We start from the raw sequence: 116,586 nt of genomic DNA, 5'->3' as shown, positions 1-116,586 counted from the left end.
TGTATCTATAAATAACTTTGTATTTTCAATAGGCAAACGAACATGCAGACACTACATTCTTAATAATTAATACATTTATAGGTAAAAAAGCATGCTATAATAAGATAAATTCGTGAACTTATTATATTGTTACCGATCCTTGATAAATGTACAAAGTTTGAATTAAATCTGTCCAATCAAATAAGGTTAATCGAGTCTAAAATGGTCTGTTACATACAAACATACAGGTGAAGCTAATAACAGGGGGTTAAATTATAATTAAATTATTGTCTGTGGTAAATTATTATTTTTCTGTATTTTGACGATACAAAAGCGCTGCTAAACAAAGTCTAGCTGAATAAACAAATGTTTGAGTTTGAGTTTAAATCATTAGTTTCTTTTATTTGTTTTTGTTTCCTCATATTTTAAGCTACTTATTATTTTTATAGCTTTAGCAATAAACTAGCGGTCCGCCCCGGCTTCGCCCGTGGTACATATGAAAAATAGATGTTTCTCAGACTTACCCGATATGCACAAAAAATTTTATCAAAATCGGTTAAGCCGTTTCGGAGGAGTATGGCAACGAAAACTGTGACACGAGAATTTTATATATTAGATGTATTCTTTCTTTCTTTCCTAGTTTCGCAGATCACACTTGGCCGTGTGCCTGCGCGAGCCAGCCGCCGGCGTGGGCGGAAGGCTGCAATCGATACCAATGCAGTTACCTCATCTTATTGTTTATGCGTCTCCATCTATACCGTCTGCCTACGTTTGGATAGCTTCAAGGTCGATCTTTGGATCTCTAAATGTATTGTGTGCAGTAAAATTGCTAATGTATGCTGTAGAATCATTGATTTGTCATTTGATGAATGTATATGAGATTATTGTACATGAGATAAGTTCTCAGTTCAATTTGTTGGGAGATTATTGGTTTATAGGTATACAGAGTGATATTTTTTTGAGTTTTTAATAAAGCACATGGAGATGCTGAAATGATAGAAAGTGGGATATTATTGTTTTTATAATAATTATCCTTTTTATATTTTACCTTTCGATCTTCATAAAATACTGAAAAACGACAAATAACATTACCTTTATAAATTTATAAAGAATAGAAAAAATTCGATCACGAGGCGGGACTCGAACCCGCATCCTTCGCGCCATTCCGGGGCGGATGCCTAACCAACTCAGCCACTCGTGACCCGCCCGAGTAATCGAATTTATTCTATCCTTTCAGTTTTATGTGTCTTAAGGGACACACCGCGCGCCATCTATTGAGATGATTTAACAACCATCTCAACCAATATGAAGCACTTTTCAGTGAATACAATATTGTAACGATGGAACACGACCTTTTCTTGAATTTATATTTTTTGGTTTTTATGGCATTCAAAATGCTTTTTAAATATAAATTTATAAAGAATATAAAAAATTCGATCATGAGGCGGGACTCGAACCCGCATCTGCGCGGTGGTTAGGCATCCGCCCCGGAATGGCGCGAAGGATGCGGGTTCGAGTCCCGCCTCGTGATCGAATTTTTTCTATTCTTTATAAATTTATATTTATAAAGCATTTTGAATGCCATAAAAACCAAAAAATATAAATTCAAGAAAAGGTCGTGTTCCATCGTTACAATATTGTATTCACTGAAAAGTGCTTCATATTGGTTGAGATGGTTGTTAAATCATCTCAATAGATGGCGCGCGGTGTGTCCCTTAAGACACATAAAACTGAAAGGATAGAATAAATTCGATTACTCGGGCGGGTCACGAGTGGCTGAGTTGGTTAGGCATCCGCCCCGGAATGGCGCGAAGGATGCGGGTTCGAGTCCCGCCTCGTGATCGAATTTTTTCTATTCTTTATAAATTTATATTTATAAAGCATTTTGAATGCCATAAAAACCAAAAAATATAAACATTACCTTTGTCCTAAGAATTTGTTCAAACATTCTAAAAAACAACATTTGTTATTAAAATAGTTGAATCATTTAAACACTACACAAAGCAATTGTACGCAAAACTAGGACAAAGTGCAACTTTAGCAAAGCGCTGCTTGCTTGCAAGGGTTGAAATTTTACAATAAACTGAGATGAAAAATTCAAAGGCTTGCCGAGATACAGTTTCCGTACCCCACTTAGCGAGATGTCATCGTAAACAATACCTTTGTTTGGACGATTTTTGTGAAAAGGACGCGTATAATTCTTGTGTTCTTTTATGTTTTAACTGGGATTATGAGTTACGAGTTCATCCCATTTTCTGGGTGTCTTTCTGACGAGTATCCTGAGTTCTTATTACACACATCGACATATTATTAATAACTAGAGAAGTAATTGACAGTATATTGCGATTATTATAAGAATGTTATTAGAACAGGATAGTTTTTTTTTTAAAGAAGGAATAACTTGAAACTTGTAAATAACTAAGTAAAGAACACGGGTCGTGTGTCCAGTAGGTAGACGAATACGAAAAAAGTTCAATAAGAGCACCATCGAATACCATACATCGATTTTATCGCTATATCCCTCTCGAATCTTTAATTACTCATGCTCCCCACTGCTAGTTTTCGAAAAACTGCATCAAATTAGTCTAGACTCTAGACAGAAACCGCACGAATGTATGAAATATTACTTATGACTCATGGGCTCGTCTATATTCCTGGCACGTAATTTAAAAGGAAACCACGTTTATTGAATACCAATAGTTAATTAAAGAGAGCGGAAGAACGGCGCTGGAGATTTTCGCATACATTATCATTGTATTCATAAGTTTTGCATGGATTCGCAATATAAATCCGCGTAGAAATTACACGTTTTTACTATGTGTGTTTGTTTGTTTGGCTTTCTCTCGAGTTTTACCTAATGCTATACCTAAGTTATGTATCAAAACTTATAAAAAACATAATTTGAAGTGTTGTTTGAAGCCTTCGAGTTGCTCCGCAAAATATTGTATTGTATTTATCGTATTTCTTCATTACTTTTTAAAGCTTTGAACAGTAGATAATATTTTAATTGTTATTTATAAAATTGCGCAAAGTGTGAATTTGGAAAATTACTAGATAGGTACCTTATTTCAGATTAAGAATAGATAATGCAAAAATAAAGAGAACAAATAGTATGTCCATCCATTCATAAATTAAAACGATAGTGGGTCAGCTCTGTCAATTTGTTCGCACATCACGTAAAAACTAAAAACGGATTAACGGTTCACGATGAAACTCACCAGTTAAGGAATACTTACAGTAACTTAATAAATAAACATAATATAAAGTTTATTAGAATTTTGCCTACTATTTAGTTTGCCTTTATGTGAACGCGCGAAAATTCCCTTTTAATTTTTATCAATAATTATTATAAATCCTCTTTTCTTTCGTAGGTATCATAGCTTGGATAACTTAAATCACAAATGATATGAAGCTGAAAACTTTGTTTGTTTCAATGCGCTAATCTCTGAATCTACTGGACCAATTTGAAAATTATTTTTATCTCGAATGTTCTACCTAAATCAGATAGTACAAAAGCGAGAAAAAGCAGAATAAAAACGGAGAAACATCAATGAATTATTGTGTAACAAGTTATATCATACAACAATCCATAAAGAAGCCGAAGGTTACAGTAATTTGTCATCCGAAAGAAGAGGGAGTAAGTCGCCATTTTTCATCTTTCACGATGTATTTATAAGCTAACTTGGTAAAATATTATTAAATTATTGGGTAAATCTAATTATGATATTCTTAATTAGCTTGTATTCTCGAAAGTAATTTATATGTTAGCTGTCCTATTAACAAATGCAACAAATTATTGAAAGTAGGAAGATCGTCTTGCAAATTATGGTGTAAATTGTATATTGAAGTTCTGAGTTGTATAATGGTTTATCTTTTTAAAATACAATACTGAATAGAATATTAAGTGCGTCAAATTAAGAAAGCATTCCCGAACTCACATAAATTGTTGAGTGATCAGAATTTCACCAAAAATTACCTACTTAGCAAGTAAGTAGGATTAACTGTAATCCAAAAGTGTCCAATTATATAAAAAAACACTATATATTTATTTGGACACAATCGTTATTTGCAATCAATCGGCTCAATATAATATTAATCGATATAGTTAGGACAATATGTACTCAAACCACGTACTGCTTTTAACTTTAAAAATGTTTCTTAGCTATTACTGCTTCATCTGTTGTTATTTAGGTATTCCTTCTTCGTAAAACAAACAAAATGCATAAACATTGTGAAAGACCCGTTAACAAATTATTCACTTCATATTAATTGGAAGTATATGAAGCCTTGTGCACGTGAGTCCACGTGACATATCGATTGACTCGACCCTTACAGGGGTTGGGATCAGTTAGTTTTGGCCAAGTTTTATTTACTTTTATGTAATTAACTGATGGAAAGAGCTTTGAAGAAATTCAAGATGAGAGGTTTTTTTTTTGTTTTTGTTTTGTTTTGGGCAAGTCTTGGTTACTTTCAATTGATTAAACAAACGAGCTTTGTGTACTGACCTTCAAGATAAGGAGCATTTTCAAGCTTTTCAGGTGATTTTTGCTTAGGGCATTTTATGTTAACTTTATTTTGGTTCCAGAAGTTTTCTTGATAATATACAGGATGATAACCGAAATGCAAAGTTGCTATGAAATTAGGAGGCGGTTTTTAAACGTCAAATACTTATTCTCTCAATTTCCAGTACATAATAGGTGCTCAAAAGAAAAATTATCAAATCTGCTTCATCACTGACACGTCTTGAACATTTTCTTTAGTTAACAAATTGCATAGTGCAAACGTACCCCAGTATTCCTGCATTTAATCTAGGGATCCCTCGGGATTACATCTTATTGCATGTAGATTAGATTTGTTCTCCCCTCGCGCTTCCGAGTCGAACCGGAGACACGATTATTGCAACGATGTGAAGGTATGAAATATTTTTCCATTTATAAGACGAGAAGGTAATGTTTACTGATTTGTGCGCTGTTTAGGGTGATAAGCGGCGCAACTGGAAGCTTTATAATGAGTTCATAAATCCAAATATAAAAAAAAATCACATAACATTTGAATAACTTACGAGACTTCGTGTAAAGCCTTACGTACTGATTAATCCGTTCTCTATAGTAAATTAATACCATCGCATCGGTCCATAGTCCATACTAAACGGCAAACGCTACACAACGATAAAAGGAATTGTATAGTGAAAAAAGGCAATAGTATCTGGCTCAACGTACACAATATTTATACGAAAAGTTCTTCGACCGATCTTCCATTAAATTATCGGAATATGTATGTTTGATATTCTAAGAATCCTCACATTCCATTCTTATGAGCACCGGAATGACAAACTTTTGCTATCGACATGTAATACTTATATAACTCATAATGAGAGTAAGATAAAGAAACTATTTATTGGCATATGTATTTACTTCATCTACTTATATAAAATAGCTTACGTTGCATGATTAGTTTTTATTACTAAAACACCAGTAAGACACTCAGACAATCTCCGATCTCTAAATAACGTTGCGTAACTTTTATGCATAATATAGGTAGTATAATTATATGGAATTACATACTCTAATTTTTACACTTGTATTTTAATTAAATATACGATATCATGTTGATAATTTTGTTTTGAATTTTTATGCTTTTTGTAAAAATTAACAATCATACCTACTCCAAACAGGAAAAGAATAAAAATTATACAATATACGTTTTTACGAACAATCACATCATAGTATAATTAGTTATATTATAATTAAAATAAAATACACTTGCAATAGGCTATCACTAACGAAGGCACCACCTTACCACCATGTTACCTAATTATTTAACCCAACCCAACACCACAATAAAAAACCCAGGATGACTAAAATAGCCCCTAACATAGACCTAAATAGTAGTCTATTGCTAAAACGTGACACCCTACGCATCCGATACCGTCATTAGTGACCCCCTGTTGAGGTCCACGTGCCAGGCTCGGGGCATAGGGTGTATTCAGAAAGAAAGCTTGAAACTTATAAGCGCTTATCGGTGCTTGTCAATGCTGGTTTTGACAAGCTTGTCAATGCTGGTTTTGACAAGCTGGTTTGAGCATTGACAAGCGCCGATAAGCGCTTATAAGTTTCAAGCTTTCTTTCTGAATACGCCCATAGAATAATAGATACGTCATCAATAGACTGACTGTATTGACAACTTGAGGTATTACTACATAATATAATTAACAAACACATGCTTGCAGAGCTTGACCGACCGTCAGTGCGTACCGTCGGTCCTGACGATACGCATCAACAATTGTATGACTATGACACTAATGCGCATGACAATACGCGTGCGTATGGTCGGTCTAGCTATGAACGGTTTTATGAATTTCCATACATATGACTAGCGCGACTGACGTACGCACTGATGGTCGGTCAAGCTCTGCAACCAGCCTAACTCATAAAATTATTGTATTGTCACCGATCCTTGATAAATGTACTTTGAATCAAATCCGTCGGTTTAAACTTTAAAGTGTCTCAAAAATCGAGTCGAAAGGAACATGCAATCAAGTTACATGCAATCTTACAAACATACATGTGAAGATATAATAAAAGCGTGCTGATAAAACAAAGTTCTCCACTGCGTTTGTTCGCGATAAACTCAAAAACGACTGCACCGATTTTAATTGTGTTTCACCAATTGATAGCTTGTTTGTCGAGGAAGGTTTTAGTATGTCATTCGTCGAGATTTTTGTAGAGAAAATACGGGCTGAAAGCTAGTTTATGTTTAATAATTTCCGAGGTTTCGATAGCCTAATACGGGAGATTTGATATCCCTAATAGGTACTACATTATTGTTATGAAGCTAAAATATCAACCACGAAACGAAATATGTTTTCAACCGACAAATTAAGGTTAGCTACTGTAAGGTTTTAGGTTTGGTGTATGTTTCATATTGGAAATGTACATATCAATTATGTTACGATTATTGCAACTGTAGTTTTTGTACGACTGCGCTGTTTTAATGTCATAAATCTTTTGTTTTATTATTATTCAATGTACCTGTTTTTAATTTTTAATTTTTGCATATTTAAAACAAATCACTACTTTGTTACTCACTTTGGTCATTATAAAATTGACTATAGGTGTATATAGAGAGGTTTATTGTAAAAAGGAATACACAAATAAACCGACTTGGTACTAATCATTCAATATATTATTACTTAATCTCTAAAAATACGTAATGCACACAAGGGTGTTATACGTATTTTTAGAGATTAAGTAATAATATATTGAACACAAACGATATAAGAGTCGAAATGTATTGATCCGTTCACAGTAATTGGCCAGCAATCGTAACTACATCAAGGGGAATAAAAAATGCAATAACGATCTCTCAATATTTAGTTAGAATTAAATTCGTTCGTAAAAGCAAGGTTTGAGGTTATGTGTTAAATGTGAACTTGAATACCGTTCTAAAATTTAGATTTCTAGATTACATATTAATAAGATCATCTTATAAGATTTGATTTGCAGTCAAGCTTTCAAGTATTCCTTTCATTATTATAATTAATATGTTTCTCATTTCCATAATACTCGGGTACCACCAGAAGGACGGTACCCGGATCTTTGGAAGGCTTACGTGGGGACACGGATCCAACACGCAGAGGCCCTTTGAGACTTTTAATGTGTACGGGGACACCAGCCGCAGCCTGCCCATGACTGCACTATAGAGATACAGCCCTAGGCAGTCCGCGGCCGATGTAGGACTATTGCAGGGTATGGAAATTTAATAATTGGGCTATGGATTGGGATGCTAAATGGACTGGTACTGGGGACTATGGGAAACTATGGCACCTGCCTTTCTACTAAAAGAAAGTAAAAATATGTTGGCAGGTGGTGACTCGCCCTCTCACTGTATGGGCCCCCGAAATAAGTCGCTGCAATAGTGCGACAAGGGGGCAACATATTGTGAGCAGCTAAGGGTGGAGAGGCGTCCCTGGACTTTAAACTACGATCACGCGCTCCCTGAGGGTCCAGCATCACGTGCCCACTCGCCACTTACGATTCGCATCCACCCTTCGAGCTAAAAGCTCTCGCGACTCCACTCTGGCCGGCCGGTTAAGGCAAGCCAGAGGTGGGGGTCCTGTCCTCGTCAGGCTTCACTCCGACCGGCCGGTGAAGGCAAGCCGGAGATGAAGACAGGGGCCTCCCCCGGGAGCGCTCGGTTCCCGCGGGGTCGCTACTCCCCGACACCCCGCCACAAGGTGTCCTGCGGGTTGACTGACTGCACGGGTGGAATATCTATTGTCACATAGACAATAGATATTCCAACCGTGGGCGATGGGGTCGTCACATCCCTACGCCCTAATTAATATTATTTTTAAACATACACAAACATTTATCTCTGAAAATTTATATAAAGTAGTCTCTAGACTGGTATGCAAGCATGACATGCAATTACATGAATTCATGTTGCATGAACATTTAGTAATATCAAATCATGAATTTAAATTTTTTTATACAGTTCGCATCCAGCCTGAGAATAATGCATGAACACACATGACACTAAGCATAACAGCAACCAATTTAAACTATCATGTCAGGTCTTCATTCTTCAAAATGGATAAATTAACACAATGCTTCTAATAAAAAAGAAAACAACTCACAATTTAATCCATTGTCGATCCATTAGAGATCCTTGTTGGCAGCAGTCCGGAACACAACCTAATAGGACAAAGTAAAAAATGAAATTATAATAAACATGTAATTGGATGAACTGCTATCTAGCTTGTTCATATTTTGAACAATATATTCTACTAGCTAACCGCCCGCGGCATCGCCCGCTTTGTCTAAAACCTAATAAATGATATACTAAAACCTTCCTCTTGAATCACTTTATCTATTAAAAAAAACCGCATCAAAATCCGTTGCATAGTTTTAAAGATTTAAGCTTACAAAGGGACATAGGGACAGAGAAAGCGACTTTGTTTTATACTATGTAGTGATTCATAGTTCTTATGGGACCCACACTATATAAATAACAGATTCTATAACTTTTGAATACATAGAAATACATAAAATTTGCATAATACTACTGCAAAATAAAATTTTCATTATGTGCCACACAAAAAATCTTACTATTGATAAGGAAGAGAGTTGGCTTATCAGATTTTAATAAATATTATGCACAGTACATACATTGAATACTTTTGATTTAAGTTCAAAAGATGCAGACTGAAACTAGCCACTGATAAAAAACATAACAAAAAAAAACAGATTAATTGTTTTAATTTATTATCTCACCTCAATATACGTGGGAGGGGGCCCGCAGCACGGCAGACTCAGTGAGCCCCACCAGCGCCATCTGCCCCCGCCTGAAGAAATGACATAATTAATAATATTTTAGACCGCCTCCTTGGTGCAGTGGTTAACGCGTGAGCGTAGAACCGAGGGGTCCTGGGTTCGATTCCCGGTGGAGACGAAGAAAAAAAAAATGTCTCGGTCTGGCAGGACACAGAAGGCTGATCACCTACCTGTCCTTAAAGAAAATCAATCAGTGAAACAGATGTATAATGCATCTGCCCCTTACCCCACTAGGGGACATGGGACTTTACTTTTTAATAATATTTTAAAAAAATCAAGAAAAGAAAAGGTTTCATCTTGATGCAGGAATTAAGCTGCATTTCTTCGAGGCGATCTTCATGTTTTGATTCAAGATATATTGTTTATGATAACAATGCCTTAAAGCGCTAGAATACCTACGGTTTATACATATTATGTATTTGGATGACTTAAATTGCAAAGCATTAAAATCATTTTATAATATTTTGATTAATATTTTACATTTTTTTGAAATTCCTAAAGCTAAATGAACAAAGTTCTAAAATCTACTATGCAACATAAATAAATCAAGATTCAACGGAGTTTCATACATACGCAAGTATATCTTAGAAACATCAGTTAATGTGACTTGTGAGGGATGGCTAATTTCTATTAATATAATTTAAACAATAACAACATGTGTGAGTAACAACTTAAGATAAGTTATTAGAAAGTTCTAGTTATAACCGGATTGTACATACATTGTTATTAAAATTAAGCCTCTTTCTTATTAAAAACACATACAGAAGAGCAGTAATTGTTTAATAGTTATATCAGAATTAGAGGGTAGAGGGTACAATATATAGTTTACACTTTTTCAACAATTACTAGGTATGAGTACTTTTTATTTTCCACAGAATATATGTAACGTATTTTAGAGTAGTATAAAGCACGGTTAATAAACAGATACTGTGGATTCATACTTGACGAAAAACGATAAGATTTTAATCGCAACTTATTAATTATTTATGTAAGTCAGGTACATGTAAAAATATTTACTTTGAGCGTAGATTCATAATTTTGAAGCAGTTCTGTAATGATTAACAAGGATTTCCATGGTTTTGTATATTTTTTATTCCTGTTTATAAAAATTTAAATTACAGGCTTTCATAATATTTCGGCAAGATTCTCATGGACGATGCGATCAAATAGGAATGACCGTCGGCATATTTTTATAGTAGGAAAAAATAATGTTTACCATTTCACAGTTGTATTGTATTAGCTTCACCTTTTCTGTAGAAAAACATAAGTTAATTGAAATTAATCACAACAAATCTTCTTCCCACTACCGTTTGCAATTGCAATTCCAACGACAATCTAGAAAATAAAAATGAATTTGCAACCACAGATTATAACAAAATATACAAGACGTATACAAGTTATGATTCACGTACACAGTTCACAAATATTATATTTATTTAATAGATAATAGACTTTGATTCGCTTTAGAAAATGTGAAAATTCCATTTGAATTCCGAGTAACATTTTCAGAATCACAGCACAATATTCTTTAATAAATTCATATTTTATTAGTTTAGTGTAGTGTTTCTTTGCGTGTATATATTTTGTTTGTAGGGGCTAAGCTTTATTAAATAGTTCGCTTTTGTTTGAAGTATTACAAAAATGTATTTTTAGAAATTAAAAAAACTTTAAACGCTCGGTTGTGTAGTATTTTAAAAGTGAAACTTTTATTACATCGTCTCAAACTTTTTGGTCTGTGTAGCGCATGTCGCGTGACGCACGATACGTACGATAATTATCGTACAAATACGATAATTTTTAGTTAATGTCTATAGTGTGAAAAAATGTTTCACTTTTACCGTGGTTTCATAAAACCACACAACATTTTTTCATGAAAAGAACATAAACGTTAGTGAAAATGCCTACATGAGTTCCTCATCTCATCAACATAATTTTAAAATTAATTGAATAACGTCGGCTCAGCCCTTATGTTAGTTTTATACAGAAGCGTAGCGTGCCTTGGCGGGGCCCCGTATAGAAATTTGTTTGGGGGCCCCTAGGAAGGGTAATTATAGCCCCTAGGATTTCTCACAAAAGAAAAAAAAATTTGCATTAAATGAAAAGAAATATTTATTCATCATAATTATCTATCTGTCACTTATTCCAAATTTTTTACAAACAATTCAAATTAAAAATATACACACAGGAGGCCAGAAAATTGCTTTTTTTGACTTTTGTCATTTCTGAAAAAAAAAATTTGGGAAGTTTTTAGTAATTTTTGCTTACGCACGTTAGGGGGCCCCCTTGGCGCGGGGGCCCCGTATAATTGATACGGCTGATACGGCGGTAGCTACGCCCCTGGTTTTATACTAGATTTCCGCCGACGGCTTCGCCCGCGTCAAAGAAAAATCCGCATAGTTCCCGACCCTGAGGGATTTCCGGGATAAAAAGTAGGTAGCCTATTCTGGGTCTTCAACTAAATACCAAATGTCATTGTAATTGGTTCAGTAGTATTTGCGTAAAAGTAAAAGCTTTTTCTGAGTAATTCAGTTAAGTTATAAATGATTATTTCTCCGAGATTGAAAAAGGTTATTAGAAAAAAGACGTGTGGCACTCGGTGACTGCCGCGGTAAAGCTATTGCATAGCATGCCTTCAAGCCACACCTCTCCGACAGAGTGGGGAGCGTGAGGTTTTTTCGTACGGAATTTCTGGATTCGGTCCCCGCGCTCAAGGCCCGCGATAGAATCTATGCAATAGCTTAAAAATAGTATAATGATATGCGGGTAGAAAAGACTAAGATGAAAACCACAGATGAAAACTATTAGCAAGAAAAGAAATATTTAGATTGTCTCTACTATAGATGTATAGTCTATGGTTTTTGCGTCAAACTGACACCTTGACAGATGACAAGGATTGATTAAAATTTTTGTAGTATTTTTCTAAATGCTATAAAATAGTTTATTTTTATATAAATATAAAGTTGAAATACTGTAAGGTATTTAGTATTTGACCGCTTTTTAGTTACATATACTTGATTTTTTCTTATATGTACCAGAGATCAATTTTGAGCGTGATGTAAGAACCACTGTGTTTTGTGTCTCTCAGCGAAATTATACTGTTTAACCCTCTAATAGGCGAGAGTTTAGTCTCATTTTCACTTTTATATTCGAGTAAAGTACCGTAATTTGCAGTATTATTTACAGATGTTGAAATTCGGAGGGTTAGTAGCTTTGAGGTTAGGATCTCGATCGTCTATAAGGAACTATGCTGGTCCTGGCGCTACTGTATTTAAATCGGATAAAACGGACCCTCCCAAAGATATATCAGGCAAGGACGATGTCTATGAAACACCTGAAAAGACTAAAGGTAAACATTTATCATAACATACACAAACTTCAGTGATATAGGTAGCTGGTAGTTGATTCCTACTTTGTTATTTATATTCTCAGTAGTTGCTCAATTTATAAGTATTAATAGTGCAAAAATATACATTTTTGCTATTCATTTCTTATTTTATTAAAAGATAGACATCCAAATTTTTATCCTCATTGACATAAATACAATAAGTATTTATTATGTAATGCTTAAAAAATAACAATTTATATATTTTTTCAAATTACCTTCAAAAAATAATTTTAACTTGTAAAAAACTGATAAATACCATATATAAAATAATTTTATTATTAATCTCAGGTCTTGTAGCGGCAGCTTTTGCTACTTTAAATACACCTGAAGGTGAATTAAAGAAGCCAAGTGCGAAGTCGGTAAAAATCACCCGAATACAGCAGTTGGACGCTCAAATACTTAAAGCAACTGATATAGATACATTACTTCTAGTTGCAGAGAACCCTGTTATTTCTCGACGTCATGCGTTGAAGGTAAATCATTCTATTCTTTGTCTATGGTGTGATTTTTTAAACTGTATTCTGATCAAGTGTAAGTTCAAAGAAATACAATTATAAAATGCCTGTTCATTTTTTACACAGAATTTTTGGATAATTTTTTTTTTAAGTAAATTAATAGTTAGTTAACTAAGTTTCACTGTATTTTATCGTGTTTTCTAAGTAGGTATTAAGATTCTAATAAGAATTAAAAATTATAAATATAATTTCTAGATATTTTTTTGTATAAAAAATACTGTAGTATTAATTCTTCATAACATTATCTGATTTCAGATGGTCTCCGTCCTCTCTGAATGGTCTAGTTCCAATAAAGTAAAGTTATCCGACTTTGAGAGGGACCCGCGGTTTCTAAAGCTCTGCCGCATATTGGCCAGGACACCAGCCACTCAGGCCATGGCTTCGTTGACCATGGCGGAGGATTTGAGCACAGTCCTGGGGATCACAGGAGATGATGAGGCCGCTAGACTGATTGCTAATCTATCCTTGCCGCAGATGATTAAGGTTTGTGCTATTCATTGCTATTTTAATGCTGCCTATTTATTGTTTTCTTTCTGTTAACATTGTATGCCTGAAGACTTTTTTGAGTACAGATTTGTGTAGAATTGTAGGTAATTATTTGTTTAGTTTAAATTATTTTTCAAGTGAATGATACAAGGCTATTTTAATTTTTAAGTTACATACATACTACAATGCGTAGTAGAAAATATTGTAATAATCAGAAAAAGTGTCCCTCCTTGACCATAGCAGTACTATATTATGCCACAGTAAAATAAAAAAAAACCTTAATTTTAAAATTTATTTTTTAGGTAATGAAAGCCCTACAGCAAAAAGGCAGACGCAGCACGCCTCTTCTCCGTGCCCTCTCCTACAATATCACAAAGCAATCAGAAAATATTGACTTGAAGAAATCAGCTGATTTATTGTTCTCAATGGCTGCATTGAACTTCCCTGATCCTGTGCTTTTGGATAGAATTTGCAGGTAACTTTTATGTCAATAAAAGTTTGATATGATTTAATTTTTTCTATTTTTCTGTTCTGGTTATAAATAAGAATATATTTATGTATTTATATTTTGTACATATAATATGTTATTGGTCGAGAATCACGCTATCTATTAAAAAAAAAGCGTATCAAAAGTCGTTGCGCAGTTTTCAAGTTTTAAGCATGCAGACACATGGATAGCGGAAAGCGACGCTTTATATTATGTAATAATTTTTTACTGTAACTTAAAGTGATGTGATTTTCGTATATTTCAGCGATGTAATAACCAATCTCCCTTCGAACAATGACAAGCCAGCGGTAGTGAACTCGATCATAGTGTCGCTAGGGCTCCTCAAATACCGGCACGAGGAAGCCCTAGCGGCCATAACTGAGTGGATGCAAGCCAATAAAGATGTCTGCAGGCCAGGGGATATTGCGTCTGCCATGATTACGCTGGCCACGTTGGATTATCTGCCACCGAATTCGGATAGCTTTTTTGAGGTGTGTTGTGTTTTATTATTAACTAGCGGTCCGCCCCGGCTTCGACCGTGGTACATGTTTACGTTTTCTCTCCATAAGAACCATCCTCATACTTCAAGGAATATTATAAAAACAAGTGATAACTGCGTTAAAAACAACCGACTTCAAACTTGCACTTGCAAAATTTACAAATACCTACAGACAAAAATGCTCATAAAATAAAAACTACTGGGCCTATCCGAATAAAATTTTTATGGGACCAATTCGACACCATACCGCATCGAACAAAAAAAGAATCACGTAAATCGGTTCAGAAACCTCGGAGTAATCGGTGTACATACATAAAAAAAAAAAAAAAAAAAAATATACCGGCCGAATTGATAACCTCCTCCTTTTTTTTGAAGTCGGTTAAAAAGAATTAACGAAATCGGTTCAGCCGTTCTCGAGTTATATGCTTGCCAACACATTTTGTGATTCATTTTTATATTAAAGATTCATTCATTAATGCATTACTTTATTAAGCTCCAATTTTGAATACAATACTATGTTGCACCATACTTCTGATATTTAATATTGTACTCATATTCTTTGTAGTGAAAATTAACACAAGAGCTATTTAAAAATAATGCAATTAGTTCAGCTAATTATAAAACACCATAATATTATCGACTCTAAAGTGTTTTGTGGGAATTAAGTTAGTATCAAAAATTGAACCATAAATACACAGACAAATAAAAACAACATACTAATATTCCAGATAGCGCTCCAACTCAAGGAGGAAGAAATGACCAAAGCACTCTCTTGGCTGGATCTAGTATTCTCTCTACTAATACTGAACAAGGCAGAGTTACATCATCTCGTGTCAACACTCAAGCCGGAGTTCATTGATCAGCTGCTTTCTGTTGGAGGTATGTTTCATGACCAGTCACTTGCCATGGTTTTGCTTGGGTTAGTTTATTTTGAAATGAGACTTCTTTAGGCGCGTTGAGAGTAAAATTTTATGGTTGTGTCATGACAATATCGTCACGTCACGAGTACCAAAGAAGTGTTACTTCTGACGCGAGTGCTCGGCACACTTCTTCTTTTTTTATGTAATATAATAATACACAATAAATAGTATAGACCCACAGAATATATACCTTACAGAAGTCTGTAAGGTATATATTCTGTGGGTCTATTTAAGTCTATGTAAGGTATATATTTAAATGGACATAATAAACTTATAATTATAATATGCATAACATATTATAATTATAAGTTTATTATGTCCATTTAAATTATAAACTATGTAAAAATTACAATCGAGTTTACTGTGTACACACTAAGGCTGGTGGCAGAGCTTGACCGACCATCAGTGTGTACCGTCGGTCCTGACGATACGCATCAACAATTGTATGACTATGACACTAATGCGCATGACAATACGCGTGCGTATGGTCGGTCTAGCTATGAACGGTTTTATGAATTTCCATACATATGACAAGCGCGACTGACGTACGCACTGATGGTCGGTCAAGCTCTGCAACCAGCCTAAAGCTGTTACATACTGTATATTTCAGACAAATTAATAATTCATATAAAACTCTAAAGGAAACTTGTAGTTATCTGAAATGTATTTTTATTCATATACAAAATGCATGTACATTATTGTTCACGAAAACCACTGAGGTCTTTAAAAATATTTCTAAATCATACAAAATTATGAATTTTAATTTTACACATCCCATTAGTCTATTTTAAATCAATCTCTTTACATTACAGAAATCCCAATCCCATCACGTCGCAAGTTAATGGCGATAGACGCGTACGTATCTCTATCCCACCCCAAATGCCCACAACGTCTTGCAGAGGACATAGCGGTGGGAGTCCCACTATCCCATACAAAGGAAAAAGCGCTCTATGTACATAGCATTATGGATACTTTTAAAAGTCTGGTCTCGGCGGACACGTTTTTGAAGAAGGACTGTAACTCGGGAATGGGATTCTTGTATGGTGAGTGTTAAATTAAAATTTGTAATTAATGGAAAATGTAATTTTTCATTTAGTTTCTAAAAAATCTGGTTGAAAGGATCCAAACTCAAAATAAAACTCAAACAGTTATTTATTCAATTAGACTTCTTCTAAAAGAACTTTTGAACCGTCATTACATATTTTAACATTTACCACCGATTCGGAAAGCAGTATCTATGGAGAAGAACCGGCAAGAAAGTCCATAGTTACTCCGTAGTTCCGGGATTAAAAGTAGTCTATCTATCGTTGTAATAAATAATCTATTTAATAAATTAACTAATACAAATATTATTTACAAGTACCCTACATAATATGTATGTAAATTTTCAGATGCGGAATTCGCCGTCGATTCGAAATGTCATCCGATGCCGTTACAAAAAGCAGAAAACAACAAAAAGTAAATATGGCTGCATTGATTTACAATCGCGCTCAAAATTGTCTGAAGAAAAATTCTGTCTACGCGTGTATTAGGCACAACTTTCTAAGGAGCAATATAATAGAATTTGAACGATGAATTTCAATGAAGGCCGGCTCAGACATTTTTCTCTATACTTTAAATAAGCGATTGTCTAATTTTTTATAGTACGTCAATTAATCAAAAAAACGACGTGTGGCACTCGGGGACTGCCGCGGTAGAGCTATTGCATGCTATGCCTTCAAGCCACACCTCCGCCCGTCGGAGTGGGGAGCGTGAGGTTTTTTTGTTACGGGATTTCTCGATTCGGTCCCCGCGCTCAAGGCCCGCGATAGAAGCTATGCAATAGCTTAAAAAAATATTTGTGATAAATTCGAATGTAGCGTGATTTCGTGAAAAACATTTATGTGTTTTGTTTTTTTTTTTGTGAGTTATTTTTAGTATTTTTTTATGATATAACTATTTTATATAATTTCAGTGCTCACAGAATAGCAGTGCTAGCGCTGGACTACCACGACATGACTCGCAAAGTGTGTGCACCGCTCGGTGTGTTCAAACTTTATACTAAACTTCTGGAGATGAAAGTGAGTTCGTTATTTATTTTTTTATTAAATAGGCTCATAAACAGTTGTACATCTATAAATTTACATTACATTACATTTTAAAGACAATAATGTACAACTAATACATAATAATTACATATAATACTATTAATTCTTTAAATTCTAACTGATCGTCACTGAAAGTGTGCTCGACACGAAAATTAATCGCGTTTTAAATGGGTTAATATGCCTATGCTATCTTGTTTAGCTTTTTTGTTGCTATTTAAAAGTAGGTATCTTTTAAACAGTGATAGTAGAATCAATGGACTTTTTAATTGTTACTCTTTATTATCAACTAGCTTTCCGCCCGGGCCTTGCCCGCTTTGTCTAAAACATAATAAGTTATATACTCAACCTTCCTCTTGAATCACTATATCTATTATAAAAATTACAAGTGCAATGTATGATACATAAAGACATTTTAAGTTTGAAAAATCAGATGTTTTGCGCGAAGTGACAGTAGTACCCACCTCAACGCTTCGCTATGAGGCGTGCAAAACCGCATAATCCGTTGCGTAGTTTTAAAGATTTAAGCATTCATAGGGACATAGGGACAGAGAAAGCGACTTTGGTTTATACTATGTAGTGAAGTAGACTAGATTTATCTCAAATGTCAGTTTAAATGATTTTTCTTCTTTCCAGGGTTTCAAAGTACTCCACATACCGTACACGGAATACAGTCCAAAGGACAAGCTTTTAACACGAGTACAATACATCGAGAAACGGCTAAAGGAGATCGTCGCGTTATAGAATTTGTAAATACATACATATGTATAGATATATTGTGACAATGTGTGCGAATGTGACGTCATAGGGGTTATTTGAGATTCGTTTTGTATGGAGTTTGTGTTTATTGAAGTTGAGGGTAGTTGTGGTATACAGCGTGTTCTTTTTTCTATGTGTATGTTTTTTTTTTATTTAAGGTAGGAACGATTAAACTATCTTTTTCTTGGAGATTTAATTATGAAACACATAACTAACAAAAAAGAACACGCTGTATATGAATCATTGAACTAGTGAAGAAATAAGTAATACGCTGAATAACACCCGTATTTACTGAAAATTTGGGCTGATATGGACATGTTAGCTTTTTCCCTATATTAAATTTCATAAATGAGAAAAAAATGATTTCTCTGTAGGTTGTGTAATGTTCAGATGGAAGTATTTCCTATCTCGTATATAATATGTATTTTCTCGTATGTTTGTTTCATTTTAAGCAAGTAATCTAGAAATTAAAAACGACGTGTTGCGATTTTTTCATTTTATTATTTTGTGACATTACGATTATTTACAAGCAAGTCTAGTCTTCACATTCACAACTACAAATCGCATTTCAAATCTATTGTATTTATCTTACAGCAGTGAACCGATTTCGAATTATTTTTTTTATAATATTCCTTGAAGTACGAGGATGGTTCTTATGGAAAGAAAACATAAACATGTACCACGGGGAAGCCGGGGCGGACCGCTAGTAATGTATGAAAATATTTCCAAAAGTGTTAAAGCGGCTACTCACCTACCTGCAGCAGGGGCAATATTGGAATTGGACCCTTAACTGGCTCCTTAATTGAGATGCGTATAGGCAAGCCGGGGCAATTTAGAGAACAGCTGAAATTGCTCCGACTGCCGACCAACCGATATTGTGCCAATATTGCCCCTGCGGCAGGTACGTGTGTAGCCGGCATTAGATGCCTTGCCGACGCTACTGATAACGTCAGCTAGTCGCGAAACTTCTACGTTTCTACGTTCTATCTACGTATCTACATTCTATCTACGTATCTACGTTCTATCTACGTATCTACGTTCTATCTACGTATCTACGTTCTATCTACGTATCTACGTTCTATCTACGTATCTACGTTCTATCTACGTATCTACGTTCTATCTACGTATCTACGTTCTATCTACGTATCTTCATTCTATCTACGTATCTACGTTCTATCTACGTATCTACGTTCTATCTACGTATCTACATTCTATCTACGTATCTACGTTCTATCTACGTATCTACGTTCTATCTACGTATCTACGTTCTATCTACGTATCTACGTTCTATCTACGTATCTACGTTCTATCTACGTATCTACGTTCTATCTACGTATCTACGTTTGTTCGGGATGTGTACTTGTATCTAATTTAAAAATTTTCACATAATGCCATATTTATCACATAATATACAGGATATTAGGTAGAAAGAAAATATTCATGCTCAAAATCTGTCACTATTTATTTTATTCTTTTAACTTGTATGAAATCCATAATAAATATTAGTATTTTTAAATGCCTTAAATATAAATATAAATTTATAAAGAACAGAAAAAAAAAAATAAAGCATTTGAATGCCATAAAAACCAAAAAATATAAATGCCTTAAATATTTCAATACTTTGTTATTGCTATAATCTATTATGTGTGACCGCCTCCTTGGTACAGTGGTTGACGCGTGAGCGTAGAACCGAGGGGTCCTGGGTTCGATTCCCGGTGGAGACGAAGAAAAAAAATGTCTCGGTCTGGCAGGACACAGAAGGCTGATCACCTACTTGCCCCTAAAGAAAATCGATCAGTGAAACAGATGTATGCATAATGCATCTGCCCCTTACCCCACTTGGGGACATGGGACTTAACTTTAAATACATATTTCAATACTTTGTTATTGCTATAATTTATTATGTGTAATTATTTCATATGATTTTGTTACAGTTGATTTGTCTTTTAGGTTTAAATTTGTTAGTGCAAAAAATGTGCAGCGCTTATTTTCAGTTAGTACTTAAAAATGTCTTGTCTTTATTAAAATCACTTGAAAATACACATTGAAGTCATAAAGTGTAGATTATAAAACAATTTACTGTTTTTTTTTTAATAATTAAAATCAGACCACTATAGGATATCAAGGCCTGTCTTATATTTTATATCTTCGAAAAATATTATAGATTCTGTTAAAACCTTGTTCAATATGTAATATCATATAAAGAACCTAATTTTTAATCATAATATTATTTGTTACCTATGTGTTGTAGATTTCTAGCAAGTATTGTACAAAGTATGGATGATGAAAATCGTACGATGTTAATTTGTATTTATTTTTGATTGTACGTTGTACGGTTTTTACGTAATGTTAATAATAAATAAATAGACAATTTAACATAAATCGTTTTATTTTAAACTTAACAATAAAAGCACTGCTTCTTATTATCTTGTTTTCAATCCTTTTGAGACGAAACTGAAACAAAAGAAATTTATCATTAAAAAAGAAAGTTATTTCCTGGCAATTTTATTATATACAGAGCAGAGCAGTTTTTACCAGCGTGGCTTCGCTCCTGTTGGTCTGTGATGATATATAGCCTTCCTCGATGAATGGGCTATCTAACACCGAAATAATTTTCAAATCGGACCAGTAGTTCCTGAGATTAGCGCGTTCAAACAAAGAAACTCGTCAGCTATACAATATTAAGTATAGATATCTAAATTTCAATAAAAAAATACCTCGTAACATTATGAAAGAAGTCGCGTATCACTCGCACCGCGTTGTTCAGCACCTTCACAGCTTTGGGGGTGGTGATCATCTCTGGGGGCGGCTGGAAGACCAGGTGGTGGGACACCTTCTGCAGGCTGCGGAAGTTGTGCCGGCCGACACCCACTTTGCCGAATATGCGGTACTGGGAATATAGTGTTAATTCAAATAATTTGACAGGTACATAGAATACGCCGAGAAACTATTACATCAGAGCCCCTTTTTTAACCGACTTCAAAAAAAAAGGAGGAGGTTATCAATTCGGCCGGTGTATTTTTTTTAGGATTAGCTTTAACTTACATTTGATTATAATTATCTTACGATGTTATAAGGAGGAATTTGTTTTATGCCTGAAAAACTCTACTGTAACAATTTTGACGAATTTTCTTCCATCTTATATCAGTAGAAGCTTAGGTATTCGTTGTGTGCGCGATGACAGCGCCCCTAGTGGCCGCAACTATTCTAAATATAACTATTATATTCAGGACTTGTCATCTGTCAAATCATTTCAACTGATGTCAACTAAATGATAAGATATTTTTATGATATTGATTTTCGTCTAGTTTTTTAACGAAATTGAAAAAAATAGTGTAAAAAGTGAGTGTGTATATTATACCTAGCGATTTTCTTCCTGGTGAAAAATATTTTTTTCTCTTCACAGCAGCTATCCATTTTTGTCTTTGCTGTAATGTCCACTTTGATGTTGGAAACGAATTAAACTTGCAGGAACTGTTTTTCCCATTGTTTTTACAATTTACGACATAGCATGTACTATGACCCATATCGCTAATTTTTATGTTTTTACTTAAAATTATAAAGGAAGTTATGAAAATAAAGCAATTTGACACATGACAGCCCAGAATTAATTCACATTTCTGCCACGTCGTGCGCTACGATCGATTTGCTGTTCCCTACCACCCACTTCGCACATAGCCAATACCACTCCAATTTTAGTGATAGGATGTTTTATATATGTAGAACTTACAATAAAATAAAAGAACATTACCAATGCATCTGTAATTTGAATAGGCTTCATGAATATAATCCACACCACCACCTCGTTACATTCAGGGGATGTCAGTGAGCCCAAATACGTGTAGTATGAGCGTTTGTCTGGAGTTAACAGCTTTCTGGAATCACATTCACTATAGTTTAATACGAGATACACCAAAATCTTTAATTTATATACTAGGTTTTGCTACTGGTTTCATTCGAAGTTGGATCAAGGGCACATTTAGTGTATCATAAAATCATCAACTCCATTCATCTAATGTCTAACTTAGAATAACAAGCAATCATAAAGTGGTTCAATATGATCCACCACTTTATATACTCCATAGCCTAGCCAATTACTTCAATCAATGTTTAATTCTGTGCTTTCTTTCAAAGAAAAGCTTGCAATAAAACATTTTAATGTTTCGCCTACATGTAAAAAATAAATGAAGATTCAACTTTGTTTAGAGAGTTTATTTAATTACGAGCAGGAACGAAGTTCAGATCAGCTGGACATCGTAAATAACCTTAACAAATTAACGCGTCAAAGTTTTCGTAAAAATGTAATTACCTACCTACTTAACTAGAGGAAACTTATTTTGCATACTTAGTTAATGATTTATTTTCTCAGTTGGATAAAGTATAAAAGTTTTTAAAAATTGTTTCTTCAATGTATCTACATACCTAATATAGTAGCCAGTAGGTAGGTAGGTACCTACAGCATTGAATATGCTTTCTATAAAATGTGTTTATAATTTTCGCCTATCTCTATGTCTAGAATAATAATTATAATGATTAATTATCAACGAACCAAAGATTCATGTGAAAGAAAATATTATTCAATCTTCTAGTTTAAGTGGTTTTATTAAAAACTTCCTCATTTACGTTTTATAAGGAAACCTGATGCCAATATAGAGTCCTTTTACAATTCCGACGCTAAACCACTTTACTTTGTACTTTAAGCCTACACCATAAATATTTGAAATAGAATATATAATATTTTCTGTATTTTGATTAACATTACATCCATACTAATATTATAAATGCGAAAGTAACTCTGTCTGTCTGTCTGTCTGTTACTCAATCACGCCTAAACTACTGAACCAATTTGCATGAAATTTGGTATAGAGATATTTTGATACCCGAGAAAGGACATAGGATAGGTTTTATCCCGGAAATCCTACGGGAACGGGTTTGCTTTGAAAACGCGGGCGAAGCCGCGGGCGGAAACCTAGTAGAATAATAAGTAGGTAGTTACGGTACTTGCTAAATACGGGCTAGTTAATAACGTCACCTGATATCAATGAGAACGCCACTGATCCTATCAGCTGTTCTCATCAACTGGGGAATGTATTGAATCAATTCTTCCGAAGGCTCTTCTTCTTCTACTGTTATATCTGCTTTTACCTAAAATTAGATAATACATATTGTTGTTATTTTGCAATAATTTTCCGCTGTATCAGTCACAGTATCTACTGGTATCTAATGTAATGTAATTTTATTATAAAAATATGCAATAAATATAGCTTTTAGTCTAATATATATTATAAAGGAGAAAGTTTGTATGGATGTATGGATGTATGGATGTATGGATGTATGGATGTATGGATGTGTGGATGTATGGATGTTTGTTACTCTTTCACGTAAAAACTACTGAACCGATTACAATGAAATTTAGCACACATATAGAGGGTAACTTGGATTAACACATAGGATAGTTTTTATCCCGGAAATCCCACGGGAACGGGAACTATGCGGGTTTTCCTTTGCAAACGCGGGCGAAGCCGCGGGCGGAAATCTAGTTACCTATAATGATGGAATATTTTTACACGATAGGTAATCTACATAGTGAGTCTATAAATTTTGTAAACTGTTAATTAAAATATGTTTTTGCTTACGTTACAAAATACAGAGATGATAGCCAACCCATCCCTCTTTTTGAGTGCTTCTGACACCTTTAGGTCTGAACGGACGTGGACGAAGTGGATCTCCATTGGAAATCTGTCATGTCGAAATTAATACCGTGAATTTTACGTAAGTATGTATAATTATTTCCATATGTAGATATTTGGGTTAAAAAATATAAAAAGGGGTGAAGTTTATTTCAATTATATGGAGTTAAAACGATCTCAATTATTTCTTTTTAATAATAAAACTGTTTAATTGATGATTATGAAATTATTGAATGAATTACAGCTTTTTTTAAAATATTACTACATTTTAAGAAAAGTATAATAATTATCAATTAGATTAGCAAAGAATCCTCCAAAATGTTTATAATATATAGTCTGGGATACATCGCCCATTTTTGCGAGTGATTACTATCAAGCTAATTTTCTGTGAGTAGCTTTATTTTGATGAGACGCCCAATAATTTCCTGTACGGAACTCTCGATTGTGGTAGGTAGCTAACAGAGGTAACAAGGATAAAATATGTCGATTCTATGGTTCTCAAATATTTATTACTAACTGATTTTTTTTTGTTCAATCTCAAGATAATTATCTAAATTATTCGAAAAAATATTTGTCCTACAAAATCTATGGTTTGATCAAAGAGTCCCCTCTTTCCAATGTGTATCGATAACGAGGTCATCATAAATGATTACTAACCAGCTGATTTTTTTTTTGTTCACTTAGTTAATATTTATATAATTCAACAGACATATTGTCCTACAAATTGCGTGGTACGTTATCCCGGTCCTACGCTAAAAAGTTGTAGTACAGATCCTTGATATAAAAATAATTACTATCAAGCTGAATCTTCGTGAATAGCTTCGTTTCGATGAGTCGCCCAACTATTTCCTATGCGAAAATTCTCAATTGTGGTAGCTAACAGAGGTAGCAATGATACAATATCTCGATTTGATTATTTTCAAAAATTTAAAAGAAGTTATAAAAATTAATAATCGTCAATTTAAATTCAACAAAAAATTGAAAAAAAAAAAATCGTGTTGCTTGGGTTTCTGTATTTTGCTACTACAGCAGCTGAGTGACAACATACATTAGCATTGTAACATTCTATTGTAGCATTGTATCATTGTTACATTCTTTAAACAATAATTTTTGATAGTATATTATATTACATTTTTATTAAATTTTTTGTAAATATAAATATTAATTTAATATGGGATAATTTTTTCAATATCGATGATGCTATGTGATATTCATGTAGATACTGTATTTATTTGCATGTTTCTCAAATAAACAATTAATAATGTTTCTTCATCTGCAATGTATGGTGGTGTATGTGCACACTTGCGGTGCTCCACGGAAAAATTGCCAGAAAATTTTGGATGGACAATAATTGATGGTAAATATCAATATTATTGGTTTGATGGTCCCCAAAGTCCATCATTTGAAGAATTATCCTCTGACTTACAAGGTACCCTAATAATACTATTATTATTTAATGATTGATTAATTATTCATCCATACTAATATTATAAATGCGAAAGTAACTCTGTCTGTCTGTCTGTTACTCAATCACGCCTAAACTACTGAACCAATTTGCATGAAATTTGGTATGAAGATATTTTGATACCCGAGAAAGGACATAGGCTACTTTTTATTGCGAAATATGTACCACGGGCGATGCCGGGGCGGACCGCTAGTTATATTATTTACTTAATTTTTTCATGTTATTACAGAGTCAGATATCACGAGTGAGGAAAGTGAAACAGATGAAAATGACAGCGATGTTAGTAGCGAAGATTTATCAGAGGAATCTGATGAAGATTAACTTTTATGTTCACAAATTTTTGTACCTGATTTACTAAAAAATAAAGTTGTTTAAATTTTAAACAGCTTTTTTCACTGTATCTTATTTTACAAATAGGAAAACGAAAAAATTACAATTCTTTTCGGACTAGTGATACATACCTGTTTTCTTGTAGGACGTTGTTTAATTTGGGCTGAGAACACACTAACCTATTATGTAATATTTTTGTCCTACAGTTCGTAATGAAAAAAATGGTCTTGTGGTATCAACAATTTCTAAGCGTAGGACCAGGATAACGTTCCACGCAATTTGTAGGACAATATGTCTGTTGAATTATATAAATATTAACTAAGTGGACAAAAAAAAATCAGCTGGTTAGTAATCATTTATGATGACCTCGTTATCGATACACATTGGAAAGAGGGGACTCTTTGATCAAACCATAGATTTTGTAGGACAAATATTTTTTCGAATAATTTAGATAATTATCTTGACATTGAACAAAAAAAAATCAGTTAGTAATAAATATTTGAGAACCATAGAATCGACATATTTTATCCTTGTTACCTCTGTTAGCTACCACAATCGAGAGTTCCGTACAGGAAATTATTGGGCGTCTCATTAAAATAAAGCTACTCACAGAAAATTAGCTTGATAGTAATCACTCGCAAAAATGGGCGATGTACCCCAGACTAATAAATATAACACATGAACCAAAAGAAGTAACTCACTTCTCTCCATTGATCGCGTGTTCGGAAAGCCAGTGAAAGTGGAACTGCTCCAACCTGTACCGATGCTTGAGAGGACCGCCCGTGAGCGTCGGGTGCATGGAGTTGTCGCCGTCTGTGCTGAATTGGACTGGAAATATATTTGATGTTAGATTTTCTTGTTTGAATTTTACTTGTCTTATCCTTCCTATCCTACTAATATTGTAAATGCGAAAGTTTGTGAGGATGTGACTGAATCAATTACAATGCAATTTGGCATACATATAGAGGGTAACTTAGATTAACAATAACACATAGGATAGGTTTTATCCCGGAAATACCACGGTAACGGGAACTATGCGGGTTTTTCTTTGAAAACGCGTTCGAAGCCGAGGGCGGAAAGCTAGTAATCTATTTATTTGGGGACTGTTAATATCTATATAATGACAAATTAGTTAAGTTATCTACTACGTTCTGTACAAATGGTACAGGCTATGTTATAAATCAATACTTGTGACTACTCCGTGCTTGTGACTATAAAGCTGACGAGTGTGTTTGTTAGAACGCGCTAATCTGAGGAACTATGCGTTCTCGTATTGAAAAATACTTTTTGCGTTGAATAATCTAGTTGTTTATCGAGGAAAGCTAGGCAAGGCTATCATCATTTAGGTCAACCAAGGGATTCTCGGTTTTAGGGCATTATGCTATTATAATAATATGATACTTTTCAATTTTTATTTATATTTTCTATACTTATTCATAAATTACATGGAAATACTATCAAGTTATTTATTTCAATGACAAGTTTATTTAAACTTAAAAGCTTCATTGTGAAAGCTTCGTAAACGTTAAATAATAGGATTAATGTTTGTAAAGAGTAAAGACGTTGAAACAAAGTTTGGTGGACGGCGAGGAGTGTTTCGATTCATATTTTAACTTGAACGAGAACTTAATTAAAAGTAAATTGCATCTTTACGAGCAATATCTTCATCCAAGGGGATAATAGAAAATGAAAGTTTGTACCATGAAAATTATTTTTGTAACCAAGCGGGGGAAACTGCGGACAACAGTTAGTTACAATCCATACTAATATTATCTATAAATGCGAAAGTAACTCTGTCTGTCTGTTACTCAATCACGCCTAAACTACTGAACCAATTTGCATGAAATTTGGTATGAAGATATTTTGATACCCGAGAAAGGACATAGGCCACTTTTTATCCCGGGAAAATGACGTAATCCCGGAAATCCCACGGGAACGGGAACTATGCGGGTTTTTCTTTGACTGCGCGGGCGAAGCCGCGAGCGGAAACCTAGTATATTATATTTTATAATTATTTTCATTTATTACTTACTAGTATGACCATTATTGATCCCGGTCATCAAAACAGACTCATATCCTGTGAAATTCAGCTCTCCATACTTAATGAACTGCTTCTCGAAGTCACGGATCACTTCGTTTGTCCGTATGTCTATAGGAGACTGTCTTTTCACACCCTTTTTGCAAAACGCACCGGGCCATGAACTTTCATCTGTAATTTTTAACTAGAAAGGTATAGTGACGTGGAAGACATTTTTCCTAGTGTCTATAAAAAATTAGCTTCTAAATGAATGAACAGTTTTTAGTGATGATAAGTATGTCACGCTGACTTTGTAGGTATCCGAAATTGTTTAAGCATAATATACTAATGCTAATCCAGATTATCGATTATCTCCAATACTATCAAAAAATATAAAATAAACTTAAATTATGAGAAATAATACATAACAATATAAAGCTGAAGAGTTTGTTTCATTGTTCAGAAGCGTACTTGCGCCTCTACTGAACTGATTTAATAATAATTAATTATTTCATGCTTTGTTGTTTTTTTTTTAAAGTTCAATAGGGGAGCGCTTGGCCACGATCTCGCCTGATGGTAAACTGAGATGTGGCCTAAGATGGAGCGCGCTGCCCTAGAATTTGTTTGTTTTTAACGCGCTAACCTCAGAAACTGCTGGACCGATTTGAAAAATTCTTTTTGTTATTATAAACTTAATGTCGCATAAGAAAACTCACCATCATAAGTCCACACTGGCCCATAAATAGAGACAGATCCAGCCAAATCTATGATCGAACAAAACAGAAATCTTAGCATTATTTTAAAAATTACTTTACGTACCTTAGTATATATTTGTTAAGGAATTTCTAGGAAATCAACTTAATGCAGTTGATGTTAATCATAATCATGATAGATTGAAAGATTAACACGTGGGCTTTTAATTAAAATCGATAAAAGGGTATTACGTGTTAAAATTAAAATTAAATAAACAAAATATTTCAAAAAACAACAACAGAAACAATTCGTAAAAATATTATGATGTCATTCCCGTTACGGTATTATCATTTTATTAGGTAGTCAAGAAGTTGCTGAAATTAATAACACAATTAACAATCTAAATAATCTTATGCAGGTCATGATAATTAAGCCTCAAAAGGAAGTCATGAACTGAAATAAGGTTTATAATTTGTATCTAAGTTCTTTACTGTTAACAAATGACTACAGCGAGCGTTTTATTGATTTAAATGATTTAAACTCTATCGATAAATATTTCCTAATCTATAAATGCGAAAGTTTGTGAGGATGTGTGTGTGTTTGTTACTCTTTCAAGAAAATACTACTGAACCGATTACAATGAAATTTAGCACACATATTAGGTAACTAGGACATAGAATAGGTTTTATCCCGGAAATCCCACGGGAACGGGAACTATGCGGGTTTTTCTTTGAAAACGCGAGCGAAATCGCGGTCGGAAGCTAGTATAAAATATATATCAAATTTTATTACAATCATGTACCTAGCTGTATTGTGCAGATTTTTCAGGATTTGGCTCAAGTAAAAAGCTGATACCCAGTCCAAACTTAAAAACAAGACTTCCCAATCTTCATAGATTATGTTAATTACATTTAACGTTCAAGACAACTTCTTGGCTAATCTTGCTCTACACTTGTAAAATAAAAAATAAAAATCATTTATTGAACAATTTGTTGGTTAGGTACAAACATGTCACATTTGGACCCCAAACTAGGACAGCCTGTATTTTGGGGTCCACCTTCCATAATGAAACAATAGTTACAGAACTGTAGCATAATATTGACTTAAATAATGAAACACAAGGTAACTTGTAAAGTTATTATAATGTAAGTAACTACTAACCTGAGCAGAAGATAGCAACAATTAATAACTTAGCCATTGTCCACCACTGAGACACAATTACCGAATGAGTTCCTCTCACATGTTAACAATATTGTAACATCTCGTATGTTTATTAAATAATAAATCGGATATGAATATCGTGGAATGTATTTTCGATTCTTAAATTACATATACAAACAATAGAGTAATTCGTTCGTATTTACGTTTGCGAATTTGGTATACTTAAAATTAATTCGAATGTAATTAACATACTTACAAACGTCCTACGTCGTTACGTCCTGATTTTTCCAAGTAAGATCTTATTAACTCGGAAAAGACTAAAGCCAAGATATTATCTCATTAAGAAATTGGACAATAATAAATGGCGATTTACCTAAGCCTGTAAGAACTACGTTCTAGCAATCGTATCATCATTTTCCAGTTATGATTTCCTTTGGAAATTGACTAATGCGATTTTAAACTGCTTAACCACTGCAGTGGTTATCGCGTAAGATTGACAGGAGCCGGTTAGATCCGATGGGAACTGAATTAACTGGACCTTTACACCTGATCTCATGTTGGTTGAATGCTATGATGAGACTTCTAAAAGAGAAGTAATGAAGCAAATTTGTAGTTAGTTTTATCGCGATATTTGTATGGTCTGATTTTAACCAATCTTACAAATATTATAAATGCGAAAGTTTGTGAGGATGTGTGTGTGTTTGTTACTCTTTCACGAAAATACTACTGAACCGATTACAATGAAATTTAGCACACGTATAGAGGGTAACCTGGATTAACACATAGGATAGGTTTTATCCCGGAAATCCCACGGGAACTAGAACTATGCGGGTTATTCTTTTGAAATGCGGGCGAAGCCGCGGGTGAAAAGCTAGTAGTTAGTATAATTGCATACCTTTTCTGTATTCTTTGTACCATTACAATCTTAAAGTTTAATTGTTCCTTCAACTACGATACAAGAAAAACTATTTCTGGAATTTTCGATACACATACATGTAAGTATAGTAATTTAAATTGCTCCGGTTCCTCATATATCCGGTTATTTGTAGGAGATAAGATAATACGGCAATCTGAACCCACAGGAAACTCGAATTGAACCGGTTGTCTCACCTAGGCTTTAGATTGCATTCATTTTTGCACTGATTGTAGTTTGTCAGTTAGATACCAACTAGAATTATTTTTATTACGAAACTTTATGAAAACAAAAAACCCAACTTCGCGGGGTTTATGAAACAGTTGCACGAACTTATGTAGCCTATGTCATTACCATTCTGATGATTACAACGACACCTTATAAGTCAAAATCCCTACAGCAGATTGGGCTGTCGTCCGTAGGGCGTGCCAAAGAAATATAGGTACATATTATATGTACACTCTAAGAACATACCCATTTTCTTTCGGAGTCGGGTAAAATAGTAATTATGAAGTAAATATGAATATGTATTTGGAAATATAAAGTAATTATAATTTACATTTCCTCTAAGAAGTAGGAAGTCTACTGTTCCTTTTTGTAGAGGGCATAGAAGGGCCTTCCTCTGCAAGCTGATCTAGTTTATAAATATGTAATTAATTAATACAATACTACATTATAACGTGTATTACATAATTTTATACATACTTATGATAGAGCTGTTCATTTGTTCAAGCTTTGTTTATTCATGACTTCTTGATAATTCATGAATTTAGTGTTGAAGAAAATGAATGTGCTTCCCGTGCAGCCTCTAACATCTTTTTCTCGTACTAACAAGCAGCATTTTTAGTTTCTCAGGCTCTAGACTATCTATCTGACAAATTTCATTTAAATCGGTTCAGTAATTTATGTGTGGTTGCGTTACAAACAGAGAGATAGAGTTATCTATTTCACCTACCTATTATACCTAGGTAGGTAGTAAGAATTATTTATCCTCCAAATTATTTCTATAACATTACATTTCACCAGTACCTTGATATAACAGTTAAATGCGCAATAAAGCCATTAATAGCTTCCCCAAGTCAAAATTCTCAAGTTATAACTGCTCATAAATTAAGGAGCCATAAAATTATTCGAAGTACTTTCCTTATCAGATAGATTCTTTACGTGAGCAGTTAATATTTACGAGAGTATTTAGGTTATAGATACGCGATGATTTACTGTCTAGTAAAAAAAAAAAAACTGTCTAGTTTTAGATATTATTGTGTCCGATATGAAGATATTATTGCACTTTATAAATATCTTGAGTTGTGAGACAGATAACACAAATTGGTATTTTTATAATAAGTTTTTATATAATTTGCAATGAGCCATATGGTGGACGTTCCATGTACCCGGACAAAGCGGTTAGGATCGTCATTCTTCATTCGAACCGCGTGGGACTGGGACATACTTCCTGAGTATGTGTTCCCGACGAGTGCAATGTTGGGGTCTTCAAGCGAAGAGTGAACGGGTACCTTCTAGGGAACCGCGCTCCATCTTAGGCCACATCTCAGCTTACCATCAGGCGAGATCGTGGTCAATGACTTCCCTATCATATAATAAAAAAAAGAAAAAATAAATAATGGGTTTACGACTCTGAAGCTTATCTATATTCAAAAATTTATTTTTAAGTACTTATACGGTATACCAAATTATATTTTATTAAAGCAATTTTAAATGAAAAATGTTATCTATGTATCTTAAGATTTCAAATTAATATTATGTGTAAATTATGTATAAAACAATATTATGTTTATCCGGAACATTATTAGAAATAATAAATTTTATTACGATGGTAGGTATTTTAGTGGTCTTATAGCTTTTGTTTTCTGTGTATACACATACAGGTCAAAATCGGTTCAGAAGCCAATAATAGTATTTAATGTGCAATATGTTTATTAAATTGATATATTTCCTTAATAATCGTTTTATTATGCATCGAGGGTGCATAAATATAAGAAAAATTTAATAAAACTTTAATCTAAAATTAAATAAACTTTATCCATTATTCTGTCACGTAAATGATTAAATGTTTTTTCTTTAATTCTAAATTTTCATTTCATTTAATAATGATAATACAAGGAAGGGAAAAGGGTAATAAAAGTCAATATATCTTTATGAGTATATCTTTATTATCCAACAAAATCATATAAAAATAAAAGAACACAAAACACAACCACTAAAAACTCAACATAAATGAGTAAAATTAACCTTTCCGTACTTTACCAGCAATGTATAAAATATCTTGATTATTTACTCAAATACCTATAAAGTACTAACTTAACATTAGAATCAGAGCTTTGTCTTTATAGCATTGCTTTTGTCACGGACGAATTCTACTTATACCCGTGGCCCCGTCGTTGATGCGGCTTGACGGAACACAGTGGGGTTTTGGTCGGTAGGAATCCGACATAACCCACGGCCCTTTCCCCGGAAGCCGTGGGTATCTATGCAAGATTTCCCCACTTAAAAAAAAAAGGGTCAACTCACACCGAAAGAGCGGCGAAGGGCAGCTAAGCGGAGTGCAGTTTTAGTGTCATATGAATTTTAACTTTATTTTCATTGCTATAATACTTATAGCGACTTCTCACGCAGTCGCACGGCGCCGCAGGAATTCCCCGGAATTCCAGCAGCGCCGCGGGCATCCACGCGACTCGTTCGAGTTTCTCATGCGATAATAAGTATTATAGCAATGAAAATAAAGTTAAAATTCATATGACACTGAAACTGCGCTCCGCTTCGCTGCCCTTCGCCGCTCTTTCGGTGTGAGTTGACCCTTAAGGTGCTAAAACAACCCATAAATGTATGCCAAGAAATATTTTCATACAATCTATGCTAGATAATATTATGCATGTATAATATTCCTACAATCATAAATTTTTCATGAAATAAAAAAATACATATGTAAAATTCATATTGTAAACTAGAGTCTTTGGACAATAATAGTGACTTTAAATATTTTCCATACATTGCAGATAAAATACACATTCAGAAATACACGTAACATAGTGAATTCACAGCCCATATTTGTAAACATAATAATTAAATAATTTACTTAAATCTATGTCTTAAAGAAATAAATAAACATAATACATAAGTTAAAACATATATTTACAATATTATAGTATGTCATATCAGATACAATAATTTATTAAAGTTATCAGTATACTATTAGAGAAAAATGTTCATAGTTAACAAAATATTTATGTTATAGAATTAAGCCTTAATCATTGGCATACGATATGCATTGAAAGGCTTTGATTTAAGAAAGCAATAATTAATTTAGTAATTAATTTTATTGAGCATATTTCTTTTAAATTACCTATTATTTAATAAATAAATACATATAATTCGACATATCTAGAAACCTGTTCACCGTTTCGATATCCAAGATACAGGCAACAGCCTAGTTTGGATCTCCTGTAATGATGTAATGTTTAAATTTTTTAGTAAATAAAGATTTTTATTATTTATTTAAATAAATACATCCAGCTTTGAGCTAAAAATGAAAAGCGTCTAATAGTTAGTCTCTGCTAAATCTCGGGTATGTTTGAAAAACAATAAATATATTCCAACCACTTCTTTGTCTAGAACATATTTTCTATATTTTGAATATCATTCACGGGTGGAAATCACAATATTCAAATAATGTTACACCCGAAAGTTATTTTAAATTATCCCAATGCGTGATTATATTTTTAATAAATAGATAGTTAAAAAATATTGCATTAATACACTATCCCACATATAGTTCTGTGCATTATCCTATTATCTTATCGAAATTTAAAAATAGATTTTATTGATATGGCATTATTATTTAAAAGTTTTATGTCATCAAGCGATTAGTGAATCGATAAAACGAGTCATGGATATTTTAAGAGTGCAATTTAATTATAATTGATGTGAGAATGTAAACAAATGATTTCATAGATAAAATAATAATAAATAACAACTAATTTTCACTAGAAACTAATCAATCTATAATTCTTTTCTAGTATCTGATAAGAAAATTCAATGAAATTCCTATTTTATCAGACTAATTTTGTCTCTTTGTCGCAAGAAATCTATGAATTTAAAGATAAATTGTAGATCTACAATCTAGCTGATAAAATGCTAGAATATATAAATTATGAATGGATATAATATATTTTGAACATACAGCAATTAGGGGTATCAATAATTTAAAGTTACTGAGCAACTGATATATCGTACTATAAGCTATTCTTAACGTAATAATTTATTAAGGGCTGATTTTTCAATCCTTGGTTAAATCTTATCCGTCCAATAAAGTATACAATAATATACAGTACACAATAATATACAGTTGTCACCTAAAAACTGTCAAAAAGTGGACAAGTAACACATTTTTTAAAATGGTTGTTTAATACGATATTCGATGAATAAGTTTTAACTAAGGATTGAAAAATCGGCCCTAAAATAAATACATACATATACCTACTATTATTATCACATTAATGAAATATTAGAAAATATAAATTCTCTAACAATTAATAAATATTTTAAACATGAAAATTCAATCATGAATCTACAGCATGTTTTAAATATTAATGATTTATAAATATATCATAAGATATATTGTACTAATCTATACGACATAACTGCCTTCATATAAATGTTATATAGTATATCTATCTTTATTTATAATGCTCATTTGCATTGATAAAAATTATCGTTCAACTTCAGTTTAATCTTAAGGTAATAAAATGCTTTTGTTAAGGAAAACGGATCATAGATTTTAAGAGAAAAACGTTATAATTTGTAGAATAGTGTATTCTATATTGACTTTGACCTATTAAACTTCTAAAGATATAGCCCTGTGATAGACAGCCTCTTCAAAGGCTAAGTAATATCTTGAGAACTCTACGATTGATGCCTTGCCAACTCTATGATCTCGGTGGTCTAATGAATTTCTTTTATATTAGTAAATGATTATTATTAATATTCATACATTATTAAAAGAGGATAATAATATTATTGATGTCCCACAACACATTAAAGTTCTCTAAAGGGCATCTGCGTGTTTGACTTGTGTCCCCACGTAAGCCTTCCAAAGGGCCGGGTACCTTCCTTACGATTGTACCCGTGTATTATTAAAATTGATGATAAAATTTGTAATTGATGTGAGTTTAGAGAAAGAGAAAAATATTTTTAGTTATCAATAAATTAATTATAGATATATTAGCAATGTATGTAAGCATGTATATCGATTTGCAACATTTTAAACTGAATATAATAGCTTTTAATACCTTTTTCCTATATTGTTACAATATCATAATTACTACAGTATGCGTTGTTTAGACAAGTAAAACATACAACAGACATGACAGTTGTATAGATAAATATATTTGCTTAGAGATTTTATAGAACTTGACCCATTTTGTAGTAATTTAACCAAAATGATAAAAATATTAAATGTGAAGATTTTTATAATAAATTCTTAACAATACAAATAATATGAAATGCATTTTTTTACTACACATTATATTTCTGTATCAACTTTCCAAGTTAGTTTGCACCTTTATTCAAATACACCTTCCGATGGAAAAATAACATCAGGAAAAAACAATAAAAAAGACAATACCTATATCTAATAGCAGTATCACATTATTTAACCCCTTCGAGGTACAATAGAAATCTTTAAACCATCCAACATCAAACCTTACATATTGTATGATGATAAGCATGAAAAGACACGTCCATCGGAAAGTCATTTGTGAATAAAGTTGCAAGAACACCCATGTCAAAAAACATTCAATTTTAAGCTATTGCATAGCTTTTATCGCGAGCCTTGAGCGCGGGGACCGAATCGAGAAATTCCGTAACGAAAAAACCTCACGCTCCCCACTCCGACGGGCGGTGGTGTGGCTTGAAGGCATAGCATGCAATAGTCCTAGACCGCAGCAGTCCCTGAGTGCCACGTCTTTTTTCCTAATTTTGCAAATCAAATCATTTCTTTAAAAATACAATCCCCCAAATAACTTTTCTAAAAAACGAAATTCCACCTTAAAATTACATCACCTTCTTGCAATCCCTAAGTTTATCGCCCAAGAATTTCTTCTTAATATTAACCATAACGCAGACTCCCTTGCTCATGATACTAGTTAAACTAGAGGAGAGGTTGAGAAGAGAAGCAAGAATGGCGAATAATCCGGGAATAGCGACATTGGCACAAGAGGCCACGCTTCTATAGACCTCGCGGTCGGATACTTGCAAGCTGCGGTAGTTATCTATGCGACCGACGTCTACGCGGCTTATTTGTTTGTACTGGAATTAAATTGGTGTCTTAGTGTTGCTATTGGTGGTATAAAGGATGTAGACTGTATGGGTATCGAAAATGTTGTGAATTTTGAATGTGTTCAAAAATTTAGAGGTATGTGGATGTTTTATTACTTTTTAATATGCAGTCTGTATTCCTTTCTTATAACTGGAGATGTTATTGAGGAGGGATCATCATTCGAGAAAAAACACACTATGTCATTTTATTTTCGATATCTATACAGTGATATTAATAGGATTACAAAAACTATAGAATCTAAGTATAATAAATCATTTTCAATTTTTCGATTCTCTATCTTTATTTAATTATTAATATATGCTTTTATATATTATGAACAAATCAAAGACAATAAATTTACAAAAGTGTATTAAAAAATGTGAACAAATTATTTCAAGAATTGACTATTAAAATGTTGAATTCTAATCATACGATTTATTAATTAGTGTCTCATTTAGATTGTAAAAATGTATTTCTTACCTGTGTATCAGAAATGATGAGTGGTTTGTCCATCACAATCCATGTAACAACTTCTTGACACATGGGCGTGGTCAGCGAGCCGTGGTAAGTGTAAAACGATTGTGGCTCTGGGCTGAACAAGCGGCTACAGGAAATTTATAGTTTAGGAAATTTCACTTTTTTACTTCTTACAGGGGGCTTCTAACATTCAAGTTTTAGAAATAAAAAAAATATGAATGATGAAAATGATAACGGGTATATCAGTTGTAAACTAAGGTTGTATATAATGACGAGTTTATTTGTTATGATGATGAAAAATCAGATGAGAAGGATGATGATGATGACGACGACGAAAACGACGATGACGGTGATGATGATGCTGTTGAATTTAAGAACTATGATAAATGATATTAAATAAGTCACAAATCAACACTTACGTAAGATCAATAACAGCGGTGTTGGGATACTGAGCATGCCTTTCAACCAACTTTGTGAAGAATCGGTCGATTTCTCCCAAAGCATATTCACTCGCGCCACCGCTGCTCACCTGTGAGATAGTTTAGTTTGTCGGTTATTTTTTAGATGCTGTAATTAAACTTCAATTATTATACCTGTGAGATATAGGGCCGAAAAATAATGTCACTGAGGCTGGACAGAAACAAATATAAATGAAAACGATGAGTCCTTATTCTTCAAATATTAGACATAGTGGTACTTTACCTGACAAAGAATAGCAAGAACCGCTAATCCATCCGGTCTTTGGAGAGCCTCATCAACAGTCAGTCCGGTCTTGACGTGGACCATGTGGATTTCCAATGGATATCTAGATTCAAAATCAAAGAAACATTAGAAGATACGCTGTACTGTACTAGGATCTATAAATTTCAAAGAATAACAACAGATTTTGTTCATCTACACTGTCCAATGCGTATTTTATAAAATATTGAAGATTGCGTTTTTGTATTTTATAAAAAAAGTAAAAGTGCAAAAAAAAAAATCGAACTGACTTTTTAATCTATTAAATCCAATTGTTAAAAACATAAACCTTAATGAGATTCTGTCAATTATTCCATGTATCATACTCACTTCATGCCATCTATAGCGTGTTCTGAGAGCCAATGCAAGTGGAATTGCAGGAAGCTGTAGTTGCCTCTTAGAGGGCCACCCGATACCAATGGTGCTGGTTCATCTTCTACCAGCATCCATTTCACTGAAAAAGTGCTGTATTTAAGAACTCCATTTTTGTCCAATATGACAAAAACAATAGCTTTTAACAGAAGTTCTATTTTATTTTGTAAAGTAAATTTGAAATGTGATTGGACAGAAATGTCTTAAAAATATTTAGTTAAGCCCAGACCAATGGGCTGTTTCTAAGGCTGTCTCTTAAGAGATATTTGTTTCATATAACAGATACAATATTTTTCTACATTTTTCTTCATTCATATTTCTGTTTTTTGTTGATATTTATATAAGGGCACCAACAAAAATGTATTAAAGCAAACAACCATCATGTTCAGGTAACTTACAAGTATGGCCATTATTCAGAGCAGACACATTAGCACTGCCATACCCTCTGAAGGCTAGAGGACCTCGGATGTGCAGACCCATGTGATCCACCAGCGCACTGCGTGTCATGATGTTGATGGGGGATTGTCGCTTGCCTTCGTTGCATTGGCCTGGCCAGCGTGTTTCGTCTGGTGGGATTGAGTTGTTGGGGTAAATTAAGTAACGAGAAAGACTTATAACAGATCTAGAAGAAAGAAGTTTCTCAATAGGCGGATAACCCAGCCAAACTTCTTGAACTTTTTCGATTGTATTTATTTATTATATAAATAAACTCAAATTTATTGTGTTATAGCCAAATCATTTGTTTCGGTGTCGTCGGGGTAAAAAATTAGGCTAAAAGTAAAGTAGGCCTAGTAAGAATAAGAAGTTAAACACTTTCGGATTTTTTGTATTTTTTATCGAAATTAGAAATGTCAATATTTGGCCAGATTTTTGGCCATATTTTGCTTATTTGAGCATACAGTAAAATCAGTTTGCAATAGGCAATTCTTTTATCGGAGTATCATAAAGATGTAGTAATTCATATTTACTAAAATTCCCATTTTTTATATAATGCTATCGGTTAATTATATTTGCAATATTTATATTAAAGTACATTGAATCTTGGTAATGTTAATATTTTGATAAGGAAGGTTCTTAAGATTATGTTTATTGGCTCATATTTATGTATGATTTAGATTTTTGTTTGATAAAATAAGAGGAAAACACGTTTTGAAGGAATTTATTATGAATTTTATATGTTAATTGTGTGCCACCATTTTGAACATGACAATCCGCCTGTAATACATTACCAATTTACTATTATATAAGTATCTATAATGAGCAAATGATAACAAGTGATAACTTCAAACTTGACTTGCAACATTTACAAATACATACAAAAATGCTCATAAAATAAAAACTACTCGGCCTATCCGACTAAAATTTAAGCATCGAACAAAAAAAGAATCACGTAAATCGGTTCAGAAACCTCGGAGTAATCGGTGTACATACATAAAAAAAAACATACCGGTCGAATTGATAACCTCCTCCTTTTTTTTGAAGTCGGGTAATAAAATACTATTACATTCGAAAAGCTACCCTCTTTCTCGCACAAGCGAATAAAACCTTAATTTACATTATCGTAAGCGGCTTATAGTCTTTAAGAGTATCTTACATCTATAAATGAACCAATTTCTTTATTAGCAGAAAAATACATCTAATACATGACCAACAATTGATAATAATTATTTTTAGACCTATAAGTAACCTGTCTTCAAGTTGTCAGAACTGGACTAAAAAATGGTACCAACCGATAGGCAAAAGCTATCAAATAAAAAAAGAATCATCATAATCGATTCACCCAGTCGAAAGTTCTGAGGTAACAGACCATCAAAATGATGAAATACAGTCGACTTGAGAACTTCCTTTTTGAAGCCGATGAATAGAATATGTGATTGATACGGATACGGATATATTAGTTAGTTACTAGTTCTTTAGTAACTCCTAGTTCAAGTAGGTAGACCCTTTAAGTCTTGTTTAAGTATGTAACTACTAGCGGTCCGCCCCGGCTTCGCCCGTGGTACATGTTTACGTTTTCTCTTCATAAGAACCATCCTCGTACTTCAAGAAATGTAATAAAAAAAGAATTAACGAAATCGGTTCAGTTGTTCTCGAGTTATGCGCTTACCAACACATTTTGCGATTCATTTTTATATTATAGACTAGCGGTCCGCCCCGGCTTCGCCCGTGGTACATATTTACGTTTTATCTACATAAGAACCATCCTCGTAATAAAAAAAGAATTATCGAAATCGGTCCGTTCACGCGTGATGCCATGACCAAGGAAAACGGGTTTCATTTTATATATATATATATATATATATATATATAGATTAATCGATAATACCTAGTTCAACTAGTATAATAAAGAAGCGATTATAGCCTAGTATTTGTATAAGACGTATACAGGAAGGAGTGGGAAGGCAATTCAAATCTAAATTGTATGTTGACATCGTGACCTATATTTGAATCCGCAGCTTTAATTGGATTTACCTCTCATTTCAACCTCTCTAACTTCAAACGGAGTGTTAACTCTTATATATAAGGTTACCTCTTATACTCTTTATATGTTTTAATATACATCTATAATATCTAGAAAATATAATCCCTACTAGGTCCCCTACTTTAGTAATGTTATAAATGCTAAAGTAACTCTGTCTGTCTGTCTGTTACGCTTTCCCGCTTAAAGCTCTCAACCGATTTTGATGAAATTTGGCACAGACAATCTTTAGACCCTGAGAAAGAATATAAGCTACCTACCTTTTATTGCGAAATATGTACCACGGGCGAAGCCGGGGACCGCTAGTGTACAAATAAAATAACTCCGTGTATTGAAAGCAGATGTTGCTCGACGTATAAACGGTTAACATTATGATTTTGAAGTATAAGATGTTCGACGAATATCCTACTTTGAATAACACCTCACTTGGGAGCTTTTAAGTTTTAACTTATTTGCGTTCTTACGCGTAAGATAAAGTATCTACATAGTTCGACACGCTGATCCTCTTACATAATATTATATTGATATCAAATCCAAGAAAGCTTTAAACAACTTATTTATTCCAAGAAAGTGTTATTTATAAAAGATGATCGAACATTATAAAGAAAACTAAGAGAGTTATTATATATCTTCTAAGATATTCAATATTTTTGGTTTTCTATCTAGATTCTATTTTATAGGTTAAAAAAGACATTTCTAAAAGTTGTAAGTAATAAAGACCGACGTTAACTTTAAAGAAATAACTTATTTATGTTACGATACCAAGTTTCTACGTTCATTTGAATCTTTTTACGCTCCTTGTTAAGTATTCAACAAAAAAGGTAAAATATAAAATAAGAATACATAACAAATAAATTGCAGTTATTCATCATTTTCAACACCACATTGGCATTTTGTGTGTGTGAATACTTGATTTAAAAATGTCTAGATAAAAATATATATAAAAATATATACTTACAGTCGTAGGACCACTCTTCGCCATATGTCGCACCTGAAGGAGAAACAAATATTAATAATGTTTTTCAAGAGGAGATGTTATGAAAATGTTTTACGATATGATAAAAATACTTGTTTATAACTAGGTATGTTTAAAATCAAGGAAATAACATTTAATTCAAATATTTTAAAACTTTATTGGCCTATTACTTATCGAAGATAATGTATCTTGTATTTTTGGCATCATGTAATTTAAAAATAGGTTTTCTTTAAAAATTTCCCTTTCCTTCTCTCCAGTGCTCTACAATACAATACAATGGGAAATGGCTAGTTGGCTGATTAGTTATGACGGATTCTTATTAATAAAAGTCTCACTAATATCGGTCAAATCGTTCATGGGCGATCAATATTATAAACAAATTCACTGCAAAACTGTAGCAGCTTTCATTATGAACTTTCGTAGTGGTAAAAATATGCTATTTGTCACAATAAATGAACTATGCAGAACTATTTAACAGCTGTTAAACTTCTTCTTAATTACCTAAATAATCTAATTTTTATTGGGTAACTTTGCCAAAGTTATCTCCCGTATAAAGAAAATCTTCTCCCCGTATGTTTTGTTATAATATATCGATCTCAACACCTCTCCTGCATCACAACAGAATTGTGAAGCCGACCTTATTTAGCCTTTGTTCTCAGCTCGAACAAAAGCTGTCCAAAGAAAGCCCACATAATTTATTCATAAGCCTGGCTTCCTTCAAGAAATGAAAACGAAACCTTGTGAAGCCGTATCTATGTACATATTAATTTTTAATACATAACTGAATATCTGGATGAGTAAAGGATTTATACAAATTTTTTGTTCTTTGGTATTATGCAGCATTAAGTTAGAATTACTTCGCGTGTATGTTTATGTGTTGTTTTAATCTAATTAAATCAAAATAAATATTATCGCTTACTTTTCCTTTTAAAAATATTTTTTTAACAATAAAAACCTTTTATTATTGATGATTTTTTGTGTCGTCCTGAGGATGTCTTTTTTTAAGGATAAGATAATATTTTAAATGCATTTAGAAAGCTTTTAGATTAAAGGTAAAAAAATGGGTAGGTATAAGATACATTGCGTTATATTATTTTCCAGCTTGTTTATTTGATTTAACGAGCATAAATTATAAAAAAAAAATAAAAAATGTGTACGTGAACTAGTTGTACACATGTAAGAAGTGTAACTTCTTTATTACCTTATTTTTCAAAAAATAATTTACTTATGCAACTTTACAGAAATACGTCGAATCACGCGTGGTAGGGATAAGAAAAAGATGGCGCGTAATGAAAAAATGTTACACTAAATTTTTTCCAACCCCGATAAAGAAGTTTCACTTGAATAAAAGTATTTATTAGATTTACAATATTTTATTATTGGTTTTATTCGTATTTTATATTACCGTTTTGGTAATAATACAAAATATTATATTATCTGGATGTTCTAATAAAAGATATGAATGGAATTTTTCAGTAGTTCCGACATTTTGTTACGTGCCTTTATTTAAAGATTAAATATTTGAGCTCATGACAAGTTTTAAACAATAATATTTATGTTTATTGGATAATAAATAAATGTTTTACATTATTTCATCATTTTTTTATGGTTACCTTACAACCAATCCCATAGATTTATAAATATTGTTTAGTAGTAGCAGAATGTAGACACTTCCAATTTTGATAAAGTTATAACAGACGAACAATAATATAAAATTAAGGGCTGATTTTCAATCGTTGGTTTACCCCATTGAGCCCCAAGCGGCCCGATCGGTCCCAGACACAATAGATTTTCTATTGTGTCTGTGGTTCCGGGGCCTGAGTTACTACAACTTATTCATCGAATAACGTATTAAACTACCATTTCAAAAATGTATTCTAATTGTCTGTATTTGACAGTTTACAGGTGACATTTTAAAATGTCCGTGTAATTTACTGTACTATATTGGACGGATAAATTTTAACCAAAGATTGAAAAATCGGCCCTAATTCAAATAAAGGTTTTACTGACAAAATATGAAAAAAATCAACATGATATAATATTTAAAATATCAGGAATTTTAATTACTTTTATCTGTCCATCTTCAATAACAATCTATCTAGATGTTAATCTTTCACGAAAAAAAGTTCGCGTCTAAAAGAGAGATAGTATGAAGTTATGATTAGCCATTTTTAGCTTATGCGAGTGCAGCCGCGGGCTTTAGCTAGTATTAAATAAGAAGTAAAATTTATTTAGTATTCAATAGATTTGTTATGGTATTAAACTTTTCTTATTAACATTTTAATTTTGCACGGTTTTCAACTAGTATTGCCTACAACTAATTCCTCTAGTGATAAAGATAAATTTAATTGGATATCCTACTTTATGAAAGTTTTTTTATTTTTTGATAAAAAATAAAGAAGGTACCTAAATACTAATTTTATAATCGAATTGAGGTATTATTGTGTTTAATATTTGTTTCATGCTCGCATTGGATACTTTATAAATAATTAATGTACAATATAAAAGAAAAGGAACTTTTTTCTTTGTAACTTAAACTTTGAACTTAATTATCTATTTCGCCAGTATTAAGTTGCATTAGTCCTCACCTATATATTTTTTAGCAGGTTAAGGATGAGTGTCTAGTTTAGAAAGATTTATTTAATCGTCCATAATCGCCGCATAATGAATGCAAGTCTTTGAACGTGACCGTTATCAATGCCGTAGCTTTCGTATGATTATCAAAATGAACCCATGACCTTGTCGAGCCTATTCTACAAGGTCATGGGTTCGGTACCAATTGAGCTAATTTCTTGTTGCCGTTATTTACAATGCAGATTTGCTTAGATACTCTTGCGATATTTTCTTTTAGCTATATGTACGGCTGAAACAAGCAAATATGTACTTAATCTAGTACCTAGCTACTTCAAAATTATATACCTATATATAGAGAAAATTATTAAAATGGTATTGGCATATTTATGATGGTTACTTTGCTGAACACTTTCTTTTGTTTTTTTAACGAAACGAACTGAAACATTGTAATAGGTAATATTAATGTATTTAGTTTAAATAAGGTTATTGTTCTTATTTATGAGTTATGAAACAGATTTAATTCGAGGGAAACATTGAGTTTAAAGGTACATTAAAACTTTAAAAAATATTTCCCTTTCATTAGAAAAAACCTAATATTTTGGAAAAATAGCATAAGTAACTGATATATTATTTTCAATTTATTGGTTTCGATTTATTTATTGTAAACCGATTCAGTATTAAAAATGTCTCAAAATTATTTGGGCGGCTTTGGGCTTTTCGGAATTCTAAAAGCTAAGCTTTATGTTTAAATATTAATAAAAAAATTAAAATAATTTTACGATACAATTAAAATAAAAACACCATAACAGTCCGATGTATTCCACAAACTTAAAATTTAATTAAAATAATCACTCAATTAATTCGTTCACCATTTTAATAAATCCACCACGAAAAAACTTACCGACGAAACAGATAAACAAAATCACAAACGCCGACCACATTTTGAATCCCTAGTCCTTATAATTCCTAAACGAAAAGCACCTTTCCCGCCAAAATTCGCGCAACAACTACCGTTAAACGCGTGTCCTATATGTTTATATATACATATATTTTTATATATATCTCAGAGATCACACGTCAGTCCGTACTGCACTGGCGAATACTCTACAATACCGTGACACACGGACGCACAGTTCGATAAGCAAGATTCAGAGATATATTTTTTTGGTGTTACTTTCTTTATGATGTCATTGATGTTATTTACGTATTTATGATTGTAATAAATAATTATGTAGATATGATCAGAGACAATCAATTTATTTATGTGGCTTTGTTCCACTCATCACTAATTTGTTTGTAAGTACTTATTTTTGGTAATCTTACAAAATATTCCATCATTTTTGTATTAAAAATACCTAACTGCTTTATTAGGTATATATTATTTTAGTTATTATTTATTTTAAATTTTTAAAATCGTAATGGCACTGTACCTTTCTCAAGCTGTTAACGAATCGTCTAGTAATAATAACATGCTAAATAATAATTGACATTGCAATTATTGTAATATATTTTCTTGTTCTAATACTTATCCATCATAGAGCTTGAGCTCTATGATGGATAAGTATATGAACTGTATTGATACGGTATATTTCTTTAATTTTATTGCACTTTTAAAAGAGAGAAAAAATGCAAACATTTACTTAGAGATTGCTTCAACTAAGAATAATATTATAATCTATTTAAAAACTTTAATTATAAGAAGGAAGTAATCAGGATACCTACTGGATTGAGTCAGAGAAATTATTAACGGAAATGAAAAATACTTTATTTTCATGTTGATAGATATCTATTGATGAAATGACGAATGTATATAAATACTCATTTAAAGATCTTTGATTTCGCAAACATTTTCAGATGTTTATCTCAATGTTTAAGATAATATTACTTTATAATTAAATACATGATAAGATAATAATAATTAAAAGAAATAAATATTATGAAAGTTAATTAAACTTAATCGAAAGACAGAAAGATTTCGTGTTAAAGACTTCGTGCACGTATGAAATATTAACTTAATTCAGCATTTTCGACAGTCTTTTTAATATTATATGTATAGATATGAAAAAAACTGTCAAAATGTAATGTATTTTAGATTATTTTATTATGTAGCTAAGAATTCAACAAATTTTCATAATAATTCACTAATTCTTAAAAGATAGAGCGAAAGAAGAACAATAATAATATACTTTTTATTTTAATTAAAAGCATATTTTTGAACTCTCACTCACTCGATTAAATTGTGCGTGTATGTATGAGATACAAATAGTACATAGGTACTTTTTATTATTTATTAGAAAATATTATTTATAGTATTACAATTAATATTACTCAACTCATTAAAAAATCTTACTCAGATAACAATAAATAACCCAGGAATTGATTAAATACATAGAAAAAGCTACCCGTCCACATTATATTATTTACATAATATAGGTTCTGTAGTTATATATTTATTTCTATTTGTTATGATTAAACTTATCAGTATCGTCTTATAAAGCATAACCGTCAAGAAAAAATACGTCATATGGACTTAATAACGGCTAGACACAATCACTACATTGTATAAAACAAACTCGCTTTCTCTGTCCTTATGTCCCTATGTCCCTTTGTATGCTTAAATCTTTAAAACTACGCAACGGATTTTGATGCGGTTTTTTTTAATAGATAGAGTGATTCAAGAGGAAGGTTTTAGTATATAATTTATTAGGTTTTAGACAAAGCGGGCGAAGCCGCGGGCGGTAAGCTAGTATATTATAATTAATAGTTTATACTTATATTCAATAATCCTTATTGTACGCAATATAATGTACATATTTCTGTCATGTATCGTAAAATTATTATCGGTCAGCGTGCTCATATACGACCTTTTATAACTGTATTGAATATTCATAATTAATAACACATAGATAAAAAAAAACTCACAGGAATTCGGTTCTAATTCACTTTTCCGACACTAATTTTCAACATAACACTATGTATAATTTATACACAACGCCTTCTACCAATTTAAATTCAATTATAAAGTTTTTTAATTTTCCGTCCGGCACACTTTGTGGTAATCATTGTTATTACCGGCCACTAAAATTAAATTATAATTATTAACTTATTAGTAATGTTTAGGTTAAAAAATTCCGTATAATATTTTTAATTTTAGAATTCTGTCTTTAATTTTTTTTAATTAAACCTACAACAAATTAAATACGCAAAGAAAAAAAATCATAGAAACATATTGGTTAATCTATGGCCATTTTTTCTAAGCTGTTTTAAATATGGAATGTATAAATGAAATAAAAAAAAACTACCAAAAAGTACGCCATTCTTGCCGTGTATGTGTCAAAAACTCATTGAGTGCGCCGCGCAGGTCATCTAATTTTCTAATAAAAATTCCTCAGAGGAAGCTGGCAACACCGACACGAGGTAATTTATTAAAATTAGCTAATTTGTTAAAGTATATTTTAAAATACTGTTTTTTTATGTATTTAGCGTACTTTCTGATAAATTAAATATCTAATAATTGATTTGTATAAAATGTAGGTATGTTACATCTGTTCACATTGTGATTTACCGTTTAAGACCAAATAATTTTGTTTATTAGAATACAATAATTAAAAACATTGGTGATTATTTTTTATTTTAATTACACATTTTTTTATTAATACAAAACACTTGATAAATGTAATACCTATAATAAATTATTTTAATCATAAATTATTCACAATATGTACAATGAATTATTTTGAGCTGGTTGGTTAGAAAAAAAATATTAAAAAGTTAAGCACGGGTTATGGCGGGAAGGGAGAACGATTAATTATTGTTTCAATTTTTTTTATCAGTGAACAATATTATTATGTGAAAACTAGTTACGAAACAATAGAACTTACTTTTTGTATTTTTAATTAGTGTAAATTACTTCGAAAACGTCGAATTTATAGTGTTATTTTGTTTCATGATATCTACTGAATGTGAGTACGAGGTAATCATTAGTATATTTCCAAATCAATCAATCTAAAAATCATTTTGGGACAATATTTTAATTCTTTTAAGTTTAAGTTTTTGTTATCTTTAAATCACAGGAAAGTTCATTAGATAATCTAGACTTTACGTATCATCACTACATAGTATAAAACAAAGTCGCTTTTTCTGTCCCTATATCCCTATGTTCTTATGTCCCTTTGTATGCTTAAATCTTTAAAACTACGCAACGGATTTTGATGCGGTTTTTTTTTAATACATAGAGTGATTCAAGAGGAAGGTTTTAATATATAATTTATTAGGTTTTAGACAAAGCGGGCGAAGCCGCGGGCGTTAAACTAGTAGTTATATATTATATCAGCTATTCTGACTCATACTGACTGGTTCCTTCACATAAATCGTTGCACCACGTATCATGTCATATTAATTATTAAATCAATCATGATTATAATCACAGGTAATTATCCCATATTTTATCACAAATTAAATATAAATTATTTGCAAAATGTTTTCCGTGATATCTATTTAACACGTCAAAGGATATGGCATGCATCAATTAATACAAAATATATTGATATGTGATGTTAAATGTTTAAAGAACAGATAAAAACTTTAATCCCCTATTTTAAGCTACTAGGGGATTGATTAAAAAAAAATATAATATATGTACATATTTGTTGGAGCCAGAATATACGAGGATTTTCAATACAAATTTCATATTTTTTACCTGTCCCTCATGCTTTCACCGTGAAAGCATGAGGGACAGGTAAAAAATACTTATCTTTGTCATTTCTTCATTATATTATATATTTTTTCATCTTGTAAGTTGTAACATTAAATGCAATTTAAGATAATATATTTGAAAGTTTTTAAATTAGGATTGGTTTAATGAGAAGCCTGATTTGTAAATGGAAAATAGTTCTGACCTGTTGAAAATTAAAAATTAAATAAATGCACGTGTCCAAAACATGATAGCCGACATATTTTATGCCTGCATTTAATATTGATAAATTTTGATTTATAACGTTTAGGTATAATTCTTTTAAAGATATTAAATGCTCGATAGATATATAAACGAAATTTTTGTATGGAAGCGGATTCGACCGGTGTGCTAACATTATCACTTTTTATTATACCTATTATCCTTATCGGATAAAAATAATATCGATTGCAATAAACTAATTATTTTAATTATTTATATACCTAAAGCTGAATTAACATATACTCTGGCTTCTTTTCTTTTAATAATATGTATATAATTAAATATATCTATGATCGTCTGCTATAGATATCTACGGTATAATATTTTCAAGTTATGTTATTGACCGATTTTGCAATAACTAAATACCTACAATTTGTATAGAGGTTAGGTATTTCTTTTGTTTATGCTAATTGTTGACTCCTAAGCTTAAAATTATTTTCGTGCGTCAAGCAAATCACCTGTAACCCTGTAACACAACTGCTACACGTGTTTAGGGGCGATGGTGACCATAACTTAACATTAGGAGGCCCACCTGTCCCTCCCCTCGATTGCTCTGTCTTCGCATATTATCAGAAGGTAACAAAACTGTAAAAACTGATATGATTATAAAAGCATCTTGCTGGCTCTTCTGTATAGAAACTGCTTTCCGAACTAGTGGTAAATAGTAAAATCGTCAGATTCAAAAGTGCTTCTAGACCAAGTTAAATTCAGTAAATAAATGTTAGATCGCCAGCTGTAAATAGATAAGGGATAAATAAAGGAGGTTTGTTATTCCTGACCCTTGAGAATTTTCGGCAATTATCCCCCCTAATTCCCTTCTGTCAGGATAAGCAAAGTTTGGTTATAAGACATACAATTTTCTTATAAAAATACGTATCTAATTTTGACTTTAATATTTGAGTAGATAGCTTTTTAGCTTTTTTATCAGCGATTTAGAATAAAATAGTTTTTTTTTTGTTTTTCATCATGAGTATTTCAATACCTAAATGACTTGCAATAAAAGCAAATCGCCCATTTCAGATACACCAGTTTTTTCAATAAATATATGTAGATATATAAAAAAAAATACTGAAGATTTTTCGAGTATACAACCACACACTAGGTGCGTTTTCATAGGCCCTTTGTCGTGTTGATTTATACTTTATATACTATGTACTATGTATATATTTATAAGGATATTAATAACGAATGATTCGATAAAAATTTCCATTTTTGGGTATGTTTCTAGGATTCGTTCTCTGAAATTTATAAAAAATAGTAAATACATATTTGGCAAAATTTTTCACTAGTAGAAAATATTGATTGTAGATAATAAACAATATTTTGCTGTCAGATAGTCCACCTAGCGAAGAAGACTGAAATATGTATAACATAAACTAAAGACCAATAGTTGTAGATAGCATTGAAAAATGTTGCAAGGAAACTCTTTTGAAAGTAGACGAAGTCGTCTGTATCGGCTAGTTACGTAAAGACGTTGATAAAAGCCCGCTAAGTCAATTAATCCAACACCGGTCAAGTGTATATGATCTCATTATGACGATTACCTGCACGCAATCTACGGGGATTAGCGAATAATCATATATTAGCCATATCAATAATTTCACGTGTGCTCGGTTTACGTGAAAATGATTCATTATATTTGATAGTTACGAAAATTATAACTTTGTTTTGATCAATTTAACTATGTCGCAGTCAGTTCCGGTTCCTAATAAATAGCAGAAGCTTTTAAAATAAACAAACGTACGTATCTGTATTTTTTATGAACACGTCTTTGTGTTCATCATACAGAAAAAATAATAATCTCTTCAGTATTTATCGATTACTTGTAATTAATTAAACTAAGTACCGATTAGATTTTGAACGTCTATTATGTTTTGATATTTCGTTTCTTAGAATTGCCCTTTTGGCTGTTTAGTCTGGTGATAAGGATATTGACGTCATAATTAATAAAGCTGGGCCTAGATTTTGTTAGACTCAAAATAGGGCAGGGTCTTATAACGCGCCGAAAACTTATCTTCGGTTTGAGGATCTTATATACCTACTAAAAGGGCCAGGTTTTATTCCCACTACTAGAAAAGTTTTCAAACTTGCATATTATTAAGTATTGAAAAAAAAAATGTATGTATTTTTGATTATTTATTACTTTCTAAGGTCATCCCTTAATAATAAAATAATATAAACAACTGCATTCAACACGAAAATATTGATGTAACGTTAATAGATAATTTATCCTGTCATGGTAACAACTTAATTCTTCTTCCAAGACAATTTTCCGTCATTTTAAACATAAAAGTTGATAGATCGACAATTTCTATTTATAACTTTATTAATTCATCGAATAAATCGGATGTAATATAAATAATTGTTTAGCCAGTTGCATTGACCGTGATATCCAATATATGACTTGTATTGAAGTAGGAAGAGAATAGCCATTGATTTCTACTACACGAGCCATAGATTAACTCTGCAGATACGGTACGGTAAGGAAAAAATTGTTTTCTAGAAAAGTCGCTGCCTTTGGAAACTCTGCTAAATTGTTTGTCTAGTTCTAGTAGTAACACTTATGTATGAGACTTGGTTGAAAAAATATATTAATATGAGTTTAATCAAATAATCTTCTGAACTTTAAAAGAAGATATGAAAAGAGTATCTAATTAAACATTGCACAATTTTAAATTTCGTAGTAGCCTAATAAATGATGTAATTGATATAAGTATGATTATTAATTTGATTATAGCAATAGATTATAGAATCAGGATGTGATAATACCCACGTATAATACAGCTGTTATATATTTTTACAACTAATTCTTTTTATTATGTTATCATTAAGGTTTTACAGTTTCTAACATACATACTAGCTCTGCCCGTGACTTTGTTGGCATGGGCGTTGATAAGAAGGATTTTTAATATTTTTCATTCATATACCGCTTCTATTGATTGTCGTGATAAATATTGTCTGGATTTTATCAAGCTCATTTTATCAACCAAACGGACTGATCAACTTTATAGTATTATAAAATAAGTATTTATTAACTGTAACGGCAAACTTCGTCAATTGTTTTCATAGAGATAATATCATGTATATGATTGTTTTCCTTGTTTTTTTTAAGTTATGCATCTACGTTATAAATATTCTATGATAAAGGAGTGTTGAATAGGAACTGCTTATTTACAATGTCCCGTCTAGTTGTCACAAAAGGTCTAATAATAATAGATACAGTGAGAAAAGTAGGTCAAATGGTCTGTCCTAAGATAGTATTTGATTTATTTATTATGCGCTCATAGATTGCACACTTATCTACGATTATTATATATTACTAGGCCCTATTTTATTTATTTTATGTGCATTTGCTAAAGGATCTTGTAGTACCTTTTTTTATAGTGGGGAAATCTTCTAATTTCTAAAGATACCCACGGCCTCCGGGGAAGGAGGGTTATGTCGGATTCGTACCGACTAAAACCCCACTGTGTTCCGTCGAGCCACTGGTTAGAATTCTTCTGCGACCAGGATCTTGTAGTACCTAAGAATTAATAAACAAATTATGTATTTTAATTTTTATATGGATAAATGTGACGTTTGTTACTAAAATTATTTCCATTTGAATGATGAATGCATGATAAATATAATATATATATATTATTAATAATATATATTATGTATAACTAAAACCTTATAATATGCTCAATATGGTAAAATGATATCGCTTGCAATACGTGTGTTTGTTTACAAAGGACTGATAAACAATGTTTCTGCAACAGCATAGCATATCGAGACCTACAATCAAGTCAGATAAACAAAAACGTTTAATCAATATTTACTTTATAACACAATTTTCATCTAACATTCTATTTGATAAGTACCTAAATGACCATCAACGTCAATAATTTACCTATCTTGTGTATGGTTGCCTGGAAGAGATGGCTACGAAAGCCATCAGGCCGCCATTTGTGCATGTCTCTCTTTTGTATATGTTTATCTTTTTCCTATTTGTAATGGTGTACACTAAAGCGTTTTTATTCATTCATTCATTCAACGTCAAAATTTTCGCTTATATCAGAATATACAAATTTTTATCTTAAAGTAAAATTTTCATCAAATATTATCTAGTATATTCCGAAGTTCATGCAAACAGTGAAATGTAAATATAATTTTTCCATGATTACATCTCAAGTTCATAGACTTCAACATTTAAAATATTATGATAAGTGCCTTATCTACGTATGAGATAGTAGTGTTAAGTTGTCTCTAGGTAGCGAGTATTTTCTTTACATTTTATGTCTTTCATAAGATAAAGACTCATGGTGTAAAGAATCTCTTTTATGAAGACTCGAGTGAACATAGCTTCGTCTACTTATCAACGATATGCAGATAAATCATTATAAATTTTAATGATTCCACAGTAGAATTCCATTCCAAATTATTGATCGCAAGGAATTAATTTTGAGTTATCTTTAAATGTATCTACTATACTCAAAGGTGACTGATATAGTGATCTATCAACGCACAGCCCAAACCACTGGACGTATCGGGCTGAAATTTGGCATGCAGGTAGATGTTAGGACGTAGGCATTCGCTAAGAAAGGATTTCCCGAAATTCTTGCGGGAACGGGGAAGAACGGGGATGCACGGACAAAGTCGTGGGCGGAAGCTAGTAAATTAATGAACATGATCAGTAAAAATGAAGTTCATACACAACCTGGTTCCTCATTAGGTATTCCTAAAATTATCAACTTATACGAATATTATAAGATTAAAATCTCATCATACCATGTTACAATTCAGCACGCGAATACAATACCACAATTAAATACATATTACTTAATAGATAGCGTTATATTTACAAAGGAATTATGAATGCTAAAACCGACATTTTAACTTCACTTACGGTAGTGTGATAATGTCTTGATTTATATTTCAAAATGGCCAATTTTAAAGGTGACAATGATGAAGGAAGTGGTTCTTGGAGTTACGAAGAGGCATTCGAGTTGGCTGGTAAGGTTCAGTGTTCTGTATTATCTGTGTAATTATCTAATCATCAATCTGGAAAAAATAAGAAATATTTATTTGTTTGTTAGAAACAGACACATACAATAACTGATAAACACTTTTTAAACGTAAGTATATTGGAACGAAATGGAATATTGTTGTTAACCATTGAAGGATTCGCTTTGATAGCTTACAAATAAAAGCATACTAATATTATAAAGAGGAATGGTTTGTAATTATGTATGTATGTATGGTTTTCACGCATAAACTACTGGACGGATTTTGATGAAATTTGGCACAGACAATTTTTAGACCCTGAGAAAGAACATGGGCTTTTATTGCGAAATATGTACACGGGCGAAGCCGGGGCGGATCGCTAGTTTTTACTAATCGCACACATTGCAACAGTATATCCTTCAGAATATGATGTACTATTTCTATCTCCTAACGAAATCTTCCTCGTACTTAAATCCTGAATAACACCCACACCAAAATCCACCCTACTTATATCATATTTCCACCAATTTCAGGTCACGGCAGATACAATTACCTAGTACTTGTAACATGTTGTATCATAACAGTAGCCGTAGCGTTGGACATGTTTGGTTTTGGGATAGTAGTGGCTGCTGCCAGTTGTGATTTGAAACTTACCATTGGTCAAACGGGATTGCTTGTTGGATCGCCTTTTACTGGTAAAAGAATATATCTATTCTATCTATATAATATTAATCTATTATTTTAAGCCAAGTACTCACGTACCTGCCGAAGGGGCGATATTGGAACAATCTAAGTTGCACGGCAGTTGGAGCAATTTCAACTGTTCTTTAAATTTCCCCTGCTTGCTACACATCACAATTATTTTTATTTATTTATTTATTTCAGATTAATTTAATATCCATATATTTGTTAGTAAAATGGCCTTAAAAAACTATGTTAGTATTATAATTCTAGTTATAAGATAATATTTATAATTATTAAGGACCCAATTACGGGTGCAATTCTAAAATTGGCCCTGCTGCAGGTAGGTGAGTAGCAGGTTTTAGATTTAACAAGTTAACGTCAAACTGCTTTATGCATTGTTTATATTTGTCTTGATATTGATAATGTTGTGTTTTGCACATATTTTTGCTTTTTCGACCAGGAGAATTATAAATTGACTACTTTATCTGACAGATACTTATGGCCAGTTTATAAAAAAGTAAATGTATGTTGATTTGCGACTGAAGTTTTAAGGTAAGTATTATAACTTACCTTTACTACTACTATACTAACGTTAGTTACATTGGAGTGACCTTTTTTACCGCAGCCAATTTGAGATTTAATATTATCAGTGTCATAGTCATTTTGTAAATTTCAAATTAAAAGTTGTCTGAAATCTTCTCTAAAGTTTCAAATCAATGACGACGCGGTTGGCGCAGTGGTAAAGTAACTGCCTACTGAGCCGACGGTCCCGGGTTCGATCCCCGTTCAGGGCAAATATTTGTGTGATGAACTCAATTATTTGTTCTTGGGTCTGGGTGTTATTATCTATATAATACTAGCGGTCCGCCCCGGCTTCGCCCGTGGTACATATTAACGTTTTCTCTACATAAGAACCATCCTCGTACTTCAAGGAATATAATAAAAAAAGAATTATCGAAATCGGTTCAGCCGTTCTCGAGTTATGGAATTACAACGAAAAGTGGCATTGATTTTTATATATTAAGAGAAGATGTATTTATTGAATATTATATTTATTGTCGCCTAGTACCCACAACACAAGCCTTAATTGAGCTTACTGTGGGACTAGGTCGATTTGTGTAATAATGTCCTATAATATTTATTATTATTATAATGTTTTCAGGTCTCCTCTTTGCGTACTTCTGGGGTTATTACGCAGACACTCGCGGTAGGCGACAAGCTTTACTCGTGTCTACTTCAGTTGGCTTTATCTTTGGGGCTCTCACCAGCTTCGCTATATCATGGGAAATGATGCTCGTAACCAAGATCATTTGCTCCAGCTTGTAAGACTTGTAGTTTACTTATAATTTAAAACCTGAAAAATAATTATGAATGTTAAATTTGAAGTTGTTAGTAAGTTTTCCTGGGTTATCATGAAGTCATGGTGCTAGACGACCTATACTTCTACGACCTAACATTTTTCCACTGTTCCTTGAGATTCAATTATCTGCTGGATCTAATGTTGATATAGAAATTACTTTTTCCGATTTTTTTTAGTTTGATGGCATCCCAAACAATTATTATAACATATCTTGGAGAGAGCACTAGAAGCAAAAATCGGAATCAATTTATATTCATAATGGTGTCCATGAATTTAGGAGCAGAAGTTATATCTTTTGGTGAGTTTTTTTTGTTTGTTTATCTTTTCAGAAGTTATCCCCGGAAAAGATAAACGTAATATGTTAATCTTTCAGCTTATTATGGATATTTCCTGAATTCTAATATATTTGGAAGTTTAGTAATGTATGATTATTCATTTAATTTTAGGTTTAATTTCAAACACTTATTCATCTATACTATCTATACGTTTTCATATTATAAAGCTGCAGAGTTTGTTTGTTTGAACGCGCTAATCTCAGGATCTACTGGTCCGATTTGAAAAAATTATTTCGGTGTTAGATAGCCTATTTATCGAGGAAAGCTATACGCTTTACCTATAACATCACGTTAAGACCAACAAGAGCAGAGCACTGCGGGTAAAACCGAAGGGCACAGCTAGTTGATGTCTATTTCTCATTTATTTTATTGCATAAAATTATCAGTTACAATAAACAAAACAACCATGCTTTAAAATTGTTCAATCATTCCGAAACCAGATTAAGGATATTTTGTCCAAACCATGTTAACTTTTCAATCCAAACCTATTCTTACAACTAAGAATTTGTTTCCAGGTCTGGCCTATTTCATTCTACCATTAACATTCGCCTATCAATTATTCTCCTTGCCTATAATTTTCAATTCCTGGAGGTTCTATACCTTTTTATTAGCAACTCCACTAGGATTGGGAGCATTATTTTTATGTTTCCTTTATGAGAGTCCTAAATTTTTGGCTGAAAAAAGTGGGGAAGAAGCAATTAACGTTTTAAAGAAAATATTTGTTTTTAATGGCGGCGATGAAGTAAATTTTCCGGTGAGTGACTTTTTTAAAGTTTTCAGATGAAGAAATAAATACAGTTTAGTATAGTTGAAAATATGATAATGTGAGATTTAAAATTAATAATATTTTGATTTAAATATGCAATGGTTATTTAATAGTTCAGAAATGAAAGTAAAGTTATGTCTGAAATAGTTTTATGATTTAAATTTCAGTTATAACTCTAATGATCCATATTTTGCATGCTTTTCTAGTTTCAAGTAAGAAACCACGAGTACACTAAATAAGAAGTTATTGTCACCTTCTTGAACCGAAGTTAATTTCTAACAATACTGTTATAATTAAGTATCCTATGTGCTTTTAAGATTTTTATGAATATTTACTCTCTAAATAATCTTCTTATTAGGTAAAATCCCTCCACCTGTACTCAAACATACAAAACAAATCGTTCTGCAGTTCGTTCACTACTCAAGCGTCCCCTCTATTCACTCCCCCCTTATTGTGGAGGACCATGCAATTGTTCTTCTTACTGGCTTTGGTTTGTTCTATGTAAGTTTTTATTAAGATACTTATCTCCAAATTTTTCTACATTAAGTGTGAGATGTTTTTTTTTAATTTATGATTTATTAACGAATTTTGAACGGGATTTATTCATAATATTATTTTATTTATTTAACCAGACGCACGTTGAACACTTCGAGTGTAGTAACGAGGAGCCTTGTTTCTTTCAGAATATCTATAGGCTAATATTTTTAAAAAAGAAAAAATTTTTTTTGGTCAAATGTGTTTTACTAAAGTCTAGGATTAACTTTAGTGAAACACATTTGGTCAGGATCTATTTTTTGTATATTCGTTAATAAATACGATTTAAATCGGTTTACGGAATTTTGTGTGTAACAATTTTGTAAGCATTGAAGTTTGCTGTTGTGTTATAGTAGGTGTGATATTATTGCACATCACTGTTGACTTGTAATGGACTCAAGCTACTTATCCGATTTTGAACACTAAACTGTATTATTCCTGAGTGCCCTATACTTTACTATTTTAAAGTGAAAATTTTATTACATCGTCTCAAACTTTTTGGTCTGTGTAGCGCATGTCACGTGACGCACGATACGTACGATAATTATCGTACAAATACGATAATTTTTAGTTAGATGTCTATAGTGTGAAAAAAAGTTTCACTTTTACCGTGGTTTCATAAAACCACACAACATTTTTTTTATTGTTAACCACGAACCGGGGCAACTGGCTAGTTATTTCATCAAATTGTCAAAATATGTAGGTATAATCGTAATAATTTTATACCTTTTATATATATACTACTTTTCTAGCAGATATGTGTACTATGTTATAGTACGTCAATATATCATTGAACATTATTGTATTGTTTTCAATATTTGTATAGGTTTAGCCAACATAATATCATAATAGAAATTACACCTGGGCCAAAAAGGAATGATTACGAAAACAAACATACAAATTTCATAGTGATAATAAATGCCTTTAGCAACAACAAAATAGGGAAATAATATTTGAATGATGAAAATATCAGCCGTTTTAATAGCCTAGACTTTTTATAAAATGGCGCCCTTCAATAAACTGAATTTATTGATTGTACCTTCTTGACTTTCAATAAAGATTTTTATATTTTCAGAAATAATGCATTTATAATGTGGTTTCCGACGATGGTGGACATATTTTTCAATTCAATGTTTTCAGGAAAAGAGATTGAATTGTCTTTCTGTGATAGCATAAGAAATGTTACGGATTCTCAAAAGGTTGAGAATGTTGAGAAAGTAAGTTGAAGTCAAAAGAGTCATATTTTGGATTTTCGAAAAGAAATTAATCTTACTTATATTATGCTTTAAAAGTAATTATGCGTATTGATACGATGTATCTGACAAAAATGTATTTAAAATGTGGCAAAAATAATCATTATCATTATAATATATTTTTTTAGGTGGTTCTCATTAGGAAAATTTTTGGTAGTATTTTCACTTATAATACCACAAGAGCTTCAAAATTATCGGGTATTTTCCGATAGGTTCGTTGCAAACAAATGAAGGAGTCAAGTTTTTAGTCAAGGCTAAAAAATCACGAGCGCGAAGCGCGAGTGATTTTTCCTGAAAAACTTGACGACTTTATTTGTTTGCAGGGAACCTTGAGGGAAATGCCAGATAATTTTGAAGCTCGTGTGGTATTCGGGAGATTATTTTTCCGTCCCAAATGTCGGCCAATAATTTCACAATTGAATTATACCTGTCAGTTTGACGTCAACGACCAGAGAAAATTTTCAAAAAATTATCAGTATAATATCATGTAGGTTGTACCACGTGACGTCGAATGGTGCAATTCTATTGGTCGATATTTGGGTCGGAAAAATAAACTCAAACTCAAACTCAAACTCAAACATTTATTTATTCAATTAGACTACTATTTAGTAGCACTTTCGAATCGTCGTTACATAAGTATTTTTAACATTTACCACCGATTCGGAAAGCAGTATCTATGGAGAAGAATCGGCAAGAAATCAAACATATTTATTGTAGGTATGTCTCCGGATGATATTTTTCCTTTAAAATGGTTAATGTTACCTATAGATATAATTTTTATTGAGAAAAATTGTATCCATACTAATATTATAAATGCGAAAGTAACTCTGTCTGTCTGTTACTCAATCACACCTTAACTACTGAACCAATTTTTATGAAATTTGGTACAGAGATGTTTTGATACCCGAGAAAGGACATAGGCTACTTTTTACCCCGGGACATAGGATAGGTTTTATCCCGGAAATCCCACGGGAACGGGAACTATGCAACTATGCGTGTTTTTCTTTGACTGCGCGGGCGATGCCGCGGGTGGAAAGCTAGGAATACCTAAATAATGTCTGATTTTTTTCAGTTATGCACTGGAGTAATATCTGGAGAAACTTTATACTCCGGTGTGTTTGCGAGTTTATTTTTCGCGGTATTGAATCTCGTGGTAGCCAAGTTTGCCAAGTGGCGTCGTCTGGTTTTGATCACTTCTTTTTTTATATCTGCTATTAGTTGTTTAGTGGTATGTTTTGTTTTATTTGTATTTTATTTTGTTTATATAGAAAAAAAAAGTTTTTTTGTCTATTTAAATGATTTCCATACGTAAGTGTGAGTTTCCTGAGTTTTGGCATAAAGTAATTTGCATAAATAATGAAATTTTAAATTACTATGTTAATTGCATTTACAAGTTTTTAATTAATTAGTTAAAAAAATAATTTAATTTTTATTATAATAAACTATAGGACGTTATCTTTTAATTAACGTAGAATTTTCTTTGTATAATTGCGACCTATCAAATTATTCAAGAATATTTTGTAGTACATGAAAAAATCTGAAATAATTAATTAAAAAATTGCAGGTAGTTTTACAAAACGAACCGATAGCTAGCGTGGTATTTTTCACATTAATACAAATAACGGCTATTGGTCTGGGCAGTGTGTCCTCTTACTTCGTCGATGTCTATCCTACTACTTGCAGGTAGGATTTTTTTATATATACGTATATATATTATATATCTTTTTGTATTTATATGGTTATATTTCCTTAGAATTTTAATTGAAAATTTGTACAAGGGAAAATTATTCTTTAAATGAAATATAGAATAATAATTAAGTATTTATATACTTAATTATTATAAGAAGTATTTATATAATTCATTAGAAAAATTAGTAAAATATTTATTTCTAGTGGTCTAGCAACTAGTCTAGGTTTCATGTTCGCTCGCTTCGCTTCGCTAACGAGCGTGACTGTGATCGGAGCGACCATTGTTGGGAACTGCGAAACTATGTTTTATATATACGCAGCTTTGGGCGTTTGTAAGTATAAAAACTAATTATATATAAAAAAAAGACGTGTGGCACTCGGGGACTGCCGCAGTAAAGCTATTGCATGCTATGCCTTCAAGCCACACCTCCGCCGATTCGAGGTTTTTTCGTTACGGAATTTCTCGATTCGGTCCCCGCGCTCAAGGCCCGCGATAGAGGCTATGCAATAGCTTAATAAAATAATTATTGAAATCATTTAAGGGGAAAAATTTTGTTTGTGCTTAATGAGCTCGGAAAATACTGGAGCAATTATGATGTTTTAACAAATAGAAAGCTAATTTATTCCTCTGTGACAGTACTGTTTATAGGTGAATTTTTAATGATTTTGTACTTTTATAATAAACGGAATAATAATAATTTTTTGTTTTCAGCTGGCATTGTCGTGGCTTTATTACTGCCATCTGATCGTTCGAAGTAGATAATATATGTATACAAAAAATAGATATAAGTAAATTATATATTGTGTTTTATTTACATACCCTTTGGGATAATAATATGATTGTATTGTATATATTTTTGGGCACCGGAGGCAGATTTGGGACTATTTCAAAAACATTTTTGCAATAATTTTTTGGTTTAGTACTTATAAATATTTTTGGTCTAATGTGCTATTTTCAATATAATAATTATACAAACAATGTCTTATTGCGTCAGCACATAGGCATATGTATAGCATTTGCATTAAGTGCTGACACAAAATAGTTCAAATTATTAAAACTAGTTCAAAAAGAAACATGCGTTATATATTCCTTTCATTAAAAAAATTTCCAACATTAATTTTATCGTAATATAGGTACCTACAATTGTGGGTACAATAATAATTATATTTTTCAATGTGAACTAATTTATAGGTATTTACATTCATTATCAATCCATTAAATAAATAAGTTAATAGGTATCAAAAGGCTCTAAGGGTAAACGTATTTATCGACCTTTGTTATTTATATATCATGTATTTCGTGGAATATAGCTATTAGGAACGTCATGGGTACGTCATTAAAAACTGAGAGCTAGCGCGCAAGAGCAACTTTTGTCTCCGCAACTATTTTGTCTCTCCCATCAACTCTATGGGCTAGTGAGAAAGTGCGCGCACGTAGCGACGCAACTTCGACGGGCGGAGGTGTGGCTTGAAGGCATAGCATGCAATAGCTTTACTGCGGCAGTCCCCGAGTGCCACACGTCTTTTTTTATATATAATTAGTTTTTATACTTACAAACGCACAAAGCTGCGTATATATAAAACATAGTTTCGCAGTTCCCAACAATGGTCGCTCCGACCACAGTCACGCTCGTTAGCGAAGCGAAGCGAGCGAACATGAAACCTAGACTAGTTGCTAGACCACTAGAAATAAATATTATAGAGTTGATGGGAGAAACAAAATAGTTTTGGAGACAAAAGTTGCTCTTGCGCGCTAGCTCTTAAGTTACGTATCTACTATGTAGTAAGAATAGTTTTAAATTTGGGCATTGTCAACAACGTTATCAAAGAAACTTTGAATAAGTTAGATAATTATATTCCGTTAATTTCGCACTAGAAAAAGAAAACGACGAAAAAGACACATGTGTATAAATAAATTGAATGCATGTCAAAACATAAAATGAAAAGTGGTTAATTGTTTTCGAGTTGTGGTGACAGTATGTCGTATTTAGTGTTGGACGGAAATCGGAAAACTTCGTGGGATTTCGGAGAGGCGCTTGATTTGACTGGTGAGTTTTTAAATAATGTATTTTTTTATTTGTTACTGTTATTAGTTATTTAATTTATATTTAAATAAATATTATGTTTAAAAAATAGGGCCTAAAATAATAATTTTCCTCACATCGCGTGCGCATCGAAAACTAATTATTGATGACAGAATAAACTTTGTGCAACTTTGCAAAATAATATTATTATGTGCAAAACGTGTCACGACAGCATATATATTTATGACACAATAATAAGTATATTAAATTGAAAAATATATTGACATGGTTCCGCATACGCTAGAAATCGCTTATCCGGTAGTTATATCTACACTAATATTATAAAGAGGAAAGCTTTGTTTGTTTGTTTGATTGATTGTAATGAATAGGCTCATAAACTACTGCACCGATTTTGATGAAATTTTTCACAAACAATCTTTAGACCCTGAGAAAGAACATATAGGCTATCTACTTTTTATTGCGAAATATGTACCACGGGCGAAGCCGGGGCGGACCGCTAGTAATATATACAAAAGCAACTAATGTCTATTGCAATGTAATTCTACATCACCGATCATAATATTGCTTTAAAAATTAAACTTCTCTGCTTGAAGCACAGTATTACAATATTATTTCCTATAGGTAGATATTGTAATACTGTGACTTGAAGTCATGCATATTTCATCTGTCCCTGGGAATAATTCAATGTTGAAGTTAAAAATATTTACCAAAATTTAGCAAATTAGAAGCATTTTATTAACTACTCACATAGAGTTTATTTTTTGTACTACAAATTATGTACATGACATTCATGGAAGATTAATCTGAACACGTACATAGAATGACCGACTCCAGTTCGTAAAATACGTTCGTATTGTTTAAGCAAGTGTTTGTATATGACTTTATTTGTATGAATAGATTTACGTCAATAAATTATACATGGTCATTGGTCATAGTGAAAGATGTGGACGACAATTAATCTTAGTTACTATTGTTTGTAGAAGATAAATGTGCGCGTGTACTAGTGTACACACGTAAGAAGTGAAACTTCTTTATGACCTTATTTTTCAAAAAATAATTTACTATAATTTATGCAACTTTACAGAAATACGCGTGGTAGGGATAAGAAAAAGATGGCGCGTAACGAAAAAATGTTACACTAAATTTTTTTCCAACCCCGATAAAGAAGTTTCACTTCAATAAATTTGGAAATGCGTACTTCAGTGGAATTCAAAATATTTGAATAATATTTGAATTTTAAAAATGTTGAACCTGTAATGGTATATAATAAGGATAATAGCAAATAATATTAGGTACCAATAACGAAATAGGTCCCATTGTATAAACATACTGTTTATCCCTGTAAAATGGATGTATTACAATTTTCATTTAGTATAAATTTCATAAACAATAATGTATATCATTTAAATTACTTTTGACGCTATTTTATGTAAAATGAGCAGTTTATATATTATTATGATGAAGTACATAACCTTCTTTTTTGAAGCTTAACTTACACTAATTACTTTGTTATTTTTTTTGTAACTAATCGATTTTCGCACATTATCAATAAAAACGGTAATCATTTCAAGGTAAGTAGTAGGCATAGTTTAAAATTATGTCCTGAAGTATATGATAACAGAGGAAATTAAAAACAAAGAATTTAATTCCTTCGTAATACAGTTTCTCTCAAAAATGATAAGATATTTATCGATGAGTTGGTTCAATTTTGGATAAACAGCCATGGAAGTAAGAGCATTTTACATTAATTATTACGTTTGAACCGAAGGTTGTACAGGTCAATTAAGCAAAGCTGGCATGTTCACAGTACTCACACTTATGCAATTTCACTTACAGTATGTTCAAAAATAAATGCGACTCTAGTTTCATTTTAGAAAATATTCAAGTTTTAGACTGGCTTGCATATTCGCTCGTCTTTTAATTCTATTGAATATGCTTAGGATATGTCACAACTAAGCGCTCTAAAAGGTTTTCCGCAAAATTTAATTACGGATCAACAACTTTACGAACACTTCCAAAGAACACATACCGCAATAAGACATTGGTATTCAATTTTAAGTAAGAACAACCGATATCGTTTGTAAATTAATGTAAATGGTGATAACTCTGATTATTCATTAATCATTAGTAATTTGATTTTTGAAAAAAAAAATGCCGATTTTAGTCAAAATTTATATTTTTCTAACAAGATCCTTATCATCCAAATTTCCACCTTGGTGAGAAAAATTGACATTTCTAATGAAAATGAACAAAAAATTAAATGATTTTATTAAATACTGTAAAATCCATACTAATATTATAAATGCGAAAGTAACTCTGTCTGTCTGTCTGTCTGTTACTCAATCACGCCTTAACTACTGAACCAATTGGCATGAAATTTGGTATAGAGATATTTTGATACCCGAGAAAGGACATAGGATAGGTTTTATCCCGGAAATCCTACGGGAACGGGTTTTTCTTTGAAAATGCGGGCGAAGCCGCGGGCGGAAAGCTAGTAGTATATAATTCTTCCATTTACTGTATCACAAAATTCTTCATAGATTTTTAGATATTCGTACTACACCAATTACATCACCCTGTATTTATAAACAATTGCAAAATATGACACATACATAGGCCGGGAGATACTGACACAAAATTTCGGGTCATTTGTAACAGAATGGCGGTTCTACAGAGGTCTTATTACGCAATGACAAAAAGAAAAATGATGGTCAGAACGCTGGTACCGGCGGACTAGTCGCGTGGGCGTAAGTCACACTCGTCGGATAAGTAAGACCCCTCTATAGACCGCCATCCTGTTACAAATGACTCGAAATTTTGTGTCAGTATCTCCCGGCCTAACATGTGCAATGTGTAAATGTGTTGACGTTCCAGCTCTTCTTAATATACTTATACAATGTACATGTAGGTACCTATAACCTTGAAATCTTTTTCAAGAAAACAATTTTAATAATTTAGGTAATGGCCGCTACAACTATCTAGCGCTCTTCGCGTGTTCCATAATATGCATAGCTGTGTCACTGGATATATTTGGCTTCTCCGTGGTGGTGGATGCTGCAGCCTGTGACCTGGAGCTGACGATACAGCAGGTCGGACTGCTGGTCAGTTCTCCATTGGTGGGTAAGATAATATTAAATTAATGTATGTCTAATAAAAATGTCATTTTGGTGGTTGAACTTATATCTCTAAAACGGCTAAACGGATTTTTAACAATTTTTAAAGTTTGTTGTTAAAGTAGCCACTTAGATTAGCATATCAAATATTATCTGTTAAAAAAATAACTGCGTTAAAAACAACCGACTTCAAACTTGCACTTGCAAAATTTACAAATACCTACAGACAAAAATGCTCATAAAATAAAAACTACTGGGCCTATCCGAATAAAATTTTTATGGGACCAATTCGACACCATCCCGCATCGAACAAAAAAAGAATCACGTAAATCGGTTCAGAAACCTCGGAGTAATCGGTGTACATACATAAAAAAAAAAAAAATATACCGGCCGAATTGATAACCTCCTCCTTTTTTTTGAAGTCGGTTAAAAATACGAAAAACTACAAAATATCCCGTCTAGCAGCATAGAGATAATATGTACCTACATATTATCTCTATGTCTAGCAGATAGTTTAGTTCATGAAGTGAGTATAGAACTACATAATATTAGCACAGTATTACCATATAATATTGTAATACTGTGATATTAGGTAGCAAGTTACGTTAAATTTTAATTCATAACTTTTTTCATGTGGTTATTGAATATGGTGCTAAATAGATTAAATTATTATAAACATAGTTCGCAACGAATAAAATGCCGAAAACCGCACTCCTCTAGTAAATTCACAGGTTTTTACAACAGCGATAAGGCATGTAAATTTGTGTATAAATCATTAAGCATTTTATCGTTAATAGATTAATAATAGGAATACTATAATTAGCAACTTGTTGAAATTTTTGAATAATTAGTCATATATAATAGTTTGTGTTTATTTATGGTATGTTAATAGTGGCTGTTGAGCTTCTTGATAATGAACGAGTTTTCTTCAAATCACTATTTTCTCTGTAGGTATTGTATAAAGTTGAGGTTTGCTTGCTTTATCGCGCTAATCACAAGAACTAATGTTCCGATTTGAAACAAATTCTTTCAAAAAAAAAAATAGTTATTCCTTTTTAACAGACACAATAGATTTTCTATAATGGTGTCTGTGGTTCCGGGGCCTGAGTTACTACATCTTACGAAATTGTAAGTTTAAGAGAAAACCTGGGTCAGATCTCAGAAGGACCCGTTATTCCTTAACTTAAAAAGCAGCATGAAAAATTCAATATTAAGGCTGTCATATAATAGCTTAGTAAGGGTAAATAAATAAGGCTGTCATATAATAGCCTAGTAAGGGTGCTTTTCCACTAAAATTTTTTCGCACATAATTTGTGGAAAAGCACATCAATGCGGGTAAAAGAGCGAGGCAAAGCTAGTTTTCCTTAATTAATTAAAATTAATCATTTTCAAGGTATTCTCTTCGCATATCCATGGGGCTATTTAGCAGACACCCGCGGAAGAAGACTAGCCATTCTCATATCTACCTCAGTGGGATTTGTTTTTAGTTTCTTGAGCAGTTTTGCAATAAACTGGCAAATGATGTTAGCTGCTAAAGTTATCGGTAGCAGTTTGTAAGTTAGCAATTTATTATTAGTTGATTTTGTATTTAAAGATTGATGTACTATCAATGCTAAATTTTTTTTATTGGATTTTATTTGCAGTTTCAGTTAGTTGTAACTGTACTGTACTCACAGGACTGAAAATTAAATACTCTCTTGAAAACGTTTTAAATTGACATGATGTGTACCGCTATAAATTAAATTATTAGTACTTATGCTGTAATTTTAATATGTGTATTTACGTCTGATTCGGACTGATTCAGACATTAGCTTTTGCACCATTTAAAAACTCTGTAGTTATTTTTGAAGTGAAACTTCTTTATCGGGGTTGGAAAAAAATTTAGTGTAACATTTTTTTGTTACGCGTGACATTTTTCCGTTACGCGCCATCTTTTTCTTATCCCTACCGCACGTAATTCGACGTATTTCTGTAAAGTTGCATATAGTAAATTATTTTTTGAAAAATAAGGCCATAAAGAAGTTTCACTTCTTACGTGTGTACACTAGTACACGCACACATTTTTTTAATCAGTTTATTGCGGTTGTTTATAAACATTTTATTAAAAAGTTTTAATTTTTCAGCTCTCTAGCATCGCTAACATTAGTAATGACTTACCTTGGTGAAAGTGTAACAACTAAACACAGAAATGAATATCTATTCCTCATGAATAGCGTTAATTTAGCAGCTGAAATGTTTTCTTTTGGTAAGTATTTTTATATGGATTTCTTACGTCTATGATACATTAATTATTACAGGTCTTCCTTTATTCAGTTTCTTTGGATTTTATATACCTAGGTTTTAACCCACTATTGGTTAAGGAACTTTTTATGTAACTTAATAAATCTAGGCAATAAATAAACTAAGTTTATCTATTTTTAAAAAGTAACTAGCATTGAATTTTGAGTACAAAAAGTACTAGCCTATAAAGAAAATCGAATTCTATATTATGTCGATTTCGTTTGCATAGTACAATACAAAATTCTGACCATTCCCTGTAAATAAAATCGAATAACTAAAAAACGATTATTTTTATCATTCTCCTTGTACATTTTTTAGGTTTATCTCCCCTGTTATTACAATAATTACTAAAATATTACGTCTTATAATTATGTATTTGTTCATTTTTAGGTTTAGCCCTTCTCCTGCTGCCTATATCAATTTCAATACCTCTCCCCTGGTTATCCATAACATTTGTATCTTGGAGACTCTATACCCTCGTAATGTCCTTACCTCTGGGCATTGGTGCCTTGCTAATGTTGTGCCTTGAAGAAAGCCCCAAGTTTTTGTTTAGTAATGGGCAGGAAGACAAGGCTTTAAATGTGTTGAAGAAGATTTATAGGACGAATTGTGGGAAGAGAGAATATCCAGTGAGTATCTTGAAATGCTATTTTGAAGTTCTTTAAATTTCAAGCCAATGCTTTGAGGTGGTCATCGCCTAACAATCCTTACTAAACACATTGAGATAATATTAATATGGAGCAGACACCACGAACAAAATCTGTGCGCCAAGCGCGGCGGCGCGGCGCGCGCGAATGACGGCTAGACAGTCATAGATTATGCGATGTCACTGACTCACCGCTATAGAGGCGACACTTTGTTTCATTCTGTCTATTTTATTGGGTGCCACTCCTTACATGCACGTTGACTTGAAATTTTCTTTGTACTTACTTAATATTTATTTTAGGTATAAACTGACTTTACTACGCGGGGCTAACAATATCTGGCATATAATATAGGATGATGTAAATAGTGACGTCATATGGAATAATTTAATTTTTTCGTGTTTTAGGTTCAGTCAGGGCTATGGGAAGTTTTATTCCTTACAAATTGAGCCTTTTTTAGAAAAAAAAAAATAATTTTTCCCTTTCTTCACGGCCCAGACATGGAAACCTTGAATAGAAAAAATATTAATTACTTATCTCTGAACTAGCGGTCCGCCCCGGCTTCGCCCGTGGCACAATATTTCGCAATAAAAAGTAGCCTATGTTCTTTCTCAGGGTCTTAAGATTGTCTGTGCCAAAGGAGAATGCCCATGAAAGTATGGACCACAGTACAGTGTTGCGTCAATGCCAGAGTGGTTTTGGAGGGTTCTTCGATATTCCAAAGATTTTTACCAATTGATTTTTGTGTGATAAAAACAGGGGTTTTCAAGATATTGAGAAAAATGGGAAATAACCTCAAAACTTAAATAACCCCTATTTAGTTAGGTTTATGTGTGATTTAGGTAACATTTTATCGTCCAAAGGTTATTTTTCGATTTACATATTTAATCTATGCGTAGAGCTTATGCTTTCAGACAAAGTCTATCTGTTCATCGGCTAGTGTAGGTAGGCACCAGAAATCTTCCGGGACGGATTTCAAGAAAACCTAAATATATACTTAAAAAATGCCAATTGAGTTTTTATTCGGTTTACATGTTGTTGTTGTTGTTGTTTGAATCATTTTTTCACTACATATTCGAAGAAAGAAACAAATAAGAAATAACTGGTTACCTACCAAGCTATGTCATAATAATATTTTTTTTTATATATATACATATTTATATTATTTTACTTCACTATCTTTGTTAAAACAACCTATAGTGTATAAACAATACCCTATAGAGTGATTTTATGTTAATTGATTTTTTTTGTAATTCAATGAAAACAATAATCGATATTAATACATTTAGCTATTTACCATAGTAAATGTAATAAGTTACCGCTTGGTTACCGTGGTAACCGGTAATGGACACTAAATGTTATAATAACGGATCTAAACAATTACATGTCTTATTAGATTTTACAAAACATTCCCTGTTCAAAATATATTTTCCGATGGTAAGAAGGCCTCTAAATTGCCGAGATTTTTTTTAATAGTATTGTTGTCTTGATGCATGAGAAAAACCAGTACCAAAAATGGGCATTCTCCTTTCATCAAAATCGGTCCAGTAGTTTATGAGCCAATTACAAGCAAACAAACAAACAAAGTTTTCCTATTTATAATATTAGTGCAGATAAATAAATAATAATTCAATTATACGTTCAAGTCAGTAGCTTATACAATATCAATTAAAAACTTGATTAAAATCAATTAACAAAAAAAAATTGGTGATTGAGTAATTGATTTTCATATTTCATGATTTCACCTTTTTTCAATTATCAACCAGTCTATGCTTTTCTAAATATGTAAAATTATTATTTTATACTATAAAAATATACGCCAGCAAATATTACTAACAACACTTATTTCATGCCCAATGTCATATCTTAAATTTTTAATCTATGACAAAATGTCGCCCGCCAAAAATTTTGCTCTAACTAAGTTTTAAAAATTATTATCTAGTTACTTACTGATGAAAAGTTATTCCTTTGCACTTTTCCGTATTCTTTGTATTATTTGTGCAATATCGTAACACACACGTAGGCATATTTGATGCGTTTCACTTTAAAACAAATAAAAAATGAGCGTGACGTTCGCGCCAAAGAGCGAGCAAGCGACTGAGTGCAGTTACGCCACATGACGTATGTTGAGTGGAACATAAGTGATGTAGGCGGTATCGACTCCATATTAATATTATCTCAATGACTAAACATTAGCTTATTCAAATTCTTCATCTAGAGCTAACTTATAACTAACTTTTAGTTTTGATTCAAATTTCGGTCTATATATTTTTGGTCAAATAAAGTTTATTACAGGTGAAAGCTCTTAAAAAGGGTAGTGATATTAAGAAAAGTATCTCATTCTGTGGCTCGTTAGCTAGACAAACGGTGCCAGTGTTCACACCACCATTGTTGTGGAGGACTTTACAGTTATTCTATTTGGTTATTTTGGTTATTGCTATGTAAGTATTTCATAAAAACATGTTACTTTACGTTTACGTTTAAAAGTTTTTTGTCTCTTGAGTGATTGATATTCTGTTTAAAAAGTAAGTGAAAAGTAGAAAGAAATAGCATTATTTAGAATTCTTTAAACTGTCTATAGTTTCTAAATACTTATTTTGGAAATTAACAAATACGTCAACTAAACGGTGCACTATTATTTTACGTATTTCAATCGATTTATTTTGCCTGAAATTTCAAAATGAATTTCTTTTGAATTCAACAGTGAAGATTTAGGCGTGCATTACAAAATTATTTTTTTCTATTTTGTCAATTTATTTTATTTGAAATAATATTATATTGCAGTAACAACATATGCTTGATGTGGTTCCCAATGATGTTGGATCTAGTGTTCAACTCGGTCACAGTTTCTGGAACCTTCTGTGAAAGTCTGGTCAAAAACGTTACGATATCAAGGCCCTTACAGAATGTAGGTATTTTTTTTATTTCGACACGTGTCTATTGTTAATTCTATTTGAACAACTTTTTTTAATCAAACATATCGCACGCTGAGAACGAAAGTGACCTAATTCAAAATTTTGCAAAAATGAGTTATACTCATAAAATGACTCAAAATAAGGTATTCTATCATTTAATAAATCAAAAACTATCCTATGTCACCTAGAAAGAGAAAAACACGTATGTTGCGTCTCTTTATAATTTGCGTATTTTATACGTCCCTCCGCTAAAATAGTGACCGTTTTAGTATTATGTCGGCACAGTGATTACATTTCTTAGTTTTAAAGTGATTCAATCCTGATTGCGGCGTTTTTTTACCGAAAGGTAAGTAAATATTTTGTCAATGTTCTAATCTTAAAAAGACCGTTTTTCGTATTAGGTCACCTTCTTACTAAAATGCAGTTTTTGAATTGTGACTTAAATCATATTATGTCATTTTTGTATTATCAACTATTCTAAAGGTAACGACATATTTCACGTTATGCCTGTACTTTATTAAATGCTTTCTTTGTGTAAGTGTATTATGTATAATTAGGCCGTTTTAATAATATTTTGATAAGTTAATTTTATGGCGTATTAAAGTTTATGTCGTTGTTTCAATAATAATTTGTTTAAATATTTATGTTTAGGTCATTATATTATGAAGAGATTAAAGATGATTTTATATTACAAATGGTTCAAGAAAATGAAAAAGAAAACGAAAAATTCATACCCAAAAAGTTATCATGAAATACAAGAGTTTCCTCGCTGAGTGATCATCATCATCTGAGGCTCTACAGCTGCTAGTGGGCCTTGGCCTGGTCCAGTATTTTCTTCCAGATCTCTGGGTCCTTTGTCTGAGTTCTCCAGCTTTTCACACCAATCGTTCGATCCCATCCAACCATCGGAGTTTCGGCCCATCTGGTTTTCCATAGAGAAGACGCAGAGGTGCCTTGTTGTCGTCCATACGTGCCTCGTGTCCGGCCAACGGCTTAGTTTTATGGTCTTTATGACATTCGGCTCCTCGTACATTTCATAAAGCTCATGGTTATACCGCGTTCTCCAATGTCTATTTTCCAGCACAGCACCGAAAATCCGTCTAAGGATTTTTCGCTCGAACACCAGCAGGCAATCCTCATTTTTTTGCTCAGGACCCAACTTTCGGACCCGTATGTTCTTAGTAGGGTCTTTTATAGCAGTACCTTTATATTTCGGGATAGCAGTTTCGAACGAAAATATCTTAGAAGGCCGAAGCAGCCATAATTCGTTTACATATTTCTGCAGATATTTCGTTCTGGTTTGTTATTAATTATGCCAGGTACACAAAGTCACGTACAGCCACGAATGCCTTGTCGCCGATGACAATATCCTACCAAGTTTCGTAAGTAGCTTTCAGGTATTCTGTTTTGGCAGTGTTGACTTGTAGACCGGGCTTTTGGGCAGTTCGTTCTATAGCAAGATATGCGTTAACAGCAGTAGAGGATCACTGCTGGTAGCGTCCTCGCGATCCAGGTCTATGTCATCCGCGTATCCCAGTATTTGTATCTATTCGAAAAATAGTGCCCGATGTCTCAATTTCTGGAATCTCGGATGCATTTTTCTAAGGCTATGTTAATCAGAAGGCTGGAGAGCGCATCACCCTGCCTAAAAGGTTTCATTGCCTTCCATTGCCCTAAAAGGTTCCAAGATACTGAATGGATCCGAACGACGCTTTGTTATTTTTTTTTAACATTATTGCTGTAAGTAACACCAATTGTGGTGGAATGCCGATCTCAGTCAACGCTTGGTACAGGAAATTTCGGTGAACATTGTTGTATGCAGCCTTGAAATCCACGAAAATAATATGACATTGAACACAAGTGTTTTTTTTCAAGAATCTGTCGCAAGGCGAAAATCTGATCAGTAGTCGACCGGTTAGGGCCCCAAACGCACTGGTAGTCGCCTAGTTTGTCTTCTGTGTATGGAGATATTCTATTGAAAAGGACATAAGCGAAGATTTTATATGCCGTGTTTAAAAGAGATAAACCGTGATAATTCTGCAATCAAATATGTCACCTTTCTTGTGCAGTACACGCCGCTGTATATACCCTATATTACAGCGGTGTTCCTCTCATCGGGCGTATTATATTATATTAGAAAAATTTAACTTTAATTTTTCTTATGTCACTGTGGCAACCCTGTACTTAGTCTGTGGTTCTTGTACCTATGCAATGTGTAAAGCAATGTCCTTTTAGAAAGAATAAAGAAAATTGTGCTAAATAATCGTTGTTATCATTAAAACCCATAACTTAACAGGGCGTCGTTTCAGACTTCCACACCAGGACTATTAGCTCGTAAAATTTCTCCTTAAAGCAAGTTTCAGCATATTTTAGCAATTCCACAGAGATGTTATCAGTTCCTGGTGGCTTATGATTTTTAAGTTTCCTATTGGCCAATTTAACTTGGTCTATTTGTAGGCAGAGAGATATCTGGGATGTTAGTATAATTTTGTATGGAAGATGATGTTTCAGCAGTTTCTGTGCTATTTAGCAGTTCTTGGAAGTACTAATTCCATCTTTTAATAATATCGTTCTTACTACATATTTAGTAGCTCGCCATCTTTACTTTTACAAGCTGAGGTTCTAGGTTTGAAATCTTTCCTACCTCTATTAGTTTGGATAGAGCTAAGTTTCTCGAGTCCTTCCTTGAGTAACTTTTTGCAATCTCTTCAAGCTGGTTGACATCAAAACATTTCTTCTTCTTTCTCTTATGTAGTTATTTTTTTCCTTCGTCGCGCTTTATGCTCTCTCTCGTCTGCAAGTGTAGGTCTGCTGTAACGATAGGTATGCTTCATTCTTTTCGTTAGTAACCTTTTGGCATTCGTCGTAAAACCACTTGTTGCTGCATCGTATCTCATTACCTAGATCTTCACTCGCAGCTGTTAGAAGAATTTGACTTAGTACTTCAATTAAATTAAACAAAAAAAAACAAAAAAACTAAACTAATAATAGTTACCAATATTAGAGTTTTTTGCCCCATACGTATTAAGTAAATAGTAAAAATAAGTCTTGAAACAAACAATAAATATAATTTCTTAGTTAACATTTTGGTTTCATTAGACTACTTCTCATTAATATTTTAATACTAAGTTGACATAATTCAGGTTACGTCCAAATGCCTGCATAGTAAAAAAATACTAAAGTGACTCATTCCCAAACTAGTCAAAGACGATTTACAAGTTTTCAGTACTAAAGTGACGCAATATCTAATGGTAATTTTTAAAAAAAGATAAAAAATATTTAAATTTAATTTTATTTATTTTTTATGGGTTGTATGTTTGGACAATATCCTCTAAAATGATATCAGACTTTAATATCCTATATAACTTTGCATGCGAACAAATTATGACATGATTTGTAAATAGTTCTGTAAATTACGAACACTTTTTTGATGATTCCCAAAAAACAAGAATTTCGTTTTAGGTCACTTTCATTCTCAGCGTGCGATATACTTTATAGTCACAGATAAAAATCAATGCCACTTTTCGTTGTAATTCCATAACTCGAGAACGGCTGAACCGATTTCGATAATTCTTTTTTTATTATATTCCTTGAAGTACGAGGATGGTTCTTATGTAGAGAAAACGTGAATATGTACCACGGGCGAAGCCGGGGCGGACCGCTAGTACTTTATAGTCACAGATAGTTTTTGATTTCAAGGTTTCTAATAGTAGTAGTAAGTAGATAATTATTCTAATTTTTGATTAGTTATATTTGAAGAGATGTTTTCTTTTATATTCTTAACATAAAAGGCACATTTTAAACCTACAAAACGAGACAATACTTAAGTTTTAACTCTATTTGACGAAACTAGCACCAAATGATAATTATAATCAGAAATTCTGACTTTATTTCATTATTTTCTTGTTTTCTTATTTCAGAGCAATTAGTTTAGCAAATAACTGAATTCTATTATACACATTTTTTTCTAGATATGCCAAGAGCCCGTAGCAATGAAGACCCTTACAGCGGGTCTCCTAACCAGTCTGTTCTTCGGTCTGCTAAACTTGTCTGTCACTAAACTAGCGGTCTGGCGCCGCTCGGTGTTGATGTCTGCGTATCTGATGTCTGCTATTAGTTGTGTCATGGTAAGTATGAGTTTCTAGTGTCAATGTATCAAGAAAAAACTTTTTGTGTTGAATAGTACATTTATAGAAAGCTATAAAACTAAATGATAACACGCTCAGAACGAAAAATATTACAAAAGTTTGAAAAAATATGACTTATGCGGGTAAAATCGTGGAGCTTAGCTAATCTGTCAATAACAGACGGTCTACTAACGAGCCTGTTCTTCGGTCTGCTAAACTAATATGCTGTCGGAGTGTCGGCTTATAATATGTAAAAAAAAAAAATACCAATAGTCTGAACAGCTTATATGATAAAGTTGAGAAGTTTTTTTGACGAGTTACAAGCTGCCGTTTACTGACATATTATAAGAAAATCTAATACGAAATTTTCATAATTTTCAAAACCTAACAACATAGCACTTTACAATATAATCTTAACACAAAAACCTATTTAGACAGGGTTTATCTTTAAGCGCGGGTTCTCTTCAATTTTGTCGTATTTCACATAGACAACTATTAAAGTGACAGATCCCTGGTTTAAAGTTAGACTGTGTTTAAATTGTTTTGTGGTAAGACCAAAAGTCTTTCTTTCAGGTATCAATATTAAGGCAGCCCATAGCAAGCGTTGTATTCTTCGCGTCCATACAAACTGTTGGTCTTGGTATCGGTTGTATGGCGTCTTATTTTAATGACATGTATCCTACGTCTTGCAGGTAAGAATTGTTCTCTTTTTTAATATTTTTTAATTATAAATTGTATGATATAATATACTTTAGGCCGGTTGCATAGCTTTACCGACCATCAGTGTGTACGTCAGTCGCGCTTGTCATATGTATGGAAATACGCGTGCGTATGGTCGGTCTAGCTATGAACGGTTTTATGAATTTCCATACATAATATGACAAGCGCGACTGACGTACACACTGATGGTCGGTCAAGCTCTGCAACCGGCCCTAAGTGTTACTTTTTAAACTAGTTACTAGTTTTTAATTTAATTTTTAAACAAAATTAATTAGAATTACGAACTGTTTCGATACATCGTCATCATAATGGAAAGATTGTAAATTGTAATTAAAATTTAACAGGTCGATTATAATGATATAAGGCATTTTGCTTACGCATGACGCATACGAATTTGGCTACTACATAATATTTATAAATTCCTTATGAATAATTGTTTAAAATTGTTTATTAAGGTTACATCAAATCCGCTTAGCAATAACCGCATATGCTCATATTTCATAACAATTTGATTTATAATCTGAACCATAATCCTAAACTTTGCCCTGTTTGCCAATTTTTTTGTATTTAATTTATCATTTTATGAAATACGTACCTATTATGTATCCGGGATCAATGTGTTTAATTTGAGAAAATAACTGTGTCTTTACTAACTATTAAGTAATTATTTCCGAACGTTGTCATATGTTACATTTTACGACAGTTTAGTATGTAGCATCGATCTCCTTTGATCTGTAGGTACAAAAGAATGATCTAAAATTTAAAGATTTGAGATAGAAGGCCAATTACAGGGTGGAAATTTTCATAGGTCCTTGAGCAAAAGTATTTACTTTAAATAGATTTACAGAAGAATAATATTACGTTCACAGAAGTCTAGCAACAAGCCTAGGTTTCATGATGGCGCGGATTCTGGCGCTCGTCGGAGTTATCGTCATAGGTGATGTTGTGGTCGATCACTGTAATCTTATATTTTATACAGCCGCTGCCGCGTTTGTATGTGAGTTTATTCATTATTAATGTATTTATTTATATACAGTTATATATCTTATTAACATAATATATTAGCAATAGGTATCAATAATGTTCGAGCATACTAGTAGACATTTATCAAAAAAATATCAGCTATTTCCTTTTTTTTATTGAGGTTTGGATGACCTCAATAAAAAAAAGGAAATTACCACCTGTCACAACAATACTTATGGCGTAGGTACAAGTTACAATTAAAAATTTTGACAATTGTGACAAACAGTTAAAGGACAACACAACATGGAAATAAATAATAATAGGTACCTAATTACATTTGAGTCAAGTCACGTGACACGTCACAAAAGAAAGAGAATACAAAGTGATACAAACCAAATCAAGAAAATTCTTTGAAACATATTATACATATTATACAATATTGTTATGTCGTTAACTTGTCGTGAAATATATACTACAACAGCTAAGACTACAACCTACTTATCTATACCTAAGTCTATACCTACCTCAGCACTTAAATTTTCCTAGCCTGTGGTATTTCTTTGGTCAGCTCTGTTTAACCAAATTTTTTTTTAATTTTCTGTTCTCCATTCTTTTTATTTGAAGTTGAAAAAGCCAAATTATTCTTTAAGTGACTGTTCTCCATTTTACGGTGGCATGTTTTTAAAATTATTTTTATTCTTTTAGCCTTCTTTTAGCACGTCAAATATATTTCAATGCCTATCTATAAATTTGTATAGTTTCCACAAAAATATTAAGGGCCGATTTTTCAATCCTTGGTTAAAATTTATCCGTCCAATAAAGTATTACACGAACATTTTAAAATGTCACCTGTAGACTGTCAAATACGGACAATTGGAATACCTTTTTGTAATGGTAGTTTAATATGTTATTCGATGAATAAGTTTTAACCAACGATTGAAAAATCAGCCCTAATACGCATAATATTAATATAGTCACAATATTTATTACATTGTCTCATGTCATGAAATATTTACTTACCTATTTAATTCACAATAATTATGTATAATTATATTATTTCAGCTGGCATAGCTGTCGCAGTGTTTCTGCCACCAGATAAACGACTTAATACATAATGTAGTTAAATAATTTAAATTCTCTAGTCAATATTATTTATAAGCTTTTTAGACGTAAAATGTGTATATTTTGTGTATAATTTTAGACTAATGTTAGTGTATAAGATAATTTTTGTAAAAAAAATATACTATTATCATTTATACTTGTCTTTTATTTGTCTGTTGATTAAAGTAAGTACATGGCGGACAGGATTTTTTCTTTTAATTGCTTTTTTTTAAATATTTTTTATGTAATTAGGTACTTTAAAAGTTTTGCTTATTTTGAGATCTTAATTCTAATTATGTACTAAGAATAGAGTAAGTACATTTTTTGTTGGTATAATTTAAGTATTTTTTTATATTTTATTTTATATATAAGAAAAATACTAACGATCCTGCCTAGCCGACCAAGATATAAATATATGGCGAATTAATAAATTATAAATGTATTTGAACTCGCGTCCTTCGTCTAACTGTGGGGCCCGATACTAACTTTACTATTCTTAAACTTTTTAAGTAGTAATAAATTTCATTAAATACTATCAAAATAAACTTATCACGAGGGGCACGACCGATAGCTTAACTTGCTCTCAGACTTCAGAGGCACGTATTTTTATAAGTCATGGATTAATTCAATTATATTTTTTATGATGCCTACAGCCCGTGAAACTGTCCTATCCTATCCTAAAGCTATCCTACTAATCCTACTAATATTATAAATGCGAAAGTTTGTGAGGATGTGTGTGTGTTTGTTAATTTTTCACGAAAAAACTACTGAACCGATTACAATGAAAGTTAGCACACGTATAGAGGGTAAGTTGGATTAAAACATAGGATAGGTTTTATCCCAGAAAACCGTTTTTTCATTTCATTGTCATTTTTTCATTTTCATTGTCGTAAAACGCGGGCGAAACCACGGGCGGAGCTAAATAAGAACGAATCACAAAATGTGTAAAAAGTTATTACTTATCCTTTACAGGGACTCGTGTTGATGGAATTTTACTTATTTCGATGACTTTTTAATTATTTTGAGAGCTTTAAAACGTCTGTTAAATACATATAATATGGCCGACGGGAAGTGTCTGGGAGGAATGACATCTTATTTTAAACTGTATTTTCTAAAACATGTGAAAATGCGTAAAGTACTGTTTTTATGAACCTTGATCACCTGATATCTGGAAATTGGCCTATTGACCAAGTCATACCATAGTAGTTCATACTAACACAAGTATTTAATTATTAGATATTTTAAAGTGTCTCCGACCGCAATCTCTCTTTAAATAATGGACAGAATTGGGAAAAAATGTTTGGATTTCATTTTTAAAAATCTTAATAATAGCGATGAAAATCTTAAAATAAATGTAAAATATCATAATATGAGTAACATTTGTGAGCTGATAATGAAATTGTGCAAATACATGCTAGAAATCTTGATAAATATTTGTAATGCTGAAAAAATGTCTCCACTTAAATATCTTTGACTTTAGAATATATCTTAAAATTAGATACTGAACTTTGTCTTCAATAAAATAATCGTGAAGTGTGTAAATTTAGATTGACGCCAGTTAAAAGATATTATGCTGTGTCATGTTGATTTCATGAACATTTTGTTTGCCTTCTATGAGTTTTCACTTATTTTATCTTAAATTGATACCATGATGATAGAAGTTATTGATAGTCATAATAAATTCATAAAAAAAATCATCCTTGATTCTCAATTCTGCGTTTCTAGCAAAATTCAATTCATGAGACATTGCAACAAAAAACCTAATCACCATCATTATCAGATATCAATGTTAATAAATTCTGTCCATCATTTGAAGAGGAATTGTATATATTAATTAATAACTATTGTTATTATTATTTATTGTCTTCTACTGGAGAGGATCTTGAAGAGTCGATTCATCTATACATATATAATAAATCTGTAGAAGGGTCAATTCTGTACATTGAAAATATTGAAAAAATAACTAGCAGGGGGTGTTACTGGATCGATACCAAACCCAAATATGTGATTAAAAAAATTTTTGTCTGTCTGTCTGTCTGTCTGTCTGTCTGTCTGTCTGTCTGTATGTGAAGACATCACGTGAAAACTACCGGTTCGATTTCGATGAAACTTGGTATAATTATACCTTATTATCCTGGGCGTAAAATAGGATACTGTTTATCCTGGAAAAATACGTAGAAAAAAAATTAATCTCAATTTTTCAGTTATCCATAGACGTTGTTCTGTAGTAGGTACCGCGAACACACGTTGCGTATTATTATAGACCTAGCCGTATTTTGGTCCAATAGATATTTATAGGATGTCATTGTCAGAGTTAGGTACTCAAAATGGAGAAATAAACCATCCACGCAAAGACCGACATCCGCGCGAACGGAGTCGCGGGCGGAAGCTAGTAAATAATATATTTATATTAAACTGAAACCAAGTTACTTATTGAAATAAAATAAATAAATAAATATCTTGCCTTGAAAATTTATCTTTGCTTGTAAAGTCAGCGCTCTTTTAGGTAAATTTATTAGCTGTCTAGTGTTTATATAAGCATCTTTAGCCCAATCTGTGAAAATGAAACAAGTAGGTATAAGAAAAAAAAATATGGAGACAATTCCTGTTTATTATAAAATACTAGCTTACCGCCCGCGGCTTCGCCCGCTTTCTCTAAAACGATTTGAGATTTAAACTATCCTATCTCTCAAGTTGGATCGAACTGCACATGGTGTGCGAATTTTATTATAATCGGTTAAGTGGTTTAGGAGTCCATTGAGGACAAACATTGTGACACGAGATTTATATATATTATGATAATGTCAATTAAACTAATAGCGGAGGAGGGAATAGGCTAGAGCGAACCCTCAAAATATATTTCTGCTTCTGTTCTTGTCCCTAAGGATTGCGCTTGAAAAGTGACAGCGATAATATTTAAAATAATCATTTAATTATTAAAATGTGTTTCCGATCACAATTCCTCTTCAAATGATGGACAGAATTTGGAAAACATACTTGGATCTCATTCATGATTAACATTGTTTGATATCTGATAATGATGGTGGTTGTTTGTTGCAATGTCTCATGAATTGAATTTTGTTAGAAACACAGAATTGAGAAGCAAGGATGAACAATATTACATTATACAGTGTGGAATTAGGTAATAGCACGCGGAGGGAAAGTAGGTACGCTTAATACAGTACATAGAAAATTTTACTCAAAGCAAACTTTCCATATTTTTTGAAAAGAAAGTAAACTTCATTTATAGATATTCGAAAATCTCCTTGCCACGCCCGGGAATCAACCCGATCACAATTACAAGCATTTTTTATTATTTGAAACTGTTAATTTTTTTACAATTTGCATTTTTCATGTTAATTTTGATATAGGTACTAATATTTTCTCAAAAGAAAATTCTTAAGGTTTGTTTACTGAATATTTTTTTCGTACCTATTGAAATTTGAAAAAGACTATCCACATAGTTGTAGAAAAGACCCACACCATATTGTTTATTCCTGTCTTAAATATACGTTCGCATATTTAATACGATTATTTGCGTGTAGAATCCTAAACAAATTTGCCATCTAACAATTATTACGTCACGATTTAAAGAAGATAACAACTTTATTATAAAGGTAAGAGGCACAGATGTAAGTGCAAATGTAGTGGGTGATGGGAAGTGTGTGTGTGTTTTATGATTTTTGGTGTGAACAAGATGACGAAGATATTGAAAGTACCCTTCGAAGAGGCCCTGGGTATGGCTGGTATGTATATAAATAAATTGTTGGTATCTGTAAAATTGGACCATGAAACCCTGTAAAAAATAAAGTAGCTCCATAAAAAAATTCCATATCCAATTCCAAATTTGGTCATATAATTAGGTATAGGTAGGACATAGTAAAAATCAATTATTAATTATTATGATGGCAAAACCTTCAAGAAAGAGTTGGTCCGTAGTCAACAGTTTGATTACTTACGATTATAATATTATTTTAGTTTTTAACAAATATTAATTAATTATCCTACTTTGTTTTTATAAAAGTACTTTAATTCGTACTTTCATTGTTTTAATCAGAGTTCCATCAACTGCTACTTGCTACTTAATTAATGACTTGCTATTGGCAGCACTTTATCTATAAATATTATATTTTGCTGCTTTTTAATACACAGTCCACTTTCTATCACTATCATTCATCAGCAAATATTTATTCCACTGCTTGAAAGTATCCTACTTAGGTACCTACAAATGTTTATGCTATAATTTAATCATGCTCAGTGGGTGATATATTATATCCCATCATATAATATCGTTTCCTCATATTTATCAGACGATATATTTGAATATATCTATACATCTATACATATAATAAATCTGTAGAAGGGTCAATTCTGTACATTGAAAATATTGAAAAAATAACTAGCAGGGGGTGTTACTGGATCGATACCAAACCCAAATATGTGATTAAAAAAATTTTTGTCTGTCTGTCTGTCTGTCTGTCTGTCTGGCTGTCTGTCTGTCTGTATGTGAAGACATCACGTGAAAACTACCGGTTCGATTTCGATGAAAATTGGTATAATTATACCTTATTATCCTGGGCGTAAAATAGGATACTTTTTATCCTGGAAAAATACGTAGAAAAAAAATTAATCTCAATTTTTCAGTTATCCATAGACGTTGTTCTGTAGTAGGTACCGCGAACACACGTTGCGTATTATTATAGACCTAGCCGTATTTGGGTCCAATAGATATTTATAAGATGTAATTGTCCGAGTTACCCAAAATGGAGAAATAAACCATCCACGCAAAGACCGACATCCGCGCGGACGGAGTCGCGGGCGGAAGCTAGTATTATAATAAATCTGTAGAAGGGTCAATTCTGTACATTGAAAATATTGAAAAAATAAATACCAGGGGGTGTTACTGGATCGATACCAAACCCAAATATGTGATTAAAAAAATTTTTGTCTGTCTGTCTGTCTGTCTGTCTGTCTGTCTGTCTGTCTGTCTGTCTGTCTGTATGTGAAGGCATCACGTGAAAACTAACGGTTCGATTTCGATAAAACTTGGTATAATTATACCTTATTATCCTGGGCGTAAAATAGGATACTTTTTATCCTGAAAAAATACGTAGAAAAAAAATCTTAATTTTTCAGTTTTATCCATAGACGTTGTTCTGTAGAAGCGCGAACACACGTTGCGTATTATTATAGGCCTAGCCGTATTTGGGTCCAATAGATATTTATAAGATATCATTGTCAGAGTTACTCAAAATGGAGAAATAAACCATCCACGCGAAGACCGACATCCGCGCGGACGGAGTCGCGGGCGGAAGCTAGTATTTGAATATTTCCTTGATTTTTCCAGGCTTCGGTAAATTCAACTGCCTGATGTTCATCCTGAACCTCACGGTGGTGACCAGCATGGCATTTGAAGTGTTTTCCGTATCGTACCTGGTACCGGCCAGTGCCTGCGAGTTGCAGACCACGGTCTACCAGCAGGGGCTGATCGCTGGCATGCCTTTACTTGGTAAGAGACTTTATTGGACTAGAAAAGCTAGTTTTAAAAGAAGTGAGTAGGAAGAGTCAATGTTGAAGTGTGGGTACTTGCACAAACGATGAATTTACGTCCCCAAAAACTATTCATAAATTGAATATAATAGTTGAACTTACAGTGGTCAGTTTAACTTTTCATCTTGGTCATATCGTTTTTGGCAAATTTTCAACATGGATCAAATAATTCAGAAGTTGAAATTTAAGGTTCTTTTTAACCGACTTCAAAAAAAAGGAGGAGGTTATCAATTCGGCCGGTATGTTTTTTTTTAAGTATGTACACCGATTACTCCGAGGTTTCTGAACCGATTTACGTTATTCTTTTTTTGTTCGATGCGGGATGGTGTCGAATTGGTCCCATAAAAATTTTATTCGGATAGGCCAAGTAGTTTTTATTTTATGAGCATTTTTGTCAAAGTGCAAGTTTGAAGTCGGTTGTTTTTAAGGCAGTTATCACTTGTTGTTTATCAATTGGAATAGATTGGAACTCATGATTTTTTTCTAAATTTAACGAAGTTATTAATTTGGGTTTGGCAATTGCAATTATTTGGTTAAAGATATTAAATGTTTGTTTGTTACAATGTATGCAATGTTTTTATATTAAAATTAATGCAGAAGTCTATTTGCTCAGATAATCAACAGTGCTATTGATAGTGTTAGAAAGTTATTTTCTATTTACATTGATAAGGTAACTTCTAGGTCTAGGTTATCTGATTGCCTTCCGATAGCAAACGGTAATGAGATTAAATCTAGATTGGAAAGTTTATTATTACATTCTCTTTACATTTGTTTTGTAGGAAGAAAGATGCGTCATAACATACATAATTATTATTCCTTATTTATCTTGGTATAACGTTACTTCAATTAAAAGCAAAATAAATGTGAATTTTCCATATTCAGCTCAGCTTGTTAACAAAAAATATCAGGATTGTATTAATCATCCATGGACATAAAGTATCACTTTTAAAAGAATAAAGCAAAACAAATGCTTTCTAACGTAAATTTTTATACTGAAAATATATCACTCAATACTTAGAAGGTTTGCTCTTTAATTTTGTCTTTTTACTTTGATAATCATAATATTTTAAAGCCAATATTTTTTTACAGGTATTATAGCATCGTCTCAAATTTGGGGTTATCTAGCTGATACGCGAGGTCGAAGGAAGATTTTACTATGGTCCCTGTCTATGGGCTTCTGTTTTGGGTTCCTGGCTACCTTCTCACCAAATTGGATCGTGTTGAGTCTATTGAAGTTTCTCTCTTCTACTGCGTGAGTTTATAACAGATTTTTTGTGATCACTATGAAATGTGTTTTAAATTCTAAGATTTTAACGTGAAAAAAGTACGAATTCTGTTTATCTGCTGATTATTACCAACTACCTGCAGGGTATCATGATTTATTTCGTACTGTTTAATTCTAAGTTATGATGACGATGACTGTGATTTAGATGCAATTTCTCGATGAGTTCCTTTGAAAATTATTAAATTTGTATTTTTTTGATAAAACTTAATTAGAATAAAGTCAATTTGAATAAAACGACCATGTTATTTAAAAATATTTTTAGAATCTTCTTTCAACTTAAACTGTCCACACCTAGGTTTAGCTATTCGCTTGGAATTTCAGTTGATTTTACCTGCTTTTTTCAGTTTAGCAGCCAGTTATCCAGTTGCTATAACTTTTCTAAGTGAATCCACTCCACAAAATAAGAGATCTATATTCGTCTCCTGTTTGAGCACACAAATATTTTTCGCTTCAGCGCTTATGGCAAGTAAGTACCTATCACTGTTCGAAGTTTTATTATTTTAATAGTTGATGTTGTTTTCGCTTTCTTTTAATATTATGTTTCAGTTATTAACACTTGGTTTACGTTAATTTTGTTTGTACTAAAGATTAATGTAGTAAATTTATTGATTTCATAAAACTCATCCATTTCTTGGTTAACGTCATTTATTTTTCTTTATATTTTGCCTAGTCATTTTCTTAGCTCTAAAATTATAAAATTTCACGAAAAGGGAAATTCTTATTACTTCTAATATCCAAATTTTCTTTACAGTTTTATCTATACCAGTTTTACACGTAAACATCTCCTATTACATACCATTTCTGGACATACATTTCCTATCATGGCGACTTCTAAACATAATATTTGCTTTGCCATCGTTAATTGGAGCGTTTGGTATCTGGTTGTCATATGAGAGTCCAAGGTTCTTGGTCAGGATTGGTGAAGATGAAAAAGCTATAGATGTGTTGAAAAACATCTATTTCTTTAATACGGGGAAGAGTCGAGATGGATATATGGTGAGTTGGTTTCTTTTCGATATCTCGAAACATGTATTTATATAAAAACAAAATTAAAGGCTTTTGTTTTCATATTATCAAAGCGTCACGCCATAATTCTAGAACAGCTAAATCGATTTTACTTGGTTGTCCTTGTAGAAGAATTTTATGAAAGATAAACAAATTATAAAAATTGAGAATCTTCAGGCATATGAAAGTCTGTTGGTGTAGCTAATTTATAAAATTTGTGATTAAATAACTATGTATTTACAAGGGTAGGATATTGATATATTTAAAATGATCCGATTGGTTCACCGTGAGGTGTATTTTCAGATATGTAACTTTTTCCATATCGAGGTAAATGTTTTCATTAAGTTTTTATTTTTGTCACACATGTCTATTTATCACAAAATATGTTCTTATCTAAAATACATAGGCTTTTATAAGATTTTCCATTATGATAGATGTTTTCGCGAACAAAGCATTTTAATATCTGTTATTTTTTTTATAAACACTGTTTGTAGTTCTTAAACGTTATCAGAAGCGTATTATTTCTGCTTGTTTAGAGTTAAATACAATCTCTAAACTATCAAAAGATTTTTATCACTATTACTATCTAGTTATATCATATGCGTGTAACAAGAAATTTTATGAGCAAACATGATATTACGTACATTGTACATACTTAATTGATTATGAGGATTTTTTGAAGTGAAACTTCTTTATCGGGGTTGGAAAAAAATTTAGTTTTTTTTTTTTTTTTTTTGTATGGTGTTTCTCAATGTTAGCCAGAAGGGCTACTACATTTTAACGCGGACGCGGGGGTGAACTGAAGGTTCACCCTGGTAGCGACATGCACAAGGGCGTCTCCCCTTGACGGGGACCACGAACCTCGGCTTGAGCTGTCGCTTGAGTGGAGGAGGCCAGAAGGGCCCTAATCGGACGGGGAAAAAATTTAGTGTAACATTTTTTTGTTACGCGTGACATTTTTCCGTTACGCGCCATCTTTTTCTTATCCCTACCACGCGTGAAGTTGCATATAGTAAATTATTGTTTTAAAAAAATAAGGTCATATAGAAGTTTCACTTCTTGCGTGTGTACACTAGTACACGCACACATTTTTTTTTCTTATTATATTATATCATTATCTATATGTCAATATATTCCTCAGGACTTAATTGATAATAATTGAAGTGTTTGATCTGGGGGGTTATTGTGATGTCTTATAGTAGTATTATTTCCACTAACTTTTATCGGAACGCTGATAGTATTTATAACTTATAAGCTACTACGAAAACAATACTTTCATAGTATTAAATAAGAAATTTCACTTCAATACTAAAGAAACTTATTTATTTATAAATTCTTTAGGCGCGTTTAGATTAAAATTTCAAGGTCGCGTCATGGCAATACCTTCACGCCAAAGACTTATTTTTTCACTTCTGACACGTGTGCTCGGCACACATGCTCTTTTTTTAACTATAGTTAATTTCCAGGTGGAATCAATAATACTAGGTGAGAGTACAGGCGAGTCGGCCGGAGAGAGCATGTGGTCGTCGTTCGCGTCGCAAACCGTCACGTTGTTTAAGCCGCCCTTGTTGAAGAGCACTTTGTTGTTATCTGTGCTACTTGTTATTTGTTATTTTAGGTGAGTTATTGAAATTGTAATTTGAGCGGCTGTAACTACTTGTAAGTTTTGTTTTCTTGTGTTTGTTTTTACGCGAGTATGTATTTCTATTATTCTCTTTCTATTCTATTCTAATACATTGAGAAATTAAAGATTTTAACGGATTTTAAACGCGGTTTATTTATTATACTATTATCTCGATGTTTTGAACACGGCAGCGAGCGTGGTCACGGGGAGACTAGAAAGTTTTGTACTTAAATCGTGTTTGTTTGGATTGTAAAATGCTTCCTACGATTTTGTATGGTACCTAATACAGTCTGTGCTAATAGGGCTGACTGATACTGTTTTAATAAGTTTATGTTCTACACTTATATCACATATAAGCTATATAAGCTATATTTTCGACTGTAGAATCTACAGTCGCATTCGATATAATATTTTCTCCTACATATAAGATTCACTTACAAAATATAAGGTTTTACTGAATCTAGCTCTCCGATCATGACTTCACTTACAATTTATTACTATTAAAGACTTTTAAATCTCGTCAAAAGTAAACAAATTTGGAAAACTAACTATTACCATTGCCTCCATTATCGTCTAAAAAAGTAGTTAATTATACATTTTCAGTATGCAGCCATTTTTAATTTGGCTCCCCTTCATATCGGACGGTTTCATGCGATCTGTAGAGGCTGGGGATACAGATTGCAGCTTATGTGACATGCTGAGGTTTGCTGGGAATCAGACTACAGTTGAGGTTAGAGTGTTTATTTATTTATTTATTCTTTATTGTATAAAGTATTTTTCAGAAGCATAAGAAGCAATTGGCTGCTTTATTACTGAATAGCAATTTCTTCCAAGCAACATAAAATGTTATAAAGAGAAAAGTAGGTGATGTGTGTTTGATTTATTTTTAGTTAATTCCAGGAATTATTATTTGAAAGGCTTTAATAGAATCGCACGTTTTTCAACGTTGCTACAAAAATGCAAAAACGGAAATAAGTATCAGGCAAGGCAAATTATGTTCTGTTAAAACATTTTAGAGCAGATTAATCTGAAATTATAAATCAACTTTTAGAACCAATCTTTATTAATTATTATTTTGCTTGTTTATTTATTCCAAGTCTAAACAACATATTATCATGAAATAATCTCCTCTTTAGGGTGCTTTTCCACTAAAGATGTGCTATGCTACGTTGCTGTAGATGTATTTGAAATCAACCAATCATATTCATAGTTTATTATAAGGCTTTCGACTCAGTTAGCAGGGATGGTCTGTATTCTGCTTGGAACTTATCGGCTGTCCTCCCAAATTACTCTCAATGATAAAGTCATTTCACAAAGAGACGAGACGAGTAATCGTGTACGATGGAAAAGCCTCGGAACCCTTCATAGCGCGTAGGGGTCCGTCAAGGCTGTGTTATGGCACCTACACTGTTCGGTATATTTTTTTCACTACTTTTGAACACTGCATTTAATAATGACCAGCAAGGTATACATCTGCACACCAGAGCCGATGGTAAACTATTTAACATCTCTCTACTTAGATCTAAGCGACACCGCCTAGATCTTTTTGTGGACCAGCTTTTATTTGCAGATGACGCAGCTTTTGTCGCAAATTCCGTCATGGAATTGCAAACAATTTTGGAAAAAATTTTTTCGCGCTTGCACTTTCAATAATGTTTTCGATGTCCATCAACACTAAGAAAACGGTTGTTTTGGCTCAGGGATTTACTGATAGACCAACATTTCTTCTAGATGGAACTCCATTACAATTAGTTGATAAATTTCTTTACCTTGGATCAACTGTTACGAGCAATCTTTCCATGAACGCCGAGATTGACAGTCGCATCGGCAAAGCTGCAGCAATGTTTGGGATGCTCCGAGAAAGAGTGTGGGAGAATAAACATCTAAAAATCAAAACGAAGATGATTGTTTACCGATCTACTGTACTGTATTCTCCTATCGGTGGTGAGACCTGGACTTCGTACGCCAAGCAGGAATATCGGCTGAATGCGTTCAACATGCGCTGTCTGCGTAGTATTCTGCGTATAACATGGAAAGACCGAATTACTAATGAAAAAGTCCTAGAGATTGCACAGTTGCCCAGTCTTAGAGCTCTGCTTAAGCAGCGACGATTGCGTTGGCTAGGACATGTCCATCGCATGGACCCTTCCTGATTGCCGAGACAAGTAATGCTCGTTGCAGTTGCACATGCGAAGAGAGGCATCGGAAGACCCTTGCTACGTTTTAAAGACAGCGTGAAACGTGACATGACCACGTTCAAAATCAACCCCCCGGACTGTGAAAAGCTCGCCCAAAACCGTACTTCTTGGCGTAGTCTTATTCATGAGGGTTGTAAGGCACATGATCGCAGTTGGTTCGATGCACTCCGTGGTCGTCGGACTAGATTAAACAATTTATCGCCATTCACACCATCATCATATAAGTGTAAGACTTGTGGGCGTTATTGTCGCTCCAGAATCGGGCTCTTTAGCCACGAACGACGCTGCCCTAAATCAAGATAGATTAGGAAAATTGCAACACTAATAAATTAAAATTTTGTAATGTAACTGCATATATGATCGACTACCTATCAAATAGGCCAACGAGTTTATTATAATATTATGGAAGGATGCGTGCTATGTGCTATGGATGCGTGCTAACTATCATCTGTGGTGGAAAAGCACCCTTAGGTACCTATTTTAACTTTTTAATTTCTTTCAGAACAGCGACTGCAGCCTCAACGTCTTCGCCATGACGTCAGTTTTCTCAATATACTTCCTATTGTCAGTAATGAACGTCATCTTCAGTTCTAGTATTAATCTTATTGGAAAGAAACGGATGTTGATTACATTCCAGGTAAGCATTTTCTTTAAAATATTGTGGTTTTGATCTCTTTTAAAAGATGTGAATGTCTTTGACAGTTGACTATTTTATACGACGATAAGCAAAACTTACCTTTACTATTTAACTAACTGCGAATCAGTATATTTATTGAATCAGTCTCCTTGACTTTTCTATTCTTTGTTTTATCTAAACTTATGCACATACTTTGCATAGCTACATATTTTTGTGTATCGTAAACTAGCTGCGCACCGCGGCTTAACTCGTGTGGCTCAGCTCCTGTTGGTCTTAGCGTGATGATATATTATAGCCTTCCTCCATTCAGGGTTATCCAACATAGAAATAATTTTTCAAATCAGACCAGTAGTTCCTGAGATTAGCGCGTCCAAACAAACTCTTCAGCTTTATCATATTAGTATAGATATAATTGAATTCCAGCTAGTATCCAGTATATCAGCTCTAGTCCTGAACCTGTCACACCATTACATCCTCAATGCTGTACTCTTCGGGATGTACACCATGAGCTCGATTAACTTCACCTTCCTGTCTATTTACGTCGTGGAAATATATCCCACTTATGTGAAGTGAGTATTTTGTTTTTGGTTTTATGGTAACTAATGATAGAAAATATGATTTTGGTATACTATGTTTGTATGAGAATCCTTGTAGAACCGTATTAGTAGTTAGAGTATCGATATTGTCTTCTAGTTTATAATTGTGGTTTAAGTAACAATGATACATAATATAATGAGAAACTATCGCTTATTTCGTTATAATATTTCCCCCTTATGTTGCTCGGTAAAGATGATCCTTATAGCACAGAATACCTACTTAATAGTACCTAGCTAACGCTTATAGTAAAAGTCGGATGGACAACAAAGTTCGAAATCATAAAAGTAAGCCCTAATCAGTCCGATTTTAGATGATACATTTAAAATGCAATACAACTTAACCTGCAAATAATTTGCTAGATTCAAATTCTGTTTTAAATGTTTTTATTTAATACTTTTGTTTTCACAGAGCAACGGCTGTATGTCTAACTTTGATGTTGGGTAGAGGTAGTTCAGCGCTCGGCATCAATATACTGAAATCACTTTTGGCTTACAATTGTGAACTAGCTTTCTATTTCTTCGGAGGATTGTCGTTGTGTAAGTTATGTTTACCTTTTATTATATTTCAATATTGAAACGAAGTTATCGCTGGCATTCCTACACTTATTTTATTTATTATTTAACTCCTAAATATTGGTAATTTACTTTATTATGCCTCGTATAACACTTATTACAAAACGAAAGATTTTTGAAGTGAAAACTTCTTTAGCGGCGTTGGGTATAAAATGTGTTTATAAAATCTTAAACTCGCGTCAGGACACGTGGCCTGATCGAAAAAGCGTTAGACAGATGTTTTTTTTTTAGCCCTCATATTCCATGCGTAAGACGGATACCATTCCAAAATATCAAACATGCTGAACGTTAATAATCAAGTTTTCACTTCTGCCGGCACTCCCGGAGTGCAACCCGTCTTTTTTTTTAAATCGGGTGCCTCACATGTGACACCTCAGGCATTTTTTAATCAATTTATTATATGTCTATTAAATTGAACAACGGCTGACATTGTTTTAATAAAAACTATTTATTACGGATTCGTTAAGGTCCTTCGAGCCGGATTTGAATCAACAACTTCTTTAATTTATTTGCTCCTTTATAGATATAACAGCTATATTTTATGGTAATTAATTTGATATTGTTATTTTTTTTACTTTTTTTCAGTTGGCTCCCTCTTAGCATTTCTTCTACCGTCAGACAAGAAAAGAGAACAAATTGTAGAAGACGACGTTTGAAGATTTTATTTAAAAGAACATTGTATGATTTCTGACCGATAATGACAAATTAGTTCGACAGTTTCTCTTTCAGTTCTACAGATGTAGGTACACCTACAAATTATAACTAGCTTACCGCCCGCGGCTTCACCCGCTTTGACTTAAACCTAATAATTTATATATTAAAAACCTTCCTCTTGAATCACTCTATCTATTAAAAAAAAACCGCATAAAAATTCGTCCCGTAGTTTGAAAGATTTAAGCATACAAAGGGACATAGGGACGGAGAAAGTGACTGTGTTTTATACTATGTAAGTAGTGATATTCGTCTATTTAAGACGCGGAGATCAATTATTTAATAATTCTCAAGTGTATCAGTATAAAGTATATTTAATGGATCGTAAAGATAGACTTTAGCTTCAGAAGGTCTACGACATTTTATTATTTGGGTTTGATTTCATAGATTATTTACTTTTAAGTGTTATTTTTATAGATTACTAAAATTCTGCTCTATTTCATTTCCTTTTCATTTTTTCTACACTTGCCTGCCCCCCTAGCCAAGTGGCTTTCTGTTAGCGACAAACGTATCTACAGCTTACGTCAATCTCATACATTCGTAGTCTATTCTATTGAACGCTACGCTAACAGAAAGCCACTTGGCTAGGGGGGCTGGTACCTTAACAAAAACGTTAAAACGTTTGATATAATTTCAATGATTTTTTTAATAGTTTAATAAGTAGATAAGGCGATGTATCTGATAAATGTAGATGTTTTATATTTTTTGTGTCTCTTTGAAAGATAGTAGTTTAATCTGAACTCAAAGGCTTTAAGAAGAATAGTCTCGATTGTTTCTAGTGTTGAACGAAAAACCTAATTTTCGCGATAAGGTAAAACTTAGGTATAGGCTATAGCAGAAGTTAATCTAGGATCTGATTTTGTGATTTAGCTTGAGAATGTAACATGTATATTTTTATATTAATTGTTGAATAAACTTTTTTATGATTATTTTGTTTTCCTTTTCTTTAAGAAACCAACTACAAATATTACAAGGCTAATATTTATTTGTTCAGAACTTAGATATCTAAATGAATAATAGCTTCCCGTACATAGCTATTTAAAGACACAAAACTCATTATATAATTTGACTCACCAAGGATGCAAAAAGTTGCCCGAAACTTGAAAGTGTAGGTACTAGAAAACTGGCTTCAAAACATCTTTAAAATATCTATCAATTCTTACAACCAAAACTTAAAGGCATAATAGACCTTACTAAATTCAGTCTTCTAAATCAGGATTCTAATTAGGTTCCTAAAGATTTAGTGAGTCAGTAGCCGTACTTTTTACTAAATTTAGAAACCTACCTTCCTAAATGCGATTGAATTTGTCTAAATTTAGTGACTATAGTAAAGTCTATATTTAGTAAAGTCTAAGCCTTTAAAAAAATACTAACCTACCTTTGAATTTAGAATTTATTACTTAGTTTATCAGTCATTTTACTTTTTACAACTACCCTCAAAACGTCACATAAATCATACAAGCCATTCTATCTGTCATTTCAGCCACCGATCGAGCATGACTCCCACGCGTTTCATTTTAAATTATAATTTTAATCAATTTCTACAATGAATTTTACAAGGTTGGTTTATTATATATTAGTGTATGTAGTGATATATTGTCCACTCAGTGTTCTGTGCAATGGTAAAGCTTTGGGAGGGCATTATGGTATTAACGATTTAGGTAAGTAGAGTTTTAATTTATTCTAATAAACAATTTTTGAACAAGTAGGTAATGACTTTTGACAATGTGGTTTCCATGATCCATCGTTCTTTATGTTTAGTTAATTTGATAACTTTTTTCTTGGTCACATTCAATCAATAATAGTAATTTTATATACTTATAATATAAGTAATAATAAAATTGAATTGTCCATAAAATCGTTATTAGGTATTTATTTTAGTTGTAATAAAATTTAGATCAGCTATTAAAGTTTTCTTTAATATCTAAGTAATATGCAAATGCTGTTTAATCAATTTCATAAAGGTTATCATAAAATGTTCACTCAGAAAAAAATGCTTACAATTATAACCTAATTTTTTACCTTGTCAGATACGACGTGATAACATGAAACATTGTAACAATATTCACAAAAAATGTAATACCTGTAAATGTATACCTGTACCTGTATTTAGACTAAGTTTTAGTGTACAATTAACCACTGTTCTGCTGTTTATTATCCCTAATAAAGAAAAATAAAATAAAACTATTGTGTGTAATATTCTATGCACGTGCCCCTGATTGTTTTTATTAGCAATTAATAGTATCTGCATATTGCGTATTACCAAACTATCATGAAAACTCAAGTTATAACCTTATTATGCACTTAGCAATTACATATTAAGTAACACATAGTAACTGCATAATATTGTCTATTACGAAACTATCATGAAAACTCAAGTTACAATCTTATTATGCACATTTTAATATAAAAACACGCATTATTTCAGAGCACATTCATGAAACTACACCGCCTTGCTCCATCTGTCCCCGGGGCGGTGTGTGCGTACCGAAAGTGCAGTGTCCCGCGCACACCAGACCACACTCTTATAACCCAAGATGTCATATTAATAAAGAACATATAGGTGTTTGTTGTTTCACAGGGAATAGATTGGCTGGTAAGTAAATTAATAAAAAATAAACACACGTATTTAATGCATAAAAGCATGCCAATGCTTTACTAAGAACGTAACCATTTACTTTCATATTAATTTGCTTAGTTTTAAGAGATACTAAAATCATAAGATTTAGATTTACTTAGTTTTACTCAAAAATTAGCTATAGTAGTTAATAGCACAATAGTTATCCTTAATCGATTATTACCAACATACTATGTTCAATCATCATTGTGTCCCTTTCAAATAGTTATACAGTAACAGAATATAAAGTACTTACCTAAACAATTTCTAATAAACTTATAAACGAAAAGGAAATTAAAACATTTTTAAGCTATTGCATAGCTTTTATCACGGGCCTTGAGCGCGGGGACCGAATCGAGAAATTCCGTAACGAAAAAACCTCACGCTCCCCACTCCGACGGGCGGAGGTGTGGCTTGAAGGCATGCTATGAAATAGCTTTACCGCAGCAGTCCCCGAGTGCCACACGTCTTTTTTTATTAAATCTGTATATTATTTTTAGCGGAAGCCGACCGAAAATTCCGCGCAGCTGTCAACATACCAGAATTGAAAGAAGTCCACAATATATCTAGACAACGACTGCTAGATTGGATGGAAAGAGCCGCCATCTTGTCAGACAAGGACGGCACGATAGTCCAGGATCACCAACCGAGCTATGGTCATCATCTAGTAAGTATTATTATCATACCTACTAGATAACGCCTACGGCTTCACCCGCGTTTTCAAAGAAAAACTCACATAGTCCCGTAATTTCATGAAAATCGGTTCAGCAGTTTTTGCGTGAAGGAGTAACAACCATACATACATACTCACAAACTCTCGCATTTATAATATTAGAATGATTTCAATAGTTTTTGCAATATTGGGAATTTTACTTAATTTTGGATTTTATGAACATTATTACAGAAGTTACGCTATATTTGAAACTAGCTTACCGCCCGCGGCTTCGCCCGCTTTGTCTAAAACCTAATAAATTATATACTAAAACCTTCCTCTTGAATCACTTTATCTATTAAAAAAAACCGCATCAAAATCCGTTGCGTAGTTTTAAAGATTTAAGCATACAAAGTGACAATGTAGTGATGTTATTTCCTTATTTAATTTGTCAATATATAAAAAAAAAATGTTTCTGTTATGATTTTAGTATCTCTGAAAAATTAAAATATGTGTATTTACTTACAGTCTATGACTTTCAACAAAAAAGCTAACATCCTGGGACAAAGTGGACTTGTCAATTTATTCGCTGCGCAGGAGTTGAGAGATCGGCAGGCGCTTTCCGATCACGAGCTTGCTCTGGGTCTTACTGATCATTTGGATGGTAATAATATATTATTATAATGTAGGTACTATAAACTCACAAATAAATTCAAGTCCGTTAGGTTTACTTAAGTGTGTATATTATGTTCTATTTATTCTGGTAAATCTATAATATGTATATTATATACGTAATTGATTAGATTATGAAGCTAAGTCATCAGACTACTAATACTATTTGTTGAGATAATTTTTAATAAACTGTAGAAATAAGTAGGTACCCAAAAAATTAAATTAAGAAAAATTCTTATAAAAATTTTCAAAAACATCTTTATCTCAGGTACACTATGCCCAATCCAACCTAGTTGTCCCACAACACCCAATAAGTACAGAAGTATAGATGGCAGCTGCAACAATCCGCAGCAAGCGAGTTGGGGGGCAAGCCACACTGGATATGAGAGGCTACTGCCGCCGGATTATCGAGATGGTAACGTTTTTGGTATCTTTATGAACATTACAGCAAAATATTTATTTATTTATTTTTATTTTAAACACTTTATTATGCTGCCAATATAACAATAGTAGGTACAATAAAAACTTAAGCTAGGACATACAATACAGAAGGCGGCCTTATTACTAAAATAGCTGAACCTTCATTATAATATATAAATAAAACACTCCATTTGAATTCCTGTGTTATTATTGCAACTCTAAATTCATCAAAATTTTCTATAATAATTTCATTAATTGACTCACAGATTTCAGCGCACAAGCTTGTAGTGGTTGAAATTTTATAACCTTACTGTTCAATTTTAATAGTAGCTTTTTTCACACCATCGTTTATTTATGGTGACAAAATTAACTATAAATACTTTTTACTGTATACTTAAGAGCACTGTTCCACTATTACAACATCTAAGTATACAGGGTTACTTGTAAAACACCAGCAATCTCGCAGGACAAGATAGCTAACATTATAAGTAATAACATTTGTTCTACGACTGACCGGTTGGCTTGGTTGGCCCTGCCTTCCAAGCCAGAGGTCGGGGGTTCGATTCCCACCCGGGGCAACCACCTGCCACCTGGTTTCCATACCACAAGCGAAAGCTTAGTATGGCATCGTGCCGTGTGTGAAAATTGTCCTGAAATATTTATTTATTATTTCAATTTTCACTATAAAATCATCTATTTCCAGGCACATGGTCGTTCCGTCTATCAGTAACAGGTAACCACCTTCCCAGTGCTCGAGAAGTGAGCAGTGTTCTCATCCCAGACGCTCATCAGCCGAGCCGATCACATAATCTTATGTTCATGCAATTTGGGCACTTGCTGGCTTATGATGTTACCTCTGGAGTTGTTTTTAGTACTGGTAAGTGCTTTTTCTTTTGTTATTATATAGATAGGTAGTTACATTTTAAAAGTTAAGGTTAAGATTTGTTATTCAAATTAGCTAGATTCTGGACGTGGAGCGTTTCTTTGATTCGATTGTAATTAAAATATATTGTTTACATTAAATTCAGTAGGTATTTGTTTAATTATCAAAATATGGTACTGGAGTAGGTGTGTCGAAATTTTTTTAAATTATTGTCATAGTCAAGTCGATAGTAATGCGATTAAAGTTTCAACCAAAAATTCACTTCAATGATCTTTATTTAGAATTGATCTTTACCTAATTCATCAACTGAAACTGCCTCAATATTCATAACAATGTTGTCACCACCGTCTTTTCATCGTTTTCTATAAAATAATGTATCTAAATTATTTATCAAATTAAACTCAAACTCAATCTCAAACATTCATTAATTCAATTAGACTACTATTTAGTAGCACTTTCGAATGGTCATTACATAAGTATTTTTAACATTTACCACCGATACATGCTTACAATAGATAAATACTTACAACCTATAGCCAACGGCAGCGGAATATCCTGCTGTTCTCAAGATGGAACTGCCCTCCCCATAGAGCTACAACATTGGGCTTGCGCCGCCATCCCGGTGGCCGACACAGATCCCTTTTACAAGCAGTTCCACACTAAATGCCTTAACTTTGTGAGGACACAGCTTGCACCGTGGAGTGATTGCTCTGTCGGATATGCTAAGCAGGTATATAATTTTCTGCAAAAAAGAAAGAGTCTGTGTGCCGATCATACGTGTCAGAAGTGAAACTTCTTTGGCAAGATTCACAAATACCAAAATCGTGGCCTTACTCCATGACGTGACGGTATTGCCGTGACGCGACCTTGAAAATTTACTCTCAATGCACCTAAAAAAGTTTCACTTCAAAAAAATGTTTTGCGGCATTACAAACAACAGGGTTATTTTTTTTATTCTTAATTTTTTATCTAATTGTGTGCAATTATTGATTTAAATAACAGAAAGAGATCAAGGCAATATTTTTCTAATATTATTATCTCATTTACAGATAAGAATTATTTTAAATTTTGAATTCCTATTACATTGCTATTTCTAAATTCTAGATGAATGGTGTAACCCACTACCCAGACCTATCCCCCATTTATGGTAGTTCTCTAGAGAAGTTAAACTCACTGCGAGCCCCTGGTGGCTTGCTGAAGACCTTCCATGATTTTGGTAGGGAACTACCGCCACTCACGCAGAAACCGGAGTGTTTGGTCAAGAGTCAGGGTGCTGTTTGTTTTGATTCGGGTAATTATATTAATTAGTGAAGGATGTAAGAATTATTGCACAAAGTACTGCGATGTATTGTGATACATTATTTTTGGAATTCATCATGTGTGATAAACCTTCATGAGATATCTGACAAAATTCATGTTTTCCAATTTAAACTTTACTGGAACAAGGAAAGATGTACATCATATTAAATACTTTGCTGTTTTGTGTTATTTGATCGGTTTTTTAAGAACGACGAAGTACCTATAGGTAGTTAATCTTTTGCATCCTAACTCGCATTTGTTACTGAATTTTGCAGTGTTTTTTTGTATGATCAGATTATTAAGTACGAAAAAGTTTAAGGAACTTTAAGGCGCTTTTGATTAAACTCTTATTTGCAACTTATCATTTTACAGGTGATAATCACGGAAACCAGATAATATCCCTCACAGTTCTGAACACTCTTTTCATCAGAGAGCACAATAGAATTGCTCGAGAACTTTCCCTAATAAACCCGAAGTGGGATGATGATAAAGTTTTCTTTGAAGCCAGAAGGATCGTACAAGCAGAGTTCCAAAACATCATTTATAAGGAATGGTTGCCACTGCTTTTAGGTAAGTTTGAGTCAGAGAATTGACTTAAGTGAGAAGATTAAAATGAAACATTCAAACATTTATTTATTCAATTAGACTTCATCTAGAAGCACATTTGAATCGTCATAACATAGTTTTGACATTTACCACCGATTCGGAAAGCACTATATAAGGAGAAGAACCGGCAAGAAACACAGTCCTCCATTATAACAAGTCCTCGTATCAAGGACTGAAACTTAAAAATATTGGGAATATCGCATCTCATAATGAAAGAATTTTCAATTTCGGAACATTTTTACAAATTTAGAAACAATCTTATCCTTTTCTTCTTCCATCTATAGCTATTTTAGTTAATTTTATACAAGAAAAGCCGTTGAAAATAATTAATGCATAATTACTTTTACACGAATTCGCCCCAGTTTATTAAATTAACAAACATACAATAAATCCTCAATCTTTCTTACAGTTTGTTAAACTTAATGTATATTTCAGGTCCAAAAGTAATGAAGTTGTTCAAAATAACATCTCCCAAGGGTTATTCTACTGGCTACGATTCCCTCGTGAATCCTTCTTTAACAGCCGAGTTTGCTGCTGCAGCCATGAGGTTTGGACATTCCACTGTTGATGGCAAAATGATGTGAGTATTTTTTAGACAAAGAAAAATATTGTAAAGGTTGTGGAATTTGGTGTCAATAATGATGAACGTAAAGAAACATTGAGTATGTATATTATCCGTTTTCTGTTGAACAGAATATAAGTCAGAATAATAGAAATTGGTAGAAAATGGTATGATTATTATTCAGCTTAATTTAAAAAGTTGATAAAATATGTTTTATTTATTTTCCTTCAACCAATATGTCTCGCGGGAAAAAGAGTCTTTTTATTATTCTATTTATAAATCAAAATTGAGTCAATCAGCGATTCAGATGTGAAAATGTAACAAAAAGAGAATAACAGAATTACAAAAGGTGTGTGTTGATTATTTTTTAACATTTATGAAAAATTAAGCAAACATATTTCAGGGTTCTTAACCCGAAATCGGGAGATACATCCGAGGTGCTGTCAATCCCAGAAGTAATGTTCCAGCCATCTAGAATGAGACTTAAACCGTTTCTCGATAGAATACTGATGGGAATGTCCTGGCAACCGATGCAAAATGTTGATCCGTTTATGACTGAATCAGTGAGTAAAACATACTTAAATAACATCATGAAATCATTCCTGAAAATAAAACAAAGTATGTTAATCACACTACAATCAAAGAGCATCGTTCAAAATGTGCTAAAGTAATTAAAAGTAAAAACAAATAAATAACATATAAGTATTTTCAGAATATAATGTATTTATTTATTGCTTCTTATACCTTTTTCCGAACCAATACTTCTCTAACTCTATTGTCCAAGATGCTGCCAAATATACCAATGAATCAAACGTTTTTTTAACTTAATATTTTCTAACAAAGGGGTAATTTCAAAGAATTTTCTTCATATATGTTATTTTCTTCCTGAAATGCAGTTAACACAATACATGTTTCACGGTGGGAACCCATCCGGGCTTGATCTAGCCGCTCTCAATATACAACGAGGGAGGGACTATGGTCTACGAAATTATAATGACTATAGGAAACTGGTTGGCTTGATGCCTTTGGATTTCACTGATTTTTCACCTAATGTAAGTTTTTAATATTTGAAGTAGTCTTTACAAATACGCTCAGTTAACAATATTAACATTTAATTACAATTAAAATTGCAGATGATACGAAAGGAAATATTAAATAAAATAAATAAAATAAATAAAATAAATATTAAATACGATATCATTTTCTCGACGGTAGATACTGACTTAACGATTACTCTTTCCTCTTCATCTCTTAGCGATCTTTTATCACAACAGTTTTTCTAAAAACTTAATTAAATTAGTCCATTTCTATACATATATGTAATTAGTTCAGGTAATATAATGGCCCCAGATAATGGCAATTTCCTTGCAATTTCATAAATCCGACATTATTTTGTCTCCAATCTGTTCAATTTCATGTTACAGTCAATGATATTGCAAATTACAATTTTCACAGACGGCAAAACGTCTAACATCAGTATACAAATCCCCAAAAGACATAGACCTCTGGGTGGGAGGACTTCTAGAGAAACCCCTAGAGGGCGCCATCGTTGGCCCAACGTTTGCGCAAATATTGGCCGATCAGTTCGCACGAATTAAGAATGGAGATCGGTACTTTTATGATTATGGTCCCGATGTGAATCCTGGAGCTTTTACTATCAGTAAGTTGATTGTTGTCTGTGTGTTATTAATAATTTATGCTCGAAATTATTATGTTATGATCATTATGAGATTAAACATCTCCAATTTTAGAGAACTTGTTTCATTGAATCTGTGAACGCTTTTCCGAAGTTAAATAACATAATACTGATAGGATAATAAAATATCGCGTATTGAATAAAATTGGATTACTTACCTACATATATTTTATTCATACTATTTTTTTTTATTCTTTATAAGGATCATTTGTTAATTGGTTTTATCCTGTTTTTTGTACAGCAGATCTTTTCCATCTGATTACAGATACGACTGACCAACTGACCAGATAGTTTTTTTAATTAATGTACATTTTTTTTATGTAAGAAAATAGTATAAAGTAAATTAATGTGAAAATAAAATTATCAGGTCAGCTAGCTGAAATCAAGAAGGTGACAATGTCCCGTATTATTTGCGACAACAGCGATCACATTGAGCTCAACTATCAATCTCCGAATGCCTTCTTAAGATCGGATATGCCGGGGTAAGGAAAGGAGTTTATAATTAAAATTGGATAGGATATATTGTATAGTACTATATTATCTACTAGCCCCGGCTCCGCCCGTGGTACATATGTATTTCGCGATAAAAGGTAGCCTTTAATGTTCTTTCTCAGGGTCTAAAGATTGTCTTTGCCAAATTTCATCAAAATCGGTCCAATAGTTTATGCGTGAAAACCATACATACATACAAACTTTTCCTCTTTATAATATTAGTATAGACAAGCGTAACGAAGAGTAGCAGATGAAATAAACTGTATACGTTTCATACCTTTATAACGTGAATGTAAACTACTTAAAAGTTTGTACAGATTTTCAACTAAATGTTTTATTGAGATTTTAAATAGGTAGGATTTCTTCTGGTTTTAAGTATTTGTCGAGTACAAGAATTATAATAAAAGCTCAATGCTCATGATTTATTGCAGTTCATTTATTTACCAAAGTATTTCTACCCACAATATATAAATTGAATAATCGTCATTCCAATAGCTTGTCTTGAAAACAAATAATTTTAAATATTTTAAATGGTTTTATTGACACGAATATTGTATTTCAGGAATGAACCAGTACCATGTGATAGTCCACTCATCCCAGAATTAGATTTAAGAATAATGAAAGAAATTTAATTTTCACCGTTTTCGTTTAAACCCTAGTTTTTACTTTATAAGTTAAATTTATCACAAGGGTTGTTTAAAGTTAGCAAATGTATTTGTTGTGTGTTTTAATTCTGAATTTAACATCAGTCTTTCCTGTTTCTTGTGATTTATTTTCAACTGCATTTTCACACATCTTACAATAATTTGATTTTATTGCAAAAGCGATCGTATTGTTTCCTGATTTTGCATGTGCCTCTTGCAATAATTTCATTTTTTGTAATGATATTTTATGAGCTGACCTTATTAGTATTTGTGAATTGTACCTCTACAAGATATCCCTTTTTAAATTTAATTTGATTTACATTTAAAAAGGAATATTTATAATGTGATTTTAACTTACAAAATGATATTATACCTGTGAAATTGCAGTACTTTGTCAATATCTTAGTTTTTGATTCACTTCCAATCTATAATTAGAACTGATGTTGAATTTAGTGTTAGAACGGTTATGAAAAGTACCTGGTTAAATGATTTTTTCTATAAAAAATCTAGAAATCGGGAGTATCAATATATTGCTGTGATAAGTTTAAAAACCCATTTAAAAACAGTTAAAAACATTTAAAAACTAGTCCTTAGTATAAGTTTCATCATTGCGTCTCTTTCCCTCTTTAATCTATCTTATTTCATCGAAAGAAATAAAAAACAAATTCTAGTGTCTATGCCTCTCATTTTTTTCTTACCATAAACCTGAGCTCTTTTTTTTCAAACGGGATGAGGAAAGCGGTGTTTGTTATTTTAATGAACTGTCAAATAATTGGTGATCAAGTGATTGTATTTTTTTATCTGTGAACGTTGTCATAAAATGTATAATAAATGATTTTAGCTTAGTTTTGTATAAGTATTCTAAGTTTTTGATTTTGTATGTAATTTTCAAAGGAGCTCCTGTAATTGTATTATTATAAGATATTTTCGTATGATTTTGTGATGTATTTTTATTAATTGGTGATTGGTAGTTGTATTTTATAAATGTTAAGCATTTGTAATGAACAAAATGTTAAAATAAATTTTATGGCAAAATGAATTTCAATAAAATATATGAAAAAAAAAAAACGTTTATTTTCATCGATAATCCCACCTCTGTTTTCCTATTTACATCATATTTTAAAATAGGTAGGTACTTTAATAAAGTGCTTTAATATTACTTCAATATAATCTGACAACGATTACAATTATTTATTTATAAAAATTAAAAGCAGTACCAAACAATTGAATTCCCCGTTAGTCATTCTAACATACGGCTGTATCCAAAGCTCCTTTGACCTTTTTACTTTAGGAAATCTAGAGTAAAAAAAATTGGATGACTGATTGACCTAACTTACCATGGTAAGTTAGATGTCATGACATTACACACTTGTTGAATCTATGATATATAAAAGAGCTAGATACGTTACCCGCTCTCTATTTTGGCAAGAAAAAACTCAGGTAAGTGCCCGAGTTTCACTTAGTCACGCACCATTCAGCGTCGTGGCTGGACGTTCTTTTTATATTTTAATCAGCAGTTGTTATTACGAAGTACATGAGTGAGACATGTATTATGTCTCGTGCGTGAGAGTGAAAGAGAGAACAACTGTATTGGTGATAATGCGTTAGTAAGTAGGTATGTATTAATTACCTACGCTGTTTTTTAGTGCAATGATGTTGGCGTATGCCGCGTCTACTAGTATAATAGGTCATTGTGTTGAATTATAAAATGTGCTTCTTTAAATTGAAAAAGCACCAAGACACTGTATCAGAGTAAAGAAGGTGAATGAAATTTCGTCAATTTCGAAAGCTGAATCTATTTCACGCGCGGCAGTAATTTTTATAGTTTTTGATCTCAACAATAAGTGCAAAATCGAAAAGTTTCCAGTCAATTAGTCTCCATTTTCTAATGGGCAAACATTGTGTCAGTTTAACGCTTGTGGCTGGATCATTCACCTCGGATAAATATAGATGATCTATTGTGGAGGAATAGCTATCTAGGAATGCTAGGATCTAGTTGGGTTGTGATGAAATAAGCTTTGTTATAAACTTGCCTTTGCCCAGCATTGGCACACGACAGGCTAATATAATATTACAATACAATACAATAAACTTGCTAGATGCTTAATTGGAGTACCTAAGTATGGGATTTAAACATATAAAAAAATCTATAATTCTAGTAATTTAAGATATCATTATTATTTTATGTTATTCTATTGTATCATATTTTATTTTCATCACACATGACACGAATAAAAATTGTTGTTAATTGCTTACAGTATGTTTGTATTATCTGCGAAAAAACTAAGGTTTTAGGTACTATTATTTGCATCAGCAGTAGATTATTCTGGTGATATTTTTTTTAACCAGCTTCATTTTACTTTCATCCTGCATTTATCGGAGAGGAGCCAGTTATAGAAGCGACTCGGGCAAACTATTTAAAACTAGATTCATCATCATGGACAAAAAGTAACAGATCCAGAAAAATATTTTCAACTAGCTTCCGCCCGCGACTCCGTCCGCGCGGAAAAATTAAGATTTACTTTTATCCTACGTATTTTTCCGGGATAAAAAGTATCCTATTTTATGCCCAGGATAATAAGGTATAATTATACCAAGTTTCATCGAAATCGAACCGTTAGTTTTCGCGTGATGCCTGAACATACAGACAGACAGACAGACAAAAATTTTTTTAATACATATTTGGGTTTGGTATCGATCCAGTAACACCCCCTGCTATTTATTTTTTCAATATTTTCAATGTACAGAATTGACCCTTCTACAGATTTATTATAATATGTATAGATGAGCTATATAAAGTAATAAACTATAAGTACAAGCTATAAAAATATATGGATGTAAGTTATGGTTGTGAGCAAAAAGCCAACATCACGCGGTGTTCCCAGGCGGTCACCCATCCAAGTACTGACCGCGCCCGACGTTGCTTAACTTCGGTGATCGGACGAGAACCGGTGTATTCAACGTGGTATGGACGTTGGCGACAGGTTATACAAATTATTGCTATAGTAGACATACATATATTTCATTTCAGTAACACATATTTAAAAATTAAATAAAAATAATTTAAAACAAAGAATTTCAAATAATTACGGCGTTAAAGCAAAATAATATTATAAAACCTTATTAGTAACATTCATCCCCGCGACATTTTATATAGTAGATAAGTAAAGTAAAATAGTTAGGTACCTACCTACTCCTGTTTCCCTCAATTTCTAGCATTTTTAGTCCGTTCGCCATGAATGATCGGATCGGAATTTTTTTTCTTTCCTTTTATTATCAATTTCTTTGTTAGGTTTTAAGTTTTAACCGTTGGTTTTACCTTTATAATATAGACAAAAATATACGCATATTATAAACTCTACTTACGGCATTTTCAAATGATTACATTTCTCTTTCAGATCGGATCGATCGGATCGGAATTTTTTTTCTTTCCTTTTATTATCAATTTCTTTGTTAGGTTTTAACCGTTCGTTTTACCTTTATAATATAGACAAAAATATACACATATTATAAACTCTACATACGGCATTTTCAAATGATTATATTGTCCCAATTTTAGTAGGTCAGTTGTTATATTTTTTTTTTCATAATAAAGGTTAATCACATAAATCTGCCTGCACATGACTTGCAAATGAACGCAACGGTACATTTGATCCTTTATTCAAAATCGATATAAGTGGGTTAGTATTTTACCATAATAAATAACAATTTGATATTACACGAAATTTAACGCGATTAAAGAGTGTACACTGTACATTTTTATCGGTACAATTTTTTGGGTTTCATCAAATTTTTAAGGAGCGGCGTTATGCGGGAAACAATAAAAAGTAAGAAAAAAAGTGAAAGATAACAAGCAAATAGCAATACAAGAAAATAATTTTATTAGGGTAAAGATTAGAAATAGGTCAATAGTATAGACTATAGAGCACCTTTTCTGTGAAGATCAAAGACATTTGTTGCCATTTACCCTGCAGAAGCCCAAGTAACTCCAACTTTACTTAGCAAAAAAACCAACGTCACAAGTCATTTAAAAAAGGAGAAAGCACATTAATAGCTTGTATCATATATCCTTTAACAAGTTACATCTCCACATGCCACAATGATATTAAATCTTTTCGCGAAGTCGTGTCCTTGACGTTGTTCCGATCGTAAATAAAAACTCTTCGTCAAATTTGGGCGTGTGTTAGAGTGTCTTCACACGGCTTAGCGCCAGGTTTGATTAAATTAAGGAGACTGGAAAATGGAGTTTTGTTGGAGGGAAGTTTTCGATATAATTTTGGACATAGAGAAGTTGCTGTGTTGTTTCATATAAATATATTGGCATTGATGACTCTCCCGAAGGATAAATTATTATACCTAGTTCTTTTTTTCACAGTTTAGGTTGCTGAATTCAAGAATTTTATGTTATGTAGAGATCAGTAAAATTTACAGCAGTCACTTAAATGTTACAAATGCAGGCTACAGGCTGCAATCCCAAACTAAATTAAATCCTCTTATAGTCACAACTTTTTTGTATCTATTTATTTTATGGATATTGAATTAGATAACTCCTGTCTATAGTGTGGTATGCTGTGGTATGTGATCACACCATATTCTTTTCACTCAAATATCCTAGACTCTTTAGTGACCTGAATTTTCTTTAAATTCTGTTATTTTCTTTTAATTTCCCTCTCAGTATGTAGTAAAGTTTATCCTTATAATGTTCCTTAACCAATAACCAATATCGTATGAAGAGGCATAGCAAAACAAGCAAGTCGTCCCCGGCACATAACCGTACGTAACGCGTACGGTCCGGGCGCGACGCAAACATGCGAATCGTATTTACTTTTGTTTCTACGAAATATTCCAAACTTGTGGGTACAGTCGTGTGCAGATTTAGAGTGGAAAATTCTAGGGCATTTTATTATTGGTAGAAACGCAAGGGTGGGTGCATAATTTCATCCTTGTTCATCCAACTGTTATCTGTGATGTATTGTCATCAAATAAAATACAATTATGTTGTACACATGTACACACACAAAAATTATAATATATTTTTTTTTTTTTTTTTTTTTTATGCAATAGGAGGCAACAGAGCAGACGCGTCACCTGGTGGTAAGTGCTCCACGTCGCCCATATGTACCCACAGTGCCAGAGACATTGTGAGTATGTTGCCGGCCTTTCAGGTAGGAATATGCTCTTTTCTTGAAGGTCCCCAGTTCATAGCCGTTTGGAAAAGCCGCATGAGGGAGTTTGTTCCAGATGTCTGTAGTGCGCGGGAAGAAAGACCTTTTAAAGCGCACAGTTGTAGATTGCCAACAGTCAAGGTGGTGAGGGTGGTATTGTTGACGATGTCGTGCTGTACGGTGGTGGAACTCGGCGGCGGGTAATGTTCCAAACAACTCTTCAGAGCACTCCCCATAGTAAATGCGATAGAGAACGCATAAAGAAGCGACATCTCTTCGCAGCGCCAAAGTATCGAGCCGATCGGTGAGACTTGGCTCGTTAACAAGACGTACAGCTCTCCTTTGAATGCGGTCAAATGGAAGGAGGTATTGTTGGGGTGCCCCGGCCCAGATGTGGGAGCAGTATTCCATGTGCGGCCTAACTTGCGCCTTATATAGCTTGAGGCGATGGTGCGACGTGAAATACTGCCCCGCTCTACAGAGCACACCAAGTTTTTGTGAAGCCAACTTGGCTTTTCCTTCCAAGTGACAAGAAAACTGTACGTTACTCGAGATTTCGAGACCAAGGATTCCGATACTGGCTGCGGCTGAGAGAGGAGTACCCTGAAAAGTAGGAGCTATGACGAAGGGGAGCTTTTTAGCGGTAAAGGCGCATACCTGTGTCTTTTTGGGGTTAAATTGGACTAGGTTTAGTCGGCCCCATTCTGAAACCTCTTGTAAAGAAGTTTCAATCTCAGACACAAGGTTGTTCCGGCACTCAATGACGCGCTCCTGAGAAATATTGCTGCGGCCGGTATATACTGCATCACCAGTACTGTCATCTGCATAGCAATGAATGCTGCCGTTGAGCAGCATATCATTGATATGCAGAAGGAACAGAGTGGGAGACAAGACACAGCCTTGTGGGACACCAGCATTCACAAGCTTAGGATCAGAGCAGGAACCGTCGACTACGACACTCATGCTACGCTCTGTGAGGAAACTGGCGACCCACTGGCAAAGTTTCTCAGGAAGCCCATAGGAAGGGAGCTTTGCAAGAAGCGCTTTGTGCCAAACCCGGTCAAAGGCTTTCGCTATGTCCAAGCTGACTGCTAAGCCTTCACCCTTGCTCTCGATCGCCGTTGCCCATCGATGAGTTAAATATACAAGAAGATCACCAGCTGAGCGACCGCGACGGAAACCGTACTGTCGGTCACTGATCAGCTGGTGTTCCTCCAGATAATTTAACAGCTGGCGATTGATAACGGTTTCCATTATCTTGGAGAGCAAGGAGGTGATGGCTATGGGTCGATAATTGGACGGATCCGAGCGATCGCCCTTTTTCGGGATGGGGTGCACTAATGCTTTCTTCCATGAATTCGGGAAAACGCATGTGGAGTAGGAGTGCCGGAAAAGGCGCACGAGGACCGGTGCCAACTCTGGTGCACACATCTTCAGCACAATTGGAGGAATACCGTCGGGGCCACTCGACTTGTGGACATCTAGAGCGAACAGTGCTTTACGCACAGCACTCTGGGTAAATCGGATGTCCGGCATAGAGCCCTCAAGCCGTGGGATGATAGGTGGTGAGTTCCCCATGTCATCTAAAGTCGAGTTTGCGGCAAAGAGGGAGCTAAGGAGATCAGCTTTCTCTTTTGCCGTGTGGGCCAACTGGTCATTCTCCATGCGCAGAGATGGTAGGGACGGCTGACAGAAGTTCCCTTGCACAGCTTTGGCGAGTGCCCAAAAGGCTCGTGTTCCTGAAGGAAGTCGGGCAAGTTTCTCACCAAGCTTAGCAATATGCTCTGACTTTGCTTTCGCTATTGCTCTTTTGAAAGACCTGGAGGCCGAGTTTAGTTCTCTCTTAAGTGTACAGGCGTTTGGATCACTAGACACGAGCGCATTGGCCCAGGCTTGGTAACAGTCTTGTTTTCGGCGCGACGCCGTTTTACAAGAGCTACCAAACCAAGGCTGGGACTTGCCACCGACGGGCACAACAGAGTTTGGAATAAAAAGCTCCATCCCCTGAAGTATCACATCAGCAACAGAGTCGGCACAAGTGCTAGGATCATCTGCCGAGAAGCAAACACGGCCCCAGGGATAGGATGAAAAGAATGTACGCATCCCATCCCAGTCTGCTGACTTGTAGTGCCAAACGCGACGGCGGCCATTACAATGAGGTCGTGGATATCGCAGGATTGGCACCACACTCCGTATTAGGCAGTGGTCGGATGAGCCTAAAGGAGCATCAACATTGACCTGATAGCCATCCGGATGAGAAGTCAGCAGAAGGTCCAACAGTGAAGGCGTATGATCCTCTACATCTGGAATTCGCGTGGGCGATGCTACCAGTTGAGTGAGACCATATGCAAGAGCAAAGTCATGGACAGATTTACCCGCATGATCAGTGGTACGAGACTGGAGCCATTCAACATGATGAGCGTTGAAATCACCAAGGACCACAATTTCGGCGGAAGGAATCTGTAGGAGCATGGTATCAGCAGCGGATTGTATATGTTCAAAGAGTCGGTCGGTTTCATCATTACCGCTGTGGGATCTGTAGAGGCACGCATAGACGCGGGGGTGGTCATCGCAATCTACGCGTAACCAAAGGATGGATAGATCCCTACCTTCAAGATAACCGAGGCGTCGAAAGCAGATATCGTTCCGGATGAATGCGCATACACCAGCGCGGGGTATAAAGTTGTGCTCCAGATTGTATCCTGGGTAATTGAGATATGATGTATTAGAAGGGGAAGATATCTGCGTTTCGGTTAAAAAGAGCAAGGCCGGCTTCGCCGTCTCAAGATGGTAATGGACGGCGTTGATGTTAGAGTGTAAGCCCCTTATATTACAGAAATTCACGCAGTGCGTGGAAAGGGGTGCAGCGGTCTTTTTCCTCTTGTTGCCCCGGGTATGAGTAACGAGCGGGATTTTGCCCTCCCCAGAATACGCAGGGCAGCCTGAACGTGAGTGCTCAGGGAGGGATTCTCCAGCACTAAAAGTGTTGGTACCCTCCTGGGGTAATAATATTTGTAATTCCGCTGCCATATTAGGAAAGGGGATGGGGGGAAGTGGGCTTCCGGTATGTCTCACTCACCAATGCGAAACGCTAGACGCTTTACGCCGGTTTTCTGTGAGATAGTGGTATCGCGCCGGACGAACTACAGCCCATTCGTGCTACATACAAAAGAGGACTATTATATGTAGCTGTAGTCCTACCACTCTAGAAAAAATTTCGCCAGAGCCTCGTCCGTTGATCGGCAGGGTGCACCACGAGCAGGTGAGGTTGGCTTTGGCCGTTAGGTGGTATACGGCCATTACACCCCAATATAATGTTATGTAGAGCGATAGTATAGTAGTAGAGCAGTTGTTCAATTTCAGTCAAAAGTATAGAGGCTACAGACTTTGAAATAATATGATGTACCTACAATTGTATTATCCTGTTGTGAAATTAAATAAAATGGCATTTGAAAATCGTAGATCCCGGATATTATAATACTAACTTTAGAATAGAAAGAAAGAAAGAAAGAAGAGAATACGTACTAACTTTCTAATCATTCCTCCTATATAATTTCAAACAAAGCCAAAAATAACATTTCTTTTAACTTCTGCACGCAACAGTCCAAGTTCAAAGTCGAGCCTCGCCTCCGGATAATGATTAACGACGTACTCGATTCGATTCCTGGATACCGAGTAATCACTCCATACTCTTACCAAACGTTTTAAATTTGATTTTAACACTCTGCTGTTGGGGTCATCGACCTCGAATTTTAATTAACAGTAATGTAAGAATTGATGTTACATTATGTAACATTTGCAGGGATTTTTTTATGTGTCCAAATAGTCCAATTTATGACAACTCGTCATTATTATAGAAGAAAATTTCGGGAAAGAAAAAATAATTCAAGTTGTAATTTTTTTAGGAATTTTTTAGGAATTTTTTTAGGATAAAAGACAATCACTTTATTAAACTAGTAAGTGTCAGTTAAACGCATAACAGAATTAAAATAGATGTGTTCACATAAATAGAGCAATCTTATAGGAAGCTCTATTTCTTTACTTTATAATAATAAAAATGATATTTCATTATGCCTACATTTATGACATAATTATGTTATGTATTATTAAATTATACCGTCGTTTCTTTCGCTCCATTCTGCACATACCTATAATAAACATGTTAAATAAACTTATGTAAACTATTTATACGAAGGTTTTGTTCCCAAAAGTATAGTTCCTTTCTTAAATATCTAATTGTTTTCTTCAGCATATCTAGTATATTCTAGAATTAAACTTACTCTAACGTTTATCGTCCATCCGTGAATCGTGAAATTTTTTGCGAGGAGGAAGTAAGTTGGTTAATTAGCAATGTTTTATTTTCAAATAAATTGTGTCAATTAAAGTAAAAACATCTCAGGAAACGGAATATTCTCTGAAACACTAAATCATATTTACAAAAATCTGCATTTTCATGCACTGGTACCTATATCCGTTCTACTGTAACGATCTTTATTTTATTGTTGATATTTCAGGGGCAAAATATTTTAGGACAATTTTCAAACACGGCACGATCTGATCCCATACTAAGCTTTCGCTTGTGTTATGGAAACCAGATGGCTCATAAACATACATATTATATAATTTTAATATGTATGTTTATGAGTTTTACCACAGAGCAAACGTCTATTGTTCATCACACGAATATTTGCCCTGGGTGGGAATCGAACCCACGACCTCTGGTTTGGAAGGCAGGGTCACTACAAACTAAGCCAACCGGCCAGTCAAAATTCTTTCTGCTCTTACCAAATTCTATAGGAAAATCTACATCCTTCTTTCTATATTGAAAATTTATATTTACATATTTAATAACGCACCTTTTTATTTGCATATTATTTCAAGTTGTTAAATTGTGCTTGTTTGAGAAGACGCAAACTTTTTTCTTTTCATCCATAACGATATATGAGAAACCTATAATAAAACCTATATATAAATAGATAAAAAAGCTCAGTACTTGATTGCTGACTGCAGTATTTATAGTCAGTAATAAAACATCGGAGTACTTAATTTGATTTTAATACTTAGTGAAAGTGCTAAGTGACAGGAGCCCGACTATTGGACGCCATTATTATAATTGCAACTAGAAATCTAGTCTTGAACAGGTAGGTAAAGTACGTGTTATTCGATTAATTATTTGTTTTTTAAATGTGGAATAGAGTGACATTTAAATTTTATTAAATAGAACGCGATCAAACATCAATAATTACGAGTTACAATTAATGATTATAGAGTCAATGGTAGAGACAGCATGACACACAAAATATTGACCTTGTTTCAGTGGTTAACGCGTGAATTTAAAACCATGAAATCGTAGGTTTGATTTGTAGTAAAAAAAAATACAGTATTGAAGGAAAATTTTTCCTAAATAAAAATAATCAATCAATAAAGAAATACGCACAGGACTTTCGTCCTAACAAAATAGTTTGAATATTTACGTACTTACTTAACATCTTCTTCGTATTTTACTTGCGACTAAAGTCTGTACCATACAGCCTAGATATATTTCTTAGCATTCCTCTTTCATAATGTGACAGATTACATCTTTTTAAATTACCCGTTGTATATACTAAATGTTTTACATTGCAAAAGGCAACGGCCTGAAGGTATCTAGGAATGGCGGGAACATCTAAAAATAGGCACAGACAATTTATACATCGTCTTGTCTCTGGAGATAATATTTTGCTCTTTTATCTATAATAGCTTAGCTATGTTCTAAGAGCAATTAACCTATGTTCGATTCATTATTGTTATCATAATATGAACTGCTTATGCTTTGATTCTAGTTTTTTTTTTACTTTTTATTAAAGATTGGAATGAGTGAATTGATTAACTTATATTATTGTTATAAATATTATTGTGAAAATTAAAAGATGATGAGAAGGGAAATGGTTTTCCTGAAAAACAGAAAAGCATATTTAATTACTCTAAAAAGAAATTGTTCATATTGAAGAGTAGGCGTTATCATTTAAAGGCACGCCTACAAACCAACTTATTATTGTATAAGTCTTATCTGCACATAAAATCAATTTTACTTATAGGCACTTCTTCCTTCACTGATTATCATATTCTTATGGCAGACGATATATTTTATTGGACGTTAATACTATTAGAATTAGTAATAATGTGCTGAATAATGTACTTAATTTGAATAACTCGTGTTAATTTCTTATCTTTATTAAATATTATTATGTTTTCACAACTTAGTGATAGTTTTAACGTGAATAATTTTCTTATCAATAGGGTTGTCACCTGGTAGTATTTCATTTTAAAAGAATATGTATCAGGGGCTTAATAAATTTATGACATGTTACGTGTCGTATAATTATTTATTTCCTTTAATTTTTCTTCCATTAATTGAACATCAAAATGAGTACTTTTCTTTTACAATTAGGTACTTACTTTCATTATAATTTTGTTATTCTTCATTTATTTTCCATACGGCAGAATTTTATTTCCTTAGAATTAATATTATCTTGAGAATATGCCTTATATTCAAGACAATTTTCAGGGAACGCCTAACTTGCATCACATTAATTTTATAATTTTTAGAACCTACAGTCACCGGAAATTACTAAACATTATTTCGACACAGCACATTTATTTATTCATCTTTTAACTGGAATTTAAGTTTCTATTGCGAAAGGTAAGTTTTTTTTCAAATGGTACAGCCCTAGCGTGTTAAGACCAGTTCCTTCGTTATTAATGCGAATTCTGTTGGCGCCATCAGGAATCTCGCCTTAGAGAAAAGACGGAATATAGTAGAAAATTCTAAAATTACTACTTCTATATTTAGCTGCACATAAATTACTAGATATTACCCATTTAACTTGTTAGCTAATCGCTTTAAATCATTATTGGAATTAACGGGAAATTTCTTTTGGTTGGTGTTTTATCGATTTCTTGTACTAGATATATTACGAATGGTAAAAAAATATGACAAAGTAAATCTAAAGATTGTTAAATAGATCTATAGCCTGGAAGAGATCACTTCTAAGTGATAAGGCCGCCTAATAAACTATACTGTTTTTTTTTTGTTCTGTATATTAGCAATAAGTTTTCTATGTATAGTTTTATTGAAGAGTAAATAAAAAATAAATAACACCATTTAACATAAACTGTAATAACATTAATCAAAATACGCCGAGCTAACTCTTTATTTTTTTTTTCATCTTTTCTAAAATCCCTAGGACTTTTGCGAATTTTTCGGACGTCATCAATCTCTCTTCCAGAACTTGAAAAATAAATAAATCGCCAACTGGAATTTCTCGATTTCTATAACAAAGTCATCTATAATTATTTTATACTGTATCTATATCGGGAAAAATAATCTATAGATAATATATAATCATGCCAAAAGAGCAGTGCCAATATAACTTTCTTTTATGTGGTTACATATTATGTAATTATGTACAAGACACTTGGTACATTTTTAAAGGACAAAATGTCTATTTTTGTTACTTATAATACAAAACTAATTAAATCTAATACCTATTATTATGGATGATTTTTAAATGATATATTTT

At 32.8% G+C, this 116,586-nt stretch overlaps 6 protein-coding genes and 1 non-coding gene across 7 annotated transcripts; 5 read left to right on the top strand and 2 right to left on the bottom strand.

Annotated features, from left to right (window-relative positions):
• Positions 1-12,195: 12,195 nt before the first annotated feature.
• Positions 12,196-19,111, top strand: LOC123695123 (FAST kinase domain-containing protein 4). The gene is made up of 11 exons (XM_045640855.1): positions 12,196-12,369; positions 12,498-12,660; positions 12,988-13,172; positions 13,470-13,697; positions 14,003-14,175; positions 14,453-14,678; positions 15,415-15,565; positions 16,419-16,649; positions 16,998-17,064; positions 17,561-17,666; positions 18,327-19,111. The coding sequence occupies exons 2-11, from the start codon at positions 12,498-12,500 to the stop codon at positions 18,432-18,434; spliced, it is 1,638 nt and encodes a 545-aa protein (XP_045496811.1). The 5' UTR covers positions 12,196-12,369; the 3' UTR covers positions 18,435-19,111.
• A 1,709-nt stretch (positions 19,112-20,820) lies between these two features.
• Positions 20,821-29,851, bottom strand: LOC123695006 (carbonic anhydrase-like). Its single transcript, XM_045640685.1, has 9 exons — positions 29,806-29,851; positions 28,668-28,715; positions 27,967-28,143; positions 26,636-26,762; positions 24,086-24,188; positions 23,482-23,594; positions 22,201-22,324; positions 21,167-21,339; positions 20,821-20,903 (listed from the first exon to the last, which is right to left on the bottom strand). The coding sequence occupies exons 1-9, from the start codon at positions 29,840-29,842 to the stop codon at positions 20,873-20,875; spliced, it is 933 nt and encodes a 310-aa protein (XP_045496641.1). The 5' UTR covers positions 29,843-29,851; the 3' UTR covers positions 20,821-20,872.
• A 7,221-nt stretch (positions 29,852-37,072) lies between these two features.
• LOC123695058 (synaptic vesicle glycoprotein 2B-like) lies at positions 37,073-62,026 on the top strand. The gene is made up of 12 exons (XM_045640756.1): positions 37,073-37,148; positions 54,561-54,617; positions 55,142-55,303; positions 56,455-56,614; positions 56,829-56,950; positions 57,503-57,741; positions 58,112-58,254; positions 59,363-59,504; positions 60,613-60,768; positions 61,105-61,223; positions 61,434-61,561; positions 61,942-62,026. The coding sequence occupies exons 1-12, from the start codon at positions 37,100-37,102 to the stop codon at positions 61,986-61,988; spliced, it is 1,524 nt and encodes a 507-aa protein (XP_045496712.1). The 5' UTR covers positions 37,073-37,099; the 3' UTR covers positions 61,989-62,026.
• A 905-nt stretch (positions 62,027-62,931) lies between these two features.
• LOC123695176 (putative metabolite transport protein YwtG) lies at positions 62,932-79,151 on the top strand. The gene is made up of 11 exons (XM_045640936.1): positions 62,932-63,277; positions 66,233-66,394; positions 67,781-67,940; positions 68,511-68,632; positions 69,058-69,296; positions 71,607-71,752; positions 72,096-72,219; positions 76,198-76,353; positions 76,927-77,045; positions 77,943-78,070; positions 79,099-79,151. Exons 1-11 carry the CDS (start codon positions 63,208-63,210, stop codon positions 79,149-79,151), a joined length of 1,479 nt encoding a protein of 492 aa, XP_045496892.1. The 5' UTR covers positions 62,932-63,207.
• Positions 79,152-82,769: 3,618 nt separating this feature from the next.
• Positions 82,770-93,783, top strand: LOC123695048 (putative transporter svop-1). The gene is made up of 11 exons (XM_045640743.1): positions 82,770-82,883; positions 84,485-84,646; positions 85,777-85,939; positions 86,317-86,438; positions 86,724-86,968; positions 88,444-88,595; positions 89,205-89,331; positions 91,302-91,436; positions 91,860-92,005; positions 92,442-92,569; positions 93,191-93,783. The coding sequence occupies exons 1-11, from the start codon at positions 82,814-82,816 to the stop codon at positions 93,259-93,261; spliced, it is 1,521 nt and encodes a 506-aa protein (XP_045496699.1). The 5' UTR covers positions 82,770-82,813; the 3' UTR covers positions 93,262-93,783.
• Positions 93,784-94,783: 1,000 nt separating this feature from the next.
• On the top strand, positions 94,784-104,404 carry LOC123695105 (chorion peroxidase). The gene is made up of 15 exons (XM_045640825.1): positions 94,784-94,977; positions 95,745-95,912; positions 96,434-96,600; positions 97,114-97,249; positions 97,526-97,672; positions 98,381-98,554; positions 99,097-99,290; positions 99,665-99,851; positions 100,232-100,429; positions 100,901-101,045; positions 101,431-101,590; positions 101,924-102,079; positions 102,483-102,687; positions 103,091-103,205; positions 103,778-104,404. The coding sequence occupies exons 1-15, from the start codon at positions 94,863-94,865 to the stop codon at positions 103,845-103,847; spliced, it is 2,337 nt and encodes a 778-aa protein (XP_045496781.1). The 5' UTR covers positions 94,784-94,862; the 3' UTR covers positions 103,848-104,404.
• A 2,315-nt stretch (positions 104,405-106,719) lies between these two features.
• Positions 106,720-106,838, bottom strand: LOC123695235. Its single transcript, XR_006751910.1, has one exon. It is a non-coding gene; the product is annotated as a 5S ribosomal RNA (ribosomal RNA).
• Between the last annotated feature and the right edge of the window lie 9,748 nt (positions 106,839-116,586).

This window comes from Colias croceus, chromosome 10 (genome assembly GCF_905220415.1).
Source record: "Colias croceus chromosome 10, ilColCroc2.1".
Taxonomy (NCBI): domain Eukaryota; kingdom Metazoa; phylum Arthropoda; class Insecta; order Lepidoptera; family Pieridae; genus Colias; species Colias croceus.
Note: the sequence above shows the minus strand (reverse complement) of the source record. Positions and strands in the feature narration are given on the sequence as shown.

What these genes read in the sequence shown, in the direction of transcription:
- LOC123695105 (XM_045640825.1), top strand. Translation starts at nt 94,863, where the DNA reads ATGAATTTTACAAGGTTGGTTTATTATATATTAGTGTATGTAGTGATA. An exon ending in ACTGTTGATGGCAAAATGAT is followed by an intron (nt 101,046 to 101,430) that starts GTGAGTATTTTT and finishes AACATATTTCAG; the next exon opens with GGTTCTTAACCCGAAATCGG. An exon ending in TTAAGATCGGATATGCCGGG is followed by an intron (nt 103,206 to 103,777) that starts GTAAGGAAAGGA and finishes ATTGTATTTCAG; the next exon opens with GAATGAACCAGTACCATGTG.
- LOC123695006 (XM_045640685.1), bottom strand. Translation starts at nt 29,842, where the DNA reads ATGGCTAAGTTATTAATTGTTGCTATCTTCTGCTCAG. An exon ending in CACGCGATCAATGGAGAGAA is followed by an intron (nt 24,189 to 26,635) that starts GTGAGTTACTTC and finishes TCGACATGACAG; the next exon opens with ATTTCCAATGGAGATCCACT. An exon ending in TTCTTTCATAATGTTACGAG is followed by an intron (nt 20,904 to 21,166) that starts GTATTTTTTTAT and finishes CTTTTGTTTCAG; the next exon opens with TTTCGTCTCAAAAGGATTGA.
- LOC123695048 (XM_045640743.1), top strand. Translation starts at nt 82,814, where the DNA reads ATGATTTTTGGTGTGAACAAGATGACGAAGATATTGAAAGTACCCTTC. An exon ending in AGAGGCCCTGGGTATGGCTG is followed by an intron (nt 82,884 to 84,484) that starts GTATGTATATAA and finishes TGATTTTTCCAG; the next exon opens with GCTTCGGTAAATTCAACTGC. An exon ending in CGCTTCAGCGCTTATGGCAA is followed by an intron (nt 86,439 to 86,723) that starts GTAAGTACCTAT and finishes TTTTCTTTACAG; the next exon opens with TTTTATCTATACCAGTTTTA.
- LOC123695058 (XM_045640756.1), top strand. Translation starts at nt 37,100, where the DNA reads ATGGGTATCGAAAATGTTGTGAATTTTGAATGTGTTCAAAAATTTAGA. An exon ending in AGAGGCATTCGAGTTGGCTG is followed by an intron (nt 54,618 to 55,141) that starts GTAAGGTTCAGT and finishes CACCAATTTCAG; the next exon opens with GTCACGGCAGATACAATTAC. An exon ending in CTGCTATTAGTTGTTTAGTG is followed by an intron (nt 60,769 to 61,104) that starts GTATGTTTTGTT and finishes AAAAAATTGCAG; the next exon opens with GTAGTTTTACAAAACGAACC.
- LOC123695176 (XM_045640936.1), top strand. Translation starts at nt 63,208, where the DNA reads ATGTCGTATTTAGTGTTGGACGGAAATCGGAAAACTTCGTGGGATTTC. An exon ending in CTGCTATTAGTTGTGTCATG is followed by an intron (nt 76,354 to 76,926) that starts GTAAGTATGAGT and finishes TCTTTCTTTCAG; the next exon opens with GTATCAATATTAAGGCAGCC. An exon ending in ATGTATCCTACGTCTTGCAG is followed by an intron (nt 77,046 to 77,942) that starts GTAAGAATTGTT and finishes TTACGTTCACAG; the next exon opens with AAGTCTAGCAACAAGCCTAG.
- LOC123695123 (XM_045640855.1), top strand. Translation starts at nt 12,498, where the DNA reads ATGTTGAAATTCGGAGGGTTAGTAGCTTTGAGGTTAGGATCTCGATCG. An exon ending in CTCGACGTCATGCGTTGAAG is followed by an intron (nt 13,173 to 13,469) that starts GTAAATCATTCT and finishes ATCTGATTTCAG; the next exon opens with ATGGTCTCCGTCCTCTCTGA. An exon ending in CTTTTGGATAGAATTTGCAG is followed by an intron (nt 14,176 to 14,452) that starts GTAACTTTTATG and finishes CGTATATTTCAG; the next exon opens with CGATGTAATAACCAATCTCC.